We start from the raw sequence: 144,179 nt of genomic DNA, 5'->3' as shown, positions 1-144,179 counted from the left end.
GCTCGCTTCGTTTCCGAGATATTTGCAGATTCAGCTCAAAGGAACGGGCCTGACGGACATATTTCGAGATACTTCTTCTTCTTGTTGTTCTTCCTCTGCACAGCTAAGCTGGAAGTGGCATTTGCAGCTCGCAATAGTGCAGAGTTATCTCAAAGAAAGGGGCCACGGTGTTTCTGTATCTCTATTATGTTGGTGCGGCTTCGGAACTTTTAAATATCTTGATATATCTCGAGAACTACGCATCTGATCAAAAAATATCATAGAACATAAAAAGTAGGAAACTTAATTCTCTACAAAAAAGGTCTCTTAACATTTTGCCATAGCTCGCTTCGTTTCCGAGATATTTGCAGATTTATCTCAAGGGAAGGGGCCTGACGGACATATTTCGAGATATTTCTTCTTCTTGTTGTTCTTCTTCTGCACAGCTAAGCTGGAAGTGGCATTTACAGCTCGCAATGGTGCAGAGTTATCTCAAAGAAAGGGGCCACGGTGTTTCTGTATCTCTATTATGTTGGTGCGGCTTCGGAACTTTTAAATATCTCGATGTATCTCGAGAACTACGCTTCTGATCAAAAAACATCATAGAACATAAATTGTAGGAAACATAATTCTCTATAAAAAACGTCTCTTAACATTTTGCCATAGCTCGCTTCGTTTCCGAGATATTTGCAGATTCATCTCAAAGGAACTGGCCTGACGGACATATTTCGAGATATTTCTTCTTCTTGTTGTTCTTCCTCTGCACAGCTAAGCTGGAAGTGGCATTTGCAGCTCGCAATAGTGCAGAGTTATCTCAAAGAAAGGGGCCACGGCGTTTCTGTATCTCTATTATGTTGGTGCGGCTTCGGAACTTTTAAATATCTTGATATATCTCGAGAACTACGCATCTGATCAAAAAATATCATAGAACATAAAAAGTAGGAAACTTAATTCTCTACAAAAAAGGTCTCTCAACATTTTGCCATAGCCCGCTTCGTTTCCGAGATATTTGCAGATTTATCTCAAGGGAAGGGGCCTGACGGACATATTTCGAGATATTTCTTCTTCTTGTTGCTCTTCTTCTGCACAGCTAAGCTGGAAGTGGCATTTGCGGCTCGCACTAGTGCAGAGTTATCTCAAAGAAAGGGGCCACGGTGTTTCTGTATCTCTATTATGTTTGTGCGGCTTTGGAACTTTTAAATATCTCGATATATCTCGAAAACTACGCTTCTGATCAAAAAATATCATAGAACATAAATTGTAGGAAACATAATTCTCTACAAAAAAGGTCTCTTAACATTTTGCCATAGCTCGCTTCGTTTCCGAGATATTTGCAGATATATCTCAAGGGAAGGGGCCTGACGGACATATTTCGAGATATTTCTTCTTCTTGTTGTTCTTCTTCTGCACAGCTAAGCTGGAAGTGGCATTTACAGCTCGCAATAGTGCAGAGTTATCTCAAAGAAAGGGGCCACGGTGTTTCTGTATCTCTATTATGTTGGTGCGGCTTCGGAACTTTTAAATATCTTGATATATCTCGAGAACTACGCATCTGATCAAAAAATATCATAGAACATAAAAAGTAGAAAACTTAATTCTCTACAAAAAAGGTCTCTTAACATTTTGCCATAGCTCTCTTCGTTTCCGAGATATTTGCAGATTTATCTCAAGGGAAGGGGCCAGACGGACATATTTCGAGATATTTCTTCTTCTTGTAGTTCTTCTTCTGCACAGCTAAGCCGGAAGTGGCATTTGCGGCTCGCACTAGTGCAGAGTTATCTCAAAGAAAGGGGCCACGGTGTTTCTGTATCTCTATTATGTTGGTGCGGCTTCGGAACTTTTAAATATCTCGATGTATCTCGAGAACTACGCTTCTGATCAAAAAATATCATAGAACATAAATTGTAGGAAACATAATTCTCTATAAAAAACGTCTCTTAACATTTTGCCATAGCTCGCTTCGTTTCCGAGATATTTGCAGATTCATCTCAAAGGAACTGGCCTGACGGACATATTTCGAGATATTTCTTCTTCTTGTTGTTCTTCCTCTGCACAGCTAAGCTGGAAGTGGCATTTGCAGCTCGCAATAGTGCAGAGTTATCTCAAAGAAAGGGGCCACGGCGTTTCTGTATCTCTATTATGTTGGTGCGGCTTCGGAACTTTTAAATATCTTGATATATCTCGAGAACTACGCATCTGATCAAAAAATATCATAGAACATAAAAAGTACGAAACTTAATTCTCTACAAAAAAGGTCTCTCAACATTTTGCCATAGCTCGCTTCGTTTCCGAGATATTTGCAGATTTATCTCAAGGGAAGGGGCCTGACGGACATATTTCGAGATATTTCTTCTTCTTGTTGTTCTTCTTCTGCACAGCTAAGCTGGAAGTGGCATTTGCGGCTCGCACTAGTGCAGAGTTATCTCAAAGAAAGGGGCCACGGTGTTTCTGTATCTCTATTATGTTTGTGCGGCTTTGGAACTTTTAAATATCTCGATATATCTCGAAAACTACGCTTCTGATCAAAAAATATCATAGAACATAAATTGTAGGAAACATAATTCTCTACAAAAAAGGTCTCTTAACATTTTGCCATAGCTCGCTTCGTTTCCGAGATATTTGCAGATATATCTCAAGGGAAGGGGCCTGACGGACATATTTCGAGATATTTCTTCTTCTTGTTGTTCTTCTTCTGCACAGCTAAGCTGGAGGTGGCATTTACAGCTCGCAATAGTGCAGAGTTATCTCAAAGAAAGGGGCCACGGTGTTTCTGTATCTCTATTATGTTGGTGCGGCTTCGGAACTTTTAAATATCTTGATATATCTCGAGAACTACGCATCTGATCAAAAAATATCATGGAAGATAAAAAGTAGGAAACTTAATTCTCTACAAAAAAGGTCTCTTAACATTTTGCAATAGCTCGCTTCGTTTCCGAGATATTTGCAGATTTATCTCAAGGGAAGGGGCCTGACGGACATATTTCGAGATATTTCTTCTTCTTGTTGTTCTTCTTCTGCACAGCTAAGCTGGAAGTGGCATTTGCAGCTCGCAATAGTGCAGAGTTATCTCAAAGAAAGGGGCCACGGTGTTTCTGTATCTCTATTATGTTGGTGCGGCTTCGGAACTTTTAAATATCTTGATATATCTCGAGAACTACGCGTCAGATCAAAAAATATCATAGAACATAAAAAGTAGGAAACTTAATTCTCTACAAAAACGGTCTCTTAACATTTTGCCATAGCTCGCTTCGTTTCCGAGATATTTGCAGATTTATCTCAAGGGAAGGGGCCTGACGGACATATTTCGAGATATTTCTTCTTCTTGTTGTTCTTCTTCTGCACAGCTAAGCTGGAAGTGGCATTTGCGGCTCGCACTAGTGCAGAGTTATCTCAAAGAAAGGGGCCACGGTGTTTCTGTATCTCTATTATGTTGGTGCGGCTTCGGAACTTTTAAATATCTCGATGTATCTCGAAAACTACGCTTCTGATCAAAAAATATCATACAACATAAATTGTAGGAAACATAATTCTCTACAAAAAAGGTCTCTTAACATTTTGCCATAGCTCGCTTCGTTTCCGAGATATTTGCAGATATATCTCAAGGGAAGGGGCCTGACGGACATATTTCGAGATATTTCTTCTTCTTGTTGTTCTTCTTCTGCACAGCTAAGCTGGAAGCGGCATTTGCGGCTCGCACTAGTGCAGAGTTATCTCAAAGAAAGGGGCCACGGTGTTTCTGTATCCCTATTATGTTGGTGCGGCTTCGGAACTTTTAAATATCTCGATGTATCTCGAAAACTACGCTTCTGATCAAAAAATATCATAGAACATAAATTGTAGGAAACATAATTCTCTACAAAAAAGGTCTCTTAACATTTTGCCATAGCTCGCTTCGTTTCCGAGATATTTGCAGATATATCTCAAGGGAAGGGGCCTGACGGACATATTTCGAGATATTTCTTCTTCTTGTTGTTCTTCTTCTGCACAGCTAAGCTGGAAGTGGCATTTGCGGCTCGCACTAGTGCAGAGTTATCTCAAAGAAAGGGGCCACGGTGTTTCTGTATCTCTATTATGTTGGTGCGGCTTCGGAACTTTTAAATATCTCGATGTATCTCGAAAACTACGCTTCTGATCAAAAAATATCATAGAACATAAATTGTAGGAAACATAATTTTCTACAAAAAATGTCTCTTAACATTTTGCCATAGCTCGGTTCGTTTCCGAGATATTTGCAGATTCAGCTCAAACGAACTGGCCTGACGGACATATTTCGAGATATTTCTTCTTCTTGTTGTTCTTCCTCTGCACAGCTAAGCTGGAAGTGGCATTTGCAGCTCGCAATAGTGCAGAGTTATCTCAAAGAAAGGGGCCACGGTGTTTCTGTATCTCTATTATGTTGGTGCGGCTTCGGAACTTTTAAATATCTCGATGTATCTCGAAAACTACGCTTCTGATCAAAAAATATCATAGAGCATAAATTGTAGGAAACAGAATTCTCTACAAAAAAGGTCTCTTAACATTTTGCCATAGCTCGCTTCCTTTCCGAGATATTTGCAGATATATCTCAAGGGAAGGGGCCTGACAGACATATTTCGAGATATTTCTTCTTCTTGTTGTTCTTCTTCTGCACAGCTCAGCTGGAAGTGGCATTTGCGGCTCGCACTAGTGCAGAGTTATCTCAAAGAAAGGGGCCACGGTGTTTCTGTATCTCTATTATGTTGGTGCGGCTTCGGAACTTTTAAATATCTCGATGTATCTCGAAAACTACGCTTCTGATCAAAAAATATCATAGAACATAAATTGTAGGAAACATAATGCTCTACAAAAAAGGTCTCTGAACATTTTGCCATAGCTCGCTTCGTTTCCGAGATATTTGCAGATATATCTCAAGGGAAGGGGCCTGACGGACATATTTCGAGATATTTCTTCTTCTTGTTGTTCTTCTTCTGCACAGCTAAGCTGGAGGTGGCATTTACAGCTCGCAATAGTGCAGAGTTATCTCAAAGAAAGGGGCCACGGTGTTTCTGTATCGCTATTATGTTGGTGCGGCTTCGGAACTTTTGAATAACTTGATATATCTCGAGAACTACGCATCTGATCAAAAAATATCATAGAACATAAAAAGTAGGAAACTTAATTCTCTACAAAAAAGGTCTCTTAACATTTTGCCATAGCTCGCTTCGTTTCCGAGATATGTGCAGATTTATCTCAAGGGAAGGGGCCTGACGGACATATTTCGAGATATTCCTTCTTCTTGTTGTTCTTCTTCTGCACAGCTAAGCTGGAAGTGGCATTTGCGGCTCGCACTAGTGCAGAGTTATCTCAACGAAAGGGGCCACGGTGTTTCTGTATCTCTATTATGTTGGTGCGGCTTCGGAACTTTTAAATATCTCGATATATCTCGAAAACTACGCTTCTGATCAAAAAATATCATAGAACATAAATTGTAGGAAACATAATTCTCTACAAAAAAGGTCTCTTAACATTTTGGCATAGCTCACTTCGTTTCCGAGATATTTGCAGATATATCTCAAGGGAAGGGGCCTGACGGACATATTTCGAGATATTTCTTCTTCTTGTTGTTCTTCTTCTGCACAGCTAAGCTGGAAGAGGCACCTACAGCTCGCAATAGGGCAGAGTTATCTCAAAGAAAGGGGCCACGGTGTTTGTGTATCTCTATTATGTTGGTGCGGCTTCGGAACTTTTAAATATCTTGATATATCTCGAGAACTACGCATCTGATCAAAAAATATCATAGAACATAAAAAGTAGGAAACTTAATTCTCTACAAAAGAGGTCTCTTAACATTTTGCCATAGCTCGCTTCGTTTCCGAGATATTTGCAGATTTATCTCAAGGGAAGGGGCCTAACGGACATATTTCGAGATATTTCTTCTTCTTGTTGTTCTTCTTCTGCACAGCTAAACTGGAAGTGGCATTTCCAGCTCGCAATAGTGCAGAGTTATCTCAAAGAGAGGGGCCACGGTGTTTCTGTATCTCTATTATGTTGGTGCGGCTTCGGAACTTTTAAATATCTTGATATATCTCGAGAACTACGCATCTGATCAAAAAATATCATAGAAGATAAAAAGTAGAAAGCTTAATTCTCTACAAAAAAGGTCTCTTAACATTTTGCCATAGCTCGCTTCGTTTCCGAGATATTTGCAGATTTATCTCAAGGGAAGGGGCCTGACGGACATATTTCGAGATATTTCTTCTTCTTGTTGTTCTTCTTCTGCACAGCTAAGCTGGAAGTGGCATTTGCGGCTCGCACTAGTGCAGAGTTATCTCAAAGAAAGGGGCCACGGTGTTTCTGTATCTCTATTATGTTGGTGCGGCTTCGGAACTTTTAAATATCTCGATGTATCTCGAAAACTACGCTTCTGATCAAAAAATATCATACAACATAAATTGTAGGAAACATAATTCTCTACAAAAAAGGTCTCTTAACATTTTGCCATAGCTCGCTTCGTTTCCGAGATATTTGCAGATATATCTCAAGGGAAGGGGCCTGACGGACATATTTCGAGATATTTCTTCTTCTTGTTGTTCTTCTTCTGCACAGCTAAGCTGGAAGTGGCATTTACAGCTCGCACTAGTGCAGAGTTATCTCAAAGAAAGGGGCCACGGTGTTTCTGTATCTCTATTATGTTGGTGCGGCTTCGGAACTTTTAAATATCTCGATGTATCTCGAAAACTACGCTTCTGATCAAAAAATATCATAGAACATAAATTGTAGGAAACATAATTCTCTACAAAAAATGTCTCTTAACATTTTGCCATAGCTCGCTTCGCTTCCGAGATATTTGCAGATTTATCTCAAGGGAAGGGGCCTGACGGACATATTTCGAGATATTTCTTCTTCTTGTTGTTCTTCTTCTGCACAGCTAAGCTGGAAGTGGCATTTGCGGCTCGCACTAGTGCAGAGTTATCTCAAAGAAAGGGGCCACGGTGTTTCTGTATCCCTATTATGTTGGTGCGGCTTCGGAACTTTTAAATATCTCGATGTATCTCGAAAACTACGCTTCTGATCAAAAAATATCATAGAACATAAATTGTAGGAAAAAATAATTCTCCACAAAAAAGGTCTCTTAACATTTTGCCATAGCTCGCTTCGTTTCCGAGATATTTGCAGATATATCTCAAGGGAAGGGGCCTGACGGACATATTTCGAGATATTTCTTCTTCTTGTTGTTCTTCTTCTGCACAGCTAAGCTGGAAGTGGCATTTGCGGCTCGCACTAGTGCAGAGTTATCTCAAAGAAAGGGGCCACGGTGTTTCTGTATCTCTATTATGTTGGTGCGGCTTCGGAACTTTTATATATCTCGATGTATCTCGAAAACTACGCTTCTGATCAAAAAATATCATAGAACATAAATTGTAGGAAACATAATTCTCCACAAAAAAGGTCTCTTAACATTTTGCCATAGCTCGCTTCGTTTCCGAGATATTTGCAGATATATCTCAAGGGAAGGGGCCTGACGGACATATTTCGAGATATTTCTTCTTCTTGTTGTTCTTCTTCTGCACAGCTAAGCTGGAAGTGGCATTTGCGGCTCGCACTAGTGCAGAGTTATCTCAAAGAAAGGGGCCACGGTGTTTCTGTATCTCTATTATGTTGGTGCGGCTTCGGAACTTTTATATATCTCGATGTATCTCGAAAACTACGCTTCTGATCAAAAAATATCATAGAACATAAATTGTAGGAAACATAATTCTCTACAAAAAAGGTCTCTTAACATTTTGCCATAGCTCGCTTCGTTTCCGAGATATTTGCAGATATATCTCAAGGGAAGGGGCCTGACGGACAGATTTCGAGATATTTCTTCTTCTTGTTGTTCTTCTTCTGCACAGCTAAACTGGAAGTGGCATTTCCAGCTCGCAATAGTGCAGAGTTATCTCAAAGAGAGGGGCCACGGTGTTTCTGTATCTCTATTATGTTGGAGCGGCTTCGGAACTTTTAAATATCTTGATATATCTCGAGAACTACGCATCTGATCAAAAAATATCATAGAAGGTAAAAAGTAGGAAGCTTAATTCTCTACAAAAAAGGTCTCTTAACATTTTGCCATAGCTCGCTTCGTTTCCGAGATATTTGCAGATTTATCTCAAGGGAAGGGGCCTGACGGACATATTTCGAGATATTTCTTCTTCTTGTTGTTCTTCTTCTGCACAGCTAAGCTGGAAGTGACATTTGCGGCTCGCACTAGTGCAGAGTTATCTCAAAGAAAGGGGCCACGGTGTTTCTGTATCCCTATTATGTTGGTGCGGCTTCGGAACTTTTAAATATCTCGATGTATCTCGAAAACTACGCTTCTGATCAAAAAATATCATAGAACATAAATTGTAGGAAACATAATTCTCTACAAAAAAGGTCTCTTAACATTTTGTCATAGCTCGCTTCGTTTCCGAGATATTTGCAGATATATCTCAAGGGAAGGGGCCTGACGGACAGATTTCGAGATATTTCTTCTTCTTGTTGTTCTTCTTCTGCACAGCTAAACTGGAAGTGGCATTTCCAGCTCGCAATAGTGCAGAGTTATCTCAAAGAGAGGGGCCACGGTGTTTCTGTATCTCTATTATGTTGGTGCGGCTTCGGAACTTTTAAATATCTTGATATGTCTCGAGAACTACGCATCTGATCAAAAAATATCATAGAAGATAAAAAGTAGGAAGCTTAATTCTCTACAAAAAAGGTCTCTTAACATTTTGCCATAGCTCGCTTCGTTTCCGAGATATTTGCAGATTTATCTCAAGGGAAGGGGCCTGACGGACATATTTCGAGATATTTCTTCTTCTTGTTGTTCTTCTTCTGCACAGCTAAGCTGGAAGTGGCATTTGCGGCTCGCACTAGTGCAGAGTTATCTCAAAGAAAGGGGCCACGGTGTTTCTGTATCTCTATTATGTTGGTGCGGCTTCGGAACTTTTAAATATCTCGATGTATCTCGAAAACTACGCTTCTGATCAAAAAATATCATACAACATAAATTGTAGGAAACATAATTCTCTACAAAAAAGGTCTCTTAACATTTTGCCATAGCTCGCTTCGTTTCCGAGATATTTGCAGATTCAGCTCAAAGGAACTGGCCTGACGGACATATTTCGAGATATTTCTTCCTCTTGTTGTTCTTCCTCTGCACAGCTAAGCTGGAAGTGGCATTTGCAGCTCGCAATAGTGCAGAGTTATCTCAAAGAAAGGGGCCACGGTGTTTCTGTATCTCTATTATGTTGGTGCGGCTTCGGAACTTTTAAATATCTTAATATATCTCGAGAACTACGCATCTGATCAAAAAATATCATAGAACGCAAAAAGTAGGAAACTTAATTCTCTACAAAAAAGGTCCCTTCACATTTTGCCATAGCTCGCTTCGTTTCCGAGATATTTGCAGATTTATCTCAAGGGAAGGGGCCTGACGGACATATTTCGAGATATTTCTTCTTCTTGTTGTTCTTCTTCTGCACAGCTAAGCTGGAAGTGGCATTTGCGGCTCGCACTAGTGCAGAGTTATCTCAAAGAAAGGGGCCACGGTGTTTCTGTATCTCTATTATGTTGGTGCGGCTTCGGAACTTTTAAATATCTTGATATATCTCGAGAACTACGCATCTGATCAAAAAATATCATAGAAGATAAAAAGTAGGAAGCTTAATTCTCTACAAAAAAGGTCTCTTAACATTTTGCCATAGCTCGCTTCGTTTCCGAGATATTTGCAGATTTATCTCAAGGGAAGGGGCCTGACGGACATATTTCGAGATATTTCTTCTTCTTGTTGTTCTTCTTCTGCACAGCTAAGCTGGAAGTGGCATTTGCGGCTCGCACTAGTGCAGAGTTATCTCAAAGAAAGGGGCCACGGTGTTTCTGTATCTCTATTATGTTGGTGCGGCTTCGGAACTTTTAAATATCTCGATATATCTCGAAAACTACGCTTCTGATCAAAAAATATCATAGAGCATAAATTGTAGGAAACAGAATTCTCTACAAAAAAGGTCTCTTAACATTTTGCCATAGCTCGCTTCGTTTCCGAGATATTTGCAGATATATCTCAAGGGAAGGGGCCTGACGGACATATTTCGAGATATTTCTTCTTCTTGTTGTTCTTCTTCTGCACAGCTAAGCTGGAAGTGGCATTTGCGGCTCGCACTAGTGCAGAGTTATCTCAAAGAAAGGGGCCAGGGTGTTTCTGTATCTCTATTATGTTGGTGCGGCTTCGGAACTTTTAAATATCTCGATGTATCTCGAAAACTACGCTTCTGATCAAAAAATACCATAGAACATAAATTCTAGGAAACATAATTCTCTACAAAAAAGGTCTCTTAACATTTTGCCATAGCTCGCTTTGTTTCCGAGATATTTGCAGATATATCTCAAGGGAAGGGGCCTGACGGACATATTTCGAGATATTTCTTCTTCTTGTTGTTCTTCTTCTGCACAGCTAAGCTGGAAGTGGCATTTACAGCTCGCAATAGTGCAGAGTTATCTCAAAGAAAGGGGCCACGGTGTTTCTGTATCTCTATTATGTTGGTGCGGCTTCGGAACTTTTAAATATCTTGATATATCTCGAGAACTACGCATCTGATCAAAAAATATCATAGAAGGTAAAAAGTAGGAAACTTAATTCTCTACAAAAAAGGTCTCTTAACATTTTGCCATAGCTCGCTTCGTTTCCGAGATATTTGCAGATTTATCTCAAGGGAAGGGGCCTGACGGACATATTTCGAGATATTTCTTCTTCTTGTTGTTCTTCTTCTGCACAGCTAAGCTGGAAGTGGCATTTGCGGCTCGCACTAGTGCAGAGTTATCTCAAAGAAAGGGGCCACGGTGTTCCTGTATCCCTATTATGTTGGTGCGGCTTCGGAACTTTTAAATATCTCGATATATCTCGAAAACTACGCTTCTGATCAAAAAATATCATAGAACATAAATTGTAGGAAACATAATTCTCTACAAAAAATGTCTCTTAACATTTTGCCATAGCTCGCTTCGTTTCCGAGATATTTGCAGATTCAGCTCAAAGGAACTGGCCTGACGGACATATTTCGAGATATTTCTTCTTCTTGTTGTTCTTCTTCTGCACAGCTAAGCTGGAAGTGGCATTTACAGCTCGCAATAGTGCAGAGTTATCTCAAAGAAAGGGGCCACGGTGTTTCTGTATCTCTATTATGTTGGTGCGGCTTCGGAACTTTTAAATATCTTGATATATCTCGAGAACTACGCATCTGATCAAAAAATATCATAGAAGATAAAAAGTAGGACACTTAATTCTCTACAAAAAAGGTCTCTTAACATTTTGCCATAGCTCGCTTCGTTTCCGAGATATTTGCAGATATATCTCAAGGGAAGGGGCCTGACGGACATATTTCGAGATATTTCTTCTTCTTGTTGTTCTTCTTCTGCACAGCTAAGCTGGAAGTGGCATTTACAGCTCGCAATAGTGCAGAGTTATCTCAAAGAAAGGGGCCACGGTGTTTCTGTATCTCTATTATGTTGGTGCGGCTTCGGAACTTTTAAATATCTTGATATATCTCGAGAACTACGCATCTGATCAAAAAATATCATAGAAGATAAAAAGTAGGAAACTTAATTCTCTACAAAAAAGGTCTCTTAACATTTTGCCATAGCTCGCTTCGTTTCCGAGATATTTGCAGATATATCTCAAGGGAAGGGGCCTGACGGACATATTTCGAGATATTTCTTCTTCTTGTTGTTCTTCTTCTGCACAGCTAAGCTGGAAGTGGCATTTACAGCTCGCAATAGTGCAGAGTTATCTCAAAGAAAGGGGCCACGGTGTTTCTGTATCCCTATTATGTTGGTGCGGCTTCTGAACTTTTAAATATCTCGATATATCTCGAAAACTACGCTTCTGACCAAAAAATATCATAGAACATAAATTGTAGGAAACATAATTCTCTACAAAAAACGTCTCTTAACATTTTGCCATAGCTCGCTTCGTTTCCGAGATATTTGCAGATTCAGCTCAAAGGAACTGCCTGACGGACATATTTCGAGATATTTCTTCTTCTTGTTGTTCTTCCTCTGCACAGCTAAGCTGGAAGTGGCATTTGCGGCTCGCACTAGTGCAGAGTTATCTCAAAGAAAGGGGCCACGCTGTTTCTGTATCTCTATTATGTTGGTGCGGCTTCGGAACTTTTAAATATCTTGATATATCTCGAGAACTACGCATCTGATCAAAAAATATCATAGAACATAAAAAGTAGGAAACTTAATTCTCTACAAAAAAGGTCTCTTAACATTTTGCCATAGCTCGCTTCGTTTCCGAGATATTTGCAGATTTATCTCAAGGGAAGGGGCCTGACGGACATATTTCGAGATATTTCTTCTTCTTGTTGTTCTTCTTCTGCACAGCTAAGCTGGAAGTGGCATTTGCGGCTCGCACTAGTGCAGAGTTATCTCAAAGAAAGGGGCCACGGTGTTTCTGTATCTCTATTATGTTGGTGCGGCTTCGGAACTTTTAAATATCTCGATGTATCTCGAAAACTACGCTTCTGATCAAAAAATATCATAGAACATAAATTGTAGGAAACATAATTCTCTATAAAAAACGTCTCTTAACATGTTGCCATAGCTCGCTTCGTTTCCGAGATATTTGCAGATTCATCTCAAAGGAACTGGCCTGACGGACATATTTCGAGATATTTCTTCTTCTTGTTGTTCTTCTTCTGCACAGCTAAGCTGGAAGTGGCATTTGCGGCTCGCACTAGTGCAGAGTTATCTCAAAGAAAGGGGCCACGGTGTTTCTGTATCCCTATTATGTTGGTGCGGCTTCGGAACTTTTAAATATCTCGATGTATCTCGAAAACTACGCTTCTGATCAAAAAATATCATAGAACATAAATTGTAGGAAACATAATTCTCTACAAAAAAGGTCTCTTAACATTTTGCCATAGCTCGCTTCGTTTCCGAGATATTTGCAGATATATCTCAAGGGAAGGGGCCTGACGGACATATTTCGAGATATTTCTTCTTCTTGTTGTTCTTCTTCTGCACAGCTAAGCTGGAAGTGGCATTTGCGGCTCGCACTAGTGCAGAGTTATCTCAAAGAAAGGGGCCACGGTGTTTCTGTATCTCTATTATGTTGGTGCGGCTTCGGAACTTTTATATATCTCGATGTATCTCGAAAACTACGCTTCTGATCAAAAAATATCATAGAACATAAATTGTAGGAAACATAATTCTCCACAAAAAAGGTCTCTTAACATTTTGCCATAGCTCGCTTCGTTTCCGAGATATTTGCAGATATATCTCAAGGGAAGGGGCCTGACGGACATATTTCGAGATATTTCTTCTTCTTGTTGTTCTTCTTCTGCACAGCTAAGCTGGAAGTGGCATTTGCGGCTCGCACTAGTGCAGAGTTATCTCAAAGAAAGGGGCCACGGTGTTTCTGTATCTCTATTATGTTGGTGCGGCTTCGGAACTTTTATATATCTCGATGTATCTCGAAAACTACGCTTCTGATCAAAAAATATCATAGAACATAAATTGTAGGAAACATAATTCTCTACAAAAAAGGTCTCTTAACATTTTGCCATAGCTCGCTTCGTTTCCGAGATATTTGCAGATATATCTCAAGGGAAGGGGCCTGACGGACAGATTTCGAGATATTTCTTCTTCTTGTTGTTCTTCTTCTGCACAGCTAAACTGGAAGTGGCATTTCCAGCTCGCAATAGTGCAGAGTTATCTCAAAGAGAGGGGCCACGGTGTTTCTGTATCTCTATTATGTTGGAGCGGCTTCGGAACTTTTAAATATCTTGATATATCTCGAGAACTACGCATCTGATCAAAAAATATCATAGAAGGTAAAAAGTAGGAAGCTTAATTCTCTACAAAAAAGGTCTCTTAACATTTTGCCATAGCTCGCTTCGTTTCCGAGATATTTGCAGATTTATCTCAAGGGAAGGGGCCTGACGGACATATTTCGAGATATTTCTTCTTCTTGTTGTTCTTCTTCTGCACAGCTAAGCTGGAAGTGGCATTTGCGGCTCGCACTAGTGCAGAGTTATCTCAAAGAAAGGGGCCACGGTGTTTCTGTATCCCTATTATGTTGGTGCGGCTTCGGAACTTTTAAATATCTCGATGTATCTCGAAAACTACGCTTCTGATCAAAAAATATCATAGAACATAAATTGTAGGAAACATAATTCTCTACAAAAAAGGTCTCTTAACATTTTGTCATAGCTCGCTTCGTTTCCGAGATATTTGCAGATATATCTCAAGGGAAGGGGCCTGACGGACAGATTTCGAGATATTTCTTCTTCTTGTTGTTCTTCTTCTGCACAGCTAAACTGGAAGTGGCATTTCCAGCTCGCAATAGTGCAGAGTTATCTCAAAGAGAGGGGCCACGGTGTTTCTGTATCTCTATTATGTTGGTGCGGCTTCGGAACTTTTAAATATCTTGATATGTCTCGAGAACTACGCATCTGATCAAAAAATATCATAGAAGATAAAAAGTAGGAAGCTTAATTCTCTACAAAAAAGGTCTCTTAACATTTTGCCATAGCTCGCTTCGTTTCCGAGATATTTGCAGATTTATCTCAAGGGAAGGGGCCTGACGGACATATTTCGAGATATTTCTTCTTCTTGTTGTTCTTCTTCTGCACAGCTAAGCTGGAAGTGGCATTTGCCGCTCGCACTAGTGCAGAGTTATCTCAAAGAAAGGGGCCACGGTGTTTCTGTATCTCTATTATGTTGGTGCGGCTTCGGAACTTTTAAATATCTCGATGTATCTCGAAAACTACGCTTCTGATCAAAAAATATCATACAACATAAATTGTAGGAAACATAATTCTCTACAAAAAAGGTCTCTTAACATTTTGCCATAGCTCGCTTCGTTTCCGAGATATTTGCAGATTCAGCTCAAAGGAACTGGCCTGACGGACATATTTCGAGATATTTCTTCCTCTTGTTGTTCTTCCTCTGCACAGCTAAGCTGGAAGTGGCATTTGCAGCTCGCAATAGTGCAGAGTTATCTCAAAGAAAGGGGCCACGGTGTTTCTGTATCTCTATTATGTTGGTGCGGCTTCGGAACTTTTAAATATCTTAATATATCTCGAGAACTACGCATCTGATCAAAAAATATCATAGAACACAAAAAGTAGGAAACTTAATTCTCTACAAAAAAGGTCCCTTCACATTTTGCCATAGCTCGCTTCGTTTCCGAGATATTTGCAGATTTATCTCAAGGGAAGGGGCCTGACGGACATATTTCGAGATATTTCTTCTTCTTGTTGTTCTTCTTCTGCACAGCTAAGCTGGAAGTGGCATTTGCGGCTCGCACTAGTGCAGAGTTATCTCAAAGAAAGGGGCCACGGTGTTTCTGTATCTCTATTATGTTGGTGCGGCTTCGGAACTTTTAAATATCTCGATATATCTCGAAAACTACGCTTCTGATCAAAAAATATCATAGAACATAAATTGTAGGAAACATAATTCTCTACAAAAAAGGTCTCTTAACATTTTGCCATAGCTCGCTTCGTTTCCGAGATATTTGCAGATATATCTCAAGGGAAGGGGCCTGACGGACATATTTCGAGATATTTCTTCTTCTTGTTGTTCTTCTTCTGCACAGCTAAGCTGGAAGTGGCATTTGCGGCTCGCACTAGTGCAGAGTTATCTCAAAGAAAGGGGCCACGGTGTTTCTGTATCTCTATTATGTTGGTGCGGCTTCGGAACTTTTAAATATCTCGATGTATCTCGAAAACTACGCTTCTGATCAAAAAATATCATAGAACATAAATTGTAGGAAACATAATTCTCTACAAAAAAGGTCTCTTAACATTTTGCCATAGCTCGCTTCGTTTCCGAGATATTTGCAGATATATCTCAAGGGAAGGGGCCTGACGGACAGATTTCGAGATATTTCTTCTTCTTGTTGTTCTTCTTCTGCACAGCTAAACTGGAAGTGGCATTTCCAGCTCGCAATAGTGCAGAGTTATCTCAAAGAGAGGGGCCACGGTGTTTCTGTATCTCTATTATGTTGGAGCGGCTTCGGAACTTTTAAATATCTTGATATATCTCGAGAACTACGCATCTGATCAAAAAATATCATAGAAGATAAAAAGTAGGAAGCTTAATTCTCTACAAAAAAGGTCTCTTAACATTTTGCCATAGCTCGCTTCGTTTCCGAGATATTTGCAGATTTATCTCAAGGGAAGGGGCCTGACGGACATATTTCGAGATATTTCTTCTTCTTGTTGTTCTTCTTCTGCACAGCTAAGCTGGAAGTGGCATTTGCGGCTCGCACTAGTGCAGAGTTATCTCAAAGAAAGGGGCCACGGTGTTTCTGTATCTCTATTATGTTGGTGCGGCTTCGGAACTTTTAAATATCTCGATGTATCTCGAAAACTACGCTTCTGATCAAAAAATATCATAGAACATAAATTGTAGGAAACATAATTCTCTACAAAAAATGTCTCTTAACATTTTGCCATAGCTCGCTTCGTTTCCGAGATATTTGCAGATTCAGCTCAAAGGAACTGGCCTGACGGACATATTTCGAGATATTTCTTCCTCTTGTTGTTCTTCCTCTGCACAGCTAAGCTGGAAGTGGCATTTGCAGCTCGCAATAGTGCAGAGTTATCTCAAAGAAAGGGGCCACGGTGTTTCTGTATCTCTATTATGTTGGTGCGGCTTCGGAACTTTTAAATATCTTAATATATCTCGAGAACTACGCATCTGATCAAAAAATATCATAGAACACAAAAAGTAGGAAACTTAATTCTCTACAAAAAAGGTCCCTTCACATTTTGCCATAGCTCGCTTCGTTTCCGAGATATTTGCAGATTTATCTCAAGGGAAGGGGCCTGACGGACATATTTCGAGATATTTCTTCTTCTTGTTGTTCTTCTTCTGCACAGCTAAGCTGGAAGTGGCATTTGCGGCTCGCACTAGTGCAGAGTTATCTCAAAGAAAGGAGCCACGGTGTTTCTGTATCTCTATTATGTTGGTGCGGCTTCGGAACTTTTAAATATCTCGATATATCTCGAAAACTACGCTTCTGATCAAAAAATATCATAGAACATAAATTGTAGGAAACATAATTCTCTACAAAAAAGGTCTCTCAACATTTTGCCATAGCTCGCTTCGTTTCCGAGATATTTGCAGATTTATCTCAAGGGAAGGGGCCTGACGGACATATTTCGAGATATTTCTTCTTCTTGTTGTTCTTCTTCTGCACAGCTAAACTGGAAGTGGCATTTCCAGCTCGCAATAGTGCAGAGTTATCTCAAAGAGAGGGGCCACGGTGTTTCTGTATCTCTATTATGTTGGTGCGGCTTCGGAACTTTTAAATATCTTGATATATCTCGAGAACTACGCATCTGATCAAAAAATATCATAGAAGATAAAAAGTAGGAAGCTTAATTCTCTACAAAAAAGGTCTCTTAACATTTTGCCATAGCTCGCTTCGTTTCCGAGATATTTGCAGATTTATCTCAAGGGAAGGGGCCTGACGGACATATTTCGAGATATTTCTTCTTCTTGTTGTTCTTCTTCTGCACAGCTAAGCTGGAAGTGGCATTTGCGGCTCGCACTAGTGCAGAGTTATCTCAAAGAAAGGGGCCACGGTGTTTCTGTATCTCTATTATGTTGGTGCGGCTTCGGAACTTTTAAATATCTCGATATATCTCGAAAACTACGCTTCTGATCAAAAAATATCATAGAGCATAAATTGTAGGAAACAGAATTCTCTACAAAAAAGGTCTCTTAACATTTTGCCATAGCTCGCTTCGTTTCCGAGATATTTGCAGATATATCTCAAGGGAAGGGGCCTGACGGACATATTTCGAGATATTTCTTCTTCTTGTTGTTCTTCTTCTGCACAGCTAAGCTGGAAGTGGCATTTGCGGCTCGCACTAGTGCAGAGTTATCTCAAAGAAAGGGGCCAGGGTGTTTCTGTATCTCTATTATGTTGGTGCGGCTTCGGAACTTTTAAATATCTCGATGTATCTCGAAAACTACGCTTCTGATCAAAAAATACCATAGAACATAAATTCTAGGAAACATAATTCTCTACAAAAAAGGTCTCTTAACATTTTGCCATAGCTCGCTTTGTTTCCGAGATATTTGCAGATATATCTCAAGGGAAGGGGCCTGACGGACATATTTCGAGATATTTCTTCTTCTTGTTGTTCTTCTTCTGCACAGCTAAGCTGGAAGTGGCATTTACAGCTCGCAATAGTGCAGAGTTATCTCAAAGAAAGGGGCCACGGTGTTTCTGTATCTCTATTATGTTGGTGCGGCTTCGGAACTTTTAAATATCTTGATATATCTCGAGAACTACGCATCTGATCAAAAAATATCATAGAAGGTAAAAAGTAGGAAACTTAATTCTCTACAAAAAAGGTCTCTTAACATTTTGCCATAGCTCGCTTCGTTTCCGAGATATTTGCAGATTTATCTCAAGGGAAGGGGCCTGACGGACATATTTCGAGATATTTCTTCTTCTTGTTGTTCTTCTTCTGCACAGCTAAGCTGGAAGTGGCATTTGCGGCTCGCACTAGTGCAGAGTTATCTCAAAGAAAGGGGCCACGGTGTTCCTGTATCCCTATTATGTTGGTGCGGCTTCGGAACTTTTAAATATCTCGATATATCTCGAAAACTACGCTTCTGATCAAAAAATATCATAGAACATAAATTGTAGGAAACATAATTCTCTACAAAAAATGTCTCTTAACATTTTGCCATAGCTCGCTTCGTTTCCGAGATATTTGCAGATTCAGCTCAAAGGAACTGGCCTGACGGACATATTTCGAGATATTTCTTCTTCTTGTTGTTCTTCTTCTGCACAGCTAAGCTGGAAGTGGCATTTACAGCTCGCAATAGTGCAGAGTTATCTCAAAGAAAGGGGCCACGGTGTTTCTGTATCTCTATTATGTTGGTGCGGCTTCGGAACTTTTAAATATCTTGATATATCTCGAGAACTACGCATCTGATCAAAAAATATCATAGAAGATAAAAAGTAGGAAACTTAATTCTCTACAAAAAAGGTCTCTTAACATTTTGCCATAGCTCGCTTCGTTTCCGAGATATTTGCAGATATATCTCAAGGGAAGGGGCCTGACGGACATATTTCGAGATATTTCTTCTTCTTGTTGTTCTTCTTCTGCACAGCTAAGCTGGAAGTGGCATTTACAGCTCGCAATAGTGCAGAGTTATCTCAAAGAAAGGGGCCACGGTGTTTCTGTATCTCTATTATGTTGGTGCGGCTTCGGAACTTTTAAATATCTTGATATATCTCGAGAACTACGCATCTGATCAAAAAATATCATAGAAGATAAAAAGTAGGAAACTTAATTCTCTACAAAAAAGGTCTCTTAACATTTTGCCATAGCTCGCTTCGTTTCCGAGATATTTGCAGATATATCTCAAGGGAAGGGGCCTGACGGACATATTTCGAGATATTTCTTCTTCTTGTTGTTCTTCTTCTGCACAGCTAAGCTGGAAGTGGCATTTACAGCTCGCAATAGTGCAGAGTTATCTCAAAGAAAGGGGCCACGGTGTTTCTGTATCCCTATTATGTTGGTGCGGCTTCTGAACTTTTAAATATCTCGATATATCTCGAAAACTACGCTTCTGACCAAAAAATATCATAGAACATAAATTGTAGGAAACATAATTCTCTACAAAAAACGTCTCTTAACATTTTGCCATAGCTCGCTTCGTTTCCGAGATATTTGCAGATTCAGCTCAAAGGAACTGCCTGACGGACATATTTCGAGATATTTCTTCTTCTTGTTGTTCTTCCTCTGCACAGCTAAGCTGGAAGTGGCATTTGCGGCTCGCACTAGTGCAGAGTTATCTCAAAGAAAGGGGCCACGCTGTTTCTGTATCTCTATTATGTTGGTGCGGCTTCGGAACTTTTAAATATCTTGATATATCTCGAGAACTACGCATCTGATCAAAAAATATCATAGAACATAAAAAGTAGGAAACTTAATTCTCTACAAAAAAGGTCTCTTAACATTTTGCCATAGCTCGCTTCGTTTCCGAGATATTTGCAGATTTATCTCAAGGGAAGGGGCCTGACGGACATATTTCGAGATATTTCTTCTTCTTGTTGTTCTTCTTCTGCACAGCTAAGCTGGAAGTGGCATTTGCGGCTCGCACTAGTGCAGAGTTATCTCAAAGAAAGGGGCCACGGTGTTTCTGTATCTCTATTATGTTGGTGCGGCTTCGGAACTTTTAAATATCTCGATGTATCTCGAAAACTACGCTTCTGATCAAAAAATATCATAGAACATAAATTGTAGGAAACATAATTCTCTATAAAAAACGTCTCTTAACATGTTGCCATAGCTCGCTTCGTTTCCGAGATATTTGCAGATTCATCTCAAAGGAACTGGCCTGACGGACATATTTCGAGATATTTCTTCTTCTTGTTGTTCTTCTTCTGCACAGCTAAGCTGGAAGTGGCATTTGCGGCTCGCACTAGTGCAGAGTTATCTCAAAGAAAGGGGCCACGGTGTTTCTGTATCCCTATTATGTTGGTGCGGCTTCGGAACTTTTAAATATCTCGATGTATCTCGAAAACTACGCTTCTGATCAAAAAATATCATAGAACATAAATTGTAGGAAACATAATTCTCTACAAAAAAGGTCTCTTAACATTTTGCCATAGCTCGCTTCGTTTCCGAGATATTTGCAGATATATCTCAAGGGAAGGGGCCTGACGGACATATTTCGAGATATTTCTTCTTCTTGTTGTTCTTCTTCTGCACAGCTAAGCTGGAAGTGGCATTTGCGGCTCGCACTAGTGCAGAGTTATCTCAAAGAAAGGGGCCACGGTGTTTGTGTATCTCTATTATGTTGGTGCGGCTTCGGAACTTTTAAATATCTCGATGTATCTCGAAAACTACGCTTCTGATCAAAAAATATCATAGAACATAAATTGTAGGAAACATAATTCTCTACAAAAAAGGTCTCTTAACATTTTGCCATAGCTCGCTTCGTTTCCGAGATATTTGCAGATATATCTCAAGGGAAGGGGCCTGACGGACAGATTTCGAGATATTTCTTCTTCTTGTTGTTCTTCTTCTGCACAGCTAAACTGGAAGTGGCATTTCCAGCTCGCAATAGTGCAGAGTTATCTCAAAGAGAGGGGCCACGGTGTTTCTGTATCTCTATTATGTTGGAGCGGCTTCGGAACTTTTAAATATCTTGATATATCTCGAGAACTACGCATCTGATCAAAAAATATCATAGAAGATAAAAAGTAGGAAGCTTAATTCTCTACAAAAAAGGTCTCTTAACATTTTGCCATAGCTCGCTTCGTTTCCGAGATATTTGCAGATTTATCTCAAGGGAAGGGGCCTGACGGACATATTTCGAGATATTTCTTCTTCTTGTTGTTCTTCTTCTGCACAGCTAAGCTGGAAGTGGCATTTGCGGCTCGCACTAGTGCAGAGTTATCTCAAAGAAAGGGGCCACGGTGTTTCTGTATCTCTATTATGTTGGTGCGGCTTCGGAACTTTTAAATATCTCGATGTATCTCGAAAACTACGCTTCTGATCAAAAAATATCATAGAACATAAATTGTAGGAAACATAATTCTCTACAAAAAATGTCTCTTAACATTTTGCCATAGCTCGCTTCGTTTCCGAGATATTTGCAGATTCAGCTCAAAGGAACTGGCCTGACGGACATATTTCGAGATATTTCTTCCTCTTGTTGTTCTTCCTCTGCACAGCTAAGCTGGAAGTGGCATTTGCAGCTCGCAATAGTGCAGAGTTATCTCAAAGAAAGGGGCCACGGTGTTTCTGTATCTCTATTATGTTGGTGCGGCTTCGGAACTTTTAAATATCTTAATATATCTCGAGAACTACGCATCTGATCAAAAAATATCATAGAACACAAAAAGTAGGAAACTTAATTCTCTACAAAAAAGGTCCCTTCACATTTTGCCATAGCTCGCTTCGTTTCCGAGATATTTGCAGATTTATCTCAAGGGAAGGGGCCTGACGGACATATTTCGAGATATTTCTTCTTCTTGTTGTTCTTCTTCTGCACAGCTAAGCTGGAAGTGGCATTTGCGGCTCGCACTAGTGCAGAGTTATCTCAAAGAAAGGGGCCACGGTGTTTCTGTATCTCTATTATGTTGGTGCGGCTTCGGAACTTTTAAATATCTCGATGTATCTCGAAAACTACGCTTCTGATCAAAAAATATCATAGAACATAAATTGTAGGAAACATAATTCTCTACAAAAAAGGTCTCTTAACATTTTGCCATAGCTCGCTTCGTTTCCGAGATATTTGCAGATATATCTCAAGGGAAGGGGCCTGACGGACAGATTTCGAGATATTTCTTCTTCTTGTTGTTCTTCTTCTGCACAGCTAAACTGGAAGTGGCATTTCCAGCTCGCAATAGTGCAGAGTTATCTCAAAGAGAGGGGCCACGGTGTTTCTGTATCTCTATTATGTTGGAGCGGCTTCGGAACTTTTAAATATCTTGATATATCTCGAGAACTACGCATCTGATCAAAAAATATCATAGAAGATAAAAAGTAGGAAGCTTAATTCTCTACAAAAAAGGTCTCTTAACATTTTGCCATAGCTCGCTTCGTTTCCGAGATATTTGCAGATTTATCTCAAGGGAAGGGGCCTGACGGACATATTTCGAGATATTTCTTCTTCTTGTTGTTCTTCTTCTGCACAGCTAAGCTGGAAGTGGCATTTGCGGCTCGCACTAGTGCAGAGTTATCTCAAAGAAAGGGGCCACGGTGTTTCTGTATCTCTATTATGTTGGTGCGGCTTCGGAACTTTTAAATATCTCGATGTATCTCGAAAACTACGCTTCTGATCAAAAAATATCATAGAACATAAATTGTAGGAAACATAATTCTCTACAAAAAATGTCTCTTAACATTTTGCCATAGCTCGCTTCGTTTCCGAGATATTTGCAGATTCAGCTCAAAGGAACTGGCCTGACGGACATATTTCGAGATATTTCTTCCTCTTGTTGTTCTTCCTCTGCACAGCTAAGCTGGAAGTGGCATTTGCAGCTCGCAATAGTGCAGAGTTATCTCAAAGAAAGGGGCCACGGTGTTTCTGTATCTCTATTATGTTGGTGCGGCTTCGGAACTTTTAAATATCTTAATATATCTCGAGAACTACGCATCTGATCAAAAAATATCATAGAACACAAAAAGTAGGAAACTTAATTCTCTACAAAAAAGGTCCCTTCACATTTTGCCATAGCTCGCTTCGTTTCCGAGATATTTGCAGATTTATCTCAAGGGAAGGGGCCTGACGGACATATTTCGAGATATTTCTTCTTCTTGTTGTTCTTCTTCTGCACAGCTAAGCTGGAAGTGGCATTTGCGGCTCGCACTAGTGCAGAGTTATCTCAAAGAAAGGAGCCACGGTGTTTCTGTATCTCTATTATGTTGGTGCGGCTTCGGAACTTTTAAATATCTCGATATATCTCGAAAACTACGCTTCTGATCAAAAAATATCATAGAACATAAATTGTAGGAAACATAATTCTCTACAAAAAAGGTCTCTCAACATTTTGCCATAGCTCGCTTCGTTTCCGAGATATTTGCAGATTTATCTCAAGGGAAGGGGCCTGACGGACATATTTCGAGATATTTCTTCTTCTTGTTGTTCTTCTTCTGCACAGCTAAACTGGAAGTGGCATTTCCAGCTCGCAATAGTGCAGAGTTATCTCAAAGAGAGGGGCCACGGTGTTTCTGTATCTCTATTATGTTGGTGCGGCTTCGGAACTTTTAAATATCTTGATATATCTCGAGAACTACGCATCTGATCAAAAAATATCATAGAAGATAAAAAGTAGGAAGCTTAATTCTCTACAAAAAAGGTCTCTTAACATTTTGCCATAGCTCGCTTCGTTTCCGAGATATTTGCAGATTTATCTCAAGGGAAGGGGCCTGACGGACATATTTCGAGATATTTCTTCTTCTTGTTGTTCTTCTTCTGCACAGCTAAGCTGGAAGTGGCATTTGCGGCTCGCACTAGTGCAGAGTTATCTCAAAGAAAGGGGCCACGGTGTTTCTGTATCCCTATTATGTTGGTGCGGTTTCGGAACTTTTAAATATCTCGATATATCTCGAAAACTACGCTTCTGATCAAAAAATATCATAGAACATAAATTGTAGGAAACATAATTCTCTACAAAAAATGCCTCTTAAGATTTTGCCATAGCTCGCTTCGTTTCCGAGATATTTGCAGATTCAGCTCAAAGGAACTGGCCTGACGGACATATTTCGAGATATTTCTTCTTCTTGTTGTTCTTCCTCTGCACAGCTAAGCTGGAAGTGGCATTTGCAGCTCGCAATAGTGCAGAGTTATCTCAAAGAAAGGGGCCACGGTGTTTCTGTATCTCTATTATGTTGGTGCGGCTTCGGAACTTTTAAATATCTCGATATATCTCGAAAACTACGCTTCTGATCAAAAAATATCATAGAGCATAAATTGTAGGAAACAGAATTCTCTACAAAAAAGGTCTCTTAACATTTTGCCATAGCTCGCTTCGTTTCCGAGATATTTGCAGATATATCTCAAGGGAAGGGGCCTGACGGACATATTTCGAGATATTTCTTCTTCTTGTTGTTCTTCTTCTGCACAGCTAAGCTGGAAGTGGCATTTGCGGCTCGCACTAGTGCAGAGTTATCTCAAAGAAAGGGGCCACGCTGTTTCTGTATCTCTATTATGTTGGTGCGGCTTCGGAACTTTTAAATATCTCGATGTATCTCGAAAACTACGCTTCTGATCAAAAAATATCATAGAACATAAATTGTAGGAAACATAATTCTCTATAAAAAACGTCTCTTAACATTTTGCCATAGCTCGCTTCGTTTCCGAGATATTTGCAGATTCATCTCAAAGGAACTGGCCTGACGGACATATTTCGAGATATTTCTTCTTCTTGTTGTTCTTCCTCTGCACAGCTAAGCTGGAAGTGGCATTTGCAGCTCGCAATAGTGCAGAGTTATCTCAAAGAAAGGGGCCAGGGCGTTTCTGTATCTCTATTATGTTGGTGCGGCTTCGGAACTTTTAAATATCTTGATATATCTCGAGAACTACGCATCTGATCAAAAAATATCATAGAACATAAAAAGTAGGAAACTTAATTCTCTACAAAAAAGGTCTCTTAACATTTTGCCATAGCTCGCTTCGTTTCCGAGATATTTGCAGATTTATCTCAAGGGAAGGGGCCTGACGGACATATTTCGAGATATTTCTTCTTCTTGTTGTTCTTCTTCTGCACAGCTAAGCTGGAAGTGGCATTTGCGGCTCGCACTAGTGCAGAGTTATCTCAAAGAAAGGGGCAACGGTGTTTCTGTATCTCTATTTTGTTGGTGCGGCTTCGGAACTTTTAAATATCTTGATATATCTCGAGAACTACGCATCTGATCAAAAAATATCATAGACCATAAAAAGTAGGAAACTTAATTCTCTACAAAAAAGGTCTCTTAACATTTTGCCATAGCTCGCTTCGTTTCCGAGATATTTGCAGATTTATCTCAAGGGAAGGGGCCTGACGGACATATTTCGAGATACTTCTTCTTCTTGTTGTTCTTCTTCTGCACAGCTAAGCTGGAAGTGGCATTTGCGGCTCGCACTAGTGCAGAGTTATCTCAAAGAAAGGGGCCACGGTGTTTCTGTATCTCTATTATGTTGGTGCGGCTTCGGAACTTTTAAATATCTCGATATATCTCGAAAACTACGCTTCTGATCAAAAAATATCATAGAGCATAAATTGTAGGAAACAGAATTCTCTACAAAAAAGGTCTCTTAACATTTTGCCATAGCTCGCTTCGTTTCCGAGATATTTGCAGATATATCTCAAGGGAAGGGGCCTGACGGACATATTTCGAGATATTTCTTCTTCTTGTTGTTCTTCTTCTGCACAGCTAAGCTGGAAGTGGCATTTGCGGCTCGCACTAGTGCAGAGTTATCTCAAAGAAAGGGGCCAGGGTGTTTCTGTATCTCTATTATGTTGGTGCGGCTTCGGAACTTTTAAATATCTCGATGTATCTCGAAAACTACGCTTCTGATCAAAAAATACCATAGAACATAAATTCTAGGAAACATAATTCTCTACAAAAAAGGTCTCTTAACATTTTGCCATAGCTCGCTTTGTTTCCGAGATATTTGCAGATATATCTCAAGGGAAGGGGCCTGACGGACATATTTCGAGATATTTCTTCTTCTTGTTGTTCTTCTTCTGCACAGCTAAGCTGGAAGTGGCATTTACAGCTCGCAATAGTGCAGAGTTATCTCAAAGAAAGGGGCCACGGTGTTTCTGTATCTCTATTATGTTGGTGCGGCTTCGGAACTTTTAAATATCTTGATATATCTCGAGAACTACGCATCTGATCAAAAAATATCATAGAAGGTAAAAAGTAGGAAACTTAATTCTCTACAAAAAAGGTCTCTTAACATTTTGCCATAGCTCGCTTCGTTTCCGAGATATTTGCAGATTTATCTCAAGGGAAGGGGCCTGACGGACATATTTCGAGATATTTCTTCTTCTTGTTGTTCTTCTTCTGCACAGCTAAGCTGGAAGTGGCATTTGCGGCTCGCACTAGTGCAGAGTTATCTCAAAGAAAGGGGCCACGGTGTTCCTGTATCCCTATTATGTTGGTGCGGCTTCGGAACTTTTAAATATCTCGATATATCTCGAAAACTACGCTTCTGATCAAAAAATATCATAGAACATAAATTGTAGGAAACATAATTCTCTACAAAAAATGTCTCTTAACATTTTGCCATAGCTCGCTTCGTTTCCGAGATATTTGCAGATTCAGCTCAAAGGAACTGGCCTGACGGACATATTTCGAGATATTTCTTCTTCTTGTTGTTCTTCTTCTGCACAGCTAAGCTGGAAGTGGCATTTACAGCTCGCAATAGTGCAGAGTTATCTCAAAGAAAGGGGCCACGGTGTTTCTGTATCTCTATTATGTTGGTGCGGCTTCGGAACTTTTAAATATCTTGATATATCTCGAGAACTACGCATCTGATCAAAAAATATCATAGAAGATAAAAAGTAGGAAACTTAATTCTCTACAAAAAAGGTCTCTTAACATTTTGCCATAGCTCGCTTCGTTTCCGAGATATTTGCAGATATATCTCAAGGGAAGGGGCCTGACGGACATATTTCGAGATATTTCTTCTTCTTGTTGTTCTTCTTCTGCACAGCTAAGCTGGAAGTGGCATTTACAGCTCGCAATAGTGCAGAGTTATCTCAAAGAAAGGGGCCACGGTGTTTCTGTATCTCTATTATGTTGGTGCGGCTTCGGAACTTTTAAATATCTTGATATATCTCGAGAACTACGCATCTGATCAAAAAATATCATAGAAGATAAAAAGTAGGAAACTTAATTCTCTACAAAAAAGGTCTCTTAACATTTTGCCATAGCTCGCTTCGTTTCCGAGATATTTGCAGATATATCTCAAGGGAAGGGGCCTGACGGACATATTTCGAGATATTTCTTCTTCTTGTTGTTCTTCTTCTGCACAGCTAAGCTGGAAGTGGCATTTACAGCTCGCAATAGTGCAGAGTTATCTCAAAGAAAGGGGCCACGGTGTTTCTGTATCCCTATTATGTTGGTGCGGCTTCTGAACTTTTAAATATCTCGATATATCTCGAAAACTACGCTTCTGACCAAAAAATATCATAGAACATAAATTGTAGGAAACATAATTCTCTACAAAAAACGTCTCTTAACATTTTGCCATAGCTCGCTTCGTTTCCGAGATATTTGCAGATTCAGCTCAAAGGAACTGCCTGACGGACATATTTCGAGATATTTCTTCTTCTTGTTGTTCTTCCTCTGCACAGCTAAGCTGGAAGTGGCATTTGCGGCTCGCACTAGTGCAGAGTTATCTCAAAGAAAGGGGCCACGCTGTTTCTGTATCTCTATTATGTTGGTGCGGCTTCGGAACTTTTAAATATCTTGATATATCTCGAGAACTACGCATCTGATCAAAAAATATCATAGAACATAAAAAGTAGGAAACTTAATTCTCTACAAAAAAGGTCTCTTAACATTTTGCCATAGCTCGCTTCGTTTCCGAGATATTTGCAGATTTATCTCAAGGGAAGGGGCCTGACGGACATATTTCGAGATATTTCTTCTTCTTGTTGTTCTTCTTCTGCACAGCTAAGCTGGAAGTGGCATTTGCGGCTCGCACTAGTGCAGAGTTATCTCAAAGAAAGGGGCCACGGTGTTTCTGTATCCCTATTATGTTGGTGCGGCTTCGGAACTTTTAAATATTTCGATGTATCTCGAAAACTACGCTTCTGATCAAAAAATATCATAGAACATAAATTGTAGGAAACATAATTCTCTATAAAAAACGTCTCTTAACATGTTGCCATAGCTCGCTTCGTTTCCGAGATATTTGCAGATTCATCTCAAAGGAACTGGCCTGACGGACATATTTCGAGATATTTCTTCTTCTTGTTGTTCTTCTTCTGCACAGCTAAGCTGGAAGTGGCATTTGCGGCTCGCACTAGTGCAGAGTTATCTCAAAGAAAGGGGCCACGGTGTTTCTGTATCCCTATTATGTTGGTGCGGCTTCGGAACTTTTAAATATCTCGATATATCTCGAAAACTACGCTTCTGATCAAAAAATATCATAGAACTTAAATTGTAGGAAACATAATTCTCTACAAAAAACGTCTCTTAACATTTTGCCATAGCTCGCTTCGTTTCCGAGATATTTGCAGATTCAGCTCAAAGGAACTGGCCTGACGGACATATTTCGAGATATTTCTTCTTCTTGCTGTTCTTCCTCTGCACAGCTAAGCTGGAAGTGGCATTTGCAGCTCGCAATAGTGCAGAGTTATCTCAAAGAAAGGGGCCACGGTGTTTCTGTATCTCTATTATGTTGGTGCGGCTTCGGAACTTTTAAATATCTTGATATATCTCGAGAACTACGCATCTGCTCAAAAAATATCATAGAACATAAAAAGTAGGAAACTTAATTCTCTACACAAAAGGTCTCTTAACATTTTGCCATAGCTCGCTTCGTTTCCGAGATATTTGCAGATTTATCTCAAGGGAAGGGGCCTGACGGACATATTTCGAGATATTTCTTCTTCTTGTTGTTCATCTTCTGCACAGCTAAGCTGGAAGTGGCATTTGCGGCTCGCACTAGTGCAGAGTTATCTCAAAGAAAGGGGCCACGGTGTTTCTGTATCTCTATTATGTTGGTGCGGCTTCGGAACTTTTAAATATCTCGATGTATCTCGAAAACTACGCTTCTGATCAAAAAATATCATAGAATATAAATTGTAGCAAACATAATTCTCTACAAAAAAGGTCTCTTAACATTTTGCCATAGCTCGCTTCGTTTCCGAGATATTTGCAGATATATCTCAAGGGAAGGGGCCTGACGGACAGATTTCGAGATATTTCTTCTTCTTGTTGTTCTTCTTCTGCACAGCTAAGCTGGAAGTGGCATTTACAGCTCGCAATAGTGCAGAGTTATCTCAAAGAAAGGGGCCACGGTGTTTCTGTATCTCTATTATGTTGGTGCGGCTTCGGAACTTTTAAATATCTTGATATATCTCGAGAACTACGCACCTGATCAAAAAATATCATAGAACATAAAAGGTAGGAAACTTAATTCTCTACAAAAAAGGTCTCTTAACATTTTGCCATAGCTCGCTTCGTTTCCGAGATATTTGCAGATTTATCTCAAGGGAAGGGGCCTGACGGACATATTTCGAGATATTTCTTCTTCTTGTTGTTCTTCTTCTGCACAGCTAAGCTGGAAGTGGCATTTGCGGCTCGCACTAGTGCAGAGTTATCTCAAAGAAAGGGGCAACGGTGTTTCTGTATCTCTATTTTGTTGGTGCGGCTTCGGAACTTTTAAATATCTTGATATATCTCGAGAACTACGCATCTGATCAAAAAATATCATAGACCATAAAAAGTAGGAAACTTAATTCTCTACAAAAAAGGTCTCTTAACATTTTGCCATAGCTCGCTTCGTTTCCGAGATATTTGCAGATTTATCTCAAGGGAAGGGGCCTGACGGACATATTTCGAGATACTTCTTCTTCTTGTTGTTCTTCTTCTGCACAGCTAAGCTGGAAGTGGCATTTGCGGCTCGCACTAGTGCAGAGTTATCTCAAAGAAAGGGGCCACGGTGTTTCTGTATCTCTATTATGTTGGTGCGGCTTCGGAACTTTTAAATATCTCGATATATCTCGAAAACTACGCTTCTGATCAAAAAATATCATAGAGCATAAATTGTAGGAAACAGAATTCTCTACAAAAAAGGTCTCTTAACATTTTGCCATAGCTCGCTTCGTTTCCGAGATATTTGCAGATATATCTCAAGGGAAGGGGCCTGACGGACATATTTCGAGATATTTCTTCTTCTTGTTGTTCTTCTTCTGCACAGCTAAGCTGGAAGTGGCATTTGCGGCTCGCACTAGTGCAGAGTTATCTCAAAGAAAGGGGCCAGGGTGTTTCTGTATCTCTATTATGTTGGTGCGGCTTCGGAACTTTTAAATATCTCGATGTATCTCGAAAACTACGCTTCTGATCAAAAAATACCATAGAACATAAATTCTAGGAAACATAATTCTCTACAAAAAAGGTCTCTTAACATTTTGCCATAGCTCGCTTTGTTTCCGAGATATTTGCAGATATATCTCAAGGGAAGGGGCCTGACGGACATATTTCGAGATATTTCTTCTTCTTGTTGTTCTTCTTCTGCACAGCTAAGCTGGATGTGGCATTTACAGCTCGCAATAGTGCAGAGTTATCTCAAAGAAAGGGGCCACGGTGTTTCTGTATCTCTATTATGTTGGTGCGGCTTCGGAACTTTTAAATATCTTGATATATCTCGAGAACTACGCATCTGATCAAAAAATATCATAGAAGATAAAAAGTAGGAAACTTAATTCTCTACAAAAAAGGTCTCTTATCATTTTGCCATAGCTCGCTTCGTTTCCGAGATATTTGCAGATATATCTCAAGGGAAGGGGCCTGACGGACATATTTCGAGATATTTCTTCTTCTTGTTGTTCTTCTTCTGCACAGCTAAGCTGGAAGTGGCATTTACAGCTCGCAATAGTGCAGAGTTATCTCAAAGAAAGGGGCCACGGTGTTTCTGTATCCCTATTATGTTGGTGCGGCTTCTGAACTTTTAAATATCTCGATATATCTCGAAAACTACGCTTCTGACCAAAAAATATCATAGAACATAAATTGTAGGAAACATAATTCTCTACAAAAAACGTCTCTTAACATTTTGCCATAGCTCGCTTCGTTTCCGAGATATTTGCAGATTCATCTCAAAGGAACTGGCCTGACGGACATATTTCGAGATATTTCTTCTTCTTGTTGTTCTTCTTCTGCACAGCTAAGCTGGAAGTGGCATTTGCGGCTCGCACTAGTGCAGAGTTATCTCAAAGAAAGGGGCCACGGTGTTTCTGTATCCCTATTATGTTGGTGCGGCTTCGGAACTTTTAAATATCTCGATATATCTCGAAAACTACGCTTCTGATCAAAAAATATCATAGAACTTAAATTGTAGGAAACATAATTCTCTACAAAAAACGTCTCTTAACATTTTGCCATAGCTCGCTTCGTTTCCGAGATATTTGCAGATTCAGCTCAAAGGAACTGGCCTGACGGACATATTTCGAGATATTTCTTCTTCTTGCTGTTCTTCCTCTGCACAGCTAAGCTGGAAGTGGCATTTGCAGCTCGCAATAGTGCAGAGTTATCTCAAAGAAAGGGGCCACGGTGTTTCTGTATCTCTATTATGTTGGTGCGGCTTCGGAACTTTTAAATATCTTGATATATCTCGAGAACTACGCATCTGCTCAAAAAATATCATAGAACATAAAAAGTAGGAAACTTAATTCTCTACACAAAAGGTCTCTTAACATTTTGCCATAGCTCGCTTCGTTTCCGAGATATTTGCAGATTTATCTCAAGGGAAGGGGCCTGACGGACATATTTCGAGATATTTCTTCTTCTTGTTGTTCATCTTCTGCACAGCTAAGCTGGAAGTGGCATTTGCGGCTCGCACTAGTGCAGAGTTATCTCAAAGAAAGGGGCCACGGTGTTTCTGTATCTCTATTATGTTGGTGCGGCTTCGGAACTTTTAAATATCTCGATGTATCTCGAAAACTACGCTTCTGATCAAAAAATATCATAGAATATAAATTGTAGGAAACATAATTCTCTACAAAAAAGGTCTCTTAACATTTTGCCATAGCTCGCTTCGTTTCCGAGATATTTGCAGATATATCTCAAGGGAAGGGGCCTGACGGACAGATTTCGAGATATTTCTTCTTCTTGTTGTTCTTCTTCTGCACAGCTAAGCTGGAAGTGGCATTTGCGGCTCGCACTAGTGCAGAGTTATCTCAAAGAAAGGGGCCACGGTGTTTCTGTATCTCTATTATGTTGGTGCGGCTTCGGAACTTTTAAATATCTTGATATATCTCGAGAACTACGCATCTGATCAAAAAATATCATAGAACATAAAAAGTAGGAAACTTAATTCTCTACAAAAAAGGTCTCTTAACATTTTGCCATAGCTCGCTTCGTTTCCGAGATATTTGCAGATTTATCTCAAGGGAAGGGGCCTGACGGACATATTTCGAGATACTTCTTCTTCTTGTTGTTCTTCCTCTGCACAGCTAAGCTCGAAGTGGCATTTGCAGCTCGCAATAGTGCAGAGTTATCTCAAAGAAAGGGGCCACGGTGTTTCTGTATCTCTATTATGTTGGTGCGGCTTCGGAACTTTTAAATATCTCGATATATCTCGAAAACTACGCTTCTGATCAAAAAATATCATAGAATATAAATTGTAGGAAACATAATTCGCTACAAAAAAGGTCTCTCAACATTTTGCCATAGCCCGCTTCGTTTCCGAGATATTTGCAGATATATCTCAAGGGCAGGGGCCTGACGGACATATTTCGAGATATTTCTTCTTCTTGTTGTTCTTCTTCTGCACAGCTAAGCTGGAAGTGGCATTTACAGCTCGCAATAGTGCAGAGTTATCTCAAAGAAAGGGGCCACGGTGTTTCTGTATCTCTATTATGTTGGTGCGGCTTCGGAACTTTTAAATATCTTGATATATCTCGAGAACTACGCATCTGATCAAAAAATATCATAGAACATAAAAAGTAGGAAACTTAATTCTCTACAAAAAAGGTCTCTTAACATTTTGCCATAGCTCGCTTCGTTTCCGAGATATTTGCAGATTTATCTCAAGGGAAGGGGCCTGACGGACATATTTCGAGATATTTCTTCTTCTTGTTGTTCTTCTTCTGCACAGCTAAGCTGGAAGTGGCATTTGCGGCTCGCACTATTGCAGAGTTATCTCAAAGAAAGGGGCCACGGTGTTTCTGTATCTCTATTATGTTGGTGCGGCTTCGGAACTTTTAAATATCTCGATATATCTCGAAAACTACGCTTCTGATCAAAAAATATCATAGAACATAAATTGTAGGAAACATAATTCTCTACAAAAAAGGTCTCTCAACATTTTGCCATAGCTCGCTTCGTTTCCGAGATATTTGCAGATATATCTCAAGGGCAGGGGCCTGACGGACATATTTCGAGATATTTCTTCTTCTTGTTGTTCTTCTTCTGCACAGCTAAGCTGGAAGTGGCATTTACAGCTCGCAATAGTGCAGAGTTATCTCAAAGAAAGGGGCCACGGTGTTTCTGTATCTCTATTATGTTGGTGCGGCTTCGGAACTTTTAAATATCTTGATATATCTCGAGAACTACGCATCTGATCAAAAAATATCATAGAACATAAAAAGTAGGAAACTTAATTCTCTACAAAAAAGGTCTCTTAACATTTTGCCATACCTCGCTTCGTTTCCGAGATATTTGCAGATTTATCTCAAGGGAAGGGGCCTGACGGACATATTTCGAGATATTTCTTCTTCTTGTTGTTCTTCTTCTGCACAGCTAAGCTGGAAGTGGCATTTGCGGCTCGCACTAGTGCAGAGTTATCTCAAAGAAAGGGGCCACGGTGTTTCTGTATCTCTATTATGTTGGTGCGGCTTCGGAACTTTTAAATATCTCGATATATCTCGAAAACTACGCTTCTGATCAAAAAATATCATAGAACATAAAAAGTAGGAAACTTAATTCTCTACAAAAAAGGTCTCTTAACATTTTGCCATAGCACGCTTCGTTTCCGAGATATTTGCAGATTCAGCTCAAAGGAACGGGCCTGACGGACATATTTCGAGATACTTCTTTTTCTTGTTGTTCTTCCTCTGCACAGCTAAGCTGGAAGTGGCATTTGCAGCTCGCAATAGTGCAGAGTTATCTCAAAGAAAGGGGCCACGGTGTTTCTGTATCTCTATTATGTTGGTGCGGCTTCGGAACTTTTAAATATCTTGATATATCTCGAGAACTACGCATCTGATGAAAAAATATCATAGAACATAAAAAGTAGGAAACTTAATTCTCTACAAAAAAGGTCTCTTAATATTTTGCCATAGCTCGCTTCGTTTCCGAGATATTTGCAGATTTATCTCAAGGGAAGGGGCCTGACGGACATATTTCGAGATATTTCTTCTTCTTGTTGTTCTTCTTCTGCACAGCTAAGCTGGAAGTGGCATTTGCGGCTCGCACTAGTGCAGAGTTATCTCAAAGAAAGGGGCCACGGTGTTTCTGTATCTCTATTATGTTGGTGGGGCTTCGGAACTTTTAAATATCTTGATATATCTCGAGAACTACGCATCTGATCAAAAAATATCATAGAACATAAAAAGTAGGAAACTTAATTCTCTACAAAAAAGGTCTCTTAACATTTTGCCATAGCTCGCTTCGTTTCCGAGATATTTGCAGATTTATCTCACGGGAAGGGGCCTGACGGACATATTTCGAGATATTTCTTCTTCTTGTTGTTCTTCTTCTGCACAGCTAAGCTGGAAGTGGCATTTGCGGCTCGCACTATTGCAGAGTTATCTCAAAGAAAGGGGCCACGGTGTTTCTGTATCTCTATTATGTTGGTGCGGCTTCGGAACTTTTAAATATCTCGATATATCTCGAAAACTACGCTTCTGATCAAAAAATATCATAGAACATAAATTGTAGGAAACATAATTCTCTACAAAAAAGGTCTCTCAACATTTTGCCATAGCTCGCTTCGTTTCCGAGATATTTGCAGATATATCTCAAGGGCAGGGGCCTGACGGACATATTTCGAGATATTTCTTCTTCTTGTTGTTCTTCTTCTGCACAGCTAAGCTGGAAGTGGCATTTACAGCTCGCAATAGTGCAGAGTTATCTCAAAGAGAGGGGCCACGGTGTTTCTGTATCTCTATTATGTTGGTGCGGCTTCGGAACTTTTAAATATCTTGATATATCTCGAGAACTACGCATCTGATCAAAAAATATCATAGAACATAAAAAGTAGGAAACTTAATTCTCTACAAAAAAGGTCTCTTAACATTTTGCCATAGCTCGCTTGGTTTCCGAGATATTTGCAGATTTACCTCAAGGGAAGGGGCCCGACGGACATATTTCGAGATATTTCTTTTTCTTGTTGTTCTTCTTCTGCACAGCTAAGCTGGAAGTGGCATTTGCGGCTCGCACTAGTGCAGAGTTATCTCAAAGAAAGGGGCCACGGTGTTTCTGTATCTCTATTATGTTGGTGCGGCTTCGGAACTTTTAAATATCTTGATATATCTCGAGAACTACGCATCTGATCAAAAAATATCATAGAACATAAAAAGTAGGAAACTTAATTCTCTACAAAAAAGGTCTCTTAACATTTTGCCATACCTCGCTTCGTTTCCGAGATATTTGCAGATTTATCTCAAGGGATGGGGCCTGACGGACATATTTCGAGATATTTCTTCTTCTTGTTGTTCTTCTTCTGCACAGCTAAGCTGGAAGTGGCATTTGCGGCTCGCACTAGTGCAGAGTTATCTCAAAGAAAGGGGCCACGGTGTTTCTGTATCTCTATTATGTTGGTGCGGCTTCGGAACTTTTAAATATCTCGATATATCTCGAAAACTACGCTTCTGATCAAAAAATATCATAGAACATAAAAAGTAGGAAACTTAATTCTCTACAAAAAAGGTCTCTCAACATTTTGCCATAGCTCGCTTCGTTTCCGAGATATTTGCAGATTTATCTCAAGGGAAGGGGCCTGACGGACATATTTCGAGATATTTCTTCTTCTTGTTGTTCTTCTTCTGCACAGCTAAGCTGGAAGTGGCATTTGCGGCTCGCACTAGTGCAGAGTTATCTCAAAGAAAGGGGCCACGGTGTTTCTGTATCTCTATTATGTTGGTGCGGCTTCGGATCTTTTAAATATCGTGATATATCTCGAGAACTACGCATCTGATCAAAAAATATCATAGAACATAAAAAGTAGGAAACTTAATTCTCTACAAAAAAGGTCTCTTAACATTTTGCCATAGCTCGCTTCGTTTCCGAGATATTTGCGGATTTATCTCAAGGGAAGGGGCCTGACGGACATATTTCGAGATATTTCTTCTTCTTGTTGTTCTTCTTCTGCACAGCTAAGCTGGAAGTGGCGTTTGCGGCTCGCACTAGTGCAGAGTTATCTCAAAGAAAGGGGCCACGGTGTTTCTGTATCCCTATTATGTTGGTGCGGCTTCGGAACTTTTAAATATCTCGATATATCTCGAAAACTACGCTTCTGATCAAAAAATATCATAGAACATAAATTGTAGGAAACATAATTCTCTATAAAAAACGTCTCTTAACATTTTGCCATAGCTCGCTTCGTTTCCGAGATATTTGCAGATTCAGCTCAAAGGAACTGGCCTGACGGACATATTTCGAGATATTTCTTCTTCTTGTTGTTCTTCCTCTGCACAGCTAAGCTGGAAGTGGCATTTGCAGCTCGCAATAGTGCAGAGTTATCTCAAAGAAAGGGGCCACGGTGTTTCTGTATCTCTATTATGTTGGTGCGGCTTCGGAACTTTTAAATATCTTGATATATCTCGAGAACTACGCATCTGATCAAAAAATATCATATAACATAAAGAGTAGGAAACTTAATTCTCTACAAAAAAGGTCTCTTAACATTTTGCCATAGCTCGCTTCGTTTCCGAGATATTTGCAGATTTATCTCAAGGGAAGGGGCCTGATGGACATATTTCGAGATATTTCTTCTTCTTGTTGTTCTTCTTCTGCACAGCTAAGCTGGAAGTGGCATTTGCGGCTCGCACTAGTGCAGAGTTATCTCAAAGAAAGGGGCCACGGTGTTTCTGTATCTCTATTATGTTGGTGCGGCTTCGGAACTTTTAAATATCTCGATATATCTCGAAAACTACGCTTCTGATCAAAAAATATCATAGAACATAAATTGTAGGAAACATAATTCTCTACAAAAAAGGTCTCTTAACATTTTGCCATAGCTCGCTTCGTTTCCGAGATATTTGCAGATTTATCTCAAGGGAAGGGGCCTGACGGACATATTTCGAGATATTTCTTCTTCTTGTTGTTCTTCTTCTGCACAGCTAAGCTGGAAGTGGCATTTGCGGCTCGCACTAGTGCAGAGTTATCTCAAAGAAAGGGGCCACGGTGTTTCTGTATCCCTATTATGTTGGTGCGGCTTCGGAACTTTTAAATATCTCGATATATCTCGAGAACTACGCATCAGATCAAAAAATATCATAGAACATAAAAAGTAGGAAACTTAATTCTCTACAAAAAAAGTCTCTTAACATTTTGCCATAGCTCTCTTCGTTTCCGAGATATTTGCAGATTTATCTCAAGGGAAGGGGCCTGACGGACATATTTCGAGATATTTCTTCTTCTTGTTGTTCTTCTGCACAGCTAAGCTGGAAGTGGCATTTGCAGCTCGCAATAGTGCATAGTTATCTGAAAGAGAGGGGCCACGGTGTTTCTGTATCTCTATTATGTTGGTGCGGCTTCGGAACTTTTAAATATCTTGATATATCTCGAGAACTGCGCATCTGATCAAAAAATATCATAGAACATAAAAAGTAGGAAACTTAATTCTCTACAAAAAAGGTCTCTTAACATTTTGCCATAGCTCTCTTCGTTTCCGAGATATTTGCAGATTTATCTCAAGGGAAGGGGCCTGACGGACATATTTCGAGATATTTCTTCTTCTTGTTGTTCTTCTTCTGCACAGCTAGGCTGGAAGTGGCATTTGCGGCTCGCACTAGTGCAGAGTTATCTCAAAGAAAGGGGCCACGCTGTTTCTGTATCTCTATTATGTTGGTGCGGCTTCGGAACCTTTAAATATCTCGATATATCTCGAAAACTACGCTTCTGATCAAAAAATATCATAGAACATAAATTGTAGGAAACATAATTCTCTACAAAAAAGGTCTCTTAACATTTTGCCATAGCTCGCTTCGTTTCCGAGATATTTGCAGATTTATCTCAAGGGAAGGGGCCTAACGGACATATTTCGAGATATTTCTTCTTCTTGTTGTTCTTCTTCTGCACAGCTAAGCTGGAAGTGGCATTTGCAGCTCGCAATAGTGCAGAGTTATCTCAAAGAAAGGGGCCACGGTGTTTCTGTATCTCTATTATGTTGGTGCGGCTTCGGAACTTTTAAATATCTTGATATATCTCGAGAACTACGCATCTGATCAAAAAATATCATAGAACATAAAAAGTAGGAAACTTAATTCTCTACAAAAAAGGTCTCTTAACATTTTGCCATAGCTCGCTTCGTTTCCGAGATATTTGCAGATTTATCTCAAGGGAAGGGGCCTAACGGACATATTTCGAGATATTTCTTGTTCTTGTTGTTCTTCTTCTGCACAGCTAAGCTGGAAGTGGCATTTGCGGCTCGCACTAATGCAGAGTTATCTCAAAGAAAGGGGCCACGGTGTTTCTGTATCTCTATTATGTTGGTGCGCCTTCGGAACTTTTAAATATCTTGATATATCTCGAGAACTACGCATCTGATCAAAAAATATCATAGAACATAAAAAGTAGGAAACTTAATTCTCTACAAAAAAGGTCTCTTAACATTTTGCCATAGCTCGCTTCGTTTCCGAGATATTTGCAGATTTATCTCAAGGGAAGGGGCCTGACGGACATATTTCGAGATATTTCTTCTTCTTGTTGTTCTTCTTCTGCACAGCTAAGCTGGAAGTGGCATTTGCGGCTCGCACTAGTGCAGAGTTATCTCAAAGAAAGGGGCCACGGTGTTTCTGTATCTCTATTATGTTGGTGCGGCTTCGGAACTTTTAAATATCTCGATATATCTCGAAAACTACGCTTCTGATCAAAAAATATCATAGAACATAAATTGTAGGAAACATAATTCTCTACAAAAAAGGTCTCTTAACATTTTGCCATAGCTCGCTTCGTTTCCGAGATATTTGCAGATATATCTCAAGGGAACGGGCCTGACGGACATATTTCGAGATATTTCTTCTTCTTGTTGTTCTTCCTCTGCACAGCTAAGCTGGAAGTGGCATTTGCAGCTCGCAATAGTGCAGAGTTATCTCAAAGAAAGGGGCCACGGTGTTTCTGTATCTCTATTATGTTGGTGCGGCTTCGGAACTTTTAAATATCTTGATATATCTCGAGAACTACGCATCTGATCAAAAAATATCATAGAACATAAAAAGTAGGAAACTTAATTCTCTACAAAAAAGGTCTCTTAACATTTTGCCATAGCTCGCTTCGTTTCCGAGATATTTGCAGATTTATCTCAAGGGAAGGGGCCTAACGGACATATTTCGAGATATTTCTTGTTCTTGTTGTTCTTCTTCTGCACAGCTAAGCTGGAAGTGGCATTTGCGGCTCGCACTAATGCAGAGTTATCTCAAAGAAAGGGGCCACGGTGTTTCTGTATCTCTATTATGTTGGTGCGGCTTCGGAACTTTTAAATATCGTGATATATCTCGAGAACTACGCATCTGATCAAAAAATATCATAGAACATAAAAAGTAGGAAACTTAATTCTCTACAAAAAAGGTCTCTTAACATTTTGCCATAGCTCGCTTCGTTTCCGAGATATTTGCGGATTTATCTCAAGGGAAGGGGCCTGACGGACATATTTCGAGATATTTCTTCTTCTTGTTGTTCTTCTTCTGCACAGCTAAGCTGGAAGTGGCGTTTGCGGCTCGCACTAGTGCAGAGTTATCTCAAAGAAAGGGGCCACGGTGTTTCTGTATCCCTATTATGTTGGTGCGGCTTCGGAACTTTTAAATATCTCGATATATCTCGAAAACTACGCTTCTGATCAAAAAATATCATAGAACATAAATTGTAGGAAACATAATTCTCTATAAAAAACGTCTCTTAACATTTTGCCATAGCTCGCTTCGTTTCCGAGATATTTGCAGATTCAGCTCAAAGGAACTGGCCTGACGGACATATTTCGAGATATTTCTTCTTCTTGTTGTTCTTCCTCTGCACAGCTAAGCTGGAAGTGGCATTTGCAGCTCGCAATAGTGCAGAGTTATCTCAAAGAAAGGGGCCACGGTGTTTCTGTATCTCTATTATGTTGGTGCGGCTTCGGAACTTTTAAATATCTTGATATATCTCGAGAACTACGCATCTGATCAAAAAATATCATATAACATAAAGAGTAGGAAACTTAATTCTCTACAAAAAAGGTCTCTTAACATTTTGCCATAGCTCGCTTCGTTTCCGAGATATTTGCAGATTTATCTCAAGGGAAGGGGCCTGATGGACATATTTCGAGATATTTCTTCTTCTTGTTGTTCTTCTTCTGCACAGCTAAGCTGGAAGTGGCATTTGCGGCTCGCACTAGTGCAGAGTTATCTCAAAGAAAGGGGCCACGGTGTTTCTGTATCTCTATTATGTTGGTGCGGCTTCGGAACTTTTAAATATCTCGATATATCTCGAAAACTACGCTTCTGATCAAAAAATATCATAGAACATAAATTGTAGGAAACATAATTCTCTACAAAAAAGGTCTCTTAACATTTTGCCATAGCTCGCTTCGTTTCCGAGATATTTGCAGATTTATCTCAAGGGAAGGGGCCTGACGGACATATTTCGAGATATTTCTTCTTCTTGTTGTTCTTCTTCTGCACAGCTAAGCTGGAAGTGGCATTTGCGGCTCGCACTAGTGCAGAGTTATCTCAAAGAAAGGGGCCACGGTGTTTCTGTATCCCTATTATGTTGGTGCGGCTTCGGAACTTTTAAATATCTCGATATATCTCGAGAACTACGCATCAGATCAAAAAATATCATAGAACATAAAAAGTAGGAAACTTAATTCTCTACAAAAAAAGTCTCTTAACATTTTGCCATAGCTCTCTTCGTTTCCGAGATATTTGCAGATTTATCTCAAGGGAAGGGGCCTGACGGACATATTTCGAGATATTTCTTCTTCTTGTTGTTCTTCTGCACAGCTAAGCTGGAAGTGGCATTTGCAGCTCGCAATAGTGCATAGTTATCTGAAAGAGAGGGGCCACGGTGTTTCTGTATCTCTATTATGTTGGTGCGGCTTCGGAACTTTTAAATATCTTGATATATCTCGAGAACTGCGCACCTGATCAAAAAATATCATAGAACATAAAAAGTAGGAAACTTAATTCTCTACAAAAAAGGTCTCTTAACATTTTGCCATAGCTCTCTTCGTTTCCGAGATATTTGCAGATTTATCTCAAGGGAAGGGGCCTGACGGACATATTTCGAGATATTTCTTCTTCTTGTTGTTCTTCTTCTGCACAGCTAAGCTGGAAGTGGCATTTGCAGCTCGCAATAGTGCAGAGTTATCTCAAAGAAAGGGGCCACGGTGTTTCTGTATCTCTATTATGTTGGTGCGGCTTCGGAACTTTTAAATATCTTGATATATCTCGAGAACTACGCATCTGATCAAAAAATATCATAGAACATAAAAAGTAGGAAACTTAATTCTCTACAAAAAAGGTCTCTTAACATTTTGCAATAGCTCGCTTCGTTTCCGAGATATTTGCAGATTTATCTCAAGGGAAGGGGCCTGACGGACATATTTCGAGATATTTCTTCTTCTTGTTGTTCTTCTTCTGCACAGCTAGGCTGGAAGTGGCATTTGCGGCTCGCACTAGTGCAGAGTTATCTCAAAGAAAGGGGCCACGCTGTTTCTGTATCTCTATTATGTTGGTGCGGCTTCGGAACCTTTAAATATCTCGATATATCTCGAAAACTACGCTTCTGATCAAAAAATATCATAGAACATAAATTGTAGGAAACATAATTCTCTACAAAAAAGGTCTCTTAACATTTTGCCATAGCTCGCTTCGTTTCCGAGATATTTGCAGATTTATCTCAAGGGAAGGGGCCTAACGGACATATTTCGAGATATTTCTTCTTCTTGTTGTTCTTCTTCTGCACAGCTAAGCTGGAAGTGGCATTTGCAGCTCGCAATAGTGCAGAGTTATCTCAAAGAAAGGGGCCACGGTGTTTCTGTATCTCTATTATGTTGGTGCGGCTTCGGAACTTTTAAATATCTTGATATATCTCGAGAACTACGCATCTGATCAAAAAATATCATAGAACATAAAAAGTAGGAAACTTAATTCTCTACAAAAAAGGTCTCTTAACATTTTGCCATAGCTCGCTTCGTTTCCGAGATATTTGCAGATTTATCTCAAGGGAAGGGGCCTAACGGACATATTTCGAGATATTTCTTGTTCTTGTTGTTCTTCTTCTGCACAGCTAAGCTGGAAGTGGCATTTGCGGCTCGCACTAATGCAGAGTTATCTCAAAGAAAGGGGCCACGGTGTTTCTGTATCTCTATTATGTTGGTGCGCCTTCGGAACTTTTAAATATCTTGATATATCTCGAGAACTACGCATCTGATCAAAAAATATCATAGAACATAAAAAGTAGGAAACTTAATTCTCTACAAAAAAGGTCTCTTAACATTTTGCCATAGCTCGCTTCGTTTCCGAGATATTTGCAGATTTATCTCAAGGGAAGGGGCCTGACGGACATATTTCGAGATATTTCTTCTTCTTGTTGTTCTTCTTCTGCACAGCTAAGCTGGAAGTGGCATTTGCGGCTCGCACTAGTGCAGAGTTATCTCAAAGAAAGGGGCCACGGTGTTTCTGTATCTCTATTATGTTGGTGCGGCTTCGGAACTTTTAAATATCTCGATATATCTCGAAAACTACGCTTCTGATCAAAAAATATCATAGAACATAAATTGTAGGAAACATAATTCTCTACAAAAAAGGTCTCTTAACATTTTGCCATAGCTCGCTTCGTTTCCGAGATATTTGCATATTTATCTCAAGGGAAGGGGCCTGACGGACATATTTCGAGATATTTCTTCTTCTTGTTGTTCTTCTTCTGCACAGCTAAGCTGGAAGTGGCATTTGCGGCTCGCACTAGTGCAGAGTTATCTCAAAGAAAGGGGCCACGGTGTTTCTGCATCTCTATTATGTTGGTGCGGCTTCGGAACTTTTAAATATCTTGATATATCTCGAGAACTACGCATCTGATCAAAAAATATCATAGAACATAAAAAGTAGGAAACTTAATTCTCTACAAAAAAGGTCTCTTAACATTTTGCCATAGCTCGCTTCGTTTCCGAGATATTTGCAGATTTATCTCAAGGGAAGGGGCCTAACGGACATATTTCGAGATATTTCTTGTTCTTGTTGTTCTTCTTCTGCACAGCTAAGCTGGAAGTGGCATTTGCGGCTCGCACTAATGCAGAGTTATCTCAAAGAAAGGGGCCACGGTGTTTCTGTATCTCTATTATGTTGGTGCGGCTTCGGAACTTTTAAATATCTTGATATATCTCGAGAACTACGCATCTGATCAAAAAATATCATAGAACATAAAAAGTAGGAAACTTAATTCTCTACAAAAAAGGTCTCTTAACATTTTGCCATAGCTCGCTTCGTTTCCGAGATATTTGCAGATTTATCTCAAGGGAAGGGGCCTGACGGACATATTTCGAGATATTTCTTCTTCTTGTTGTTCTTCTTCTGCACAGCTAAGCTGGAAGTGGCATTTGCGGCTCGCACTAGTGCAGAGTTATCTCAAAGAAAGGGGCCACGGTGTTTCTGTATCTCTATTATGTTGGTGCGGCTTCGGAACTTTTAAATATCTCGATATATCTCGAAAACTACGCTTCTGATCAAAAAATATCATAGAACATAAATTGTAGGAAACATAATTCTCTACAAAAAATGTCTCTTAACATTTTGCCATAGCTCGCTTCGTTTCCGAGATATTTGCAGATATATCTCAAGGGAAGGGGCCTGACGGACATATTTCGAGGTATTTCTTCTTCTTGTTGTTCTTCCTCTGCACAGCTAAGCTGGAAGTGGCATTTGCAGCTCGCAATAGTGCAGAGTTATCTCAAAGAAAGGGGCCACGGTGTTTCTGTATCTCTATTATGTTGGTGCGGCTTCGGAACTTTTAAATATCTTGATATATCTCGAGAACTACGTATCTGATCAAAAAATATCATAGAACATAAAAAGTAGGAAACTTAATTCTCTACAAAAAAGGTCTCTTAACATTTTGCCATAGCTCGCTTCGTTTCCGAGATATTTGCAGATATATCTCAAGGGAAGGGGCCTGACGGACATATTTCGAGATATTTCTTCTTCTTGTTGTTCTTCCTCTGCACAGCTAAGCTGGAAGTGGCATTTGCAGCTCGCAATAGTGCAGAGTTATCTCAAAGAAAGGGGCCACGGTGTTTCTGTATCTCTATTATGTTGGTGCGGCTTCGGAACTTTTAAATATCTTGATATATCTCGAGAACTACGCATCTGATCAAAAAATATCATAGATCATAAAAGGTAGGAAACTTAATTCTCTACAAAAAAGGTCTCTTAACATTTTGCCATAGCTCGCTTCGTTTCCGAGATATTTGCATATTTATCTCAAGGGAAGGGGCCTGACGGACATATTTCGAGATATTTCTTCTTCTTGTTGTTCTTCTTCTGCACAGCTAAGCTGGAAGTGGCATTTGCGGCTCGCACTAGTGCAGAGTTATCTCAAAGAAAGGGGCCACGGTGTTTCTGTATCTCTATTATGTTGGTGCGGCTTCGGAACTTTTAAATATCTCGATATATCTCGAAAACTACGCTTCTGATCAAAAAATATCATAGAACATAAAAAGTAGGAAACTTAATTCTCTACAAAAAAGGTCTCTTAACATTTTGCCATAGCTCGCTTCGTTTCCGAGATATTTGCAGATTTATCTCAAGGGAAGGGGCCTAACGGACATATTTCGAGATATTTCTTCATCTTGTTGTTCTTCTTCTGCACAGCTAAACTGGAAGTGGCATTTCCGGCTCGCAATAGTGCAGAGTTATCTCAAAGAAAGGGGCCACGGTGTTTCTGTATCTCTATTATGTTGGTGCGGCTTCGGAACTTTTAAATATCTTGATATATCTCGAGAACTACGCATCTGATCAAAAAATATCATAGAACATAAAAAGTAGGAAACTTAATTCTCTACAAAAAAGGTCTCTTAACATTTTGCCATAGCTCGCTTCGTTTCCGAGATATTTGCAGATTTATCTCAAGGGAAGGGGCCTGACGGACATATTTCGAGATATTTCTTCTTCTTGTTGTTCTTCTTCTGCACAGCTAAGCTGGAAGTGGCATTTGCGGCTCGCACTAGTGCAGAGTTATCTCAAAGAAAGGGGCCACGGTGTTTCTGTATCCCTATTATGTTGGTGCGGCTTCGGAACTTTTAAATATCTCGATATATCTCGAAAACTACGCTTCTGATCAAAAAATATCATAGAACATAAATTGTAGGAAACATAATTCTCTATAAAAAACGTCTCTTAACATTTTGCCATAGCTCGCTTCGTTTCCGAGATATTTGCAGATTCAGCTCAAAGGAACTGGCCTGACGGACATATTTCGAGATATTTCTTCTTCTTGTTGTTCTTCCTCTGCACAGCTAAGCTGGAAGTGGCATTTGCAGCTCGCAATAGTGCAGAGTTATCTCAAAGAAAGGGGCCACGGTGTTTCTGTATCTCTATTATGTTGGTGCGGCTTCGGAACTTTTAAATATCTTGATATATCTCGAGAACTACGCATCTGATCAAAAAATATCATAGAACATAAAAAGTAGGAAACTTAATTCCCTACAAAAAAGGTCTCTTAACATTTTGCCATAGCTCGCTTCGTTTCCGAGATATTTGCAGATTTATCTCAAGGGAAGGGGCCTGACGGACATATTTCGAGATATTTCTTCTTCTTGTTGTTCTTCTTCTGCACAGCTAAGCTGGAAGTGGCATTTGCGGCTCGCACTAGTGCAGAGTTATCTCAAAGAAAGGGGCCACGGTGTTTCTGTATCTCTATTATGTTGGTGCGGCTTCGGAACTTTTAACTATCTCGATGTATCTCGAAAACTACGCTTCTGATCAAAAAATATCATAGAACATAAATTGTAGGAAACATAATTCTCTACAAAAAAGGTCTCTTAACATTTTGCCATAGCTCGCTTCGTTTCCGAGATATTTGCAGATATATCTCAAGGGAAGGGGCCTGACGGACATATTTCGAGATATTTCTTCTTCTTGTTGTTCTTCTTCTGCACAGCTAAGCTGGAAGTGGCATTTACAGCTCGCAATAGTGCAGAGTTATCTCAAAGAAAGGGGCCACGGTGTTTCTGTATCTCTATTATGTTGGTGCGGCTTCGGAACTTTGAAATATCTTGATATATCTCGAGAACTACGCATCTGATCAAAAAATATCATAGAACATAAAAAGTAGGAAACTTAATTCTCTACAAAAAAGGTCTCTTAACATTTTGCCATAGCTCGCTTCGTTTCCGAGATATTTGCAGATTTATCTCAAGGGAAGGGGCCTGACGGACATATTTCGAGATATTTCTTCTTCTTGTTGTTCTTCTTCTGTACAGCTAAGCTGGAAGAGGCATTTGCGGCTCGCACTAGTGCAGAGTTATCTCAAAGAAAGGGGCCACGGTGTTTCTGTATCTCTATTATGTTGGTGCGGCTTCGGAACTTTTAAATATCTCGATATATCTCGAAAACTACGCTTCTGATCAAAAAATATCATAGAACATAAATTGTAGGAAACAGAATTCTCTACAAAAAAGGTCTCTGAACATTTTGCCATAGCTCGCTACGTTTCCGAGATATTTGCAGATATATCTCAAGGGAAGGGGCCTGACGGACATATTTCGAGATATTTCTTCTTCTTGTTGTTCTTCTTCTGCACAGCTAAGCTGGAAGTGGCATTTGCGGCTCGCACTAGTGCAGAGTTATCTCAAAGAAAGGGGCCACGGTGTTTCTGTATCTCTATTATGTTGGTGCGGCTTCGGAACTTTTAAATATCTTGATATATCTCGAGAACTACGTATCTGATCAAAAAATATCATAGAACATAAAAAGTAGGAAACTTAATTCTCTACAAAAAAGGTCTCTTAACATTTTGCCATAGCTCGCTTCGTTTCCGAGATATTTGCAGATATATCTCAAGGGAAGGGGCCTGACGGACATATTTCGAGATATTTCTTCTTCTTGTTGTTCTTCCTCTGCACAGCTAAGCTGGAAGTGGCATTTGCAGCTCGCAATAGTGCAGAGTTATCTCAAAGAAAGGGGCCACGGTGTTTCTGTATCTCTATTATGTTGGTGCGGCTTCGGAACTTTTAAATATCTTGATATATCTCGAGAACTACGCATCTGATCAAAAAATATCATAGATCATAAAAGGTAGGAAACTTAATTCTCTACAAAAAAGGTCTCTTAACATTTTGCCATAGCTCGCTTCGTTTCCGAGATATTTGCATATTTATCTCAAGGGAAGGGGCCTGACGGACATATTTCGAGATATTTCTTCTTCTTGTTGTTCTTCTTCTGCACAGCTAAGCTGGAAGTGGCATTTGCGGCTCGCACTAGTGCAGAGTTATCTCAAAGAAAGGGGCCACGGTGTTTCTGTATCTCTATTATGTTGGTGCGGCTTCGGAACTTTTAAATATCTCGATATATCTCGAAAACTACGCTTCTGATCAAAAAATATCATACAACATAAAAAGTAGGAAACTTAATTCTCTACAAAAAAGGTCTCTTAACATTTTGCCATAGCTCGCTTCGTTTCCGAGATATTTGCAGATTTATCTCAAGGGAAGGGGCCTAACGGACATATTTCGAGATATTTCTTCATCTTGTTGTTCTTCTTCTGCACAGCTAAACTGGAAGTGGCATTTCCGGCTCGCAATAGTGCAGAGTTATCTCAAAGAAAGGGGCCACGGTGTTTCTGTATCTCTATTATGTTGGTGCGGCTTCGGAACTTTTAAATATCTTGATATATCTCGAGAACTACGCATCTGATCAAAAAATATCATAGAACATAAAAAGTAGGAAACTTAATTCTCTACAAAAAAGGTCTCTTAACATTTTGCCATAGCTCGCTTCGTTTCCGAGATATTTGCAGATTTATCTCAAGGGAAGGGGCCTGACGGACATATTTCGAGATATTTCTTCTTCTTGTTGTTCTTCTTCTGCACAGCTAAGCTGGAAGTGGCATTTGCGGCTCGCACTAGTGCAGAGTTATCTCAAAGAAAGGGGCCACGGTGTTTCTGTATCCCTATTATGTTGGTGCGGCTTCGGAACTTTTAAATATCTCGATATATCTCGAAAACTACGCTTCTGATCAAAAAATATCATAGAACATAAATTGTAGGAAACATAATTCTCTATAAAAAACGTCTCTTAACATTTTGCCATAGCTCGCTTCGTTTCCGAGATATTTGCAGATTCAGCTCAAAGGAACTGGCCTGACGGACATATTTCGAGATATTTCTTCTTCTTGTTGTTCTTCCTCTGCACAGCTAAGCTGGAAGTGGCATTTGCAGCTCGCAATAGTGCAGAGTTATCTCAAAGAAAGGGGCCACGGTGTTTCTGTATCTCTATTATGTTGGTGCGGCTTCGGAACTTTTAAATATCTTGATATATCTCGAGAACTACGCATCTGATCAAAAAATATCATAGAACATAAAAAGTAGGAAACTTAATTCCCTACAAAAAAGGTCTCTTAACATTTTGCCATAGCTCGCTTCGTTTCCGAGATATTTGCAGATTTATCTCAAGGGAAGGGGCCTGACGGACATATTTCGAGATATTTCTTCTTCTTGTTGTTCTTCTTCTGCACAGCTAAGCTGGAAGTGGCATTTGCGGCTCGCACTAGTGCAGAGTTATCTCAAAGAAAGGGGCCACGGTGTTTCTGTATCTCTATTATGTTGGTGCGGCTTCGGAACTTTTAACTATCTCGATGTATCTCGAAAACTACGCTTCTGATCAAAAAATATCATAGAACATAAATTGTAGGAAACATAATTCTCTACAAAAAAGGTCTCTTAACATTTTGCCATAGCTCGCTTCGTTTCCGAGATATTTGCAGATATATCTCAAGGGAAGGGGCCTGACGGACATATTTCGAGATATTTCTTCTTCTTGTTGTTCTTCTTCTGCACAGCTAAGCTGGAAGTGGCATTTACAGCTCGCAATAGTGCAGAGTTATCTCAAAGAAAGGGGCCACGGTGTTTCTGTATCTCTATTATGTTGGTGCGGCTTCGGAACTTTGAAATATCTTGATATATCTCGAGAACTACGCATCTGATCAAAAAATATCATAGAACATAAAAAGTAGGAAACTTATTTCTCTACAAAAAAGGTCTCTTAACATTTTGCCATAGCTCGCTTCATTTCCGAGATATTTGCAGATTTATCTCAAGGGAAGGGGCCTGACGGACATATTTCGAGATATTTCTTCTTCTTGTTGTTCTTCTTCTGCACAGCTAAGCTGGAAGAGGCATTTGCGGCTCGCACTAGTGCAGAGTTATCTCAAAGAAAGGGGCCACGGTGTTTCTGTATCTCTATTATGTTGGTGCGGCTTCGGAACTTTTAAATATCTCGATATATCTCGAAAACTACGCTTCTGATCAAAAAATATCATAGAACATAAATTGTAGGAAACAGAATTCTCTACAAAAAAGGTCTCTGAACATTTTGCCATAGCTCGCTTCGTTTCCGAGATATTTGCAGATATATCTCAAGGGAAGGGGCCTGACGGACATATTTCGAGATATTTCTTCTTCTTGTTGTTCTTCTTCTGCACAGCTAAGCTGGAAGTGGCATTTGCGGCTCGCACTAGTGCAGAGTTATCTCAAAGAAAGGGGCCACTGTGTTTCTGTATCTCTATTATGTTGGTGCGCCTTCGGAACTTTTAAATATCTCGATATATCTCGAAAACTACGCTTCTGATCAAAAAATATCATAGAACATAAATTGTAGGAAACATAATTCTCTACAAAAAAGGTCTCTTAACATTTTGCCATAGCTCGCTTGGTTTCCGAGATATTTGCAGATTTATCTCAAGGGAAGGGGCCTGACGGACATATTTCGAGATATTTCTTCTTCTTGTTGTTCTTCTTCTGCACAGCTAAGCTGGAAGTGGCATTTGCGGCTCGCACTAGTGCAGAGTTATCTCAAAGAAAGGGGCCACGGTGTTTCTGTATCTCTATTATGTTGGTGCGGCTTCGGAACTTTTAAATATCTCGATATATCTCGAAAACTACGCTTCTGATCAAAAAATATCATAGAACATAAATTGTAGGAAACATAATTCTCTACAAAAAAGGTCTCTTAACATTTTGCCATAGCTCGCTTCGTTTCCGAGATATTTGCATATTTATCTCAAGGGAAGGGGCCTGACGGACATATTTCGAGATATTTCTTCTTCTTGTTGATCTTCTTCTGCACAGCTAAGCTGGAAGTGGCATTTGCGGCTCGCACTAGTGCAGAGTTATCTCAAAGAAAGGGGCCACGGTGTTTCTGTATCCCTATTATGTTGGTGCGGCTTCGGAACTTTTAAATATCTCGATATATCTCGAAAACTACGCTTCTGATCAAAAAATATCATAGAACATAAATTGTAGGAAACACAATTCTCTATAAAAAACGTCTCTTAACATTTTGTCATAGCTCGCTTCGTTTCCGAGATATTTGCAGATATATCTCAAGGGAAGGGGCCTGACGGACATATTTCGAGATATTTCTTCTTCCTGTTGTTCTTCCTCTGCACAGCTAAGCTGGAAGTGGCATTTGCAGCTCGCAATAGTGCAGAGTTATCTCAAAGAAAGGGGCCACGGTGTTTCTGTATCTCTATTATGTTGGTGCGGCTTCGGAACTTTTAAATATCTTGATATATCTCGAGAACTACGCATCTGATCAAAAAATATCATAGAACATAAAAAGTAGGAAACTTAATTCTCTACAAAAAAGGTCTCTTAACATTTTGCCATAGCTCGCTTCGTTTCCGAGATATTTGCAGATTTATCTCAAGGGAAGGGGCCTAACGGACATATTTCGAGATATTTCTTGTTCTTGTTGTTCTTCTTCTGCACAGCTAAGCTGGAAGTGGCATTTGCGGCTCGCACTAATGCAGAGTTATCTCAAAGAAAGGGGCCACGGTGTTTCTGTATCTCTATTATGTTGGTGCGGCTTCGGAACTTTTAAATATCTTGATATATCTCGAGAACTACGCATCTGATCAAAAAATATCATAGAACATAAAAAGTAGGAAACTTAATTCTCTACAAAAAAGGTCTCTTAACATTTTGCCATAGCTCGCTTCGTTTCCGAGATATTTGCAGATTTATCTCAAGGGAAGGGGCCTGACGGACATATTTCGAGATATTTCTTCTTCTTGTTGTTCTTCTTCTGCACAGCTAAGCTGGAAGTGGCATTTGCGGCTCGCACTAGTGCAGAGTTATCTCAAAGAAAGGGGCCACGGTGTTTCTGTATCTCTATTATGTTGGTGCGGCTTCGGAACTTTTAAATATCTCGATATATCTCGAAAACTACGCTTCTGATCAAAAAATATCATAGAACATAAATTGTAGGAAACATAATTCTCTACAAAAAAGGTCTCTTAACATTTTGCCATAGCTCGCTTCGTTTCCGAGATATTTGCATATTTATCTCAAGGGAAGGGGCCTGACGGACATATTTCGAGATATTTCTTCTTCTTGTTGTTCTTCTTCTGCACAGCTAAGCTGGAAGTGGCATTTGCGGCTCGCACTAGTGCAGAGTTATCTCAAAGAAAGGGGCCACGGTGTTTCTGCATCTCTATTATGTTGGTGCGGCTTCGGAACTTTTAAATATCTTGATATATCTCGAGAACTACGCATCTGATCAAAAAATATCATAGAACATAAAAAGTAGGAAACTTAATTCTCTACAAAAAAGGTCTCTTAACATTTTGCCATAGCTCGCTTCGTTTCCGAGATATTTGCAGATTTATCTCAAGGGAAGGGGCCTAACGGACATATTTCGAGATATTTCTTGTTCTTGTTGTTCTTCTTCTGCACAGCTAAGCTGGAAGTGGCATTTGCGGCTCGCACTAATGCAGAGTTATCTCAAAGAAAGGGGCCACGGTGTTTCTGTATCTCTATTATGTTGGTGCGGCTTCGGAACTTTTAAATATCTCGATATATCTCGAAAACTACGCTTCTGATCAAAAAATATCATAGAACATAAATTGTAGGAAACATAATTCTCTACAAAAAAGGTCTCTTAACATTTTGCCATAGCTCGCTTGGTTTCCGAGATATTTGCAGATTTATCTCAAGGGAAGGGGCCTGACGGACATATTTCGAGATATTTCTTCTTCTTGTTGTTCTTCTTCTGCACAGCTAAGCTGGAAGTGGCATTTGCGGCTCGCACTAGTGCAGAGTTATCTCAAAGAAAGGGGCCACGGTGTTTCTGTATCTCTATTATGTTGGTGCGGCTTCGGAACTTTTAAATATCTCGATATATCTCGAAAACTACGCTTCTGATCAAAAAATATCATAGAACATAAATTGTAGGAAACATAATTCTCTACAAAAAAGGTCTCTTAACATTTTGCCATAGCTCGCTTCGTTTCCGAGATATTTGCATATTTATCTCAAGGGAAGGGGCCTGACGGACATATTTCGAGATATTTCTTCTTCTTGTTGATCTTCTTCTGCACAGCTAAGCTGGAAGTGGCATTTGCGGCTCGCACTAGTGCAGAGTTATCTCAAAGAAAGGGGCCACGGTGTTTCTGTATCCCTATTATGTTGGTGCGGCTTCGGAACTTTTAAATATCTCGATATATCTCGAAAACTACGCTTCTGATCAAAAAATATCATAGAACATAAATTGTAGGAAACACAATTCTCTATAAAAAACGTCTCTTAACATTTTGTCATAGCTCGCTTCGTTTCCGAGATATTTGCAGATATATCTCAAGGGAAGGGGCCTGACGGACATATTTCGAGATATTTCTTCTTCCTGTTGTTCTTCCTCTGCACAGCTAAGCTGGAAGTGGCATTTGCAGCTCGCAATAGTGCAGAGTTATCTCAAAGAAAGGGGCCACGGTGTTTCTGTATCTCTATTATGTTGGTGCGGCTTCGGAACTTTTAAATATCTTGATATATCTCGAGAACTACGCATCTGATCAAAAAATATCATAGAACATAAAAAGTAGGAAACTTAATTCTCTACAAAAAAGGTCTCTTAACATTTTGCCATAGCTCGCTTCGTTTCCGAGATATTTGCAGATTTATCTCAAGGGAAGGGGCCTAACGGACATATTTCGAGATATTTCTTGTTCTTGTTGTTCTTCTTCTGCACAGCTAAGCTGGAAGTGGCATTTGCGGCTCGCACTAATGCAGAGTTATCTCAAAGAAAGGGGCCACGGTGTTTCTGTATCTCTATTATGTTGGTGCGGCTTCGGAACTTTTAAATATCTTGATATATCTCGAGAACTACGCATCTGATCAAAAAATATCATAGAACATAAAAAGTAGGAAACTTAATTCTCTACAAAAAAGGTCTCTTAACATTTTGCCATAGCTCGCTTCGTTTCCGAGATATTTGCAGATTTATCTCAAGGGAAGGGGCCTGACGGACATATTTCGAGATATTTCTTCTTCTTGTTGTTCTTCTTCTGCACAGCTAAGCTGGAAGTGGCATTTGCGGCTCGCACTAGTGCAGAGTTATCTCAAAGAAAGGGGCCACGGTGTTTCTGTATCTCTATTATGTTGGTGCGGCTTCGGAACTTTTAAATATCTCGATATATCTCGAAAACTACGCTTCTGATCAAAAAATATCATAGAACATAAATTGTAGGAAACATAATTCTCTACAAAAAAGGTCTCTTAACATTTTGCCATAGCTCGCTTCGTTTCCGAGATATTTGCATATTTATCTCAAGGGAAGGGGCCTGACGGACATATTTCGAGATATTTCTTCTTCTTGTTGTTCTTCTTCTGCACAGCTAAGCTGGAAGTGGCATTTGCGGCTCGCACTAGTGCAGAGTTATCTCAAAGAAAGGGGCCACGGTGTTTCTGCATCTCTATTATGTTGGTGCGGCTTCGGAACTTTTAAATATCTTGATATATCTCGAGAACTACGCATCTGATCAAAAAATATCATAGAACATAAAAAGTAGGAAACTTAATTCTCTACAAAAAAGGTCTCTTAACATTTTGCCATAGCTCGCTTCGTTTCCGAGATATTTGCAGATTTATCTCAAGGGAAGGGGCCTAACGGACATATTTCGAGATATTTCTTGTTCTTGTTGTTCTTCTTCTGCACAGCTAAGCTGGAAGTGGCATTTGCGGCTCGCACTAATGCAGAGTTATCTCAAAGAAAGGGGCCACGGTGTTTCTGTATCTCTATTATGTTGGTGCGGCTTCGGAACTTTTAAATATCTTGATATATCTCGAGAACTACGCATCTGATCAAAAAATATCATAGAACATAAAAAGTAGGAAACTTAATTCTCTACAAAAAAGGTCTCTTAACATTTTGCCATAGCTCGCTTCGTTTCCGAGATATTTGCAGATTTATCTCAAGGGAAGGGGCCTGACGGACATATTTCGAGATATTTCTTCTTCTTGTTGTTCTTCTTCTGCACAGCTAAGCTGGAAGTGGCATTTGCGGCTCGCACTAGTGCAGAGTTATCTCAAAGAAAGGGGCCACGGTGTTTCTGTATCTCTATTATGTTGGTGCGGCTTCGGAACTTTTAAATATCTCGATATATCTCGAAAACTACGCTTCTGATCAAAAAATATCATAGAACATAAATTGTAGGAAACATAATTCTCTACAAAAAATGTCTCTTAACATTTTGCCATAGCTCGCTTCGTTTCCGAGATATTTGCAGATATATCTCAAGGGAAGGGGCCTGACGGACATATTTCGAGGTATTTCTTCTTCTTGTTGTTCTTCCTCTGCACAGCTAAGCTGGAAGTGGCATTTGCAGCTCGCAATAGTGCAGAGTTATCTCAAAGAAAGGGGCCACGGTGTTTCTGTATCTCTATTATGTTGGTGCGGCTTCGGAACTTTTAAATATCTTGATATATCTCGAGAACTACGTATCTGATCAAAAAATATCATAGAACATAAAAAGTAGGAAACTTAATTCTCTACAAAAAAGGTCTCTTAACATTTTGCCATAGCTCGCTTCGTTTCCGAGATATTTGCAGATATATCTCAAGGGAAGGGGCCTGACGGACATATTTCGAGATATTTCTTCTTCTTGTTGTTCTTCCTCTGCACAGCTAAGCTGGAAGTGGCATTTGCAGCTCGCAATAGTGCAGAGTTATCTCAAAGAAAGGGGCCACGGTGTTTCTGTATCTCTATTATGTTGGTGCGGCTTCGGAACTTTTAAATATCTTGATATATCTCGAGAACTACGCATCTGATCAAAAAATATCATAGATCATAAAAGGTAGGAAACTTAATTCTCTACAAAAAAGGTCTCTTAACATTTTGCCATAGCTCGCTTCGTTTCCGAGATATTTGCATATTTATCTCAAGGGAAGGGGCCTGACGGACATATTTCGAGATATTTCTTCTTCTTGTTGTTCTTCTTCTGCACAGCTAAGCTGGAAGTGGCATTTGCGGCTCGCACTAGTGCAGAGTTATCTCAAAGAAAGGGGCCACGGTGTTTCTGTATCTCTATTATGTTGGTGCGGCTTCGGAACTTTTAAATATCTCGATATATCTCGAAAACTACGCTTCTGATCAAAAAATATCATAGAACATAAAAAGTAGGAAACTTAATTCTCTACAAAAAAGGTCTCTTAACATTTTGCCATAGCTCGCTTCGTTTCCGAGATATTTGCAGATTTATCTCAAGGGAAGGGGCCTAACGGACATATTTCGAGATATTTCTTCATCTTGTTGTTCTTCTTCTGCACAGCTAAACTGGAAGTGGCATTTCCGGCTCGCAATAGTGCAGAGTTATCTCAAAGAAAGGGGCCACGGTGTTTCTGTATCTCTATTATGTTGGTGCGGCTTCGGAACTTTTAAATATCTTGATATATCTCGAGAACTACGCATCTGATCAAAAAATATCATAGAACATAAAAAGTAGGAAACTTAATTCTCTACAAAAAAGGTCTCTTAACATTTTGCCATAGCTCGCTTCGTTTCCGAGATATTTGCAGATTTATCTCAAGGGAAGGGGCCTGACGGACATATTTCGAGATATTTCTTCTTCTTGTTGTTCTTCTTCTGCACAGCTAAGCTGGAAGTGGCATTTGCGGCTCGCACTAGTGCAGAGTTATCTCAAAGAAAGGGGCCACGGTGTTTCTGTATCCCTATTATGTTGGTGCGGCTTCGGAACTTTTAAATATCTCGATATATCTCGAAAACTACGCTTCTGATCAAAAAATATCATAGAACATAAATTGTAGGAAACATAATTCTCTATAAAAAACGTCTCTTAACATTTTGCCATAGCTCGCTTCGTTTCCGAGATATTTGCAGATTCAGCTCAAAGGAACTGGCCTGACGGACATATTTCGAGATATTTCTTCTTCTTGTTGTTCTTCCTCTGCACAGCTAAGCTGGAAGTGGCATTTGCAGCTCGCAATAGTGCAGAGTTATCTCAAAGAAAGGGGCCACGGTGTTTCTGTATCTCTATTATGTTGGTGCGGCTTCGGAACTTTTAAATATCTTGATATATCTCGAGAACTACGCATCTGATCAAAAAATATCATAGAACATAAAAAGTAGGAAACTTAATTCCCTACAAAAAAGGTCTCTTAACATTTTGCCATAGCTCGCTTCGTTTCCGAGATATTTGCAGATTTATCTCAAGGGAAGGGGCCTGACGGACATATTTCGAGATATTTCTTCTTCTTGTTGTTCTTCTTCTGCACAGCTAAGCTGGAAGTGGCATTTGCGGCTCGCACTAGTGCAGAGTTATCTCAAAGAAAGGGGCCACGGTGTTTCTGTATCTCTATTATGTTGGTGCGGCTTCGGAACTTTTAACTATCTCGATGTATCTCGAAAACTACGCTTCTGATCAAAAAATATCATAGAACATAAATTGTAGGAAACATAATTCTCTACAAAAAAGGTCTCTTAACATTTTGCCATAGCTCGCTTCGTTTCCGAGATATTTGCAGATATATCTCAAGGGAAGGGGCCTGACGGACATATTTCGAGATATTTCTTCTTCTTGTTGTTCTTCTTCTGCACAGCTAAGCTGGAAGTGGCATTTACAGCTCGCAATAGTGCAGAGTTATCTCAAAGAAAGGGGCCACGGTGTTTCTGTATCTCTATTATGTTGGTGCGGCTTCGGAACTTTGAAATATCTTGATATATCTCGAGAACTACGCATCTGATCAAAAAATATCATAGAACATAAAAAGTAGGAAACTTAATTCTCTACAAAAAAGGTCTCTTAACATTTTGCCATAGCTCGCTTCGTTTCCGAGATATTTGCAGATATATCTCAAGGGAAGGGGCCTGACGGACATATTTCGAGATATTTCTTCTTCTTGTTGTTCTTCTTCTGCACAGCTAAGCTGGAAGTGGCATTTGCGGCTCGCACTAGTGCAGAGTTATCTCAAAGAAAGGGGCCACGGTGTTTCTGTATCTCTATTATGTTGGTGCGGCTTCGGAACTTTTAAATATCTTGATATATCTCGAGAACTACGTATCTGATCAAAAAATATCATAGAACATAAAAAGTAGGAAACTTAATTCTCTACAAAAAAGGTCTCTTAACATTTTGCCATAGCTCGCTTCGTTTCCGAGATATTTGCAGATATATCTCAAGGGAAGGGGCCTGACGGACATATTTCGAGATATTTCTTCTTCTTGTTGTTCTTCCTCTGCACAGCTAAGCTGGAAGTGGCATTTGCAGCTCGCAATAGTGCAGAGTTATCTCAAAGAAAGGGGCCACGGTGTTTCTGTATCTCTATTATGTTGGTGCGGCTTCGGAACTTTTAAATATCTTGATATATCTCGAGAACTACGCATCTGATCAAAAAATATCATAGATCATAAAAGGTAGGAAACTTAATTCTCTACAAAAAAGGTCTCTTAACATTTTGCCATAGCTCGCTTCGTTTCCGAGATATTTGCATATTTATCTCAAGGGAAGGGGCCTGACGGACATATTTCGAGATATTTCTTCTTCTTGTTGTTCTTCTTCTGCACAGCTAAGCTGGAAGTGGCATTTGCGGCTCGCACTAGTGCAGAGTTATCTCAAAGAAAGGGGCCACGGTGTTTCTGTATCTCTATTATGTTGGTGCGGCTTCGGAACTTTTAAATATCTCGATATATCTCGAAAACTACGCTTCTGATCAAAAAATATCATAGAACATAAAAAGTAGGAAACTTAATTCTCTACAAAAAAGGTCTCTTAACATTTTGCCATAGCTCGCTTCGTTTCCGAGATATTTGCAGATTTATCTCAAGGGAAGGGGCCTAACGGACATATTTCGAGATATTTCTTCATCTTGTTGTTCTTCTTCTGCACAGCTAAACTGGAAGTGGCATTTCCGGCTCGCAATAGTGCAGAGTTATCTCAAAGAAAGGGGCCACGGTGTTTCTGTATCTCTATTATGTTGGTGCGGCTTCGGAACTTTTAAATATCTTGATATATCTCGAGAACTACGCATCTGATCAAAAAATATCATAGAACATAAAAAGTAGGAAACTTAATTCTCTACAAAAAAGGTCTCTTAACATTTTGCCATAGCTCGCTTCGTTTCCGAGATATTTGCAGATTTATCTCAAGGGAAGGGGCCTGACGGACATATTTCGAGATATTTCTTCTTCTTGTTGTTCTTTTTCTGCACAGCTAAGCTGGAAGTGGCATTTGCGGCTCGCACTAGTGCAGAGTTATCTCAAAGAAAGGGGCCACGGTGTTTCTGTATCCCTATTATGTTGGTGCGGCTTCGGAACTTTTAAATATCTCGATATATCTCGAAAACTACGCTTCTGATCAAAAAATATCATAGAACATAAATTGTAGGAAACATAATTCTCTATAAAAAACGTCTCTTAACATTTTGCCATAGCTCGCTTCGTTTCCGAGATATTTGCAGATTCAGCTCAAAGGAACTGGCCTGACGGACATATTTCGAGATATTTCTTCTTCTTGTTGTTCTTCCTCTGCACAGCTAAGCTGGAAGTGGCATTTGCAGCTCGCAATAGTGCAGAGTTATCTCAAAGAAAGGGGCCACGGTGTTTCTGTATCTCTATTATGTTGGTGCGGCTTCGGAACTTTTAAATATCTTGATATATCTCGAGAACTACGCATCTGATCAAAAAATATCATAGAACATAAAAAGTAGGAAACTTAATTCCCTACAAAAAAGGTCTCTTAACATTTTGCCATAGCTCGCTTCGTTTCCGAGATATTTGCAGATTTATCTCAAGGGAAGGGGCCTGACGGACATATTTCGAGATATTTCTTCTTCTTGTTGTTCTTCTTCTGCACAGCTAAGCTGGAAGTGGCATTTGCGGCTCGCACTAGTGCAGAGTTATCTCAAAGAAAGGGGCCACGGTGTTTCTGTATCTCTATTATGTTGGTGCGGCTTCGGAACTTTTAACTATCTCGATGTATCTCGAAAACTACGCTTCTGATCAAAAAATATCATAGAACATAAATTGTAGGAAACATAATTCTCTACAAAAAAGGTCTCTTAACATTTTGCCATAGCTCGCTTCGTTTCCGAGATATTTGCAGATATATCTCAAGGGAAGGGGCCTGACGGACATATTTCGAGATATTTCTTCTTCTTGTTGTTCTTCTTCTGCACAGCTAAGCTGGAAGTGGCATTTACAGCTCGCAATAGTGCAGAGTTATCTCAAAGAAAGGGGCCACGGTGTTTCTGTATCTCTATTATGTTGGTGCGGCTTCGGAACTTTGAAATATCTTGATATATCTCGAGAACTACGCATCTGATCAAAAAATATCATAGAACATAAAAAGTAGGAAACTTATTTCTCTACAAAAAAGGTCTCTTAACATTTTGCCATAGCTCGCTTCATTTCCGAGATATTTGCAGATTTATCTCAAGGGAAGGGGCCTGACGGACATATTTCGAGATATTTCTTCTTCTTGTTGTTCTTCTTCTGCACAGCTAAGCTGGAAGAGGCATTTGCGGCTCGCACTAGTGCAGAGTTATCTCAAAGAAAGGGGCCACGGTGTTTCTGTATCTCTATTATGTTGGTGCGGCTTCGGAACTTTTAAATATCTCGATATATCTCGAAAACTACGCTTCTGATCAAAAAATATCATAGAACATAAATTGTAGGAAACAGAATTCTCTACAAAAAAGGTCTCTGAACATTTTGCCATAGCTCGCTTCGTTTCCGAGATATTTGCAGATATATCTCAAGGGAAGGGGCCTGACGGACATATTTCGAGATATTTCTTCTTCTTGTTGTTCTTCTTCTGCACAGCTAAGCTGGAAGTGGCATTTGCGGCTCGCACTAGTGCAGAGTTATCTCAAAGAAAGGGGCCACTGTGTTTCTGTATCTCTATTATGTTGGTGCGGCTTCGGAACTTTTAAATATCTCGATATATCTCGAAAACTACGCTTCTGATCAAAAAATATCATAGAACATAAATTGTAGGAAACATAATTCTCTACAAAAAAGGTCTCTTAACATTTTGCCATAGCTCGCTTGGTTTCCGAGATATTTGCAGATTTATCTCAAGGGAAGGGGCCTGACGGACATATTTCGAGATATTTCTTCTTCTTGTTGTTCTTCTTCTGCACAGCTAAGCTGGAAGTGGCATTTGCGGCTCGCACTAGTGCAGAGTTATCTCAAAGAAAGGGGCCACGGTGTTTCTGTATCTCTATTATGTTGGTGCGGCTTCGGAACTTTTAAATATCTCGATATATCTCGAAAACTACGCTTCTGATCAAAAAATATCATAGAACATAAATTGTAGGAAACATAATTCTCTACAAAAAAGGTCTCTTAACATTTTGCCATAGCTCGCTTCGTTTCCGAGATATTTGCATATTTATCTCAAGGGAAGGGGCCTGACGGACATATTTCGAGATATTTCTTCTTCTTGTTGATCTTCTTCTGCACAGCTAAGCTGGAAGTGGCATTTGCGGCTCGCACTAGTGCAGAGTTATCTCAAAGAAAGGGGCCACTGTGTTTCTGTATCTCTATTATGTTGGTGCGGCTTCGGAACTTTTAAATATCTCGATATATCTCGAAAACTACGCTTCTGATCAAAAAATATCATAGAACATAAATTGTAGGAAACATAATTCTCTACAAAAAAGGTCTCTTAACATTTTGCCATAGCTCGCTTGGTTTCCGAGATATTTGCAGATTTATCTCAAGGGAAGGGGCCTGACGGACATATTTCGAGATATTTCTTCTTCTTGTTGTTCTTCTTCTGCACAGCTAAGCTGGAAGTGGCATTTGCGGCTCGCACTAGTGCAGAGTTATCTCAAAGAAAGGGGCCACGGTGTTTCTGTATCTCTATTATGTTGGTGCGGCTTCGGAACTTTTAAATATCTCGATATATCTCGAAAACTACGCTTCTGATCAAAAAATATCATAGAACATAAATTGTAGGAAACATAATTCTCTACAAAAAAGGTCTCTTAACATTTTGCCATAGCTCGCTTCGTTTCCGAGATATTTGCATATTTATCTCAAGGGAAGGGGCCTGACGGACATATTTCGAGATATTTCTTCTTCTTGTTGATCTTCTTCTGCACAGCTAAGCTGGAAGTGGCATTTGCGGCTCGCACTAGTGCAGAGTTATCTCAAAGAAAGGGGCCACGGTGTTTCTGTATCCCTATTATGTTGGTGCGGCTTCGGAACTTTTAAATATCTCGATATATCTCGAAAACTACGCTTCTGATCAAAAAATATCATAGAACATAAATTGTAGGAAACACAATTCTCTATAAAAAACGTCTCTTAACATTTTGTCATAGCTCGCTTCGTTTCCGAGATATTTGCAGATATATCTCAAGGGAAGGGGCCTGACGGACATATTTCGAGATATTTCTTCTTCCTGTTGTTCTTCCTCTGCACAGCTAAGCTGGAAGTGGCATTTGCAGCTCGCAATAGTGCAGAGTTATCTCAAAGAAAGGGGCCACGGTGTTTCTGTATCTCTATTATGTTGGTGCGGCTTCGGAACTTTTAAATATCTTGATATATCTCGAGAACTACGCATCTGATCAAAAAATATCATAGAACATAAAAAGTAGGAAACTTAATTCTCTACAAAAAAGGTCTCTTAACATTTTGCCATAGCTCGCTTCGTTTCCGAGATATTTGCAGATTTATCTCAAGGGAAGGGGCCTAACGGACATATTTCGAGATATTTCTTGTTCTTGTTGTTCTTCTTCTGCACAGCTAAGCTGGAAGTGGCATTTGCGGCTCGCACTAATGCAGAGTTATCTCAAAGAAAGGGGCCACGGTGTTTCTGTATCTCTATTATGTTGGTGCGGCTTCGGAACTTTTAAATATCTTGATATATCTCGAGAACTACGCATCTGATCAAAAAATATCATAGAACATAAAAAGTAGGAAACTTAATTCTCTACAAAAAAGGTCTCTTAACATTTTGCCATAGCTCGCTTCGTTTCCGAGATATTTGCAGATTTATCTCAAGGGAAGGGGCCTGACGGACATATTTCGAGATATTTCTTCTTCTTGTTGTTCTTCTTCTGCACAGCTAAGCTGGAAGTGGCATTTGCGGCTCGCACTAGTGCAGAGTTATCTCAAAGAAAGGGGCCACGGTGTTTCTGTATCTCTATTATGTTGGTGCGGCTTCGGAACTTTTAAATATCTCGATATATCTCGAAAACTACGCTTCTGATCAAAAAATATCATAGAACATAAATTGTAGGAAACATAATTCTCTACAAAAAATGTCTGTTAACATTTTGCCATAGCTCGCTTCGTTTCCGAGATATTTGCAGATATATCTCAAGGGAAGGGGCCTGACGGACATATTTCGAGATATTTCTTCTTCTTGTTGTTCTTCCTCTGCACAGCTAAGCTGGAAGTGGCATTTGCTGCTCGCAATAGTGCAGAGTTATCTCAAAGAAAGGGGCCACGGTGTTTCTGTATCTCTATTATGTTGGTGCGGCTTCGGAACTTTTAAATATCTTGATATATCTCGAGAACTACGCATCTGATCAAAAAATATCATAGAACATAAAAAGTAGGAAACTTAATTCTCTACAAAAAAGGTCTCTTAACATTTTGCCATAGCTCGCTTCGTTTCCGAGATATTTGCAGATTTATCTCAAGGGAAGGGGCCTAACGGACATATTTCGAGATATTTCTTGTTCTTGTTGTTCTTCTTCTGCACAGCTAAGCTGGAAGTGGCATTTGCGGCTCGCACTAATGCAGAGTTATCTCAAAGAAAGGGGCCACGGTGTTTCTGTATCTCTATTATGTTGGTGCGGCTTCGGAACTTTTAAATATCTTGATATATCTCGAGAACTACGCATCTGATCAAAAAATATCATAGAACATAAAAAGTAGGAAACTTAATTCTCTACAAAAAAGGTCTCTTAACATTTTGCCATAGCTCGCTTCGTTTCCGAGATATTTGCAGATATATCTCAAGGGAAGGGGCCTGACGGACATATTTCGAGATATTTCTTCTTCTTGTTGTTCTTCCGCTGCACAGCTAAGCTGGAAGTGGCATTTGCAGCTCGCAATAGTGCAGAGTTATCTCAAAGAAAGGGGCCACGGTGTTTCTGTATCTCTATTATGTTGGTGCGGCTTCGGAACTTTTAAATATCTTGATATATCTCGAGAACTACGCATCTGATCAAAAAATATCATAGAATATAAAAGGTAGGAAACTTAATTCTCTACAAAAAAGGTCTCTTAACATTTTGCCATAGCTCGCTTCGTTTCCGAGATATTTGCATATTTATCTCAAGGGAAGGGGCCTGACGGACATATTTCGAGATATTTCTTCTTCTTGTTGTTCTTCTTCTGCACAGCTAAGCTGGAAGTGGCATTTGCGGCTCGCACTAGTGCAGAGTTATCTCAAAGAAAGGGGCCACAGTGTTTCTGTATCTCTATTATGTTGGTGCGGCTTCGGAACTTTTAAATATCTCGATATATCTCGAAAACTACGCTTCTGATCAAAAAATATCATAGAACATAAAAAGTAGGAAACGTAATTCTCTACAAAAAAGGTCTCTTAACATTTTGCCATAGCTCGCTTCGTTTCCGAGATATTTGCAGATTTATCTCAAGGGAAGGGGCCTAACGGACATATTTCGAGATATTTCTTCTTCTTGTTGTTCTTCTTCTGCACAGCTAAACTGGAAGTGGCATTTCCAGCTCGCAATAGTGCAGAGTTATCTCAAAGAAAGGGGCCACGGTGTTTCTGTATCTCTATTACGTTGGTGCGGCTTCGGAACTTTTAAATATCTTGATATATCTCGAGAACTACGCATCTGATCAAAAAATATCATAGAACATAAAAAGTAGGAAACTTAATTCTCTACAAAAAAGGTCTCTTAACATTTTGCCATAGCTCGCTTCGTTTCCGAGATATTTGCAGATTTATCTCAAGGGAAGGGGCCTGACGGACATATTTCGAGATATTTCTTCTTCTTGTTGTTCTTCTTCTGCACAGCTAAGCTGGAAGTGGCATTTGCGGCTCGCACTAGTGCAGAGTTATCTCAAAGAAAGGGGCCACGGTGTTTCTGTATCCGTATTATGTTGGTGCGGCTTCGGAACTTTTAAATATCTCGATATATCTCGAAAACTACGCTTCTGATCAAAAAATATCATAGAACATAAATAGTAGGAAACATAATTCTCTATAAAAAACGTCTCTTAACATTTTGCCATAGCTCGCTTCGTTTCCGAGATATTTGCAGATTCAGCTCAAAGGAACTGGCCTGACGGACATATTTCGAGATATTTCTTCTTCTTGTTGTTCTTCCTCTGCACAGCTAAGCTGGAAGTGGCATTTGCAGCTCGCAATAGTGCAGAGTTATTTCAAAGAAAGGGGCCACGGTGTTTCTGTATCTCTATTATGTTGGTGCGGCTTCGGAACTTTTAAATATCTTGATATATCTCGAGAACTACGCATCTGATCAAAAAATATCATAGAACATAAAAAGTAGGAAACTTAATTCCCTACAAAAAAGGTCTCTTAACATTTTGCCATAGCTCGCTTCGTTTCCGAGATATTTGCAGATTTATCTCAAGGGAAGGGGCCTGACGGACATATTTCGAGATATTTCTTCTTCTTGTTGTTCTTCTTCTGCACAGCTAAGCTGGAAGTGGCATTTGCGGCTCGCACTAGTGCAGAGTTATCTCAAAGAAAGGGGCCACGGTGTTTCTGTATCTCTATTATGTTGGTGCGGCTTCGGAACTTTTAAATATCTCGATATATCTCGAAAACTACGCTTCTGATCAAAAAATATCATAGAACATAAATTGTAGGAAACAGAATTCTCTACAAAAAAGGTCTCTGAACATTTTGCCATAGCTCGCTTCGTTTCCGAGATATTTGCAGATATATCTCAAGGGAAGGGGCCTGACGGACATATTTCGAGATATTTCTTCTTCTTGTTGTTCTTCTTCTGCACAGCTAAGCTGGAAGTGGCATTTGCGGCTCGCACTAGTGCAGAGTTATCTCAAAGAAAGGGGCCACTGTGTTTCTGTATCTCTATTATGTTGGTGCGGCTTCGGAACTTTTAAATATCTCGATGTATCTCGAAAACTACGCTTCTGATCAAAAAATATCATAGAACATAAATTGTAGGAAACATAATTCTCTACAAAAAAGGTCTCTTAACATTTTGCCATAGCTCGCTTCGTTTCCGAGATATTTGCAGATTTATCTCAAGGGAAGGGGCCTGACGGACATATTTCGAGATATTTCTTCTTCTTGTTGTTCTTCTTCTGCACAGCTAAGCTGGAAGTGGCATTTGCGGCTCGCACTAGTGCAGAGTTATCTCAAAGAAAGGGGCCACGGTGTTTCTGTATCTCTATTATGTTGGTGCGGCTTCGGAACTTTTAAATATCTCGATATATCTCGAAAACTACGCTTCTGATCAAAAAATATCATAGAACATAAATTGTAGGAAACATAATTCTCTACAAAAAAGGTCTCTTAACATTTTGCCATAGCTCGCTTCGTTTCCGAGATATTTGCATATTTATCTCAAGGGAAGGGGCCTGACGGACATATTTCGAGATATTTCTTCTTCTTGTTGTTCTTCTTCTGCACAGCTAAGCTGGAAGTGGCATTTGCGGCTCGCACTAGTGCAGAGTTATCTCAAAGAAAGGGGCCACGGTGTTTCTGTATCCCTATTATGTTGGTGCGGCTTCGGAACTTTTAAATATCTCGATATATCTCGAAAACTACGCTTCTGATCAAAAAATATCATAGAACATAAATTGTAGGAAACACAATTCTCTATAAAAAACGTCTCTTAACATTTTGTCATAGCTCGCTTCGTTTCCGAGATATTTGCAGATTCAGCTCAAAGGAACTGGCCTGACGGACATATTTCGAGATATTTCTTCTTCTTGTTGTTCTTCCTCTGCACAGCTAAGCTGGAAGTGGCATTTGCAGCTCGCAATAGTGCAGAGTTATCTCAAAGAAAGGGGCCACGGTGTTTCTGTATCTCTATTATGTTGGTGCGGCTTCGGAACTTTTAAATATCTTGATATATCTCGAGAACTACGCATCTGATCAAAAAATATCATAGAACATAAAAAGTAGGAAACTTAATTCTCTACAAAAAAGGTCTCTTAACATTTTGCCATAGCTCGCTTCGTTTCCGAGATATTTGCATATTTATCTCATGGGAAGGGGCCTGACGGACATATTTCGAGATATTTCTTCTTCTTGTTGTTCTTCTTCTGCACAGCTAAACTGGAAGTGGCATTTCCAGCTCGCAATAGTGCAGAGTTATCTCAAAGAAAGGGGCCACGGTGTTTCTGTATCTCTATTATGTTGGTGCGGCTTCGGAACTTTGAAATATCTTGATATATCTCGAGAACTACGCATCTGATCAAAAAATATCATAGAACATAAAAAGTAGGAAACTTAATTCTCTACAAAAAAGGTCTCTTAACATTTTGCCATAGCTCGCTTCGTTTCCGAGATATTTGCATATTTATCTCAAGGGAAGGGGCCTGACGGACATATTTCGAGATATTTCTTCTTCTTGTTGTTCTTCTTCTGCACAGCTAAGCTGGAAGTGGCATTTGCGGCTCGCACTAGTGCAGAGTTATCTCAAAGAAAGGGGCCACGGTGTTTCTGTATCTCTATTATGTTGGTGCGGCTTCGGAACTTTTAAATATCTCGATATATCTCGAAAACTACGCTTCTGATCAAAAAATATCATAGAACATAAATTGTAGGAAACATAATTCTCTACAAAAAAGGTCTCTTAACATTTTGCCATAGCTCGCTTCGTTTCCGAGATATTTGCAGATATATCTCAAGGGAAGGGGCCTGACGGACATATTTCGAGATATTTCTTCTTCCTGTTGTTCTTCCTCTGCACAGCTAAGCTGGAAGTGGCATTTGCAGCTCGCAATAGTGCAGAGTTATCTCAAAGAAAGGGGCCACGGTGTTTCTGTATCTCTATTATGTTGGTGCGGCTTCGGAACTTTTAAATATCTTGATATATCTCGAGAACTACGCATCTGATCAAAAAATATCATAGAACATAAAAAGTAGGAAACTTAATTCTCTACAAAAAAGGTCTCTTAACATTTTGCCATAGCTCGCTTCGTTTCCGAGATATTTGCAGATTTATCTCAAGGGAAGGGGCCTAACGGACATATTTCGAGATATTTCTTGTTCTTGTTGTTCTTCTTCTGCACAGCTAAGCTGGAAGTGGCATTTGCGGCTCGCACTAATGCAGAGTTATCTCAAAGAAAGGGGCCACGGTGTTTCTGTATCTCTATTATGTTGGTGCGGCTTCGGAACTTTTAAATATCTTGATATATCCCGAGAACTACGCATCTGATCAAAAAATATCATAGAACATAAAAAGTAGGAAACTTAATTCTCTACAAAAAAGGTCTCTTAACATTTTGCCATAGCTCGCTTCGTATCCGAGATATTTGCAGATTTATCTCAAGGGAAGGGGCCTGACGGACATATTTCGAGATATTTCTTCTTCTTGTTGTTCTTCTTCTGCACAGCTAAGCTGGAAGTGGCATTTGCGGCTCGCACTAGTGCAGAGTTATCTCAAAGAAAGGGGCCACGGTGTTTCTGTATCTCTATTATGTTGGTGCGGCTTCGGAACTTTTAAATATCTCGATGTATCTCGAAAACTACGCTTCTGATCAAAAAATATCATAGAACATAAATTGTAGGAAACATAATTCTCTACAAAAAAGGTCTCTTAACATTTTGCCATAGCTCGCTTCGTTTCCGAGATATTTGCAGATTTATCTCAAGGGAAGGGGCCTGACGGACATATTTCGAGATATTTCTTCTTCTTGTTGTTCTTCTTCTGCACAGCTAAGCTGGAAGTGGCATTTGCGGCTCGCACTAGTGCAGAGTTATCTCAAAGAAAGGGGCCACGGTGTTTCTGTATCTCTATTATGTTGGTGCGGCTTCGGAACTTTTAAATATCTCGATATATCTCGAAAACTACGCTTCTGATCAAAAAATATCATAGAACATAAATTGTAGGAAACATAATTCTCTACAAAAAAGGTCTCTTAACATTTTGCCATAGCTCGCTTCGTTTCCGAGATATTTGCATATTTATCTCAAGGGAAGGGGCCTGACGGACATATTTCGAGATATTTCTTCTTCTTGTTGTTCTTCTTCTGCACAGCTAAGCTGGAAGTGGCATTTGCGGCTCGCACTAGTGCAGAGTTATCTCAAAGAAAGGGGCCACGGTGTTTCTGTATCCCTATTATGTTGGTGCGGCTTCGGAACTTTTAAATATCTCGATATATCTCGAAAACTACGCTTCTGATCAAAAAATATCATAGAACATAAATTGTAGGAAACACAATTCTCTATAAAAAACGTCTCTTAACATTTTGTCATAGCTCGCTTCGTTTCCGAGATATTTGCAGATTCAGCTCAAAGGAACTGGCCTGACGGACATATTTCGAGATATTTCTTCTTCTTGTTGTTCTTCCTCTGCACAGCTAAGCTGGAAGTGGCATTTGCAGCTCGCAATAGTGCAGAGTTATCTCAAAGAAAGGGGCCACGGTGTTTCTGTATCTCTATTATGTTGGTGCGGCTTCGGAACTTTTAAATATCTTGATATATCTCGAGAACTACGCATCTGATCAAAAAATATCATAGAACATAAAAAGTAGGAAACTTAATTCTCTACAAAAAAGGTCTCTTAACATTTTGCCATAGCTCGCTTCGTTTCCGAGATATTTGCATATTTATCTCATGGGAAGGGGCCTGACGGACATATTTCGAGATATTTCTTCTTCTTGTTGTTCTTCTTCTGCACAGCTAAACTGGAAGTGGCATTTCCAGCTCGCAATAGTGCAGAGTTATCTCAAAGAAAGGGGCCACGGTGTTTCTGTATCTCTATTATGTTGGTGCGGCTTCGGAACTTTGAAATATCTTGATATATCTCGAGAACTACGCATCTGATCAAAAAATATCATAGAACATAAAAAGTAGGAAACTTAATTCTCTACAAAAAAGGTCTCTTAACATTTTGCCATAGCTCGCTTCGTTTCCGAGATATTTGCATATTTATCTCAAGGGAAGGGGCCTGACGGACATATTTCGAGATATTTCTTCTTCTTGTTGTTCTTCTTCTGCACAGCTAAGCTGGAAGTGGCATTTGCGGCTCGCACTAGTGCAGAGTTATCTCAAAGAAAGGGGCCACGGTGTTTCTGTATCTCTATTATGTTGGTGCGGCTTCGGAACTTTTAAATATCTCGATATATCTCGAAAACTACGCTTCTGATCAAAAAATATCATAGAACATAAATTGTAGGAAACATAATTCTCTACAAAAAAGGTCTCTTAACATTTTGCCATAGCTCGCTTCGTTTCCGAGATATTTGCAGATATATCTCAAGGGAAGGGGCCTGACGGACATATTTCGAGATATTTCTTCTTCCTGTTGTTCTTCCTCTGCACAGCTAAGCTGGAAGTGGCATTTGCAGCTCGCAATAGTGCAGAGTTATCTCAAAGAAAGGGGCCACGGTGTTTCTGTATCTCTATTATGTTGGTGCGGCTTCGGAACTTTTAAATATCTTGATATATCTCGAGAACTACGCATCTGATCAAAAAATATCATAGAACATAAAAAGTAGGAAACTTAATTCTCTACAAAAAAGGTCTCTTAACATTTTGCCATAGCTCGCTTCGTTTCCGAGATATTTGCAGATTTATCTCAAGGGAAGGGGCCTAACGGACATATTTCGAGATATTTCTTGTTCTTGTTGTTCTTCTTCTGCACAGCTAAGCTGGAAGTGGCATTTGCGGCTCGCACTAATGCAGAGTTATCTCAAAGAAAGGGGCCACGGTGTTTCTGTATCTCTATTATGTTGGTGCGGCTTCGGAACTTTTAAATATCTTGATATATCCCGAGAACTACGCATCTGATCAAAAAATATCATAGAACATAAAAAGTAGGAAACTTAATTCTCTACAAAAAAGGTCTCTTAACATTTTGCCATAGCTCGCTTCGTATCCGAGATATTTGCAGATTTATCTCAAGGGAAGGGGCCTGACGGACATATTTCGAGATATTTCTTCTTCTTGTTGTTCTTCTTCTGCACAGCTAAGCTGGAAGTGGCATTTGCGGCTCGCACTAGTGCAGAGTTATCTCAAAGAAAGGGGCCACGGTGTTTCTGTATCTCTATTATGTTGGTGCGGCTTCGGAACTTTTAAATATCTCGATATATCTCGAAAACTACGCTTCTGATCAAAAAATATCATAGAACATAAATTGTAGGAAACATAATTCTCTACAAAAAATGTCTCTTAACATTTTGCCATAGCTCGCTTCGTTTCCGAGATATTTGCAGATATATCTCAAGGGAAGGGGCCTGACGGACATATTTCGAGATATTTCTTCTTCTTGTTGTTCTTCCTCTGCACAGCTAAGCTGGAAGTGGCATTTGCTGCTCGCAATAGTGCAGAGTTATCTCAAAGAAAGGGGCCACGGTGTTTCTGTATCTCTATTATGTTGGTGCGGCTTCGGAACTTTTAAATATCTTGATATATCTCGAGAACTACGTATCTGATCAAAAAATATCATAGAACATAAAAAGTAGGAAACTTAATTCTCTACAAAAAAGGTCTCTTAACATTTTGCCATAGCTCGCTTCGTTTCCGAGATATTTGCAGATATATCTCAAGGGAAGGGGCCTGACGGACATATTTCGAGATATTTCTTCTTCTTGTTGTTCTTCCTCTGCACAGCTAAGCTGGAAGTGGCATTTGCAGCTCGCAATAGTGCAGAGTTATCTCAAAGAAAGGGGCCACGGTGTTTCTGTATCTCTATTATGTTGGTGCGGCTTCGGAACTTTTAAATATCTTGATATATCTCGAGAACTACGCATCTGATCAAAAAATATCATAGAATATAAAAGGTAGGAAACTTAATTCTCTACAAAAAAGGTCTCTTAACATTTTGCCATAGCTCGCTTCCTTTCCGAGATATTTGCATATATATCTCAAGGGAAGGGGCCTGACGGACATATTTCGAGATATTTCTTCTTCTTGTTGTTCTTCTTCTGCACAGCTAAGCTGGATGTGGCATTTGCGGCTCGCACTAGTGCAGAGTTATCTCAAAGAAAGGGGCCACAGTGTTTCTGTATCTCTATTATGTTGGTGCGGCTTCGGAACTTTTAAATATCTCGATATATCTCGAAAACTACGCTTCTGATCAAAAAATATCATAGAACATAAAAAGTAGGAAACTTAATTCTCTACAAAAAAGGTCTCTTAACATTTTGCCATAGCTCGCTTCGTTTCCGAGATATTTGCAGATTTATCTCAAGGGAAGGGGCCTAACGGACATATTTCGAGATATTTCTTCTTCTTGTTGTTCTTCTTCTGCACAGCTAAACTGGAAGTGGCATTTCCAGCTCGCAATAGTGCAGAGTTATCTCAAAGAAAGGGGCCACGGTGTTTCTGTATCTCTATTACGTTGGTGCGGCTTCGGAACTTTTAAATATCTTGATATATCTCGAGAACTACGCATCTGATCAAAAAATATCATAGAACATAAAAAGTAGGAAACTTAATTCTCTACAAAAAAGGTCTCTTAACATTTTGCCATAGCTCGCTTCGTTTCCGAGATATTTGCAGATTTATCTCAAGGGAAGGGGCCTGACGGACATATTTCGAGATATTTCTTCTTCTTGTTGTTCTTCTTCTGCACAGCTAAGCTGGAAGTGGCATTTGCGGCTCGCACTAGTGCAGAGTTATCTCAAAGAAAGGGGCCACGGTGTTTCTGTATCCCTATTATGTTGGTGCGGCTTCGGAACTTTTAAATATCTCGATATATCTCGAAAACTACGCTTCTGATCAAAAAATATCATAGAACATAAATAGTAGGAAACATAATTCTCTATAAAAAACGTCTCTTAACATTTTGCCATAGCTCGCTTCGTTTCCGAGATATTTGCAGATTCAGCTCAAAGGAACTGGCCTGACGGACATATTTCGAGATATTTCTTCTTCTTGTTGTTCTTCCTCTGCACAGCTAAGCTGGAAGTGGCATTTGCAGCTCGCAATAGTGCAGAGTTATTTCAAAGAAAGGGGCCACGGTGTTTCTGTATCTCTATTATGTTGGTGCGGCTTCGGAACTTTTAAATATCTTGATATATCTCGAGAACTACGCATCTGATCAAAAAATATCATAGAACATAAAAAGTAGGAAACTTAATTCCCTACAAAAAAGGTCTCTTAACATTTTGCCATAGCTCGCTTCGTTTCCGAGATATTTGCAGATTTATCTCAAGGGAAGGGGCCTGACGGACATATTTCGAGATATTTCTTCTTCTTGTTGTTCTTCTTCTGCACAGCTAAGCTGGAAGTGGCATTTGCGGCTCGCACTAGTGCAGAGTTATCTCAAAGAAAGGGGCCACTGTGTTTCTGTATCTCTATTATGTTGGTGCGGCTTCGGAACTTTTAAATATCTCGATGTATCTCGAAAACTACGCTTCTGATCAAAAAATATCATAGAACATAAATTGTAGGAAACATAATTCTCTACAAAAAAGGTCTCTTAACATTTTGCCATAGCTCGCTTCGTTTCCGAGATATTTGCAGATTTATCTCAAGGGAAGGGGCCTGACGGACATATTTCGAGATATTTCTTCTTCTTGTTGTTCTTCTTCTGCACAGCTAAGCTGGAAGTGGCATTTGCGGCTCGCACTAGTGCAGAGTTATCTCAAAGAAAGGGGCCACGGTGTTTCTGTATCTCTATTATGTTGGTGCGGCTTCGGAACTTTTAAATATCTCGATATATCTCGAAAACTACGCTTCTGATCAAAAAATATCATAGAACATAAATTGTAGGAAACATAATTCTCTACAAAAAATGTCTCTTAACATTTTGCCATAGCTCGCTTCGTTTCCGAGATATTTGCAGATATATCTCAAGGGAAGGGGCCTGACGGACATATTTCGAGATATTTCTTCTTCTTGTTGTTCTTCCTCTGCACAGCTAAGCTGGAAGTGGCATTTGCTGCTCGCAATAGTGCAGAGTTATCTCAAAGAAAGGGGCCACGGTGTTTCTGTATCTCTATTATGTTGGTGCGGCTTCGGAACTTTTAAATATCTTGATATATCTCGAGAACTACGTATCTGATCAAAGAATATCATAGAACATAAAAAGTAGGAAACTTAATTCTCTACAAAAAAGGTCTCTTAACATTTTGCCATAGCTCGCTTCGTTTCCGAGATATTTGCAGATATATCTCAAGGGAAGGGGCCTGACGGACATATTTCGAGATATTTCTTCTTCTTGTTGTTCTTCCTCTGCACAGCTAAGCTGGAAGTGGCATTTGCAGCTCGCAATAGTGCAGAGTTATCTCAAAGAAAGGGGCCACGGTGTTTCTGTATCTCTATTATGTTGGTGCGGCTTCGGAACTTTTAAATATCTTGATATATCTCGAGAACTACGCATCTGATCAAAAAATATCATAGAATATAAAAGGTAGGAAACTTAATTCTCTACAAAAAAGGTCTCTTAACATTTTGCCATAGCTCGCTTCGTTTCCGAGATATTTGCATATTTATCTCAAGGGAAGGGGCCTGACGGACATATTTCGAGATATTTCTTCTTCTTGTTGTTCTTCTTCTGCACAGCTAAGCTGGAAGTGGCATTTGCGGCTCGCACTAGTGCAGAGTTATCTCAAAGAAAGGGGCCACGGTGTTTCTGTATCTCTATTATGTTGGTGCGGCTTCGGAACTTTTAAATATCTCGATATATCTCGAAAACTACGCTTCTGATCAAAAAATATCATAGAACATGAAAAGTAGGAAACTTAATTCTCTACAAAAAAGGTCTCTTAACATTTTGCCATAGCTCGCTTCGTTTCCGAGATATTTGCAGATTTATCTCAAGGGAAGGGGCCTAACGGACATATTTCGAGATATTTCTTCTTCTTGTTGTTCTTCTTCTGCACAGCTAAACTGGAAGTGGCATTTCCAGCTCGCAATAGTGCAGAGTTATCTCAAAGAAAGGGGCCACGGTGTTTCTGTATCTCTATTATATTGGTGCGGCTTCGGAACTTTTAAATATCTTGATATATCTCGAGAACTACGCATCTGATCAAAAAATATCATAGAACATAAAAAGTAGGAAACTTAATTCTCTACAAAAAAGGTCTCTTAACATTTTGCCATAGCTCGCTTCGTTTCCGAGATATTTGCAGATTTATCTCAAGGGAAGGGGCCTGACGGACATATTTCGAGATATTTCTTCTTCTTGTTGTGCTTCTTCTGCTCAGCTAAGCTGGAAGTGGCATTTGCGGCTCGCACTAGTGCAGAGTTATCTCAAAGAAAGGGGCCACGGTGTTTCTGTATCCCTATTATGTTGGTGCGGCTTCGGAACTTTTAAATATCTCGATATATCTCGAAAACTACGCTTCTGATCAAAAAATATCATAGAACATAAATAGTAGGAAACATAATTCTCTATAAAAAACGTCTCTTAACATTTTGCCATAGCTCGCTTCGTTTCCGAGATATTTGCAGATTCAGCTCAAAGGAACTGGCCTGACGGACATATTTCGAGATATTTCTTCTTCTTGTTGTTCTTCCTCTGCACAGCTAAGCTGGAAGTGGCATTTGCTGCTCGCAATAGTGCAGAGTTATCTCAAAGAAAGGGGCCACGGTGTTTCTGTATCTCTATTATGTTGGTGCGGCTTCGGAACTTTTAAATATCTTGATATATCTCGAGAACTACGCATCTGATCAAAAAATATCATAGAACATAAAAAGTAGGAAACTTAATTCCCTACAAAAAAGGTCTCTTAACATTTTGCCATAGCTCGCTTCGTTTCCGAGATATTTGCAGATTTATCTCAAGGGAAGGGGCCTGACGGACATATTTCGAGATATTTCTTCTTCTTGTTGTTCTTCTTCTGCACAGCTAAGCTGGAAGTGGCATTTGCGGCTCGCACTAGTGCAGAGTTATCTCAAAGAAAGGGGCCACGGTGTTTCTGTATCTCTATTATGTTGGTGCGGCTTCGGAACTTTTAACTATCTCGATGTATCTCGAAAACTACGCTTCTGATCAAAAAATATCATAGAACATAAATTGTAGGAAACATAATTCTCTACAAAAAAGGTCTCTTAACATTTTGCCATAGCTCGCTTCGTTTCCGAGATATTTGCAGATATATCTCAAGGGAAGGGGCCTGACGGACATATTTCGAGATATTTCTTCTTCTTGTTGTTCTTCTTCTGCACAGCTAAGCTGGAAGTGGCATTTACAGCTCGCAATAGTGCAGAGTTATCTCAAAGAAAGGGGCCACGGTGTTTCTGTATCTCTATTATGTTGGTGCGGCTTCGGAACTTTTAAATATCTTGATATATCTCGAGAACTACGCATCTGATCAAAAAATATCATAGAACATAAAAAGTAGGAAACTTAATTCTCTACAAAAAAGGTCTCTTAACATTTTGCCATAGCTCGCTTCGTTTCCGAGATATTTGCATATTTATCTCAAGGGAAGGGGCCTGACGGACATATTTCGAGATATTTCTTCTTCTTGTTGTTCTTCTTCTGCACAGCTAAGCTGGAAGTGGCATTTGCGGCTCGCACTAGTGCAGAGTTATCTCAAAGAAAGGGGCCACGGTGTTTCTGTATCTCTATTATGTTGGTGCGGCTTCGGAACTTTTAAATATCTCGATATATCTCGAAAACTACGCTTCTGATCAAAAAATATCATAGAACATAAAAAGTAGGAAACTTAATTCTCTACAAAAAAGGTCTCTTAACATTTTGCCATAGCTCGCTTCGTTTCCGAGATATTTGCAGATTTATCTCAAGGGAAGGGGCCTAACGGACATATTTCGAGATATTTCTTCTTCTTGTTGTTCTTCTTCTGCACAGCTAAACTGGAAGTGGCATTTCCAGCTCGCAATAGTGCAGAGTTATCTCAAAGAAAGGGGCCACGGTGTTTCTGTATCTCTATTATGTTGGTGCGGCTTCGGAACTTTTAAATATCTTGATATATCTCGAGAACTACGCATCTGATCAAAAAATATCATAGAACATAAAAAGTAGGAAACTTAATTCTCTACAAAAAAGGTCTCTTAACATTTTGCCATAGCTCGCTTCGTTTCCGAGATATTTGCAGATTTATCTCAAGGGAAGGGGCCTGACGGACATATTTCGAGATATTTCTTCTTCTTGTTGTTCTTCTTCTGCACAGCTAAGCTGGAAGTGGCATTTGCGGCTCGCACTAGTGCAGAGTTATCTCAAAGAAAGGGGCCACGGTGTTTCTGTATCCCTATTATGTTGGTGCGGCTTCGGAACTTTTAAATATCTCGATATATCTCGAAAACTACGCTTCTGATCAAAAAATATCATAGAACATAAATAGTAGGAAACATAATTCTCTATAAAAAACGTCTCTTAACATTTTGCCATAGCTCGCTTCGTTTCCGAGATATTTGCAGATTCAGCTCAAAGGAACTGGCCTGACGGACATATTTCGAGATATTTCTTCTTCTTGTTGTTCTTCCTCTGCACAGCTAAGCTGGAAGTGGCATTTGCAGCTCGCAATAGTGCAGAGTTATCTCAAAGAAAGGGGCCACGGTGTTTCTGTATCTCTATTATGTTGGTGCGGCTTCGGAACTTTTAAATATCTTGATATATCTCGAGAACTACGCATCTGATCAAAAAATATCATAGAACATAAAAAGTAGGAAACTTAATTCCCTACAAAAAAGGTCTCTTAACATTTTGCCATAGCTCGCTTCGTTTCCGAGATATTTGCAGATTTATCTCAAGGGAAGGGGCCTGACGGACATATTTCGAGATATTTCTTCTTCTTGTTGTTCTTCTTCTGCACAGCTAAGCTGGAAGTGGCATTTGCGGCTCGCACTAGTGCAGAGTTATCTCAAAGAAAGGGGCCACGGTGTTTCTGTATCTCTATTATGTTGGTGCGGCTTCGGAACTTTTAACTATCTCGATGTATCTCGAAAACTACGCTTCTGATCAAAAAATATCATAGAACATAAATTGTAGGAAACATAATTCTCTACAAAAAAGGTCTCTTAACATTTTGCCATAGCTCGCTTCGTTTCCGAGATATTTGCAGATATATCTCAAGGGAAGGGGCCTGACGGACATATTTCGAGATATTTCTTCTTCTTGTTGTTCTTCTTCTGCACAGCTAAGCTGGAAGTGGCATTTACAGCTCGCAATAGTGCAGAGTTATCTCAAAGAAAGGGGCCACGGTGTTTCTGTATCTCTATTATGTTGGTGCGGCTTCGGAACTTTTAAATATCTTGATATATCTCGAGAACTACGCATCTGATCAAAAAATATCATAGAACATAAAAAGTAGGAAACTTAATTCTCTACAAAAAAGGTCTCTTAACATTTTGCCATAGCTCGCTTCGTTTCCGAGATATTTGCAGATTTATCTCAAGGGAAGGGGCCTGACGGACATATTTCGAGATATTTCTTCTTCTTGTTGTTCTTCTTCTGCACAGCTAAGCTGGAAGTGGCATTTGCGGCTCGCACTAGTGCAGAGTTATCTCAAAGAAAGGGGCCACGGTGTTTCTGTATCTCTATTATGTTGGTGCGGCTTCGGAACTTTTAAATATCTCGATATATCTCGAAAACTACGCTTCTGATCAAAAAATATCATAGAACATAAATTGTAGGAAACAGAATTCTCTACAAAAAAGGTCTCTGAACATTTTGCCATAGCTCGCTTCGTTTCCGAGATATTTGCAGATATATCTCAAGGGAAGGGGCCTGACGGACATATTTCGAGATATTTCTTCTTCTTGTTGTTCTTCTTCTGCACAGCTAAGCTGGAAGTGGCATTTGCGGCTCGCACTAGTGCAGAGTTATCTCAAAGAAAGGGGCCACTGTGTTTCTGTATCTCTATTATGTTGGTGCGGCTTCGGAACTTTTAAATATCTCGATGTATCTCGAAAACTACGCTTCTGATCAAAAAATATCATAGAACATAAATTGTAGGAAACATAATTCTCTACAAAAAAGGTCTCTTAACATTTTGCCATAGCTCGCTTCGTTTCCGAGATATTTGCTGATATATCTCAAGGGGAGGGGCCTGACGGACATATTTCGAGATATTTCTTCTTCTTGTTGTTCTTCTTCTGCACAGCTAAGCTGGAAGTGGCATTTCCAGCTCGCAATAGTGCAGAGTTATCTCAAAGAAAGGGGCCACGGTGTTTCTGTATCTCTATTATGTTGGTGCGGCTTCGGAACTTTTAAATATCTTGATATATCTCGAGAACTACGCATCAGATCAAACAATATCATAGAACATAAAAGGTAGGAAACTTAATTCTCTACAAAAAAGGTCTCTTAACATTTTGCCATAGCTCTCTTCGTTTCCGAGATATTTGCAGATATATCTCAAGGGAAGGGGCCTGACGGACATATTTCGAGATATTTCTTCTTCTTGTTGTTCTTCTTCTGCACAGCTAAGCTGGAAGTGGCATTTGCGGCTCGCACTAGTGCAGAGTTATCTCAAAGAAAGGGGCCACTGTGTTTCTGTATCTCTATTATGTTGGTGCGGCTTCGGAACTTTTAAATATCTCGATGTATCTCGAAAACTACGCTTCTGATCAAAAAATATCATAGAACATAAATTGTAGGAAACATAATTCTCTACAAAAAAGGTCTCTTAACATTTTGCCATAGCTCGCTTCGTTTCCGAGATATTTGCTGATATATCTCAAGGGGAGGGGCCTGACGGACATATTTCGAGATATTTCTTCTTCTTGTTGTTCTTCTTCTGCACAGCTAAGCTGGAAGTGGCATTTCCAGCTCGCAATAGTGCAGAGTTATCTCAAAGAAAGGGGCCACGGTGTTTCTGTATCTCTATTATGTTGGTGCGGCTTCGGAACTTTTAAGTATCTTGATATATCTCGAGAACTACGCATCAGATCAAACAATATCATAGAACATAAAAAGTAGGAAACTTAATTCTCTACAAAAAAGGTCTCTTAACATTTTGCCATAGCTCTCTTCGTTTCCGAGATATTTGCAGATTTATCTCAAGGGAAGGGGCCTGACGGACATATTTCGAGATATTTCTTCTTCTTGTTGTTCTTCTTCTGCACAGCTAAGCTGGAAGTGGCATTTGCAGCTCGCAATAGTGCAGACTTATCTCAAAGAAAGGGGCCACGGTGTTTCTGTATCTCTATTATGTTGGTGCGGCTTCGGAACTTTTAAATATCTTGATATATCTCGAGAACTACGCATCTGATCAAAAAATATCATAGAACATAAAAAGTAGGAAACTTAATTCTCTGCAAAAGAGGTCTCTTAACATTTTGCCATAGCTCGCTTCGTTTCCGAGATGTTTGCAGATTTATCTCACGGGAAGGGGCCTAACGGACATATTTCGAGATATTTCTTCTTCTTGTTGTTCTTCTTCTGCACAGCTAAACTGGAAGTGGCATTTCCAGCTCGCAATAGTGCAGAGTTATCTCAAAGAAAGGGGCCACGGTGTTTCTGTATCCCTATTATGTTGGTGCGGCTTCGGAACTTTTAAATATCTCGATATATCTCGAAAACTACGCTTCTGATCAAAAAATATCATAGAACATAAATTGTAGGAAACATAATTCCCTATAAAAAAGGTCTCTTAACATTTTGCCATAGCTCGCTTCGTTTCCGAGATATTTGCAGATTCAGCTCAAAGGAACTGGCCTGACGGACATATTTCGAGATATTTCTTCTTCTTGTTGTTCTTCCTCTGCACAGCTAAGCTGGACGTGGCATTTGCAGCTCGCAATAGTGCAGAGTTATCTCAGAGAAAGGGGCCACGGTGTTTCTGTATCTCTATTATGTTGGTGCGGCTTCGGAACTTTTAAATATCTTGATATATCTCGAGAACTACGCATCTGATCAAAAAATATCATATAACATAAAGAGCAGGAAACTTAATTCTCTACAAAAAAGGTCTCTTAACATTTTGCCATAGCTCGCTTCGTTTCCGAGATATTTGCAGATTTATCTCAAGGGAAGGGGCCTGACGGACATATTTCGAGATATTTCTTCTTCTTGTTGTTCTTCTTCTGCACAGCTAAGCTGGAAGTGGCATTTGCGGCTCGCACTAGTGCAGAGTTATCTCAAAGAAAGGGGCCACGGTGTTTCTGTATCTCTATTATGTTGGTGCGGCTTCGGAACTTTTAAATATCTCGATGTATCTCGAAAACTACGCTTCTGATCAAAAAATATCATAGAACATAAATTGTAGGAAACATAATTCTCTACAAAAAAGGTCTCTTAACATTTTGCCATAGCTCGCTTCGTTTCCGAGATATTTGCAGATTTATCTCAAGGGAAGGGGCCTGACGGACATATTTCGAGATATTTCTTCTTCTTGTTGTTCTTCTTCTGCACAGCTAAGCTGGAAGTGGCATTTGCGGCTCGCACTAGTGCAGAGTTATCTCAAAGAAAGGGGCCACGGTGTTTCTGTATCCCTATTATGTTGGTGCGGCTTCGGAACTTTTAAATATCTCGATATATCTCGAAAACTACGCTTCTGATCAACAAATATCATAGAACATAAATTGTAGGAAACATAATTCTCTATAAAAAAGGTCTCTTAACATTTTGCCATAGCTCGCTTCGTTTCCGAGATATTTGCAGATTCAGCTCAAAGGAACTGGCCTGACGGACATATTTCGAGATATTTCTTCTTCTTGTTGTTCTTCCTCTGCACAGCTAAGCTGGACGTGGCATTTGCAGCTCGCAATAGTGCAGAGTTATCTCAGAGAAAGGGGCCACGGTGTTTCTGTATCTCTATTATGTTGGTGCGGCTTCGGAACTTTTAAATATCTTGATATATCTCGAGAACTACGCATCTGATCAAAAAATATCATATAACATAAAGAGCAGGAAACTTAATTCTCTACAAAAAAGGTCTCTTAACATTTTGCCATAGCTCGCTTCGTTTCCGAGATATTTGCAGATTTATCTCAAGGGAAGGGGCCTGACGGACATATTTCGAGATATTTCTTCTTCTTGTTGTTCTTCTTCTGCACAGCTAAGCTGGAAGTGGCATTTGCGGCTCGCACTAGTGCAGAGTTATCTCAAAGAAAGGGGCCACGGTGTTTCTGTATCTCTATTATGTTGGTGCGGCTTCGGAACTTTTAAATATCTCGATGTATCTCGAAAACTACGCTTCTGATCAAAAAATATCATAGAACATAAATTGTAGGAAACATAATTCTCTACAAAAAAGGTCTCTTAACATTTTGTCATAGCGCGCTTCGTTTCCGAGATATTTGCAGATTCAGCTCAAAGGAACTGGCCTGACGGACATATTTCGAGATATTTCTTCTTCTTGTTGTTCCTCCTCTGCACAGCTAAGCTGGAAGTGGCATTTGCAGCTCGCAATAGTGCAGAGTTATCTCAAAGAAAGGGGCCACGGTGTTTCTGTATCTCTATTATGTTGGTGCGGCTTCGGAACTTTTAAATATCTCGATATATCTCGAAAACTACGCTTCTGATCAAAAAATATCATAGAACATAAATTGTAGGAAACATAATTCTCTATAAAAAACGTCTCTTAACATTTTGCCATAGCTCGCTTCGTTTCCGAGATATTTGCAGATTCAGCTCAAAGGAACTGGCCTGACGGACATATTTCGAGATATTTCTTCTTCTTGTTGTTCTTCCTCTGCACAGCTAAGCTGGAAGTGGCATTTGCAGCTCGCAATAGTGCAGAGTTATCTCAAAGAAAGGGGCCACGGTGTTTCTGTATCTCTATTATGTTGGTGCGGCTTCGGAACTTTTAAATATCTTGATATATCTCGAGAACTACGCATCTGATCAAAAAATATCATATAACATAAAGAGTAGGAAACTTAATTCTCTACAAAAAAGGTCTCTTAACATTTTGCCATAGCTCGCTTCGTTTCCGAGATATTTGCAGATTTATCTCAAGGGAAGGGGCCTGACGGACATATTTCGAGATATTTCTTCTTCTTGTTGTTCTTCTTCTGCACAGCTAAGCTGGAAGTGGCATTTGCGGCTCGCACTAGTGCAGAGTTATCTCAAAGAAAGGGGCCACGGTGTTTCTGTATCTCTATTATGTTGGTGCGGCTTCGGAACTTTTAAATATCTCGATGTATCTCGAAAACTACGCTTCTGATCAAAAAATATCACAGAACATAAATTGTAGGAAACATAATTCTCTACAAAAAAGGTCTCTTAACATTTTGCCATAGCTCGCTTCGTTTCCGAGATATTTGCAGATTTATCTCAAGGGAAGGGGCCTGACGGACATATTTCGAGATATTTCTTCTTCTTGTTGTTCTTCTTCTGCACAGCTAAGCTGGAAGTGGCATTTGCGGCTCGCACTAGTGCAGAGTTATCTCAAAGAAAGGGGCCACGGTGTTTCTGTATCCCTATTATGTTGGTGCGGCTTCGGAACTTTTAAATATCTCGATATATCTCGAAAACTACGCTTCTGATCAAAAAATATCATAGAACATAAATTGTAGGAAACATAATTCTCTATAAAAAACGTCTCTTAACATTTTGTCATAGCTCGCTTCGTTTCCGAGATATTTGCAGATTCAGCTCAAAGGAACTGGCCTGACGGACATATTTCGAGATATTTCTTCTTCTTGTTGTTCTTCCTCTGCACAGCTAAGCTGGAAGTGGCATTTGCAGCTCGCAATAGTGCAGAGTTATCTCAAAGAAAGGGGCCACGGTGTTTCTGTATCTCTATTATGTTGGTGCGGCTTCGGAACTTTTAAATATCTTGATATATCTCGAGAACTACGCATCAGATCAAAAAATATCATAGAACATAAAAAGTAGGAAACTTAATTCTCTACAAAAAAAGTCTCTTAACATTTTGCCATAGCTCTCTTCGTTTCCGAGATATTTGCAGATTTATCTCAAGGGAAGGGGCCTGACGGACATATTTCGAGATATTTCTTCTTCTTGTTGTTCTTCTGCACAGCTAAGCTGGAAGTGGCATTTGCAGCTCGCAATAGTGCATAGTTATCTGAAAGAAAGGGGCCACGGTGTTTCTGTATCTCTATTATGTTGGTGCGGCTTCGGAACTTTTAAATATCTTGATATATCTCGAGAACTACGCATCTGATCAAAAAATATCATAGAACATAAAAAGTAGGAAACTTAATTCTCTACAAAAAAGGTCTCTTAACATTTTGCCATAGCTCTCTTCGTTTCCGAGATATTTGCAGATTTATCTCAAGGGAAGGGGCCTGACGGACATATTTCGAGATATTTCTTCTTCTTGTTGTTCTTCTTCTGCACAGCTAAGCTGGAAGTGGCATTTGCAGCTCGCAATAGTGCAGAGTTATCTCAAAGAAAGGGGCCACGGTGTTTCTGTATCTCTATTATGTTGGTGCGGCTTCGGAACTTTTAAATATCTTGATATATCTCGAGAACTACGCATCTGATCAAAAAATATCATAGAACATAAAAAGTAGGAAACTTAATTCTCTACAAAAAAGGTCTCTTAACATTTTGCCATAGCTCGCTTCGTTTCCGAGATATTTGCAGATTTATCTCAAGGGAAGGGGCCTGACGGACATATTTCGAGATATTTCTTCTTCTTGTTGTTCTTCTTCTGCACAGCTAGGCTGGAAGTGGCATTTGCGGCTCGCACTAGTGCAGAGTTATCTCAAAGAAAGGGGCCACGCTGTTTCTGTATCTCTATTATGTTGGTGCGGCTTCGGAACCTTTAAATATCTCGATATATCTCGAAAACTACGCTTCTGATCAAAAAATATCATAGAACATAAATTGTAGGAAACATAATTCTCTACAAAAAAGGTCACTTAACATTTTGCCGTAGCTCGCTTCGTTTCCGAGATATTTGCAGATTTATCTCAAGGGAAGGGGCCTAACGGACATATTTCGAGATATTTCTTCTTCTTGTTGTTCTTCTTCTGCACAGCTAAGCTGGAAGTGGCATTTGCAGCTCGCAATAGTGCAGAGTTATCTCAAAGAAAGGGGCCACGGTGTTTCTGTATCTCTATTATGTTGGTGCGGCTTCGGAACTTTTAAATATCTTGATATATCTCGAGAACTACGCATCTGATGAAAAAATATCATAGAACATAAAAAGTAGGAAACTTAATTCTCTACAAAAAAGGTCTCTTAACATTTTGCCATACCTCGCTTCGTTTCCGAGATATTTGCATATTTATCTCATGGGAAGGGGCCTGACGGACATATTTCGAGATATTTCTTCTTCTTGTTGTTCTTCTTCTGCACAGCTAAGCTGGAAGTGGCATTTGCGGCTCGCACTAGTGCACAGTTATCTCAAAGAAAGGGGCCACGGTGTTTCTGTATCTCTATTATGTTGGTGCGTCTTCGGAACTTTTAAATATGTCGATATATCTCGAAAACTACGCTTCTGATCAAAAAATATCATCGAAGATAAAAAGTAGGAAACTTAATTCTCTACAAAAAAGGTCTCTTAACATTTTTCCATAGCTCGCTTCGTTTCCGAGATATTTGCAGATTCAGCTCAAAGGAACTGGCCTGACGGACATATTTCGAGATATTTCTTCTTCTTGTTGTTCTTCTTCTGCACAGCTAAGCTGGAAGTGGCATTTGCAGCTCGCAATAGTGCAGAGTTATCTCAAAGAAAGAGGCCACGGTGTTTCTGTACCTCTATTATGTTGGTGCAGCTTCGGAACTTTTAAATATCTTGATATATCTCGAGAACTACGCATCTGATCAAAAAATATCATAGAACATAAAAAGTAAGAAACATAATTCTCTACAAAAAAGGTCTCTAAACATTTTGCCATAGCTCGCTTCGTTTCCGAGATATTTGCAGATTTATCTCAAGGGAAGGGGCCTGACGGACATATTTCGAGATATTTCTTCTTCTTGTTGTTCTTCTTCTGCACAGCTAAGCTGGAAGTGGCATTTGCGGCTCGCACTATTGCACAGTTATCTCAAAGAAAGGGGCCACGGTGTTTCTGTATCTCTATTATGTTGGTGCGGCTTCGGAACTTTTAAGTATCTCGATATATCTCGAAAACTACGCTTCTGATCAAAAAATATCATCGAACATAAATTGTAGGAAACATAATTCTCTACAAAAAACGTCTCTTAACATTTTGCCATAGCTCGCTTCGTTTCCGAGATATTTGCAGATTCAGCTCAAAGGAACTGGCCTGACGGACATATTTCGAGATATTTCTTCTTCTTGTTGTTCTTGCTCTGCACAGCTAAGCTGGAAGTGGCATTTGCAGCTCGCAATGGTGCAGAGTTATCTCAAAGAAAGGGGCCACGGTGTTTCTGTATCTCTATTATGTTGGTGCGGCTTCGGAACTTTTAAATATCTTGATATATCTCGAGAACTACGCATCTGATCAAAAAATATCATAGAACATAAAAAGTAGGAAACTTAATTCTCTGCAAAAGAGGTCTCTTAACATTTTGCCATAGCTCGCTTCGTTTCCGAGATGTTTGCAGATTTATCTCACGGGAAGGGGCCTAACGGACATATTTCGAGATATTTCTTCTTCTTGTTGTTCTTCTTCTGCACAGCTAAACTGGAAGTGGCATTTCCAGCTCGCAATAGTGCAGAGTTATCTCAAAGAAAGGGGCCACGGTGTTTCTGTATCCCTATTATGTTGGTGCGGCTTCGGAACTTTTAAATATCTCGATATATCTCGAAAACTACGCTTCTGATCAAAGAATATCATAGAACATAAATTGTAGGAAACATAATTCTCTATAAAAAAGGTCTCTTAACATTTTGCCATAGCTCGCTTCGTTTCCGAGATATTTGCAGATTCAGCTCAAAGGAACTGGCCTGACGGACATATTTCGAGATATTTCTTCTTCTTGTTGTTCTTCCTCTGCACAGCTAAGCTGGACGTGGCATTTGCAGCTCGCAATAGTGCAGAGTTATCTCAGAGAAAGGGGCCACGGTGTTTCTGTATCTCTATTATGTTGGTGCGGCTTCGGAACTTTTAAATATCTTGATATATCTCGAGAACTACGCATCTGATCAAAAAATATCATATAACATAAAGAGTAGGAAACTTAATTCTCTACAAAAAAGGTCTCTTAACATTTTGCCATAGCTCGCTTCGTTTCCGAGATATTTGCAGATTTATCTCAAGGGAAGGGGCCTGACGGACATATTTCGAGATATTTCTTCTTCTTGTTGTTCTTCTTCTGCACAGCTAAGCTGGAAGTGGCATTTGCGGCTCGCACTAGTGCAGAGTTATCTCAAAGAAAGGGGCCACGGTGTTTCTGTATCTCTATTATGTTGGTGCGGCTTCGGAACTTTTAAATATCTCGATGTATCTCGAAAACTACGCTTCTGATCAAAAAATATCATAGAACATAAATTGTAGGAAACATAATTCTCTACAAAAAAGGTCTCTTAACATTTTGCCATAGCTCGCTTCGTTTCCGAGATATTTGCAGATTTATCTCAAGGGAAGGGGCCTGACGGACATATTTCGAGATATTTCTTCTTCTTGTTGTTCTTCTTCTGCACAGCTAAGCTGGAAGTGGCATTTGCGGCTCGCACTAGTGCAGAGTTATCTCAAAGAAAGGGGCCACGGTGTTTCTGTATCCCTATTATGTTGGTGCGGCTTCGGAACTTTTAAATATCTCGATATATCTCGAAAACTACGCTTCTGATCAACAAATATCATAGAACATAAATTGTAGGAAACATAATTCTCTATAAAAAACGTCTCTTAACATTTTGTCATAGCTCGCTTCGTTTCCGAGATATTTGCAGATTCAGCTCAAAGGAACTGGCCTGACGGACATATTTCGAGATATTTCTTCTTCTTGTTGTTCCTCCTCTGCACAGCTAAGCTGGAAGTGGCATTTGCAGCTCGCAGTAGTGCAGAGTTATCTCAAAGAAAGGGGCCACGGTGTTTCTGTATCTCTATTATGTTGGTGCGGCTTCGGAACTTTTAAATATCTTGATATATCTCGAGAACTACGCATCAGATCAAAAAATATCATAGAACATAAAAAGTAGGAAACTTAATTCTCTACAAAAAAAGTCTCTTAACATTTTGCCATAGCTCTCTTCGTTTCCGAGATATTTGCAGATTTATCTCAAGGGAAGGGGCCCGACGGACATATTTCGAGATATTTCTTCTTCTTGTTGTTCTTCTGCACAGCTAAGCTGGAAGTGGCATTTGCAGCTCGCAATAGTGCATAGTTATCTGAAAGAAAGGGGCCACGGTGTTTCTGTATCTCTATTATGTTGGTGCGGCTTCGGAACTTTTAAATATCTTGATATATCTCGAGAACTACGCATCTGATCAAAAAATATCATAGAACATAAAAAGTAGGAAACTTAATTCTCTACAAAAAAGGTCTCTTAACATTTTGCCATAGCTCTCTTCGTTTCCGAGATATTTGCAGATTTATCTCAAGGGAAGGGGCCTGACGGACATATTTCGAGATATTTCTTCTTCTTGTTGTTCTTCTTCTGCACAGCTAAGCTGGAAGTGGCATTTGCAGCTCGCAATAGTGCAGAGTTATCTCAAAGAAAGGGGCCACGGTGTTTCTGTATCTCTATTATGTTGGTGCGGCTTCGGAACTTTTAAATATCTTGATATATCTCGAGAACTACGCATCTGATCAAAAAATATCATAGAACATAAAAAGTAGGAAACTTAATTCTCTACAAAAAAGGTCTCTTAACATTTTGCCATAGCTCGCTTCGTTTCCGAGATATTTGCAGATTTATCTCAAGGGAAGGGGCCTGACGGACATATTTCGAGATATTTCTTCTTCTTGTTGTTCTTCTTCTGCACAGCTAAACTGGAAGTGGCATTTCCAGCTCGCAATAGTGCAGAGTTATCTCAAAGAAAGGGGCCACGGTGTTTCTGTATCCCTATTATGTTGGTGCGGCTTCGGAACTTTTAAATATCTCGATATATCTCGAAAACTACGCTTCTGATCAAAAATATCATAGAACATAAATTGTAGGAAACATCATTCTCTATAAAAAACGTCTCTTAATATTTTGCCATAGCTCGCTTCGTTTCCGAGATATTTGCAGATTCAGCTCAAAGGAACTGGCCTGACGGACATATTTCGAGATATTTCTTCTTCTTGTTGTTCTTCCTCTGCACAGCTAAGCTGGAAGTGGCATTTGCAGCTCGCAATAGTGCAGAGTTATCTCAAAGAAAGGGGCCACGGTGTTTCTGTATCTCTATTATGTTGGTGCGGCTTCGGAACTTTTAAATATCTTGATATATCTCGAGAACTACGCATCTGATCAAAAAATATCATATAACATAAAGAGTAGGAAACTTAATTCTCTACAAAAAAGGTCTCTTAACATTTTGCCATAGCTCGCTTCGTTTCCGAGATATTTGCAGATTTATCTCAAGGGAAGGGGCCTGACGGACATATTTCGAGATATTTCTTCTTCTTGTTGTTCTTCTTCTGCACAGCTAAGCTGGAAGTGGCATTTGCGGCTCGCACTAGTGCAGAGTTATCTCAAAGAAAGGGGCCACGGTGTTTCTGTATCTCTATTATGTTGGTGCGGCTTCGGAACTTTTAAATATCTTGATATATCTCGAGAACTACGCATCTGATCAAAAAATATCATAGAACATAAAAAGTAGGAAACTTAATTCTCTACAAAAAAGGTCTCTTAACATTTTGCCATAGCTCGCTTCGTTTCCGAGATATTTGCAGATTTATCTCAAGGGAAGGGGCCTGACGGACATATTTCGAGATATTTCTTCTTCTTGTTGTTCTTCTTCTGCACAGCTAGGCTGGAAGTGGCATTTGCGGCTCGCACTAGTGCAGAGTTATCTCAAAGAAAGGGGCCACGCTGTTTCTGTATCTCTATTATGTTGATGCGGCTTCGGAACTTTTAAATATCTTGATATATCTCGAGAACTACGCATCTGATCAAAAAATATCATAGAACATAAAAAGTAGGAAACTTAATTCTCTACAAAAAAGGTCTCTTAACATTTTGCCATACCTCGCTTCGTTTCCGAGATATTTGCATATTTATCTCATGGGAAGGGGCCTGACGGACATATTTCGAGATATTTCTTCTTCTTGTTGTTCTTCTTCTGCACAGCTAAGCTGGAAGTGGCATTTGCGGCTCGCACTAGTGCACAGTTATCTCAAAGAAAGGGGCCACGGTGTTTCTGTATCTCTATTATGTTGGTGCGTCTTCGGAACTTTTAAATATGTCGATATATCTCGAAAACTACGCTTCTGATCAAAAAATATCATCGAAGATAAAAAGTAGGAAACTTAATTCTCTACAAAAAAGGTCTCTTAACATTTTGCCATAGCTCGCTTCGTTTCCGAGATATTTGCAGATTCAGCTCAAAGGAACTGGCCTGACGGACATATTTCGAGATATTTCTTCTTCTTGTTGTTCTTCTTCTGCACAGCTAAGCTGGAAGTGGCATTTGCAGCTCGCAATAGTGCAGAGTTATCTCAAAGAAAGAGGCCACGGTGTTTCTGTACCTCTATTATGTTGGTGCAGCTTTGGAACTTTTAAATATCTTGATATATCTCGAGAACTACGCATCTGATCAAAAAATATCATAGAACATAAAAAGTAAGAAACATAATTCTCTACAAAAAAGGTCTCTAAACATTTTGCCATAGCTCGCTTCGTTTCCGAGATATTTGCAGATTTATCTCAAGGGAAGGGGCCTGACGGACATATTTCGAGATATTTCTTCTTCTTGTTGTTCTTCTTCTGCACAGCTAAGCTGGAAGTGGCATTTGCGGCTCGCACTAGTGCACAGTTATCTCAAAGAAAGGGGCCACGGTGTTTCTGTATCTCTATTATGTTGGTGCGGCTTCGGAACTTTTAAGTATCTCGATATATCTCGAAAACTACGCTTCTGATCAAAAAATATCATCGAACATAAATTGTAGGAAACATAATTCTCTACAAAAAACGTCTCTTAACATTTTGCCATAGCTCGCTTCGTTTCCGAGATATTTGCAGATTCAGCTCAAAGGAACTGGCCTGACGGACATATTTCGAGATATTTCTTCTTCTTGTTGTTCTTGCTCTGCACAGCTAAGCTGGAAGTGGCATTTGCAGCTCGCAATGGTGCAGAGTTATCTCAAAGAAAGGGGCCACGGTGTTTCTGTATCTCTATTATGTTGGTGCGGCTTCGGAACTTTTAAATATCTTGATATATCTCGAGAACTACGCATCTGATCAAAAAATATCATAGAACATAAAAAGTAGGAAACTTAATTCTCTACAAAAAAGGTCTCTTAACATTTTGCCATAGCTCGCTTCGTTTCCGAGATATTTGCATATTTATCTCAAGGGAAGGGGCCTGACGGACATATTTCGAGATATTTCTTCTTCTTGTTGTTCTTCTTCTGCACAGCTAAGCTGGAAGTGGCATTTGCGGCTCGCACTAGTGCAGAGTTATCTCAAAGAAAGGGGCCACGGTGTTTCTGTATCTCTCTTATGTTGGTGCGGCTTCGGAACTTTTAAATATCTCGATATATCTCGAAAACTACGCTTCTGATCCAAAAATATCATAGAACCTAAATTGTAGGAAACATAATTCTCTACAAAAAAGGTCTCTTAAGATTTTGCCATAGCTCGCTTCGTTTCCGAGATATTTGCAGATATATCTCAAGGGAAGGGGCCTGACGGACATATTTCGAGATATTTCTTCTTCTTGTTGTTCTTCTTCTGCACAGCTAAGCTGGAAGTGGCATTTGCAGCTCGCAATAGTGCAGAGTTATCTGAAAGAAAGGGGCCACGGTGTTTCTGTATCTCTATTATGTTGGTGCGGCATCGGAACTTTTAAATATCTTGATATATCTCGAGAACTACGCGTCTGATCAAAAAATATCATAGAACATAAAAAGTAGGAAACTTAATTCTCTGCAACAACGGTCTCTCAACATTTTGCCATAGCTCGCTTCGTTTCCGAGATATTTGCATATTTATCTCAAGGGGAGGGGCCTGACGGACATATTTCGAGATATTTCTTCTTCTTGTTGTTCTTCTCCTGCACAGCTAAGCTGGAAGTGGCATTTGCGGCTCGCACTAGTGCAGAGTTATCTCAAAGAGAGGGGCCACGGTGTTTCTGTATCTCTACTATGTTGGTGCGGCTTCGGAACTTTTAAATATCTTGATATATCTCGAGAACTACGCATCTGATCAAAAAATATCATAGAACATAAAAAGTAGGAAACTTAATTCTCTACAAAAAAGGTCTCTTAACATTTTGCCATAGCTCGCTTCGTTTCCGAGATATTTGCATATTTATCTCAAGGGAAGGGGCCTGACGGACATATTTCGAGATATTTCTTCTTCTTGTTGTTCTTCTTCTGCACAGCTGAGCTGGAAGTGGCATTTGCGGCTCGCACTAGTGCAGAGTTATCTCAAAGAAAGGGGCCACGGTGTTTCTGTATCTCTCTTATGTTGGTGCGGCTTCGGAACTTTTAAATATCTCGATATATCTCGAAAACTACGCTTCTGATCAAAAAATATCATAGAACCTAAATTGTAGGAAACATAATTCTCTACAAAAAAGGTCTCTTAAGATTTTGCCATAGCTCGCTTCGTTTCCGAGATATTTGCAGATATATCTCAAGGGAAGGGGCCTGACGGACATATTTCGAGATATTTCTTCTTCTTGTTGTTCTTCTTCTGCACAGCTAAGCTGGAAGTGGCATTTGCAGCTCGCAATAGTGCAGAGTTATCTGAAAGAAAGGGGCCACGGTGTTTCTGTATCTCTATTATGTTGGTGCGGCATCGGAACTTTTAAATATCTTGATATATCTCGAGAACTACGCGTCTGATCAAAAAATATCATAGAACATAAAAAGTAGGAAACTTAATTCTCTACAACAACGGTCTCTTAACATTTTGCCATAGCTCGCTTCGTTTCCGAGATATTTGCATATTTATCTCAAGGGAAGGGGCCTGACGGACATATTTCGAGATATTTCTTCTTCTTGTTGTTCTTCTCCTGCACAGCTAAGCTGGAAGTGGCATTTGCGGCTCGCACTAGTGCAGAGTTATCTCAAAGAAAGTGGCCACGGTGTTTCTGTATCTCTACTATGTTGGTGCGGCTTCGGAACTTTTAAATATCTTGATATATCTCGAGAACTACGCATCTGATCAAAAAATATCATCGAACATAAAAAGTAGGAAACTTAATTCTCTACAAAAAAGGTCTCTTAACATTTTGCCATAGCTCGCTTCGTTTCCGAGATATTTGCAGATTTATCTCAAGGGAAGGGGCCTGACGGACATATTTCGAGATATTTCTTCTTCTTGTTGTTCTTCTTCTGCACAGCTAAGCTGGAAGTGGCATTTGCGGCTCGCACTAGTGCACAGTTATCTCAAAGAAAGGGGCCACGGTGTTTCTGTATCTCTATTATGTTGGTGCGTCTTCGGAACTTTTAAATATGTCGATATATCTCGAAAACTACGCTTCTGATCAAAAAATATCATCGAACATAAAAAGTAGGAAACTTAATTCTCTACAAAAAAGGTCTCTTAACATTTTGCCATAGCTCGCTTCGTTTCCGAGATATTTGCAGATTCAGCTCAAAGGAACTGGCCTGACGGACATATTTCGAGATATTTCTTCTTCTTGTTGTTCTTCTTCTGCACAGCTAAGCTGGAAGTGGCATTTGCAGCTCGCAATAGTGCAGAGTTATCTCAAAGAAAGAGGCCACGGTGTTTCTGTACCTCTATTATGTTGGTGCAGCTTCGGAACTTTTAAATATCTTGATATATCTCGAGAACTACGCATCTGATCAAAAAATATCATCGAACATAAAAAGTAGGAAACTTAATTCTCTACAAAAAAGGTCTCTTAACATTTTGCCATAGCTCGCTTCGTTTCCGAGATATTTGCAGATTTATCTCAAGGGAAGTGGCCTGACGGACATATTTCGAGATATTTCTTCTTCTTGTTGTTCTTCTTCTGCACAGCTAAGCTGGAAGTGGCATTTGCAGCTCGCACTAGTGCACAGTTATCTCAAAGAAAGGGGCCACGGTGTTTCTGTATCTCTATTATGTTGGTGCGGCTTCGGAACTTTTAAGTATCTCGATATATCTCGAAAACTACGCTTCTGATCAAAAAATATCATCGAACATAAATTGTAGGAAACATAATTCTCTACAAAAAACGTCTCTTAACATTTTGCCATAGCTCGCTTCGTTTCCGAGATATTTGCAGATTCAGCTCAAAGGAACTGGCCTGACGGACATATTTCGAGATATTTCTTCTTCTTGTTGTTCTTGCTCTGCACAGCTAAGCTGGAAGTGGCATTTGCAGCTCGCAATGGTGCAGAGTTATCTCAAAGAAAGGGGCCACGGTGTTTCTGTATCTCTATTATGTTGGTGCGGCTTCGGAACTTTTAAATATCTTGATATATCTCGAGAACTACGCATCTGATCAAAAAATATCATAGAACATAAAAAGTAGGAAACTTAATTCTCTACAAAAAAGGTCTCTTAACATTTTGCCATAGCTCGCTTCGTTTCCGAGATATTTGCATATTTATCTCAAGGGAAGGGGCCTGACGGACATATTTCGAGATATTTCTTCTTCTTGTTGTTCTTCTTCTGCACAGCTAAGCTGGAAGTGGCATTTGCGGCTCGCACTAGTGCAGAGTTATCTCAAAGAAAGGGGCCACGGTGTTTCTGTATCTCTATTATGTTGGTGCGGCTTCGGAACTTTTAAATATCTCGATATATCTCGAAAACTACGCTTCTGATCAAAAAATATCATAGAACATAAATTGTAGGAAACATAATTCTCTACAAAAAAGGTCTCTTAACATTTTGCCATAGCTCGCTTCGTTTCCGAGATATTTGCAGATATATCTCAAGGGAAGGGGGCTGACGGACATATTTCGAGATATTTCTTCTTCTTGTTGTTCTTCTTCTGCACAGCTAAGCTGGAAGTGGCATTTACAGCTCGCAATAGTGCAGAGTTATCTCAAAGAAAGGGGCCACGGTGTTTCTGTATCTCTATTATGTTGGTGCGGCTTCGGAACTTTTAAATATCTTGATATATCTCGAGAACTACGCATCTGATCAAAAAATATCATACAACATAAAAAGTAGGAAACTTAATTCTCTACAAAAAAGGTCTCTTAACATTTTGCCATAGCTCGCTTCGTTTCCGAGATATTTGCAGATATATCTCAAGGGAAGGGGCCTGACGGACATATTTCGAGATATTTCTTCTTCTTGTTGTTCTTCTTCTGCACAGCTAAGCTGGAAGTGGCATTTGCAGCTCGCAATAGTGCAGAGTTATCTCAAAGAAAGGGGCCACGGTGTTTCTGTATCTCTATTATGTTGGTGCGGCTTCGGAACTTTTAAATATCTTGATATATCTCGAGAACTACGCATCTGATCAAAAAATATCATAGAACATGAAAAGTAGGAAACTTAATTCTCTACCAAAAAGGTCTCTTAACATTTTGCCATAGCTCTCTTCGTTTCCGAGATATTTGCAGATTTATCTCAAGGGAAGGGGCCTGACGGACATATTTCGAGATATTTCTTCTTCTTGTTGTTCTTCTTCTGCACAGCTAAGCTGGAAGTGGCATTTGCGGCTCGCACTAGTGCAGAGTTATCTCAATGAAAGGGGCCACGGTGTTTCTGTATCTCTCTTATGTTGGTGCGGCTTCGGAACTTTTAAATATCTCGATATATCTCGAAAACTACGCTTCTGATCAAAAAATATCATAGAACCTAAATTGTAGGAACATAATTCTCTACAAAAAAGGTCTCTTAAGATTTTGCCATAGCTCGCTTCGTTTCCGAGATATTTGCAGATATATCTCAAGGGAAGGGGCCTGACGGACATATTTCGAGATATTTCTTCTTCTTGTTGTTCTTCTTCTGCACAGCTAAGCTGGAAGTGGCATTTGCAGCTCGCAATAGTGCAGAGTTATCTCAAAGAAAGGGGCCACGGTGTTTCTGTATCTCTATTATGTTGGTGCGGCTTCGGAACTTTTAAATATCTTGATATATCTCGAGAACTACCCGTCTGATCAAAAAATATCATAGAACGTAAAAAGTAGGAAACTTAATTCTCTACAAAAAACGTCTCTTAACATTTTGCCATAGCTCGCTTCGTTTCCGAGATATTTGCAGATTCATCTCAAGGGAAGTGGCCTGACGGACATATTTCGAGATATTTCTTCTTCTTGTTGTTCTTCTTCTGCACAGCTAAGCTGGAAGTGGCATTTGCAGCTCGCAATAGTTCAGAGTTATCTCAAAGAAAGGGGCCACGGTGTTTCTGTATCTCTATTATGTTGGTGCGGCTTCGGAACTTTTAAATATCTTGATATATCTCGAGAACTACCCGTCTGATCAAAAAATATCATAGAACGTAAAAAGTAGGAAACTTAATTCTCTACAAAAAAGGTCTCTTAACATTTTGCCATAGCTCGCTTCGTTTCCGAGATATTTGCAGATTCATCTCAAGGGAAGTGGCCTGACGGACATATTTCGAGATATTTCTTCTTCTTGTTGTTCTTCTTCTGCACAGCTAAGCTGGAAGTGGCATTTGCAGCTCGCAATAGTTCAGAGTTATCTCAAAGAAAGGGGCCACGGTGTTTCTGTATCTCTATTATGTTGGTGCGGCTTCGGAACTTTTAATTATCTTGATATATCTCGAGAACTACGCTTCTGATCAAAAAATATCATAGAACATAAATTGTAGGAAACATAATTCTCTACAAAAAAGGTCTCTTAACATTTTGCCATAGCTCGCTTCGTTTCCGAGATATTTGCAGATATATTTCAAGGGAAGGGGCCTGACGGGCATATTTCGAGATATTTCTTCTTCTTGTTGTTCTTCTTCTGCACAGCTAAGCTGGAAGTGGCATTTGCGGCTCGCACTAGTGCACAGTTATCTCAAAGAAAGGGGCCACGGTGTTTCTGTATCTCTATTATGTTGGTGCGTCTTCGGAACTTTTAAATATGTTGATATATCTCGAAAACTACGCTTCTGATCAAAAAATATCATCGAACATAAAAAGTAGGAAACTTAATTCTCTACAAAAAAGGTCTCTTAACATTTTGCCATAGCTCGCTTCGTTTCCGAGATATTTGCAGATTCAGCTCAAAGGAACTGGCCTGACGGACATATTTCGAGATATTTCTTCTTCTTGTTGTTCTTCTTCTGCACAGCTAAGCTGGAAGTGGCATTTGCGGCTCGCACTAGTGCACAGTTATCTCAAAGAAAGGGGCCACGGTGTTTCTGTATCTCTATTATGTTGGTGCGGCTTCGGAACTTTTAAATATCTTGATATATCTCGAGAACTACGCGTCTGATCAAAAAATATCATAGAACATAAAAAGTAAGAAACATAATTCGCTACAAAAAAGGTCTCTAAACATTTTGCCATAGCTCGCTTCGTTTCCGAGATATTTGCAGATTCAGCTCAAAGGAACTGGCCTGACGGACATATTTCGAGATATTTCTTCTTCTTGTTGTTCTTGCTCTGCACAGCTAAGCTGGAAGTGGCATTTGCAGCTCGCAATGGTGCAGAGTTATCTCAAAGAAAGGGGCCACGGTGTTTCTGTATCTCTATTATGTTGGTGCGGCTTCGGAACTTTTAAATATCTTGATATATCTCGAGAACTACGCGTCTGATCAAAAAATGTCATAGAACATAAAAAGTAGGAAACTTAATTCTCTACAAAAAAGGTCTCTTAACGTTTTGCCATAGCTCGCTTCGTTTCCGAGATATTTGCAGATTCATCTCAAGGGAAGGGGTCTGACGGACATATTTCGAGATATTTCTTCTTCTTGTTGTTCTTCTTCTGCACAGCTAAGCTCGAAGTGGCATTTGCAGCTCGCAATAGTGCAGAGTTATCTCAAAGAAAGAGGCCACGGTGTTTCTGTACCTCTATTATGTTGGTGCAGCTTCGGAACTTTTAAATATCTTGATATATCTCGAGAACTACGCATCTGATCAAAAAATATCATCGAACATAAAAAGTAGGAAACTTAATTCTCTACAAAAAAGGTCTCTTAACATTTTGCCATAGCTCGCTTCGTTTCCGAGATATTTGCAGATTTATCTCAAGGGAAGTGGCCTGACGGACATATTTCGAGATATTTCTTCTTCTTGTTGTTCTTCTTCTGCACAGCTAAGCTGGAAGTGGCATTTGCAGCTCGCAATAGTGCAGAGATATCTCAAAGAAAGGGGCCACGGTGTTTCTGTATCTCTATTATGTTGGTGCGGCTTTGGAACTTTTAAATATCTTGATATATCTCGAGAACTACGCGTCTGATCAAAAAATATCATAGAACATAAAAAGTAAGAAACATAATTCTCTACAAAAAAGGTCTCTTAACGTTTTGCCATAGCTCGCTTCGTTTCCGAGATATTTGCAGATTTATCTCAAGGGAAGGGGCCTGACGGACATATTTCGAGATATTTCTTCTTCTTGTTGTTCTTCTTCTGCACAGCTAAGCTGGAAGTGGCATTTGCAGCTCGCAATAGTGCAGAGTTATCTCAAAGAAAGGGGCCACGGTGTTTCTGTATCTCTATTATGTTGGTGCGGCTTCGGAACTTTTAAATATCTTGATATATCTCGAGAACTACGCATCTGATCAAAAAATATCATAGAACATGAAAAGTAGGAAACTTAATTCTCTACCAAAAAGGTCTCTTAACATTTTGCCATAGCTCTCTTCGTTTCCGAGATATTTGCAGATTTATCTCAAGGGAAGGGGCCTGACGGACATATTTCGAGATATTTCTTCTTCTTGTTGTTCTTCTTCTGCACAGCTAAGCTGGAAGTGGCATTTGCGGCTCGCACTAGTGCGGAGTTATCTCAATGAAAGGGGCCACGGTGTTTCTGTATCTCTCTTATGTTGGTGCGGCTTCGGAACTTTTAAATATCTCGATATATCTCGAAAACTACGCTTCTGATCAAAAAATATCATAGAACCTAAATTGTAGGAAACATAATTCTCTACAAAAAAGGTCTCTTAAGATTTTGCCATAGCTCGCTTCGTTTCCGAGATATTTGCAGATATATCTCAAGGGAAGGGGCCTGACGGACATATTTCGAGATATTTCTTCTTCTTGTTGTTCTTCTTCTGCACAGCTAAGCTGGAAGTGGCATTTGCAGCTCGCAATAGTGCAGAGTTATCTCAAAGAAAGGGGCCACGGTGTTTCTGTATCTCTATTATGTTGGTGCGGCTTCGGAACTTTTAAATATCTTGATATATCTCGAGAACTACCCGTCTGATCAAAAAATATCATAGAACATAAAAAGTAGGAAACCTAATTCTCTACAAAAAAGGTCTCTTAACATTTTGCCATAGCTCGCTTCGTTTCCGAGATATTTGCAGATTTATCTCAAGGGAAGTGGCCTGACGGACATATTTCGAGATATTTCTTCTTCTTGTTGTTCTTCTTCTGCACAGCTAAGCTGGAAGTGGCATTTGCAGCTCGCAATAGTGCAGAGATATCTCAAAGAAAGGGGCCACGGTGTTTCTGTATCTCTATTATGTTGGTGCGGCTTTGGAACTTTTAAATATCTTGATATATCTCGAGAACTACGCGTCTGATCAAAAAATATCATAGAACATAAAAAGTAAGAAACATAATTCTCTACAAAAAAGGTCTCTTAACGTTTTGCCATAGCTCGCTTCGTTTCCGAGATATTTGCAGATTTATCTCAAGGGAAGGGGCCTGACGGACATATTTCGAGATATTTCTTCTTCTTGATGTTCTTCTTCTGCACAGCTAAGCTGGAAGTGGCATTTGCAGCTCGCAATAGTGCAGAGTTATCTCAAAGAAAGGGGCCACGGTGTTTCTGTATCTCTATTATGTTGGTGCGGCTTCGGAACTTTTAAATATCTTGATATATCTCGAGAACTACGCATCTGATCAAAAAATATCATAGAACATGAAAAGTAGGAAACTTAATTCTCTACCAAAAAGGTCTCTTAACATTTTGCCATAGCTCTCTTCGTTTCCGAGATATTTGCAGATTTATCTCAAGGGAAGGGGCCTGACGGACATATTTCGAGATATTTCTTCTTCTTGTTGTTCTTCTTCTGCACAGCTAAGCTGGAAGTGGCATTTGCAGCTCGCAATAGTGCAGAGTTATCTCAAAGAAAGGGGCCGCGGTGTTTCTGTATCTCTATTATGTTGGTGCGGCTTCGGAACTTTTAAATATCTTGATATATCTCGAGAACTACCCGTCTGATCAAAAAATATCATAGAACATAAAAAGTAGGAAACCTAATTCTCTACAAAAAAGGTCTCTTAACATTTTGCCATAGCTCGCTTCGTTTCCGAGATATTTGCAGATTTATCTCAAGGGAAGTGGCCTGACGGACATATATCGAGATATTTCTTCTTCTTGTTGTTCTTCTTCTGCACAGCTAAGCTGGAAGTGGCATTTGCAGCTCGCAATAGTGCAGAGATATCTCAAAGAAAGGGGCCACGGTGTTTCTGTATCTCTATTATGTTGGTGCGGCTTCGGAACTTTTAAATATCTTGATATATCTCGAGAACTACGCATCTGATCAAAGAATATCATAGAACATAAAAAGTAGGAAACTTAATTCTCTACAAAAAAGGTCTCTTAACATTTTGCCATAGCTCGCTTCGTTTCCGAGATATTTGCAGATTTATCTCAAGGGAAGGGGCCTGACGGACATATTTCGAGATATTTCTTCTTCTTGTTGTTCTTCTTCTGCACAGCTAAACTGGAAGTGGCATTTCCAGCTCGCAATAGTGCAGAGTTATCTCAAAGAAAGGGGCCACGGTGTTTCTGTATCCCTATTATGTTGGTGCGGCTTCGGAACTTTTAAATATCTCGATATATCTCGAAAACTACGCTTCTGATCAAAAAATATCATAGAACATAAATTGTAGGAAACATCATTCTCTATAAAAAACGTCTCTTAATATTTTGCCATAGCTCGCTTCGTTTCCGAGATATTTGCAGATTCAGCTCAAAGGAACTGGCCTGACGGACATATTTCGAGATATTTCTTCTTCTTGTTGTTCTTCCTCTGCACAGCTAAGCTGGAAGTGGCATTTGCAGCTCGCAATAGTGCAGAGTTATCTCAAAGAAAGGGGCCACGGTGTTTCTGTATCTCTATTATGTTGGTGCGGCTTCGGAACTTTTAAATATCTTGATATATCTCGAGAACTACGCATCTGATCAAAAAATATCATATAACATAAAGAGTAGGAAACTTAATTCTCTACAAAAAAGGTCTCTTAACACTTTGCCATAGCTCGCTTCGTTTCCGAGATATTTGCAGATTTATCTCAAGGGAAGGGGCCTGACGGACATATTTCGAGATATTTCTTCTTCTTGTTGTTCTTCTTCTGCACAGCTAAGCTGGAAGTGGCATTTGCAGCTCGCAATAGTGCAGAGTTATCTCAAAGAAAGGGGCCACGGTGTTTCTGTATCTCTATTATGTTGGTGCGGCTTCGGAACTTTTAAATATCTTGATATATCTCGAGAACTACGCATCTGATCAAAAAATATCATAGAACATAAAAAGTAGGAAACTTAATTCTCTACAAAAAAGGTCTCTTAACATTTTGCCATAGCTCGCTTCGTTTCCGAGATATTTGCAGATTTATCTCAAGGGAAGGGGCCTGACGGACATATTTCGAGATATTTCTTCTTCTTGTTGTTCTTCTTCTGCACAGCTAAACTGGAAGTGGCATTTCCAGCTCGCAATAGTGCAGAGTTATCTCAAAGAAAGGGGCCACGGTGTTTCTGTATCCCTATTATGTTGGTGCGGCTTCGGAACTTTTAAATATCTCGATATATCTCGAAAACTACGCTTCTGATCAAAAAATATCATAGAACATAAATTGTAGGAAACATCATTCTCTATAAAAAACGTCTCTTAATATTTTGCCATAGCTCGCTTCGTTTCCGAGATATTTGCAGATTCAGCTCAAAGGAACTGGCCTGACGGACATATTTCGAGATATTTCTTCTTCTTGTTGTTCTTCCTCTGCACAGCTAAGCTGGAAGTGGCATTTGCAGCTCGCAATAGTGCAGAGTTATCTCAAAGAAAGGGGCCACGGTGTTTCTGTATCTCTATTATGTTGGTGCGGCTTCGGAACTTTTAAATATCTTGATATATCTCGAGAACTACGCATCTGATCAAAAAATATCATATAACATAAAGAGTAGGAAACTTAATTCTCTACAAAAAAGGTCTCTTAACATTTTGCCATAGCTCGCTTCGTTTCCGAGATATTTGCAGATTTATCTCAAGGGAAGGGGCCTGACGGACATATTTCGAGATATTTCTTCTTCTTGTTGTTCTTCTTCTGCACAGCTAAGCTGGAAGTGGCATTTGCGGCTCGCACTAGTGCAGAGTTATCTCAAAGAAAGGGGCCACGGTGTTTCTGTATCTCTATTATGTTGGTGCGGCTTCGGAACTTTTAAATATCTTGATATATCTCGAGAACTACGCATCTGATCAAAAAATATCATAGAACATAAAAAGTAGGAAACTTAATTCTCTACAAAAAAGGTCTCTTAACATTTTGCCATAGCTCGCTTCGTTTCCGAGATATTTGCAGATTTATCTCAAGGGAAGGGGCCTGACGGACATATTTCGAGATATTTCTTCTTCTTGTTGTTCTTCTTCTGCACAGCTAGGCTGGAAGTGGCATTTGCGGCTCGCACTAGTGCAGAGTTATCTCAAAGAAAGGGGCCACGCTGTTTCTGTATCTCTATTATGTTGATGCGGCTTCGGAACTTTTAAATATCTTGATATATCTCGAGAACTACGCATCTGATCAAAAAATATCATAGAACATAAAAAGTAGGAAACTTAATTCTCTACAAAAAAGGTCTCTTAACATTTTGCCATACCTCGCTTCGTTTCCGAGATATTTGCATATTTATCTCATGGGAAGGGGCCTGACGGACATATTTCGAGATATTTCTTCTTCTTGTTGTTCTTCTTCTGCACAGCTAAGCTGGAAGTGGCATTTGCGGCTCGCACTAGTGCACAGTTATCTCAAAGAAAGGGGCCACGGTGTTTCTGTATCTCTATTATGTTGGTGCGTCTTCGGAACTTTTAAATATGTCGATATATCTCGAAAACTACGCTTCTGATCAAAAAATATCATCGAAGATAAAAAGTAGGAAACTTAATTCTCTACAAAAAAGGTCTCTTAACATTTTGCCATAGCTCGCTTCGTTTCCGAGATATTTGCAGATTCAGCTCAAAGGAACTGGCCTGACGGACATATTTCGAGATATTTCTTCTTCTTGTTGTTCTTCTTCTGCACAGCTAAGCTGGAAGTGGCATTTGCAGCTCGCAATAGTGCAGAGTTATCTCAAAGAAAGAGGCCACGGTGTTTCTGTACCTCTATTATGTTGGTGCAGCTTTGGAACTTTTAAATATCTTGATATATCTCGAGAACTACGCATCTGATCAAAAAATATCATAGAACATAAAAAGTAAGAAACATAATTCTCTACAAAAAAGGTCTCTAAACATTTTGCCATAGCTCGCTTCGTTTCCGAGATATTTGCAGATTTATCTCAAGGGAAGGGGCCTGACGGACATATTTCGAGATATTTCTTCTTCTTGTTGTTCTTCTTCTGCACAGCTAAGCTGGAAGTGGCATTTGCGGCTCGCACTAGTGCACAGTTATCTCAAAGAAAGGGGCCACGGTGTTTCTGTATCTCTATTATGTTGGTGCGGCTTCGGAACTTTTAAGTATCTCGATATATCTCGAAAACTACGCTTCTGATCAAAAAATATCATCGAACATAAATTGTAGGAAACATAATTCTCTACAAAAAACGTCTCTTAACATTTTGCCATAGCTCGCTTCGTTTCCGAGATATTTGCAGATTCAGCTCAAAGGAACTGGCCTGACGGACATATTTCGAGATATTTCTTCTTCTTGTTGTTCTTGCTCTGCACAGCTAAGCTGGAAGTGGCATTTGCAGCTCGCAATGGTGCAGAGTTATCTCAAAGAAAGGGGCCACGGTGTTTCTGTATCTCTATTATGTTGGTGCGGCTTCGGAACTTTTAAATATCTTGATATATCTCGAGAACTACGCATCTGATCAAAAAATATCATAGAACATAAAAAGTAGGAAACTTAATTCTCTACAAAAAAGGTCTCTTAACATTTTGCCATAGCTCGCTTCGTTTCCGAGATATTTGCATATTTATCTCAAGGGAAGGGGCCTGACGGACATATTTCGAGATATTTCTTCTTCTTGTTGTTCTTCTTCTGCACAGCTAAGCTGGAAGTGGCATTTGCGGCTCGCACTAGTGCAGAGTTATCTCAAAGAAAGGGGCCACGGTGTTTCTGTATCTCTCTTATGTTGGTGCGGCTTCGGAACTTTTAAATATCTCGATATATCTCGAAAACTACGCTTCTGATCAAAAAATATCATAGAACCTAAATTGTAGGAAACATAATTCTCTACAAAAAAGGTCTCTTAAGATTTTGCCATAGCTCGCTTCGTTTCCGAGATATTTGCAGATATATCTCAAGGGAAGGGGCCTGACGGACATATTTCGAGATATTTCTTCTTCTTGTTGTTCTTCTTCTGCACAGCTAAGCTGGAAGTGGCATTTGCAGCTCGCAATAGTGCAGAGTTATCTGAAAGAAAGGGGCCACGGTGTTTCTGTATCTCTATTATGTTGGTGCGGCATCGGAACTTTTAAATATCTTGATATATCTCGAGAACTACGCGTCTGATCAAAAAATATCATAGAACATAAAAAGTAGGAAACTTAATTCTCTGCAACAACGGTCTCTCAACATTTTGCCATAGCTCGCTTCGTTTCCGAGATATTTGCATATTTATCTCAAGGGGAGGGGCCTGACGGACATATTTCGAGATATTTCTTCTTCTTGTTGTTCTTCTCCTGCACAGCTAAGCTGGAAGTGGCATTTGCGGCTCGCACTAGTGCAGAGTTATCTCAAAGAGAGGGGCCACGGTGTTTCTGTATCTCTACTATGTTGGTGCGGCTTCGGAACTTTTAAATATCTTGATATATCTCGAGAACTACGCATCTGATCAAAAAATATCATAGAACATAAAAAGTAGGAAACTTAATTCTCTACAAAAAAGGTCTCTTAACATTTTGCCATAGCTCGCTTCGTTTCCGAGATATTTGCATATTTATCTCAAGGGAAGGGGCCTGACGGACATATTTCGAGATATTTCTTCTTCTTGTTGTTCTTCTTCTGCACAGCTGAGCTGGAAGTGGCATTTGCGGCTCGCACTAGTGCAGAGTTATCTCAAAGAAAGGGGCCACGGTGTTTCTGTATCTCTCTTATGTTGGTGCGGCTTCGGAACTTTTAAATATCTCGATATATCTCGAAAACTACGCTTCTGATCAAAAAATATCATAGAACCTAAATTGTAGGAAACATAATTCTCTACAAAAAAGGTCTCTTAAGATTTTGCCATAGCTCGCTTCGTTTCCGAGATATTTGCAGATATATCTCAAGGGAAGGGGCCTGACGGACATATTTCGAGATATTTCTTCTTCTTGTTGTTCTTCTTCTGCACAGCTAAGCTGGAAGTGGCATTTGCAGCTCGCAATAGTGCAGAGTTATCTGAAAGAAAGGGGCCACGGTGTTTCTGTATCTCTATTATGTTGGTGCGGCATCGGAACTTTTAAATATCTTGATATATCTCGAGAACTACGCGTCTGATCAAAAAATATCATAGAACATAAAAAGTAGGAAACTTAATTCTCTACAACAACGGTCTCTTAACATTTTGCCATAGCTCGCTTCGTTTCCGAGATATTTGCATATTTATCTCAAGGGAAGGGGCCTGACGGACATATTTCGAGATATTTCTTCTTCTTGTTGTTCTTCTCCTGCACAGCTAAGCTGGAAGTGGCATTTGCGGCTCGCACTAGTGCAGAGTTATCTCAAAGAAAGTGGCCACGGTGTTTCTGTATCTCTACTATGTTGGTGCGGCTTCGGAACTTTTAAATATCTTGATATATCGCGAGAACTACGCTTCTGATCAAAAAATATCATAGAACGTAAATTGTAGGAAACATTATTCTCTACAAAAAAGGTCTCTTAACATTTTGCCATAGCTCGCTTCGTTTCCGAGATATTTGCAGATTCATCTCAAGGGAAGGGGTCTGACGGACATATTTCGAGATATTTCTTCTTCTTGTTGTTCTTCTTCTGCACAGCTAAGCTCGAAGTGGCATTTGCAGCTCGCAATAGTGCAGAGTTATCTCAAAGAAAGAGGCCACGGTGTTTCTGTACCTCTATTATGTTGGTGCAGCTTCGGAACTTTTAAATATCTTGATATATCTCGAGAACTACGCATCTGATCAAAAAATATCATCGAACATAAAAAGTAGGAAACTTAATTCTCTACAAAAAAGGTCTCTTAACATTTTGCCATAGCTCGCTTCGTTTCCGAGATATTTGCAGATTTATCTCAAGGGAAGGGGCCTGACGGACATATTTCGAGATATTTCTTCTTCTTGTTGTTCTTCTTCTGCACAGCTAAGCTGGAAGTGGCATTTGCGGCTCGCACTAGTGCACAGTTATCTCAAAGAAAGGGGCCACGGTGTTTCTGTATCTCTATTATGTTGGTGCGTCTTCGGAACTTTTAAATATGTCGATATATCTCGAAAACTACGCTTCTGATCAAAAAATATCATCGAACATAAAAAGTAGGAAACTTAATTCTCTACAAAAAAGGTCTCTTAACATTTTGCCATAGCTCGCTTCGTTTCCGAGATATTTGCAGATTCAGCTCAAAGGAACTGGCCTGACGGACATATTTCGAGATATTTCTTCTTCTTGTTGTTCTTCTTCTGCACAGCTAAGCTGGAAGTGGCATTTGCAGCTCGCAATAGTGCAGAGTTATCTCAAAGAAAGAGGCCACGGTGTTTCTGTACCTCTATTATGTTGGTGCAGCTTCGGAACTTTTAAATATCTTGATATATCTCGAGAACTACGCATCTGATCAAAAAATATCATCGAACATAAAAAGTAGGAAACTTAATTCTCTACAAAAAAGGTCTCTTAACATTTTGCCATAGCTCGCTTCGTTTCCGAGATATTTGCAGATTTATCTCAAGGGAAGTGGCCTGACGGACATATTTCGAGATATTTCTTCTTCTTGTTGTTCTTCTTCTGCACAGCTAAGCTGGAAGTGGCATTTGCAGCTCGCACTAGTGCACAGTTATCTCAAAGAAAGGGGCCACGGTGTTTCTGTATCTCTATTATGTTGGTGCGGCTTCGGAACTTTTAAGTATCTCGATATATCTCGAAAACTACGCTTCTGATCAAAAAATATCATCGAACATAAATTGTAGGAAACATAATTCTCTACAAAAAACGTCTCTTAACATTTTGCCATAGCTCGCTTCGTTTCCGAGATATTTGCAGATTCAGCTCAAAGGAACTGGCCTGACGGACATATTTCGAGATATTTCTTCTTCTTGTTGTTCTTGCTCTGCACAGCTAAGCTGGAAGTGGCATTTGCAGCTCGCAATGGTGCAGAGTTATCTCAAAGAAAGGGGCCACGGTGTTTCTGTATCTCTATTATGTTGGTGCGGCTTCGGAACTTTTAAATATCTTGATATATCTCGAGAACTACGCATCTGATCAAAAAATATCATAGAACATAAAAAGTAGGAAACTTAATTCTCTACAAAAAAGGTCTCTTAACATTTTGCCATAGCTCGCTTCGTTTCCGAGATATTTGCATATTTATCTCAAGGGAAGGGGCCTGACGGACATATTTCGAGATATTTCTTCTTCTTGTTGTTCTTCTTCTGCACAGCTAAGCTGGAAGTGGCATTTGCGGCTCGCACTAGTGCAGAGTTATCTCAAAGAAAGGGGCCACGGTGTTTCTGTATCTCTATTATGTTGGTGCGGCTTCGGAACTTTTAAATATCTCGATATATCTCGAAAACTACGCTTCTGATCAAAAAATATCATAGAACATAAATTGTAGGAAACATAATTCTCTACAAAAAAGGTCTCTTAACATTTTGCCATAGCTCGCTTCGTTTCCGAGATATTTGCAGATATATCTCAAGGGAAGGGGGCTGACGGACATATTTCGAGATATTTCTTCTTCTTGTTGTTCTTCTTCTGCACAGCTAAGCTGGAAGTGGCATTTACAGCTCGCAATAGTGCAGAGTTATCTCAAAGAAAGGGGCCACGGTGTTTCTGTATCTCTATTATGTTGGTGCGGCTTCGGAACTTTTAAATATCTTGATATATCTCGAGAACTACGCATCTGATCAAAAAATATCATACAACATAAAAAGTAGGAAACTTAATTCTCTACAAAAAAGGTCTCTTAACATTTTGCCATAGCTCGCTTCGTTTCCGAGATATTTGCAGATATATCTCAAGGGAAGGGGCCTGACGGACATATTTCGAGATATTTCTTCTTCTTGTTGTTCTTCTTCTGCACAGCTAAGCTGGAAGTGGCATTTGCAGCTCGCAATAGTGCAGAGTTATCTCAAAGAAAGGGGCCACGGTGTTTCTGTATCTCTATTATGTTGGTGCGGCTTCGGAACTTTTAAATATCTTGATATATCTCGAGAACTACGCATCTGATCAAAAAATATCATAGAACATGAAAAGTAGGAAACTTAATTCTCTACCAAAAAGGTCTCTTAACATTTTGCCATAGCTCTCTTCGTTTCCGAGATATTTGCAGATTTATCTCAAGGGAAGGGGCCTGACGGACATATTTCGAGATATTTCTTCTTCTTGTTGTTCTTCTTCTGCACAGCTAAGCTGGAAGTGGCATTTGCGGCTCGCACTAGTGCAGAGTTATCTCAATGAAAGGGGCCACGGTGTTTCTGTATCTCTCTTATGTTGGTGCGGCTTCGGAACTTTTAAATATCTCGATATATCTCGAAAACTACGCTTCTGATCAAAAAATATCATAGAACCTAAATTGTAGGAACATAATTCTCTACAAAAAAGGTCTCTTAAGATTTTGCCATAGCTCGCTTCGTTTCCGAGATATTTGCAGATATATCTCAAGGGAAGGGGCCTGACGGACATATTTCGAGATATTTCTTCTTCTTGTTGTTCTTCTTCTGCACAGCTAAGCTGGAAGTGGCATTTGCAGCTCGCAATAGTGCAGAGTTATCTCAAAGAAAGGGGCCACGGTGTTTCTGTATCTCTATTATGTTGGTGCGGCTTCGGAACTTTTAAATATCTTGATATATCTCGAGAACTACCCGTCTGATCAAAAAATATCATAGAACGTAAAAAGTAGGAAACTTAATTCTCTACAAAAAAGGTCTCTTAACATTTTGCCATAGCTCGCTTCGTTTCCGAGATATTTGCAGATTCATCTCAAGGGAAGTGGCCTGACGGACATATTTCGAGATATTTCTTCTTCTTGTTGTTCTTCTTCTGCACAGCTAAGCTGGAAGTGGCATTTGCAGCTCGCAATAGTTCAGAGTTATCTCAAAGAAAGGGGCCACGGTGTTTCTGTATCTCTATTATGTTGGTGCGGCTTCGGAACTTTTAAATATCTTGATATATCTCGAGAACTACCCGTCTGATCAAAAAATATCATAGAACGTAAAAAGTAGGAAACTTAATTCTCTACAAAAAAGGTCTCTTAACATTTTGCCATAGCTCGCTTCGTTTCCGAGATATTTGCAGATTCATCTCAAGGGAAGTGGCCTGACGGACATATTTCGAGATATTTCTTCTTCTTGTTGTTCTTCTTCTGCACAGCTAAGCTGGAAGTGGCATTTGCAGCTCGCAATAGTTCAGAGTTATCTCAAAGAAAGGGGCCACGGTGTTTCTGTATCTCTATTATGTTGGTGCGGCTTCGGAACTTTTAATTATCTTGATATATCTCGAGAACTACGCTTCTGATCAAAAAATATCATAGAACATAAATTGTAGGAAACATAATTCTCTACAAAAAAGGTCTCTTAACATTTTGCCATAGCTCGCTTCGTTTCCGAGATATTTGCAGATATATTTCAAGGGAAGGGGCCTGACGGGCATATTTCGAGATATTTCTTCTTCTTGTTGTTCTTCTTCTGCACAGCTAAGCTGGAAGTGGCATTTGCGGCTCGCACTAGTGCACAGTTATCTCAAAGAAAGGGGCCACGGTGTTTCTGTATCTCTATTATGTTGGTGCGTCTTCGGAACTTTTAAATATGTTGATATATCTCGAAAACTACGCTTCTGATCAAAAAATATCATCGAACATAAAAAGTAGGAAACTTAATTCTCTACAAAAAAGGTCTCTTAACATTTTGCCATAGCTCGCTTCGTTTCCGAGATATTTGCAGATTCAGCTCAAAGGAACTGGCCTGACGGACATATTTCGAGATATTTCTTCTTCTTGTTGTTCTTCTTCTGCACAGCTAAGCTGGAAGTGGCATTTGCGGCTCGCACTAGTGCACAGTTATCTCAAAGAAAGGGGCCACGGTGTTTCTGTATCTCTATTATGTTGGTGCGGCTTCGGAACTTTTAAATATCTTGATATATCTCGAGAACTACGCGTCTGATCAAAAAATATCATAGAACATAAAAAGTAAGAAACATAATTCGCTACAAAAAAGGTCTCTAAACATTTTGCCATAGCTCGCTTCGTTTCCGAGATATTTGCAGATTCAGCTCAAAGGAACTGGCCTGACGGACATATTTCGAGATATTTCTTCTTCTTGTTGTTCTTGCTCTGCACAGCTAAGCTGGAAGTGGCATTTGCAGCTCGCAATGGTGCAGAGTTATCTCAAAGAAAGGGGCCACGGTGTTTCTGTATCTCTATTATGTTGGTGCGGCTTCGGAACTTTTAAATATCTTGATATATCTCGAGAACTACGCGTCTGATCAAAAAATGTCATAGAACATAAAAAGTAGGAAACTTAATTCTCTACAAAAAAGGTCTCTTAACGTTTTGCCATAGCTCGCTTCGTTTCCGAGATATTTGCAGATTCATCTCAAGGGAAGGGGTCTGACGGACATATTTCGAGATATTTCTTCTTCTTGTTGTTCTTCTTCTGCACAGCTAAGCTCGAAGTGGCATTTGCAGCTCGCAATAGTGCAGAGTTATCTCAAAGAAAGAGGCCACGGTGTTTCTGTACCTCTATTATGTTGGTGCAGCTTCGGAACTTTTAAATATCTTGATATATCTCGAGAACTACGCATCTGATCAAAAAATATCATCGAACATAAAAAGTAGGAAACTTAATTCTCTACAAAAAAGGTCTCTTAACATTTTGCCATAGCTCGCTTCGTTTCCGAGATATTTGCAGATTTATCTCAAGGGAAGTGGCCTGACGGACATATTTCGAGATATTTCTTCTTCTTGTTGTTCTTCTTCTGCACAGCTAAGCTGGAAGTGGCATTTGCAGCTCGCAATAGTGCAGAGATATCTCAAAGAAAGGGGCCACGGTGTTTCTGTATCTCTATTATGTTGGTGCGGCTTTGGAACTTTTAAATATCTTGATATATCTCGAGAACTACGCGTCTGATCAAAAAATATCATAGAACATAAAAAGTAAGAAACATAATTCTCTACAAAAAAGGTCTCTTAACGTTTTGCCATAGCTCGCTTCGTTTCCGAGATATTTGCAGATTTATCTCAAGGGAAGGGGCCTGACGGACATATTTCGAGATATTTCTTCTTCTTGTTGTTCTTCTTCTGCACAGCTAAGCTGGAAGTGGCATTTGCAGCTCGCAATAGTGCAGAGTTATCTCAAAGAAAGGGGCCACGGTGTTTCTGTATCTCTATTATGTTGGTGCGGCTTCGGAACTTTTAAATATCTTGATATATCTCGAGAACTACGCATCTGATCAAAAAATATCATAGAACATGAAAAGTAGGAAACTTAATTCTCTACCAAAAAGGTCTCTTAACATTTTGCCATAGCTCTCTTCGTTTCCGAGATATTTGCAGATTTATCTCAAGGGAAGGGGCCTGACGGACATATTTCGAGATATTTCTTCTTCTTGTTGTTCTTCTTCTGCACAGCTAAGCTGGAAGTGGCATTTGCGGCTCGCACTAGTGCGGAGTTATCTCAATGAAAGGGGCCACGGTGTTTCTGTATCTCTCTTATGTTGGTGCGGCTTCGGAACTTTTAAATATCTCGATATATCTCGAAAACTACGCTTCTGATCAAAAAATATCATAGAACCTAAATTGTAGGAAACATAATTCTCTACAAAAAAGGTCTCTTAAGATTTTGCCATAGCTCGCTTCGTTTCCGAGATATTTGCAGATATATCTCAAGGGAAGGGGCCTGACGGACATATTTCGAGATATTTCTTCTTCTTGTTGTTCTTCTTCTGCACAGCTAAGCTGGAAGTGGCATTTGCAGCTCGCAATAGTGCAGAGTTATCTCAAAGAAAGGGGCCACGGTGTTTCTGTATCTCTATTATGTTGGTGCGGCTTCGGAACTTTTAAATATCTTGATATATCTCGAGAACTACCCGTCTGATCAAAAAATATCATAGAACATAAAAAGTAGGAAACCTAATTCTCTACAAAAAAGGTCTCTTAACATTTTGCCATAGCTCGCTTCGTTTCCGAGATATTTGCAGATTTATCTCAAGGGAAGTGGCCTGACGGACATATTTCGAGATATTTCTTCTTCTTGTTGTTCTTCTTCTGCACAGCTAAGCTGGAAGTGGCATTTGCGGCTCGCACTAGTGCAGAGTTATCTCAAAGAAAGGGGCCACGGTGTTTCTGTATCTCTATTATGTTGGTGCGGCTTCGGAACTTTTAAGTATCTCGATATATCTCGAAAACTACGCTTCTGATCAAAAAATATCATAGAACATAAATTGTAGGAAACATAATTCTCTACAAAAAACGTCTCTTAACATTTTGCCATAGCTCGCTTCGTTTCCGAGATATTTGCAGATTCAGCTCAAAGGAACTGGCCTGACGGACATATTTCGAGATATTTCTTCTGCTTGTTGTTCTTCCTCTGCACAGCTAAGCTGGAAGTGGCATTTGCAGCTCGCAATAGTGCAGAGTTATCTCAAAGAAAGGGGCCACGGTGTTTCTGTATCTCTATTATGTTGTTGCGGCTTCGGAACTTTTAAATATCTTGGTATATCTCGAGAACTACGCATCTGATCAAAAAATATCATAGAACATAAAAAGTAGGAAACTTAATTCTCTACAAAAAAGGTCTCTTAACATTTTGCCATAGCTCGCTTCGTTTCCGAGATATTTGCAGATTTATCTCAAGGGAAGGGGCCTAACGGACATATTTCGAGATATTTCTTCTTCTTGTTGTTCTTCTTGTGCACAGCTAAACTGGAAGTGGCATTTCCAGCTCGCAATAGTGCAGAGTTATCTCAATGAAAGGGGCCACGGTGTTTCTGTATCTCTATTATGTTGGTGCGGCTTCGGAACTTTTAAATATCTTGATATATCTCGAGAACTACGGATCTGATCAAAAAATATCATAGAACATACAAAGTAGGAAACATAATTCTCTACAAAAAAGGTCTCTGAACATTTTGCCGTAGCTGGCTTCGTTTCCGAGATATTTGCAGATTTATCTCAAGGGAAGGGGCCTGACGGACATATTTCGAGATATTTCTTCTTCTTGTTGTTCTTCTTCTGCACAGCTAAGCTGGAAGTGGCATTTGCGGCTCGCACTAGTGCAGAGTTATCTCAAAGAAAGGGGCCACGGTGTTTCTGTACCTCTATTATGTTGGTGCAGCTTCGGAGCTTTTAAATATCTTGATATATCTCGAGAACTACGCATCTGATCAAAAAATATCATAGAACATAAAAAGTAGGAAACCTAATTCTCTACAAAAAAGGTCTCTTAACGTTTTGCAATAGCTCGCTTCGTTTCCGAGATATTTGCAGATTTATCTCAAGGGAGGGGTCCTGACGGACATATTTCGAGATATTTCTTCTTCTTGTTGTTCTTCTTCTGCACAGCTAAACTGGAAGTGGCATTTCCAGCTCGCAATAGTGCAGAGTTATCCCAAAGAAAGGGGTCACGCTGTTTCTGTATCTCTATTATGTTGGTGCGGCTTCGGAACTTTTAAATATCTCGATATATCTCGAAAACTACGCTTCTGATCAAAAAATATCATAGAACATAAATTGTAGGAAACATAATTCTCTACAAAAAAGGTCTCTTAACATTTTGCCATAGCTCGCTTCGTTTCAGAGATATTTGCAGATTTATCTCAAGGGAAGGGGCCTGACGGACATATTTCGAGATATTTCTTCTTCTTGTTGTTCTTCTTCTACACAGCTAAGCTGGAAGTGGCATTTGCAGCGCGCAATAGTGCAGAGTTATCTCAAAGAAAGGGGCCACGGTGTTTCTGTATCTCTATTATGTTGGTGCGGCTTCGGAACTTTTAAATATCTTGATATATCTCGAGAACTACGCATCTGATCAAAAAATATCATACTACATAAAAAGTAGGAAACTTAATTCTCTACAAGAAAGGTCTCTAAAGATTTTGCCATAGCTCGCTTCGTTTCCGAGATATTTGCAGATTTATCTCAAGGGAAGGGGCCTGACGGACATATTTCGAGATGTTTCTTCTTCTTATTGTTCTTCTTCTGCACAGCTAAGCTGGAAGTGGCATTTGCAGCTCGCAATAGTGCAGAGTTATCTCAAAGAAAGAGGCCACGGTGTTTCTGTACCTCTATTATGTTGGTGCAGCTTCGGAACTTTTAAATATCTTGATATATCTCGAGAACTACGCATCTGATCAAAAAATATCATCGAACATAAAAAGTAGGAAACTTAATTCTCTACAAAAAAGGTCTCTTAACATTTTGCCATAGCTCGCTTCGTTTCCGAGATATTTGCAGATTTATCTCAAGAGAAGGGGCCTGACGGACATATTTCGAGATATTTCTTCTTCTTGTTGTTCTTCTTCTGCACAGCTAAGCTGGAAGTTGCATTTGCAGCGCGCAATAGTGCAGAGTTATTTCAAAGAAAGGGGCCACGGTGTTTCTGTATCTCTATTATGTTGGTGCGGCTTCGGAACTTTTAAATATCTCGACATATCGCGAAAACTACGCTTCTGATCAAAAAATATCATAGAACATAAATTGTAGGAAACATAATTCTCTACAAAAAACGTCTCTTAACATTTTGCCATAGCTCGCTTCGTTTCCGAGATATTTGCAGATTTATCTCAAGGGAAGGGGCCTGACGGACATATTTCGAGATATTTCTTCTTCTTGTTGTTCTTCTTCTGCACAGCTAAGCTGGAAGTGGCATTTGCGGCTCGCACTAGTGCAGAGTTATCTCAAAGAAAGGGGCCACGGTGTTTCTGTATCCCTATTATGTTGGTGCGGCTTCGGAACTTTTAAATATCTCGATATATCTCGAAAACTACGCTTCTGATCAAAAAATATCATAGAACATAAATTGTAGGAAACATAATTCTCTACAAAAAACGTCTCTTAACATTTTGCCATAGCTCGCTTCGTTTCCGAGATATTTGCAGATTCAACTCAAAGGAACTGGCCTGACGGACATATTTCGAGATATTTCTTCTTCTTGTTGTTCTTCCTCTGCACAGCTAAGCTGGAAGTGGCATTTGCAGCTCGCAATAGTGCAGAGTTATCTCAAAGAAAGGGGCCACGGTGTTTCTGTATCTCTATTATGTTGGTGCGGCTTCGGAACTTTTAAATATCTTGATATATCTCGAGAACTACGCATCTGATCAAAAAATATCATACAACATAAAAAGTAGGAAACTTAATTCTCTACAAAAAAGGTCTCTTAACATTTTGCCATAGCTCGCTTCGTTTCCGAGATATTTGCAGATTTATCTCAAGGGAAGGGGCCTGACGGACATATTTCGAGATATTTCTTCTTCTTGTTGTTCTTCTTCTGCACAGCTAAGCTGGAAGTGGCATTTGCGGCTCGCACCAGTGCAGAGTTATCTCAAAGAAAGGGGCCACGGTGTTTCTGTATCTCTATTATGTTGGTGCGGCTTCGGAACTTTTAAATATCTCGATATATCTCGAAAACTACGCTTCTGATCAAAAAATATCATAGAACATAGATTGTAGGAAACATAATTCTCTACAAAAAACGTCTCTTAACATTTTGCCATAGCTCGCTTCGTTTCCGAGATATGTGCAGATTTATCTCAAGGGAAGGGGCCTGACGGACATATTTCGAGATATTTCTTCTTCTTGTTGTTCTTCTTCTGCACAGCTAAGCTGGAAGTGGCATTTGCGGCTCGCACTAGTGCAGAGTTATCTCAAAGAAAGGGGCCACGGTGTTTCTGTATCTCTATTATGTTGGTGCGGCTTCGGAACTTTTAAATATCTCGATATATCTCGAAAACTACGCTTCTGATCAAAAAATATCATAGAACATAAATTGTAGGAAACATAATTCTCTACAAAAAACGTCTCCTAACATTTTGCCATAGCTCGCTTCGTTTCCGAGATATTTGCAGATTCAGCTCAAAGGAACTGGCCTGACGGACATATTTCGAGATATTTCTTCTTCTTGTTGTTCTTCCTCTGCACAGCTAAGCTGGAAGTGGCATTTGCAGCTCGCAATAGTGCAGAGTTATCTCAAAGAAAGGGGCCACGGTGTTTCTGTATCTCTATTATGTTGGTGCGGCTTCGGAACTTTTAAATATCTTGGTATATCTCGAGAACTACGCATCTGATCAAAAAATATCATAGAACATAAAAAGTAGGAAACATAATTCTCTACAAAAAAGGTCTCTTAACATTTTGCCATAGCTCGCTTCGTTTCCGTGATATGTGCAGATTTATCTCAAGGGAAGGGGCCTGACGGACATATTTCGAGATATTTCTTCTTCTTGTTGTTCTTCCTCTGCACAGCTAAGCTGGAAGTGGCATTTGCAGCTCGCAATAGTGCAGAGTTATCTCAAAGAAAGGGGCCACGGTGTTTCTGTATCTCTATTATGTTGGTGCGGCTTCGGAACTTTTAAATATCTTGATATATCTCGAGAACTACGCATCGGATCAAAAAATATCATAGAACATAAAAAGTAGGAAACTTAATTCTCTACAAAAAAGGTCGCTTAACATTTTGCCATAGCTCTCTTCGTTTCCGAGATATTTGCAGATTTATCTCAAGGGAAGGGGCCTGACGGACATATTTCGAGATATTTCTTCTTCTTGTTGTTCTTCTTCTGCGCAGCTAAGCTGGAAGTGACATTTGCAGCTCGCAATAGTGCAGAGATATCTCAAAGAAAGGGGCCACGGTGTTTCTGTATCTCTATTATGTTGGTGCGGCTTCGGAACTTTTAAATATCTTGATATATCTCGAGAACTACGCATCTGATCAAAAAATATCATGGAACATAAAAAGTAGAAAACTTAATTCTCTACAGAAAAGGTCTCTTAACATTTTGCCATAGCTCGCTTCGTTTCCGAGATATTTGCAGATTTATGTCAAGGGAAGGGGCCTGACGGACATATTTCGAGATATTTCTTCTTCTTGTTGTTCTTCTTCTGCACAGCTAAGCTGGAAGTGGCATTTGCAGCTCGCAATAGTGCAGAGTTATCTCAAAGAAAGGGGCCACGGTGTTTCTGTATCTCTATTATGTTGGTGCGGCTTCGGAACTTTTAAATATCTTGATATATCTCGAGAACTACGCATCTGATCAAAAAATATCATGGAAAATAAAAAGTAGAAAACTTAATTCTCTACAGAAAAGGTCTCTTAACATTTTGCCATAGCTCGCTTCGTTTCCGAGATACTTGCCGATTTATCTCAAGGGAAGGGGCCTGACGGACATATTTCGAGATATTTCTTCTTCTTGTTGTTCTTCTTCTGCACAGCTAAGCTGGAAGTGGCATTTGCAGCTCGCAATTGTGCAGAGTTATCTCAAAGAAAGGGGCCACGGTGTTTCTGTATCTCTATTATGTTGGTGCGGCTTCGGAACTTTTAAATATCTCGATATATCTCGAGAACTACGCATCTGATCAAAAAATATCATAGAACATAAAAAGTAGGAAACTTAATTCTCTACAAATAAGGTCTCTTAGCATTTTGGCATAGCTCGCTTCGTTTCCGAGATATTTGCAGATTTATCTCAAGGGAAGGGGCCTGACGGACATATTTCGAGATATTTCTTCTTCTTGTTGTTCTTCTCCTGCACAGCTAAGCTGGAAGTGGCATTTGCAGCTCGCAATAGTGCAGAGTTATCTCAAAGAAAGGGGCCACGGTGTTTCTGTATCTCTATTATGTTGGTGCGGCTTCGGAACTTTTAAATATCTTGATATATCTCGAGAACTACGTATCTGATCAAAAAATATCATAGAACATAAAAAGTAGGAAACTTAATTCTCTACAAAAAAGGTCTCTTAACATTTTGCCATAGCTCGCTTCGTTTCCGAGATATTTGCAGATTTATCTCAAGGGAAGGGGCCTGACGGACATATTTCGAGATATTTCTTCTTCTTGTTGTTCTTCTTCTGCACAGTTAAGCTGGAAGTGGCATTTGCGGCTCGCACTAGTGCAGAGTTATCTCAACGAAAGGGGCCACGGTGTTTCTGTATCTCTATTATGTTGGTGCGGCTTCGGAACTTTTAAATATCTTGATATATCTCGAGAACTACGCGTCCGATCAAAAAATATCATAGAACATAAAAAGTAGGAAACTTAATTCTCTACAAAAACGGTTTCTTAACATTTTGCCATAGCTCGCTTCGTTTCCGAGATATTTGCAGATATATTTCAAGGGAAGGGGCCTGACGGACATATTTCGAGATATTTCTTCTTCTTGTTGTTCTTCTTCTGCACAGCTAAGCTGGAAGTGGCATTTGCAGCTCGCAATTGTGCAGAGTTATCTCAAAGAAAGGGGCCACGGTGTTTCTGTATCTCTATTATGTTGGTGCGGCTTCGGAACTTTTAAATATCTCGATATATCTCGAGAACTACGCATCTGATCAAAAAATATCATAGAACATAAAAAGTAGGAAACTTAATTCTCTACAAATAAGGTCTCTTAGCATTTTGGCATAGCTCGCTTCGTTTCCGAGATATTTGCAGATTTATCTCAAGGGAAGGGGCCTGACGGACATATTTCGAGATATTTCTTCTTCTTGTTGTTCTTCTTCTGCACAGCTAAGCTGGAAGTGGCATTTCCAGCTCGCAATCGTGCAGAGTTATCTCAAAGAAAGGGGCCACGGTGTTTCTGTATCTCTATTATGTTGGTGCGGCTTCGGAACTTTTAAATATCTTGATATATCTCGAGAACTACGCATCTGATCAAAGAATATCATACAACATAAAAAGTAGGAAACTTAATTCTCTACAAAAAAGGTCTCTTAACATTTTGCCATAGCTCGCTTCGTTTCCGAGATATTTGCAGATTGATCTCAATGGAAGGGGCCTGACGGGCATATTTCGAGATATTTCTTCTTCTTGTTGTTCTTCTTCTGCACAGCTAAGCTGGAAGTGGCATTTGCAGCGCGCAATAGTGCAGAGTTATCTCAAAGAAAGGGGCCACGCTGTTTCTGTATCTCTATTATGTTGGTGCGGCTTCGGAACTTTTAAATATCTTGATATATCTCGAGAACTACGCATCCGATCCAAAAATATCATAGAACATAAAAAGTAGGAAACTTAATTCTCTACAAAAAAGGTCTCTCAATATTTTGCCATAGCGCGCTTCGTTTCCGAGATATTTGCAGATATATCTCAATGGAAGGGGCCTGACGGGCATATTTCGAGATATTTCTTCTTCTTGTTGTTCTTCTTCTGCACAGCTAAGCTGGAAGTGGCATTTGCAGCGCGCAATAGTGCAGAGTTATCTCAAAGAAAGGGGCCACGGTGTTTCTGTATCTCTATTATGTTGGTGCGGCTTCGGAACTTTTAAATATCTTGATATATCTCGAGAACTACGCATCCGATCAAAAAATATCGTAGAACATAAAAAGTAGGAAATTTAATTCTCTACAAAAAGGGTCTCTCAACATTTTGCCATAGCTCGCTTCGTTTCCGAGATATTTGCAGATATATCTCAAGGGAAGGGGCCTGACAGACATATTTCGAGATATTTCTTCTTCTTGTTGTTCTTCTTCTGAACAGCTAAGCTGGAAGTGGCATTTGCAGCTCGCAATAGTGCAGAGTTATCTCATAGAAAGGGGCCACGGTGTTTCTGTATCTCTATTATGTTGGTGCGGCTTCGGAACTTTTAAATATCTTGATATATCGCGAGAACAACGCATCTGATCAAAAAATATCATAGAACATAAAAAGTAGGAAACTTAATTCTCTACAAAAAAGGTCTCTTAACATTTTGCCATAGCTCGCTTCGTTTCCGAGATATTTGCAGATTTATCTCAAGGGAAGGGGTCTGACGGACATATTTCGAGATATTTCTTCTTCTTGTTGTTCTTCTTCTGCACAGCTAAGCTGGAAGTGGCATTTGCAGCTCGCAGTAGTGCAGAGTTATCTCAAAGAAAGGGGCCACGGTGTTTCTGTATCTCTATTATGTTGGTGCGGCTTCGGAACTTTTAAATATCTTGATATATCTCGAGAACTACGCATCTGATCAAAAAATATCATAGAACATAAAAAGTAGGAAACTTAATTCTCTACAAAAAAGGTCTCTTAACATTTTGCCATAGCTCGCTTCGTTTCCGAGATATTTGCAGATTTATCTCAATGGAAGGGGCCTGACGGGCATATTTCGAGATATTTCTTCTTCTTGTTGTTCTTCTTCTGCACAGCTAAGCTGGAAGTGGCATTTGCAGCGCGCAATAGTGCAGAGTTATCTCAAAGAAAGGGGCCACGGTGTTTCTGTATCTCTATTATGTTGGTGCGGCTTCGGAACTTTTAAATATCTTGATATATCTCGAGAACTACGCATCCGATCAAAAAATATCATAGAACATAAAAAGTAGGAAACTTAATTCTCTCCAAAAAAGGTCTCTTAACATTTTGCCATAGCTCGCTTCGTTTCCGAGATATTTGCAGATATATCTCAAGGGAAGGGGCCTGACGGACATATTTCGAGATATTTCTTTTTCTAGTTGTTCTTCTTCTGCACAGCTAAGCTGGGAGTGGCATTTGCAGCTCGCAATAGTGCAGAGTTATCTCAAAGAAAGGGGCCACGGTGTTTCTGTATCTCTATTATGTTGGTGCGGCTTCGGAACTTTTAAATATCTTGATATATCTCGAGAACAACGCATCTGATCAACAAATATCATAGAACATAAAAAGTAGGAAACTTAATTCTCTACAAAAAAGGTCTCTTAACATTTTGCCATAGCTCGGTTCGTTTCCGAGATATTTGCATATTTATCTCAAGGGAAGGGGCCTGACGGACATATTTCGTGATATTTCTTCTTCTTGTTGTTCTTCTTCTGCACAGCTAAGCTGGAAGTGGCATTTGCGGCTCGCACTAGTGCAGAGTTATCTCAAAGAAAGGGGCCACGGTGTTTCTGTATCTCTATTATGTTGGTGCGGCTTCGGAACTTTTAAATATCTCGATATATCTCGAAAATTACGCTACTGATCAAAAAATATCATAGAACATAAAAAGTAGGAAACTTAATTCTCTCCAAAAAAGGTCTCTTAACATTTTGCCATAGCTCGCTTCGTTTCCGAGATATTTGCAGATATATCTCAAGGGAAGGGGCCTGACGGACATATTTCGAGATATTTCTTTTTCTAGTTGTTCTTCTTCTGCACAGCTAAGCTGGGAGTGGCATTTGCAGCTCGCAATAGTGCAGAGTTATCTCAAAGAAAGGGGCCACGGTGTTTCTGTATCTCTATTATGTTGGTGCGGCTTCGGAACTTTTAAATATCTTGATATATCTCGAGAACAACGCATCTGATCAACAAATATCATAGAACATAAAAAGTAGGAAACTTAATTCTCTACAAAAAAGGTCTCTTAACATTTTGCCATAGCTCGGTTCGTTTCCGAGATATTTGCATATTTATCTCAAGGGAAGGGGCCTGACGGACATATTTCGTGATATTTCTTCTTCTTGTTGTTCTTCTTCTGCACAGCTAAGCTGGAAGTGGCATTTGCGGCTCGCACTAGTGCAGAGTTATCTCAAAGAAAGGGGCCACGGTGTTTCTGTATCTCTATTATGTTGGTGCGGCTTCGGAACTTTTAAATATCTCGATATATCTCGAAAACTACGCTTCTGATCAAAAAATATCATAGAACATAAATTGTAGGAAACATAATTCTCTACAAAAAAGGTCTCTTAACATTTTGCCATAGCTCGCTTCGTTTCCGAGATATTTGCAGATATATCTCAAGGGAAGGGGCCTGACGGACATATTTCGAGATATTTCTTCTTCTTGTTGTTCTTCTTCTGCACAGCTAAGCTGGAAGTGGCATTTACAGCTCGCAATAGTGCAGAGTTATCTCAAAGAAAGGGGCCACGGTGTTTCTGTATCTCTATTATGTTGGTGCGGCTTCGGAACTTTTAAATATCTTGATATATCTCGAGAACTACGCCTCTGATCGAAAAATATCATAGAACATAAAAAGTAGGAAACTTAATTCTCTACAAAAAACGTCTCTTAACATTTTGCCATAGCTCGCTTCGTTTCCGAGATATTTGCAGATTTATCTCAAGGGAAGGGGCCTGACGGACATATTTCGAGATATTTCTTCTTCTTGTTGTTCTTCTTCTGCACAGCTAAGCTTGAAGTGGCATTTGCAGCGCGCAATAGTGCAGAGTTATCTCAAAGAAAGGGGCCACGGTGTTTCTGTATCTCTATTATGTTGGTGCGGCTTCGGAACTTTTAAATATCTTGATATATCTCGAGAACTACGCATCCGGTCAAAAAATATCATAGAACATAAAAAGTAGGAAACTTAATTCTCTACAAAAAAGGTCTCTCAACATTTTGCCATAGCTCGCTTCGTTTCCGAGATATTTGCAGATATATCTCAAGGGAAGGGGCCTGACGGACATATTTCGAGATATTTCTTCTTCTTGTTGTTCTTCTTCTGCACAGCTAAGCTGGAAGTGGCATTTGCAGCTCGCAATAGTGCAGAGTTACCTCAAAGAAAGGGGCCACGGTGTTTCTGTATCTCTATTATGTTGGTGCCGCTTCGGAACTTTTAAATATCTGGATATATCTCGAGAACTACGCATCTGATCAAAAAATATCATAGAACATAAAAAGTAGGAAACTTAATTCTCTACAAAAAAGGTCTCTTAACATTTTGCCATACCTCGCTTCGTTTCCGAGATATTTGCAGATTTATCTCAAGGGAAGGGGTCTGACGGACATATTTCGAGATATTTCTTCTTCTTGTTGTTCTTCTTCTGCACAGCTAAGCTGGAAGTGGCATTTGCAGCTCGCAGTAGTGCAGAGTTATCTCAAAGAAAGGGGCCACGGTGTTTCTGTATCTCTATTATGTTGGTGCGGCTTCGGAACTTTTAAATATCTTGATATATCTCGAGAACTACGCATCTGATCAAAAAATATCATAGAACATAAAAAGTAGGAAACTTAATTCTCTACAAAAAAGGTCTCTTAACATTTTGCCATAGCTCGCTTCGTTTCCGAGATATTTGCAGATTTATCTCAATGGAAGGGGCCTGACGGGCATATTTCGAGATATTTCTTCTTCTTGTTGTTCTTCTTCTGCACAGCTAAGCTGGAAGTGGCATTTGCAGCTCGCAATAGTGCAGAGTTATCTCAAAGAAAGAGGCCACGGTGTTTCTGTACCTCTATTATGTGGGTGCAGCTTCGGAACTTTTAAATATCTTGATATATCTCGAGAACTACGCATCTGATCAAAAAATATCATGGAACATAAAAAGTAGGAAACTTAATTGTCTACAAAAAAGGTCTCTTAACATTTTGCCATAGCTCGCTTCGTTTCCGAGATATTTGCAGATTTATCTCAAGGGAAGTGGCCTGACGGACATATTTCGAGATATTTCTTCTTCTTGTTGTTCTTCTTCTGCACAGCTAAGCTGGAAGTGGCATTTGCAGCTCGCAATAGTGCAGAGTTACCTCAAAGAAAGGGGCCACGGTGTTTCTGTATCTCTATTATGTTGGTGCCGCTTCGGAACTTTTAAATATCTGGATATATCTCGAGAACTACGCATCTGATCAAAAAATATCATAGAACATAAAAAGTAGGAAACTTAATTCTCTACAAAAAAGGTCTCTCAACATTTTGCCATACCTCGCTTCGTTTCCGAGATATTTGCAGATTTATCTCAAGGGAAGGGGTCTGACGGACATATTTCGAGATATTTCTTCTTCTTGTTGTTCTTCTTCTGCACAGCTAAGCTGGAAGTGGCATTTGCAGCTCGCAGTAGTGCAGAGTTATCTCAAAGAAAGGGGCCACGGTGTTTCTGTATCTCTATTATGTTGGTGCGGCTTCGGAACTTTTAAATATCTTGATATATCTCGAGAACTACGCATCTGATCAAAAAATATCATAGAACATAAAAAGTAGGAAACTTAATTCTCTACAAAAAAGGTCTCTTAACATTTTGCCATAGCTCGCTTCGTTTCCGAGATATTTGCAGATTTATCTCAATGGAAGGGGCCTGACGGGCATATTTCGAGATATTTCTTCTTCTTGTTGTTCTTCTTCTGCACAGCTAAGCTGGAAGTGGCATTTGCAGCTCGCAATAGTGCAGAGTTATCTCAAAGAAAGAGGCCACGGTGTTTCTGTACCTCTATTATGTGGGTGCAGCTTCGGAACTTTTAAATATCTTGATATATCTCGAGAACTACGCATCTGATCAAAAAATATCATCGAACATAAAAAGTAGGAAACTTAATTGTCTACAAAAAAGGTCTCTTAACATTTTGCCATAGCTCGCTTCGTTTCCGAGATATTTGCAGATTTATCTCAAGGGAAGTGGCCTGACGGACATATTTCGAGATATTTCTTCTTCTTGTTGTTCTTCTTCTGCACAGCTAAGCTGGAAGTGGCATTTGCAGCTCGCAATAGTGCAGAGTTATCCCAAAGAAAGGGGCCACGGTGTTTCTGTATCTCTATTATGTTGGTGCGGCTTCGGAACTTTTAAACATCTCGATATATCTCGAAAACTACGCTTCTGATCAAAAAATATCATAGAACATAAATTGTAGGAAACATAATTCTCTACAAAAAAGGTCTCTTAACATTTTGCCATAGCTCGCTTCGTTTCCGAGATATTTGCAGATTTATCTCAAGGGAAGGGTCCTGATGGACATATTTCGAGATATTTCTTCTTCTTGTTGTTCTTCTTCTGCACAGCTAAACTGGAAGTGGCATTTCCAGCTCGCAATCGTGCAGAGTTATCTCAAAGAAAGGGGCCACAGTGTTTCTGTATCTCTATTATGTTGGTGCGGCTTCGGAACTTTTAAATATCTTGATATATCTCGAGAACTACGCCTCCGATCGAAAAATATCATAGAACATAAAAAGTAGGAAACTTAATTCTCTACAAAAAAGGTCTCTTAACATTTTGCCATAGCTCGCTTCGTTTCCGAGATATTTGCAGATTTATCTCAAGGGAAGGGGCCTGACGGACATATTTCGAGATGTTTCTTCTTCTTGTTGTTCTTCTTCTGCACAGCTAAGCTGGAAGTGGCATTTGCAGCTCGCAATAGTGCAGAGTTATCTCAAAGAGAGGGGCCACGGTATTTCTGTATCTCTATTATGTTGGTGCGGCTTCGGAACTTTTAAATATCTTGATATATCTCGAGAACTACGCATCTGATCAAAAAATATCATAGAACATAAAAAGTAGGAAACTTAATTCTCTACAAAAAAGGTCTCTTAACATTTTGCCATACCTCGCTTCGTTTCCGAGATATTTGCAGATTTATCTCAAGGGAAGGGGTCTGACGGACATATTTCGAGATATTTCTTCTTCTTGTTGTTCTTCTTCTGCACAGCTAAGCTGGAAGTGGCATTTGCAGCTCGCAGTAGTGCAGAGTTATCTCAAAGAAAGGGGCCACGGTGTTTCTGTATCTCTATTATGTTGGTGCGGCTTCGGAACTTTTAAATATCTTGATATATCTCGAGAACTACGCATCTGATCAAAAAATATCATAGAACATAAAAAGTAGGAAACTTAATTCTCTACAAAAAAGGTCTCTTAACATTTTGCCATAGCTCGCTTCGTTTCCGAGATATTTGCAGATTTATCTCAATGGAAGGGGCCTGACGGGCATATTTCGAGATATTTCTTCTTCTTGTTGTTCTTCTTCTGCACAGCTAAGCTGGAAGTGGCATTTGCAGCTCGCAATAGTGCAGAGTTATCTCAAAGAAAGAGGCCACGGTGTTTCTGTACCTCTATTATGTGGGTGCAGCTTCGGAACTTTTAAATATCTTGATATATCTCGAGAACTACGCATCTGATCAAAAAATATCATCGAACATAAAAAGTAGGAAACTTAATTCTCTACAAAAAAGGTCTCTTAACATTTTGCCATAGCTCGCTTCGTTTCCGAGATATTTGCAGATTTATCTCAAGGGAAGTGGCCTGACGGACATATTTCGAGATATTTCTTCTTCTTGTTGTTCTTCTTCTGCACAGCTAAGCTGGAAGTGGCATTTGCAGCTCGCAATAGTGCAGAGTTATCCCAAAGAAAGGGGCCACGGTGTTTCTGTATCTCTATTATGTTGGTGCGGCTTCGGAACTTTTAAACATCTCGATATATCTCGAAAACTACGCTTCTGATCAAAAAATATCATAGAACATAAATTGTAGGAAACATAATTCTCTACAAAAAAGGTCTCTTAACATTTTGCCATAGCTCGCTTCGTTTCCGAGATATTTGCAGATTTATCTCAAGGGAAGGGTCCTGATGGACATATTTCGAGATATTTCTTCTTCTTGTTGTTCTTCTTCTGCACAGCTAAACTGGAAGTGGCATTTCCAGCTCGCAATCGTGCAGAGTTATCTCAAAGAAAGGGGCCACGGTGTTTCTGTATCTCTATTATGTTGGTGCGGCTTCGGAACTTTTAAATATCTTGATATATCTCGAGAACTACGCCTCTGATCGAAAAATATCATAGAACATAAAAAGTAGGAAACTTAATTCTCTACAAAAAAGGTCTCTTAACATTTTGCCATAGCTCGCTTCGTTTCCGAGATATTTGCAGATTTATCTCAAGGGAAGGGGCCTGACGGACATATTTCGAGATATTTCTTCTTCTTGTTGTTCTTCTTCTGCACAGCTAAGCTGGAAGTGGCATTTGCAGCGCGCAATAGTGCAGAGTTATCTCAAAGAAAGGGGCCACGGTGTTTCTGTACCTCTATTATGTTGGTGCGGCTTCGGAACTTTTAAATATCTTGATATATCTCGAGAACTACGCATCTGATCAAAAAATATCATACTACATAAAAAGTAGGAAACTTAATTCTCTACAAGAAAGGTCTCTAAACATTTTGCCATAGCTCGCTTCGTTTCCGAGATATTTGCAGATTTATCTCAAGGGAAGGGGCCTGACGGACATATTTCGAGATGTTTCTTCTTCTTGTTGTCCTTCTTCTGCACAGCTAAGCTGGAAGTGGCATTTGCAGCTCGCAATAGTGCAGAGTTATCTCAAAGAGAGGGACCACGGTATTTCTGTATCTCTATTATGTTGGTGCGGCTTCGGAACTTTTAAATATCTTGATATATCTCGAGAACTACGCATCTGATCAAAAAATATCATAGAAGATAAAACGTAGGAAACCTGATTCTCTACAAAAAAGGTCTCTTAACATTTCGCCATAGCTCGCTTCGTTTCCGAGATATTTGCAGATTTATCTCAAGGGAAGGGGCCTGACGGACATATTTCGAGATATTTCTTCTTCTTGTTGTTCTTCTTCTGTACAGCTAAGCTGGAAGTAGCATTTGCGGCTCGCACTAGTGCAGAGTTATCTCAAAGAAAGGGGCCACGGTGTTTCTGTATCCCTATTATGTTGGTGCGGCTTCGGAACTTTTAAATATCTTGGTATATCTCGAGAACTACGCATCTGATCAAAAAATATCATAGAACATAAAAAGTAGGAAACTTAATTCTCTACAAAAAAGGTCTCTTAACATTTTGCCATAGCTCGCTTCGTTTCCGAGATATTTGCAAATTTATCTCAAGGGAAGGGGCCTAACGGACATATTTCGAGATATTTCTTCTTCTTGTTGTTCTTCTTCTGCACAGCTAAACTGGAAGTGGCATTTGCAGCTCGCAATAGTGCAGAGATATCTCAAAGAAAGGGGCCACGGTGTTTCTGTATCTCTATTATGTTGGTGCGGCTTCGGAACTTTTAAATATCTTGATATATCTCGAGAACTACGCGTCTGATCAAAAAATATCATAGAACATAAATTGTAGGAAACATAATTCTCTACAAAAAAGGTCTCTTAACATTTTGCCATAGCTCGCTTCGTTTCCGAGATATTTGCAGATTTATCTCAAGGGAAGGGTCCTGATGGACATATTTCGAGATATTTCTTCTTCTTGTTGTTCTTCTTCTGCACAGCTAAACTGGAAGTGGCATTTGCAGCTCGCAATAGTGCAGAGATATCTCAAAGAAAGGGGCCACGGTGTTTCTGTATCTCTATTATGTTGGTGCGGCTTCGGAACTTTTAAATATCTTGATATATCTCGAGAACTACGCGTCTGATCAAAAAATATCATAGAACATAAATTGTAGGAAACATAATTCTCTACAAAAAAGGTCTCTTAACATTTTGCCATAGCTCGCTTCGTTTCCGAGATATTTGCAGATTTATCTCAAGGGAAGGGTCCTGATGGACATATTTCGAGATATTTCTTCTTCTTGTTGTTCTTCTTCTGCACAGCTAAACTGGAAGTGGCATTTCCAGCTCGCAATCGTGCAGAGTTATCTCAAAGAAAGGGGCCACGGTGTTTCTGTATCTCTATTATGTTGGTGCGGCTTCGGAACTTTTAAATATCTTGATATATCTCGAGAACTACGCCTCTGCTCGAAAAATATCATAGAACATAAAAAGTAGGAAACTTAATTCTCTACAAAAAAGGTCTCTTAACATTTTGCCATAGCTCGCTTCGTTTCCGAGATATTTGCAGATTTATCTCAAGGGAAGGGGCCTGACGGACATATTTCGAGATATTTCTTCTTCTTGTTGTTCTTCTTCTGCACATCTAAGCTGGAAGTGGCATTTGCAGGTCGCAATAGTGCAGAGTTATCTCAAAGAAAGGGGCCACGGTGTTTCTGTATCTCTATTATGTTGGTGCGGCTTCGGAACTTTTAAATATCTCGATATATCTCGAAAACTACGCTTCTGATCAAAAAATATCGCAGAACGTAAATTGTAGGAAAGATAATTCTGTACAAAAAAGGTCTCTTAACATTTTGCCATAGCTAGCTTCGTTTCCGAGATATTTGCAGATTTATCTCAAGGGAAGGGGCCTGACGGACATATTTCGAGATATTTCTTCTTCTTGTTGTTCTTCTTCTGCACAGCTAAGCTGGAAGTGGCATTTGCAGCTCGCAATAGTGCAGAGTTATCTCAAAGAAAGGGGCCACGGTGTTTCTGTATCTCTATTATGTTGGTGCGGCTTCGGAACTTTTAAATATCTTAATATATCTCGAGAACTACGCATCTGATCAAAAAATATCGTAGAACATAAAAAGTAGGAAACTTAAATCTCTACAAATAAGGTCTCTTAACATTTTGCCATAGCTCGCTTGGTTTCCGAGATATTTGCAGATTTATCTCAAGGGAAGGGGCCTGACGGACATATTCCGAGATATTTCTTCTTCTTGTTGTTCCTCTTCTGCACAGCTAAGCTGGAAGTGGCATTTGCAGGTCGCAATAGTGCAGAGTTATCTCAAAGAAAGGGGCCATGGTGTTTTTGTATCTCTATTATGTTGGTGCGGCTTCGGAACTTTTAAATATCTCGATATATCTCGAAAACTACGCTTCTGATCAAAAAATATCAGAGAACGTAAATTGTAGGAAACATAATTCTCTACAAAAAAGGTCTCTCAACATTTTGCCATAGCTCGCTTGGTTTCCGAGATATTTGCAGATTTATCTCAAGGGAAGGGGCCTGACGGACATATTTCGAGATATTTCTTCTTCTTGTTGTTCTTCTTCTGCACAGCTAAGCTGGAAGTGGCATTTGCGGCTCGCACTAGTGCACAGTTATCTCAAAGAAAGGGGCCACGGTGTTTCTGTATCTCTATTATGTTGGTGCGGCTTCGGAACTTTTAAATATCTCGATATATCTCGAAAACTACGCTTCTGATCAAAAAATATCATAGAACATAAATTGTAGGAAACATAATTCTCTACAAAAAAGGTCTCTTAACATTTTGCCATAGCTCGCTTCGTTTCCGAGATATTTGCAGATATATCTCAAGGGAAGGGGCCTAACGGACATATTTCGAGATATTTCTTCTTCTTGTTGTTCTTCTTCTGCACAGCTAAACTGGAAGTGGCATTTCCAGCTCGCAATAGTGCAGAGTTATCTCAAAGAAAGGGGCCACGGTGTTTCTGTATCTCTATTATGTTGGTGCAGCTTCGGAACTTTTAAATATCTTGATATATCTCGAGAACTACGCGTCTGATCAAAAAATATCATAGAACATAAATTGTAGGAAACATAATTCTCTACAAAAAAGGTCTCTTAACATTTTGCCATAGCTCGCTTCGTTTCCGAGATATTTGCAGATTTATCTCAAGGGAAGGGTCCTGATGGACATATTTCGAGATATTTCTTCTTCTTGTTGTTCTTCTTCTGCACAGCTAAACTGGAAGTGGCATTTGCAGCTCGCAATAGTGCAGAGATATCTCAAAGAAAGGGGCCACGGTGTTTCTGTATCTCTATTATGTTGGTGCGGCTTCGGAACTTTTAAATATCTTGATATATCTCGAGAACTACGCGTCTGATCAAAAAATATCATAGAACATAAATTGTAGGAAACATAATTCTCTACAAAAAAGGTCTCTTAACATTTTGCCATAGCTCGCTTCGTTTCCGAGATATTTGCAGATTTATCTCAAGGGAAGGGTCCTGATGGACATATTTCGAGATATTTCTTCTTCTTGTTGTTCTTCTTCTGCACAGCTAAACTGGAAGTGGCATTTCCAGCTCGCAATCGTGCAGAGTTATCTCAAAGAAAGGGGCCACGGTGTTTCTGTATCTCTATTATGTTGGTGCGGCTTCGGAACTTTTAAATATCTTGATATATCTCGAGAACTACGCCTCTGCTCGAAAAATATCATAGAACATAAAAAGTAGGAAACTTAATTCTCTACAAAAAAGGTCTCTTAACATTTTGCCATAGCTCGCTTCGTTTCCGAGATATTTGCAGATTTATCTCAAGGGAAGGGGCCTGACGGACATATTTCGAGATATTTCTTCTTCTTGTTGTTCTTCTTCTGCACATCTAAGCTGGAAGTGGCATTTGCAGGTCGCAATAGTGCAGAGTTATCTCAAAGAAAGGGGCCACGGTGTTTCTGTATCTCTATTATGTTGGTGCGGCTTCGGAACTTTTAAATATCTCGATATATCTCGAAAACTACGCTTCTGATCAAAAAATATCGCAGAACGTAAATTGTAGGAAAGATAATTCTGTACAAAAAAGGTCTCTTAACATTTTGCCATAGCTAGCTTCGTTTCCGAGATATTTGCAGATTTATCTCAAGGGAAGGGGCCTGACGGACATATTTCGAGATATTTCTTCTTCTTGTTGTTCTTCTTCTGCACAGCTAAGCTGGAAGTGGCATTTGCAGCTCGCAATAGTGCAGAGTTATCTCAAAGAAAGGGGCCACGGTGTTTCTGTATCTCTATTATGTTGGTGCGGCTTCGGAACTTTTAAATATCTTAATATATCTCGAGAACTACGCATCTGATCAAAAAATATCGTAGAACATAAAAAGTAGGAAACTTAAATCTCTACAAATAAGGTCTCTTAACATTTTGCCATAGCTCGCTTGGTTTCCGAGATATTTGCAGATTTATCTCAAGGGAAGGGGCCTGACGGACATATTCCGAGATATTTCTTCTTCTTGTTGTTCCTCTTCTGCACAGCTAAGCTGGAAGTGGCATTTGCAGGTCGCAATAGTGCAGAGTTATCTCAAAGAAAGGGGCCATGGTGTTTTTGTATCTCTATTATGTTGGTGCGGCTTCGGAACTTTTAAATATCTCGATATATCTCGAAAACTACGCTTCTGATCAAAAAATATCAGAGAACGTAAATTGTAGGAAACATAATTCTCTACAAAAAAGGTCTCTCAACATTTTGCCATAGCTCGCTTGGTTTCCGAGATATTTGCAGATTTATCTCAAGGGAAGGGGCCTGACGGACATATTTCGAGATATTTCTTCTTCTTGTTGTTCTTCTTCTGCACAGCTAAGCTGGAAGTGGCATTTGCGGCTCGCACTAGTGCACAGTTATCTCAAAGAAAGGGGCCACGGTGTTTCTGTATCTCTATTATGTTGGTGCGGCTTCGGAACTTTTAAATATCTCGATATATCTCGAAAACTACGCTTCTGATCAAAAAATATCATAGAACATAAATTGTAGGAAACATAATTCTCTACAAAAAAGGTCTCTTAACATTTTGCCATAGCTCGCTTCGTTTCCGAGATATTTGCAGATATATCTCAAGGGAAGGGGCCTAACGGACATATTTCGAGATATTTCTTCTTCTTGTTGTTCTTCTTCTGCACAGCTAAACTGGAAGTGGCATTTCCAGCTCGCAATAGTGCAGAGTTATCTCAAAGAAAGGGGCCACGGTGTTTCTGTATCTCTATTATGTTGGTGCAGCTTCGGAACTTTTAAATATCTTGATATATCTCGAGAACTACGCATCTGATCAAAAAATATCATAGAACGTAAAAAGTAGGAAACTTAATTCTCTACAAGAAAGGTCTCTAAACATTTTGCCATAGCTCGCTTCGTTTCCGAGATATTTGCAGATTTATCTCAAGGGAAGGGGCCTGACGGACATATTTTGAGATATTTCTTCTTCTTGTTGTTCTTCTTCTGCACAGCTAAGCTGGAAGTGGCATTTGCAGCTCGCAATAGTGCAGAGTTATCTCAAAGAAAGGGGCCACGGTGTTTCTGTATCTCTATTATGTTGGTGCGGCTTCGGAACTTTTAAATATCTTAATATATCTCGAGAACTACGCATCTGATCAAAAAATATCGTAGAACATAAAAAGTAGGAAACTTAAATCTCTACAAATAAGGTCTCTTAACATTTTGCCATAGCTCGCTTGGTTTCCGAGATATTTGCAGATTTATCTCAAGGGAAGGGGCCTGACGGACATATTCCGAGATATTTCTTCTTCTTGTTGTTCCTCTTCTGCACAGCTAAGCTGGAAGTGGCATTTGCAGGTCGCAATAGTGCAGAGTTATCTCAAAGAAAGGGGCCATGGTGTTTTTGTATCTCTATTATGTTGGTGCGGCTTCGGAACTTTTAAATATCTCGATATATCTCGAAAACTACGCTTCTGATCAAAAAATATCAGAGAACGTAAATTGTAGGAAACATAATTCTCTACAAAAAAGGTCTCTCAACATTTTGCCATAGCTCGCTTGGTTTCCGAGATATTTGCAGATTTATCTCAAGGGAAGGGGCCTGACGGACATATTTCGAGATATTTCTTCTTCTTGTTGTTCTTCTTCTGCACAGCTAAGCTGGAAGTGGCATTTGCGGCTCGCACTAGTGCACAGTTATCTCAAAGAAAGGGGCCACGGTGTTTCTGTATCTCTATTATGTTGGTGCGGCTTCGGAACTTTTAAATATCTCGATATATCTCGAAAACTACGCTTCTGATCAAAAAATATCATAGAACATAAATTGTAGGAAACATAATTCTCTACAAAAAAGGTCTCTTAACATTTTGCCATAGCTCGCTTCGTTTCCGAGATATTTGCAGATATATCTCAAGGGAAGGGGCCTAACGGACATATTTCGAGATATTTCTTCTTCTTGTTGTTCTTCTTCTGCACAGCTAAACTGGAAGTGGCATTTCCAGCTCGCAATAGTGCAGAGTTATCTCAAAGAAAGGGGCCACGGTGTTTCTGTATCTCTATTATGTTGGTGCAGCTTCGGAACTTTTAAATATCTTGATATATCTCGAGAACTACGCGTCTGATCAAAAAATATCATAGAACATAAATTGTAGGAAACATAATTCTCTACAAAAAAGGTCTCTTAACATTTTGCCATAGCTCGCTTCGTTTCCGAGATATTTGCAGATTTATCTCAAGGGAAGGGTCCTGATGGACATATTTCGAGATATTTCTTCTTCTTGTTGTTCTTCTTCTGCACAGCTAAACTGGAAGTGGCATTTGCAGCTCGCAATAGTGCAGAGATATCTCAAAGAAAGGGGCCACGGTGTTTCTGTATCTCTATTATGTTGGTGCGGCTTCGGAACTTTTAAATATCTTGATATATCTCGAGAACTACGCGTCTGATCAAAAAATATCATAGAACATAAATTGTAGGAAACATAATTCTCTACAAAAAAGGTCTCTTAACATTTTGCCATAGCTCGCTTCGTTTCCGAGATATTTGCAGATTTATCTCAAGGGAAGGGTCCTGATGGACATATTTCGAGATATTTCTTCTTCTTGTTGTTCTTCTTCTGCACAGCTAAACTGGAAGTGGCATTTCCAGCTCGCAATCGTGCAGAGTTATCTCAAAGAAAGGGGCCACGGTGTTTCTGTATCTCTATTATGTTGGTGCGGCTTCGGAACTTTTAAATATCTTGATATATCTCGAGAACTACGCCTCTGCTCGAAAAATATCATAGAACATAAAAAGTAGGAAACTTAATTCTCTACAAAAAAGGTCTCTTAACATTTTGCCATAGCTCGCTTCGTTTCCGAGATATTTGCAGATTTATCTCAAGGGAAGGGGCCTGACGGACATATTTCGAGATATTTCTTCTTCTTGTTGTTCCTCTTCTGCACAGCTAAGCTGGAAGTGGCATTTGCAGGTCGCAATAGTGCAGAGTTATCTCAAAGAAAGGGGCCATGGTGTTTTTGTATCTCTATTATGTTGGTGCGGCTTCGGAACTTTTAAATATCTCGATATATCTCGAAAACTACGCTTCTGATCAAAAAATATCAGAGAACGTAAATTGTAGGAAACATAATTCTCTACAAAAAAGGTCTCTCAACATTTTGCCATAGCTCGCTTGGTTTCCGAGATATTTGCAGATTTATCTCAAGGGAAGGGGCCTGACGGACATATTTCGAGATATTTCTTCTTCTTGTTGTTCTTCTTCTGCACAGCTAAGCTGGAAGTGGCATTTGCGGCTCGCACTAGTGCACAGTTATCTCAAAGAAAGGGGCCACGGTGTTTCTGTATCTCTATTATGTTGGTGCGGCTTCGGAACTTTTAAATATCTCGATATATCTCGAAAACTACGCTTCTGATCAAAAAATATCATAGAACATAAATTGTAGGAAACATAATTCTCTACAAAAAAGGTCTCTTAACATTTTGCCATAGCTCGCTTCGTTTCCGAGATATTTGCAGATATATCTCAAGGGAAGGGGCCTAACGGACATATTTCGAGATATTTCTTCTTCTTGTTGTTCTTCTTCTGCACAGCTAAACTGGAAGTGGCATTTCCAGCTCGCAATAGTGCAGAGTTATCTCAAAGAAAGGGGCCACGGTGTTTCTGTATCTCTATTATGTTGGTGCAGCTTCGGAACTTTTAAATATCTTGATATATCTCGAGAACTACGCATCTGATCAAAAAATATCATAGAACGTAAAAAGTAGGAAACTTAATTCTCTACAAGAAAGGTCTCTAAACATTTTGCCATAGCTCGCTTCGTTTCCGAGATATTTGCAGATTTATCTCAAGGGAAGGGGCCTGACGGACATATTTTGAGATATTTCTTCTTCTTGTTGTTCTTCTTCTGCACAGCTAAGCTGGAAGTGGCATTTGCAGCTCGCAATAGTGCAGAGTTATCTCAAAGAAAGGGGCCACGGTGTTTCTGTATCTCTATTATGTTGGTGCGGCTTCGGAACTTTTAAATATCTTAATATATCTCGAGAACTACGCATCTGATCAAAAAATATCGTAGAACATAAAAAGTAGGAAACTTAAATCTCTACAAATAAGGTCTCTTAACATTTTGCCATAGCTCGCTTGGTTTCCGAGATATTTGCAGATTTATCTCAAGGGAAGGGGCCTGACGGACATATTCCGAGATATTTCTTCTTCTTGTTGTTCCTCTTCTGCACAGCTAAGCTGGAAGTGGCATTTGCAGGTCGCAATAGTGCAGAGTTATCTCAAAGAAAGGGGCCATGGTGTTTTTGTATCTCTATTATGTTGGTGCGGCTTCGGAACTTTTAAATATCTCGATATATCTCGAAAACTACGCTTCTGATCAAAAAATATCAGAGAACGTAAATTGTAGGAAACATAATTCTCTACAAAAAAGGTCTCTCAACATTTTGCCATAGCTCGCTTGGTTTCCGAGATATTTGCAGATTTATCTCAAGGGAAGGGGCCTGACGGACATATTTCGAGATATTTCTTCTTCTTGTTGTTCTTCTTCTGCACAGCTAAGCTGGAAGTGGCATTTGCGGCTCGCACTAGTGCACAGTTATCTCAAAGAAAGGGGCCACGGTGTTTCTGTATCTCTATTATGTTGGTGCGGCTTCGGAACTTTTAAATATCTCGATATATCTCGAAAACTACGCTTCTGATCAAAAAATATCATAGAACATAAATTGTAGGAAACATAATTCTCTACAAAAAAGGTCTCTTAACATTTTGCCATAGCTCGCTTCGTTTCCGAGATATTTGCAGATATATCTCAAGGGAAGGGGCCTAACGGACATATTTCGAGATATTTCTTCTTCTTGTTGTTCTTCTTCTGCACAGCTAAGCTGGAAGTGGCATTTGCAGCTCGCAATAGTGCAGAGTTATCTCAAAGAAAGGGGCCACGGTGTTTCTGTATCTCTATTATGTTGGTGCGGCTTCGGAACTTTTAAATATCTTGATATATCTCGAGAACTACGCATCTGATCAAAAAATATCATAGAACATAAAAAGTAGGAAACTTAATTCTCTACAAAAAAGGTCTCTTAACATTTTGCCATAGCTCGCTTCGTTTCCGAGATATTTGCAGATTTATCTCAAGGGAAGGGGCCTGACGGACATATGTCGAGATATTTCTTCTTCTTGTTGTTCTTCTTCTGCACAGCTGAGCTGGAAGTGGCATTTGCAGGTCGCAATAGTGCAGAGTTATCTCAAAGAAAGGGGCCACGGTGTTTCTGTATCTCTATTATGTTGGTGCGGCTTCGGAACTTTTAAATATCTCGATATATCTTGAAAACTACGCTTCTGATCAAAAAATATCATAGAACGTAAATTGTAGGAAACATTATTCTCTACAAAAAAGGTCTCTTAACATTTTGCCATAGCTCGCTTCGTTTCCGAGATATTTGCAGATTTATCTCAAGGGAAGGGGCCTGACGGACATATTTCGAGATATTTCTTCTTGTTGTTGTTCTTCTTCTGCACAGCTAAGCTGGAAGTGGCATTTGCAGCGCGCAATAGTGCAGAGTTATCTGAAAGAAAGGGGCCACGGTGTTTCTGTATCTCTATTATGTTGGTGCGGCTTCGGAACTTTTAAATATCTCGATATATCTCGAAAACTACGCTTCTGATCAAAAAATATCATAGAACGTAAATTGTAGGAAACATTATTCTCTACAAAAAAGGTCCCTTAACATTTTGCCATAGCTCGCTTCGTTTCCGAGATATTTGCAGATTTATCTCAAGGGAAGGGTCCTGATGGACATATTTCGAGATATTTCTTCTTCTTGTTGTTCTTCTTCTGCACAGCTGAACTGGAAGTGGCATTTCCAGCTCGCAATCGTGCAGAGTTATCTCAAAGAAAGGGGCCACGGTGTTTCTGTATCTCTATTATGTTGGTGCGGCTTCGGAACTATTAAATATCTTGATATATCTCGAGAACTACGCCTCTGATCGAAAAATATCATAGAACATAAAAAGTAGGAAACTTAATTCTCTACAAAAAAGGTCTCTTAACATTTTGCCATAGCTCGCTTCGTTTCCGAGATATTTGCAGATATAACTCAAGGGAAGGGGCCTGACGGACATATTTCGAGATATTTCTTCTTCTTGTTGTTCTTCTTCTGCACAGCTAAGCTGGAAGTGGCATTTGCAGCGCGCAATAGTGCCGAGTTATCTCAGAGAAAGGGGCCACGGTGTTTCTGTATCTCTATTATGTTGGTGCGGCTTCGGAACTTTTAAATATCTTGATATATCTCGAGAACTACGCATCTGATCAAAAAATATCATACTACATAAAAAGTAGGAAACTTAATTCTCTACAAGAAAGGTCTCTAAAGATTTTGCCATAGCTCGCTTCGTTTCCGAGATATTTGCAGATTTATCTCAAGGGAAGGGGCCTGACGGACATATTTCGAGATATTTCTTCTTCTTGTTGTTCTTCTTCTGCACAGCTAAGCTGGAAGTGGCATTTGCGGCTCGCACTAGTGCAGAGTTATCTCAAAGAAAGGGGCCACGGTGTTTCTGTATCTCTATTATGTTGGTGCGGCTTCGGAACTTTTAAATATCTTGATATATCTCGAGAACTACGCATCTGATCAAAAAATATCATAGAACATAAAAAGTAGGAAACTTAATTCTCTACAAAAAAGGTCTCTTAACATTTTGCCATAGCTCGCTTCGTTTCCGAGATATTAGCAGATTTATCTCAAGGGAAGGGGCCTGACGGACATATTTCGAGATATTTCTTCTTCTTGTTGTTCTTCTTCTGCACAGCTAAGCTGGAAGTGGCATTTGCAGCTCGCAATAGTGCAGAGTTATCTCAAAGAGAGGGGCCACGGTGTTTCTGTATCTCTATTATGTTGGTGCGGCTTCGGAACTTTTAAATATCTTGATATATCTCGAGAACTACGCATCTGATCAAAAAATATCATAGAACATAAAAAGTAGGAAACTTAATTCTCTACAAAAAAGGTCTCTTAACATTTTGCCATAGCTCGCTTCGTTTCCGAGATATTAGCAGATTTATCTCAAGGGAAGGGGCCTGACGGACATATTTCGAGATATTTCTTCTTCTTGTTGTTCTTCTTCTGCACAGCTAAGCTGGAAGTGGCATTTGCGGCTCGCACTAGTGCAGAGTTATCTCAAAGAAAGGGGCCACGGTGTTTCTGTATCCCTATTATGTTGGTGCGGCTTCGGAACTTTTAAATATCTCGATATATCTCGAAAACTACGCTTCGGATCAAAAAATATCATAGAACATAAATTGTAGGAAACATTATTCTCTACAAAAAACGTCTCTTAACATTTTGCCATAGCTCGCTTCGTTTCCGAGATATTTGCAGATTCAGCTCAAAGGAACTGGCCTGACGGACATATTTCGAGATATTTCTTCTTCTTGTTGTTCTTCCTCTGCACAGCTAAGCTGGAAGTGGCATTTGCAGCTCGCAATAGTGCAGAGTTATCTCAAAGAAAGGGGCCACGGTGTTTCTGTATCTCTATTATGTTGGTGCGGCTTCGGAACTTTTAAATATCTCGATATATCTCGAAAACTACGCTTCTGATCAAAAAATATCATAGAACGTAAATTGTAGGAAACATAATTCTCTACAAAAAAGGTCTCTTAACATTTTGCCATAACTCGCTTCGTTTCCGAGATATTTGCAGATATATCTCAAGGGAAGGGGCCTGACGGACATATTTCGAGATATTTCTTGTTCTTGTTGTTCTTCTTCTGCACAGCTAAGCTGGAAGTGGCATTTGCGGCTCGCACTAGTGCAGAGTTATCTCAAAGAAAGGGGCCACGGTGTTTCTGTATCCCTATTATGTTGGTGCGGCTTCGGAACTTTTAAATATCTCGATATATCTCGAAAACTACGCTTCTGATCAAAAAATATCATAGAACATAAATTGTAGGAAACATAATTCTCTATAAAAAACGTCTCTTAACATTTTGCCATAGCTCGCTTCGTTTCCGAGATATTTGCAGATTCAGCTCAAAGGAACTGGCCTGACGGACATATTTCGAGATATTTCTTCTTCTTGTTGTTCTTCCTCTGCACAGCTAAGCTGGAAGTGGCATTTGCAGCTCGCAATAGTGCAGAGTTATCTCAAAGAAAGGGGCCACGGTGTTTCTGTATCTCTATTATGTTGGTGCGGGTTCGGAACTTTTAAATATCTTGATATATCTCGAGAACTACGCATCTGATCAAAAAATATCATAGAACATAAAAAGTAGGAAACTTAATTCTCTACAAAAAACGTCTCTTAACATTTTGCCATAACTCGCTTCGTTTCCGAGATATTTGCAGATTTATCTCAAGGGAAGGGGCCTGACGGACATATGTCGAGATATTTCTTCTTCTTGTTGTTCTTCTTCTGCACAGCTAAGCTGGAAGTGGCATTTGCGGCTCGCACTAGTGCAGAGTTATCTCAAAGAAAGGGGCCACGGTGTTTCTGTATCTCTATTATGTTGGTGCGGCTTCGGAACTTTTAAATATCTCGATATATCTCGAAAACTACGCTTCTGATCATAAAATATCATAGAACATAAATTATAGGAAACAGAATTCTCTACAAAAAAGGTCTCTCAACATTTTGCCATAGCTCGCTTCGTTTCCGAGATGTTTGCAGATATATCTCAAGGGAAGGGGCCTGACGGACATATTTCGAGATATTTCTTCTTCTTGTTGTTCTTCTTCTGCACAGCTAAGCTGGAAGTGGCATTTGCGGCTCGCACTAGTGCAGAGTTATCTCAAAGAAAGGGGCCACGGTGTTTCTGTATCTCTATTATGTTGGTGCGGCTTCGGAACTTTTAAATATCTCGATACATCTCGAAAACTACGCTTCTGATCAAAAAATATCATAGAACCTGAATTGTAGGAAACTTAATTCTCTACAAAAAAGGTCTCTTAACATTTTGCCATAGCTCGCTTCGTTTCCGAGATATTTGCAGATTTATCTCAAGGGAAGGGGCCTGACGGACATATTTCGAGATATTTCTTCTTCTTGTTGTTCTTCTTCTGCACAGCTAAGCTGGAAGTGGCATTTGCAGCTCGCAATAGTGCAGAGTTATCTCAAAGAAAGGGGCCACGGTGTTTCTGTATCTCTATTATGTTGGTGCGGCTTCGGAACTTTTAAATATCTTGATATATTTCGAGAACTACGCATCTGATCAAAAAATATCATAGAACATAAAAAGTAGGAAACTTAATTCTCTACAAAAAAGGTCTCTTAGCATTTTGCCATAACTCGCTTCGTTTCCGAGATATTTGCAGATATATCTCAAGGGAAGGGGCCTGACGGACATATTTCGAGATATTTCTTCTTCTTGTTGTTCTTCTTCAGCACAGCTAAACTGGAAGTGGCATTTGCGGCTCGCACTAGTGCAGAGTTATCTCAAAGAAAGGGGCCACGGTGTTTCTGTATCTCTATTATGTTGGTGCGGCTTCGGAACTTTTAAATATCTCGATGTATCTCGAAAACTACGCTTCTGATCAAAAAATATCATAGAACATAAATTGTAGGAAACAGAATTCTCTACAAAAAAGGTCTCTTAACATTTTGCCATAGCTCGCTTCGTTTCCGAGATATTTGCAGATATATCTCAAGGGAAGGGGCCTGACGGACATATTTCGAGATATTTCTTCTTCTTGTTGTTCTTCTTCTGCACAGCTAAGCTGGAAGTGGCATTTGCGGCTCGCACTAGTGCAGAGTTATCTCAAAGAAAGGGGCCACGGTGTTTCTGTATCTCTATTATGTTGGTGCGGCTTCGGAACTTTTAAATATCTCGATACATCTCGAAAACTACGCTTCTGATCAAAAAATATCATAGAACCTAAATTGTAGGAAACATAATTCTCTACAAAAAAGGTCTCTTAACATTTTGCCATAGCTCGCTTCGTTTCCGAGATATTTGCAGATATATCTCAAGGGAAGGGGCCTGACGGACATATTTCGAGATATTTCTTCTTCTTGTTATTCTTCTTCTGCACAGCTAAGCTGGAAGTGGCATTTACAGCTCGCAATAGTGCAGAGTTATCTCAAAGAAAGGGGCCACGGTGTTTCTGTATCTCTATTATGTTGGTGCGGCTTCGGAACTTTTAAATATCTGGATATATCTCGAGAACTACGCATCTGATCAAAAAATATCATAGAACATAAAAAGTTGGAAACTTAATTCTCTACAAAAAAGGTCTCTTAACATTTTGCCATAGCTCGCTTCGTTTCCGAGATATTTGCAGATTTATCTCAAGGGAAGGGGCCTGACGGACATATTTCGAGATATTTCTTCTTCTTGTTGTTCTTCATCTGCACAGCTAAGCTGGAAGTGGCATTTGCGGCTCGCACTAGTGCAGAGTTATCTCAAAGAAAGGGGCCACGGTGTTTCTGTATCTCTATTATGTTGGTGCGGCTTCGGAACTTTTAAATATCTCGATATATCTCGAAAACTACGCTTCTGATCAAAAAATATCATAGAACGTAAATTGTAGGAAACATAATTCTCTACAAAAAAGGTCTCTTAACATTTTGCCATAACTCGCTTCGTTTCCGAGATATTTGCAGATATATCTCAAGGGAAGGGGCCTGACGGACATATTTCGAGATATTTCTTGTTCTTGTTGTTCTTCTTCTGCACAGCTAAGCTGGAAGTGGCATTTGCGGCTCGCACTAGTGCAGAGTTATCTCAAAGAAAGGGGCCACGGTGTTTCTGTATCCCTATTATGTTGGTGCGGCTTCGGAACTTTTAAATATCTCGATATATCTCGAAAACTACGCTTCTGATCAAAAAATATCATAGAACATAAATTGTAGGAAACATAATTCTCTATAAAAAACGTCTCTTAACATTTTGCCATAGCTCGCTTCGTTTCCGAGATATTTGCAGATTCAGCTCAAAGGAACTGGCCTGACGGACATATTTCGAGATATTTCTTCTTCTTGTTGTTCTTCCTCTGCACAGCTAAGCTGGAAGTGGCATTTGCAGCTCGCAATAGTGCAGAGTTATCTCAAAGAAAGGGGCCACGGTGTTTCTGTATCTCTATTATGTTGGTGCGGGTTCGGAACTTTTAAATATCTTGATATATCTCGAGAACTACGCATCTGATCAAAAAATATCATAGAACATAAAAAGTAGGAAACTTAATTCTCTACAAAAAACGTCTCTTAACATTTTGCCATAACTCGCTTCGTTTCCGAGATATTTGCAGATTTATCTCAAGGGAAGGGGCCTGACGGACATATGTCGAGATATTTCTTCTTCTTGTTGTTCTTCTTCTGCACAGCTAAGCTGGAAGTGGCATTTGCGGCTCGCACTAGTGCAGAGTTATCTCAAAGAAAGGGGCCACGGTGTTTCTGTATCTCTATTATGTTGGTGCGGCTTCGGAACTTTTAAATATCTCGATATATCTCGAAAACTACGCTTCTGATCATAAAATATCATAGAACATAAATTATAGGAAACAGAATTCTCTACAAAAAAGGTCTCTCAACATTTTGCCATAGCTCGCTTCGTTTCCGAGATGTTTGCAGATATATCTCAAGGGAAGGGGCCTGACGGACATATTTCGAGATATTTCTTCTTCTTGTTGTTCTTCTTCTGCACAGCTAAGCTGGAAGTGGCATTTGCGGCTCGCACTAGTGCAGAGTTATCTCAAAGAAAGGGGCCACGGTGTTTCTGTATCTCTATTATGTTGGTGCGGCTTCGGAACTTTTAAATATCTCGATACATCTCGAAAACTACGCTTCTGATCAAAAAATATCATAGAACCTAAATTGTAGGAAACTTAATTCTCTACAAAAAAGGTCTCTTAACATTTTGCCATAGCTCGCTTCGTTTCCGAGATATTTGCAGATTTATCTCAAGGGAAGGGGCCTGACGGACATATTTCGAGATATTTCTTCTTCTTGTTGTTCTTCTTCTGCACAGCTAAGCTGGAAGTGGCATTTGCAGCTCGCAATAGTGCAGAGTTATCTCAAAGAAAGGGGCCACGGTGTTTCTGTATCTCTATTATGTTGGTGCGGCTTCGGAACTTTTAAATATCTTGATATATTTCGAGAACTACGCATCTGATCAAAAAATATCATAGAACATAAAAAGTAGGAAACTTAATTCTCTACAAAAAAGGTCTCTTAGCATTTTGCCATAACTCGCTTCGTTTCCGAGATATTTGCAGATATATCTCAAGGGAAGGGGCCTGACGGACATATTTCGAGATATTTCTTCTTCTTGTTGTTCTTCTTCAGCACAGCTAAACTGGAAGTGGCATTTGCGGCTCGCACTAGTGCAGAGTTATCTCAAAGAAAGGGGCCACGGTGTTTCTGTATCTCTATTATGTTGGTGCGGCTTCGGAACTTTTAAATATCTCGATGTATCTCGAAAACTACGCTTCTGATCAAAAAATATCATA

Source organism: Osmia lignaria, unplaced genomic scaffold (genome assembly GCF_051020975.1).
Source record: "Osmia lignaria lignaria isolate PbOS001 unplaced genomic scaffold, iyOsmLign1 scaffold0005, whole genome shotgun sequence".
NCBI lineage: Eukaryota > Metazoa > Arthropoda > Insecta > Hymenoptera > Megachilidae > Osmia > Osmia lignaria.
This window is presented reverse-complemented; position numbering follows the sequence as displayed.